This window comes from Astatotilapia calliptera, chromosome 3, assembly GCF_964374335.1.
Source record: "Astatotilapia calliptera chromosome 3, fAstCal68.1, whole genome shotgun sequence".
Lineage (NCBI taxonomy): Eukaryota > Metazoa > Chordata > Actinopteri > Cichliformes > Cichlidae > Astatotilapia > Astatotilapia calliptera.
Window position 1 is genome coordinate 48,570,715 of NC_137424.1, and position 140,699 is coordinate 48,711,413.

The following is a 140,699-nucleotide window of genomic DNA, read 5'->3' on the forward strand; positions in this document are numbered from 1 at the left end:
AACTTCTTTAGCATTTTTACCTTAGTATCAGTCTCAGTATTATTACAGTGCTAGTGATCACCTCTGTCTGAGACTTCTTGAAGAGCAAGTCTTTTGTGTTCTTGACTTTTATGAAGATACAGTGGCAGAAAGCCACAGAAAGCAGGGGCAGATCTCTGCAATGATGAAAATGCAACACCTTTGTTGAGCTTTGCATATGCGCAGAGCAGGGCAGGAGAAATCACTGAGCAATAACAAAAGGAGGGTTTATGTGAGAGTCTGGGTGTGTCCCACTGAGAGTGGGAGGTCCACTGCAAGTTTCAGGAAGAGTTCAACACCGGAGCTGTGTGATTCACAGCAAAGTACGTGAGGTGAAGGAGCGCACCGCTCGAGGTCAAAGGAAAACATGAGTGAGTTGTACCTGTTTTAACATAATCTTAGTGCTAGTTTCTTATCAAATGTTAGGAACTTTATCCATGCTGACACTACAGGAGGTGTAGACAGACAGATGTCTGGAATTGACGGTACCTGACTTTTTACTTGCCTAGTTTAAAACTACATATGTTAAAAAAAACATTTTAGATTTGGGTTAAACTGAAACAGTGCAGATGTCGTGACGTATAGAGGTTGTTTGTCGTAGCAGATTTGGTGGAAAAGTTCATTTGGCTCATGCCTAAGCCAAACGTATGATGCAGGTGCAGAAGGTCCAGAATATCTGCATTCCTCAGATAGTTTCTCGCCCACAACAGGACACAGTGACACTGTTGCAGACAGTTCCTTGTTTGTGGTGATACTTTCTCACTGGATGTCACATAACTGTTAACTGGAAAAAGTGTCTTCCTGGCTTTGTCTTACTTTGTTTTGAGGACAAGCTGTGGATCAGTTTAGGCCTTATTTTTGTTTGACACCTGTACTAGATTTAAAGTGGCGGTCAATTTTTTTTGCTTGTAATCAGGAATTCTAATTTCATTTTTACTGTTTGGTGCTTTGAACAATCACTTTTTGAATTTGAGGTAACAGCAACAGCAAAATTAGGGAGTGTATTCTGGAAGTTGGACATTGGACAAAAAAAAGTGAGGGTGGGAGATGATTCCACTGCCTCCCCATCCACTGCAGTTTATTATCTTAGATGAATAAGAAAATGGTGAATTGCATTTTTTTTAATATAGAAACCTCAGAAATTCTAATCAGTTTACAAAAACACAAAAAAAGTAGAATACTTGAATTAGCCCTTTTCCCCCTAACTCTGAATGGAAATTTACCACCTCCTGACATAAGCCTCAGACAGATATACAGAGGTCAAAAAAAGAGAAAGAAATTATCAGCCAATCACTAAATGTCAGGTTTATGTCACAGCTGCACTAAATGATACTGCACTGTACTGATAATGAATCATTTTTAATGTTTCTGTAATGTTTAATCCACCAGTTTGTGCAAGACCTTTAATAGAAATATCTTTCATGTTAAAATATATGATCCATGAATTTTATATTTTACTGTTATACAAAACAAGCAGAAAAAAGTAAAATAAATTAGAATTTTTTAAATGTATTTATTTATCCAATTACAGTTATTGACAGGTATTACTGAACATTTTAAATAGATTTCTAAAATATTTGTGTCTTCTAGTTTTTGCGACAGGTGGGCAATTTATTGAGCACTGTAGATCTTTCAGGTCACGATACAAAATGACCTCATTACACATATAATTTTGTCTCATCTCCTCTGTGGCTCCTTTTGCCCTAATTCGACTGCTGCAAGTTCATTTTTATCCAATAAGGACGGATAAACCAGATACGAAGTCGACAAAAACAACTTAAACCTAACCAAATCATTTTTAGGATTTAAAATGATGTAATATGTAAAGTCTCCAGAGAAAAGCTGTCACTTATAAGAAGATTAAACTGCTGTCCTCAGGTCCCTTCCTAGTGGGTTTCACAGCTGTTTCTATGCAGGTTTCTGTCTAGGCTTCCACACGACTCAAGTGAGTCACATGCCACATATCTTAAAAAAAAAAAAGAAGAAGATGAAAGTCAAATGTTAAGATCTGCTTTAAACGGTGTCTATACTGACTGTTCTAATTATATTATAAATACACATGTACTAAGCCTCTCACACTTCCTTCTGTCTTCCAGGCTTTAATTCTCTCTCTGAGGAGCAGTTCACTTGCTCCATCTGTCTGGAGATATTTGTGGAGCCCGTCTCCACACCATGCGGCCACAGCTTTTGCAAGGCCTGTCTACAGGGCTATTGGAACCACAGCAAGAAGTTCCTGTGCCCAATGTGCAAAAAGAGCTACTCTAGAAAGCCTGAGATGAGCGTCAACAGGGTCCTGGCTGAAATATCCTCCCAGTTTCAGGGGCTAGTGGTGGCTAAAAGCACCGCCTCTCACGGATCCAGATGGAATTTGAGCTCAGATACGGGCGAGAGCAGCTCGCCAGTGAAGGATACCGGAGAGTTTGCCCAGCCTGGGGATGTTTCTTGTGATGCTTGTATTGGAAGGAAGTTAAAGGCGCTGAAATCTTGTGTGAACTGCCCTGGGTCTTTCTGCGAGTCCCACCTCAGGCATCATAAGAAGGTGGGTTTGTTAGATGTTAATTAATTAAATAACCTAAAAGCAAATATTTCTATAAATTTTAAGAGCAACTGTATTTATGTCTCTGTACCACTCATGCCCATACTGTCCTCCAGGTCAGGGCAATGATGTCTCATCGTCTGATTGAACCAACTTTCCACCTGGAAGACAAAATTTGTAAGAAACACGAACGTCTCCTGGATGTGTACTGCCGGACCGACCACATGTGCATCTGCTCTGCCTGTGCCGATGCCACACACAAATCCCATGAGATTGTCTCCATTGACCATGAATTTAAGAAGAAGATGGTCAGTATCCCTGTATGACAAGATCATTAAAATGACTCCTGAGATATTTTTATGATATAAAAGCAGGAACATTTTGGTAAGACACACCTCTGGTTTTTTTGTCTCACAGGGTAACATGGGAAAGAAGAGATCAGAGCTGAAACATTTGATCAAGGAGAGAGCCAAGAAACTTGACGAGATCAAACAGTCCATCAAGGTCATAAAGGTAAGTCTAATAAAAACCTGCATGTGACATCATGGTTAAGCTACTAAGAAACAGAGATTAACTTAACAATTTTAAGTATTCGAGCCTTCATCGAACTAGGTTTGAACATCCAGACATCACAAAAATAATAGATTATAACATAAACATCGGTCATTGGTTATGGTAAACATTCAGCCAACATTTCCAGTATTGGTATCGACATTTGGCTGACTGATCGACAGTCAGTGCTAAGAACTGTTTTTATGTAAATTTTGTCTAGTTTTGTATTCAGTAAAGAGTCAAGCTTTGAATCCAAATTAAAAAAGCAAATCGTGGATTTGCCTTACGAGTCCTTTTAAAAAAAAAAGAATGTAAATTTTGTGTAACCTCCTGGTCACAAACAGCGTCCACAACAATTAAGCTTTTTACGATGATCTACACTGTTAAAAACTTGTAAAAATGCAATCTACTGTTTCAATATGAATTTTCCGAACAACAAATTTTTCCCATTTCTAACCCTAACAGTGTACAATCTTCCAGTTTATAATTGCACACATTTTGTGCTGAAACCTTTTAAGCTATAGTTTTATTACAATTGAAAACCTAAATTTAATCCAAAGCTACAATAATATGCAAATACTCCTCAGCTACTCACTGACCTCGTGGTTTTGGTATGTGTGACACACACAGCATCTGTTGGGATTTTTCTTTTCAGGAATGCATTAACATGTACAGCTGTTTGTCTTCAGAACTTAAGCTGGACACTGATCATTTAAAATCAAACTGAAACATTTTTTTAATCAGAATCAACCATGCAGTTGTGAATAATCTATTGTCTTCTATTTTATGCTGTGTCATTATAACTGGAGTTGGTCTTGTTTGAGTTTGTTTGGAGTCTGGTATTTTTTAATGCGTCTGTTTCCTGATACATTTTGTATGCCACTGATTTTTATCTGCTTGTGTTTCGAAGTCTAACTAGGGATAAGCATTTCAAGTGCTGTGTTTTGGAGCATGATTCGAGAAACACATTTGTGTCCACGATACTGTTTTCAATCTAAAACTCCACTCACGTTTTGTTATCTCAGAAAGATTTCAAGCTGAATTCTTAAGCGTCGCACCAGTGCGGCATTTCCAAAGGCATCTTATCAGAAGTGGCTGATACAAACAGGCCAGTCCTTTTACACTTGTACATGTATTTGAGAAACAGCCTAATCGTTGCTGTTGTAAATATGTTTAAAGTGCATTTCAAATATTTGCCAGTCTGCTCTCATATAATGTTTTTCTTTAGCTGAAGCTCAAAAGCCTTATTTGCACTTTAAGCAGCTTTGTGATCCAGAAAAAGCTGTTGCTCAAGGGCAGCTGTAAGATGACCAGCAGCAGTTTATTAAAAGCCAACAGACACTTAAGTTTTACCCCTAATAACGTAGATTCATCTTTATTAGTCATCGAAGCAAGGTGAGCCAACTAAAAGACCTATGCTCCAGTATAAGCAGGACATATTTGAGGCGGGATGCCACCCACATCTCATACCTCTCATGCTCTGCAGTAGCAGATAAGGTGGAGCACTAATGTCATTTGTTTTTGTCTTGTGTACACACACTCAGATCCATGTCTGAGGCCGTCCAACCAGTGAGACCAGTGTAAACATTTACATTTAGTTTCTCACACACCCTGTTTCCAGCCACAGCCTCCCTGCAGTAAAATGCTGCTTTGGAATAAGAAATGAAAAGATAACAAGCCTGAGTGGTTTTCCAGGACAATTACACTAATAATGCTGGGAGTGTAACAGGTTTTACCAGGGTAACACTAAATATATCAGTTGTCCTATGTTTAGGTTTTCACATCTTGTCACATCTGGGTAGTTTTGAATTTGATGACACATATGCAAAACATTCATGAGTGAAATTTCCTGGTTTCAGTGTTACTCTTGGTTTCCTCTTTCTGGAAACCTTTTTCCCCACAGTTCCCTCTGTGTTTACTGTACAAACACATGGACTCGTGTCCAGCTACATGCTGCTGACAGACTAAACAACACATTGAATTTATTGAGTAAGTTTAACATGCATGTAACTTATCAGTTTGAGATGGAAAATCTGGTGGTTTCAGCGTCTAATGGAAGATGTAACCTGTCAATCCAGTTAGACAAGTGGTGCGCAAAGACACTTAAGAGGCAACTGACTAAGTAAACATCTGGGTTTTGGTTGTTTTTTTTAAACTGCAGTACTTACATGTTAATTTGCTAGAATCATTATGGTAGTTTTATTTAATGCCTCCAATTCTGTCAATCATTACGTCAAACAAATAGAGACTCATATAGAAAGATATATACAACAATCAACACTTTAGGCCAAAGGTGAGTGTGGACAAGAGTCTCATTAAAAAAAGGAACATTTAAACAAGAAACCTTTGATATAAAATGACATTTTATCAGGACTTTAAAAAGTCTACAACTTCATGCTAGCATTAAATGTGCAGGACAATAGTAATAATAAAGATAATGCTGTGTTAGCGTGTGATAAATAAAGGAGCAATTCCACATTTAGTGTCATTTAGAAACAGTAGCAGAAAACTTAAAGTAAAATTTCCAGAGGTTAAAAATCTGTATGTTACATAAAGATGTTTATGCAATACTTCTCTCTTATCACTCTAACTGCCTAAATAAGGTGCAATTACTCATGTCAAACCCTGAACTTTGAAGAGAACAAACAAATAAAGATGCCAGTCATCTAAATTGCAACATGAGAGTTGTTCTGTGGAAAGTCGTAATTGTGAGTGGAAACCAAGATCATTTAATGGGGAACTTAGTTTTTCTTGTCAAAGATTTAAAGGTGCAGAATAACATGCTGTGAAGCTCCACGTGTAAAACAACAGTTAAGATCCTACAAGGACACACCAGCCGAAGGGTCTGCAGACAGAAAGTGACTCCCAAAGTGAGCCTTGGTGATTAAGTGAACCTTTGAGGCGTTTCACCTCAAACAAATGACACATTTTAATGTTTAAATGAAATGTGACCCTATGCTCTTGTCATCGGGAAGAAAAAAAGAGTTCAAATGGAGCGATGCTATCAGGGAGCAAAAAGAAGGGTGTGGATGGAAAATCATTTTCAACAAAAAAAAAAGTGCAACAATAAAAGGAAATAATTCAGCATAAGCTGACTTCACATGTGAAATCAGGTTCGGACACTCTCTAAAATTTCCTACACAACATGACCTCATGTTGTGTAGGAAATTTTAGAGAAAAAAATGTAGGGTGGTGTCTAGGTAGAGAACACAGAAGGTGGCATGTATGATGCATACTCACAGCAACTGTTCCCCACACAAACATGCTTCTATTCAAGCCAATATAACTGGAACTTTGTGCAAAGGAGCTGGCATTTTAAAGGCTAATGTCTGATGCGGCTGTATCAAACATTTGCATTTTCATGTGTTTCTCAGAGTTGTGGCTCAAGTTAATCTCAAAGATCCTGCATTCCCACAATGCAGTTTATGTAATGTTTGTATAGAATGTTCTCTACCTCATTAACGCCACGTACAAGACAATAAATAACTTCTTCCACAGGATTAGCACTATCTCAACCTGTCCTCCAAGCTCCCCTGTAAAAGGAGCCGTGTTACTCAGTAACTTCTAGACTCTGGTTAATCTGTAAGAACTTTGTTGCTAAGAATACGCAGGCATTCCTCCTTAAACCCGGTCTTCGGTCTTGAACACGATCTCATCTGGACTCTGAGCTTTTCTCATGTTCACACTGGTAACACTGGCCATGTGGCGCTCACATTCACAGGCCAGTGCTCAGAAGGAGTTGGAGGAAAGCTGGCAGGTGTACGCAGAGCTGCAGCGTCTGGTGGAGCAGAGTCAGGCGGAGCTGGTTGAGCTAATAGCCACGAGGCAACGTGAGGCGGAGCGTCATGCCCAGGAAATGGCCAGGGGTTTGGAGAATGAACTCAGCCAACTGAGGAGGAGGAGCAATGAGCTAGAAGCCCATGCACAGACGCACGACAAAGTGCTTTTCCTTCAGGTACTACAGAGCTCCATGTGGGTCTAACACACACTGGCATGCAGACAGGTCCAGGTCTTGAGACAGTATCTTCACGCTTTGGATGCTTTGGATGCTAACTTTATTTTTCTGTACTAATTATAGCTAGCCTTTAAAGTTCTTGCTTTTCCAGCTTGGCCTACATACTGAAAACACAATTACTGTGCATTTGGGGCAGAGCATTTTATTAGAAGGCTAAAGACTTAACAGAATAAGCTGTGCTATTCACAATAATGGAAATCTCACAGGCATCTAAAACACAAGACTTTCTACCCTTATGATTTCACCAGAAAAGCCTGAACAATATCATATGGATCGTATTATACTGAACATATCTCTGTTTTCTGTGTTCTGAAAACTGTATACACACTTTACTTTTACTTGCAAAGCCAATTATTTACCTCTGTGGCTGCACCAGCTGTGTTTGCTCAGAGATTTTGAGACACAACATCAAAAGCCTCCATGAGCAGACCGAGCCTGTTATAGCCATTTCCCCATGTGAATGAATAGATGTCTTTGAAGTTGCTACTTTAGAGGTTTTCTACATAGCATCAATAGAAGTGAAGGCATGAAGCCTCGAATACCCAGACACATCAAAGCTGAGAGTAAGCAGACCAGTGCATCTCTTTTTGATAGACAGGGAATTTACTTACCACATTTGGACAATGCCCTCTACTGAGTGCTCTCTTCTTTTCCCGTCAGAGCAATAATGTGTCTCTGTTCTGTGTTTCCCATTAACAAAATTAAATAGGACAGCACTGAGCACACTGTTGGCGTCATATTTAGTGTGTTCTTTTCATTGTAAACTTTACAGACTTCATTTCCTTTGATGCACCGTTCATCTTACCTTGCATGACCTCTCTATTTCACGTAGAACCTGACATCACTGTCACCCCTACCCGAGCCCACTGATTGGTCAGCGGTCAGCATCAATACTGACCTTTATCTGGGAACCATCCGGTCTTCGGTCAGCAGCCTCATTGATAAGTTCCAGGATGAGCTTAAAAGAATATATGGGAAAGGTAAGGGCAGCTAGCCAAACTTGTGACCTAATGCACTTATGCAGCTATTAAAACCATTGTATTTGAGAAACTGTACAAAACAACTACTGCTGCAGCATTACCATGCCTACAATGCTAGAAGCAGAGCATGGTTTACATATAGACTTACCACTTTATTAGGTGCTTACTTAGACTTACTTAGACTTAGATCCTCCCACGACGATCGGCACATCGGGCGACAAGAGAACGCCATTGAACTCGGTCCATCGCGGCGGTTACTGTTTCATCCCATGACAGTTCAACCGAACATAATTCTTCAATGAAATTACTCCTCCACATTATTTTGGGTCTTCCTCGCCGTCTCTTTCCATTCCTTGGGTTCCACAGAAATGCGATGCGGGCGGGTCTGTGGAATTATTATTATTGTTAGGTGCACCGGTTCAAATACTCATTAATTGAAAATACCCAATTAGCCAATCACATGTCAGCTGAGCTTCAAACCATGAAGATCAAAATGGGGAAGCGACTTGCAACTTGGTTAATGCTGCCAGATGCGCTCAATATTAGTACAGCTGATCTACAGTCATCTCTACAGTTTACAGAGAAAAGTCTGAAAAGGAGAAATTATCCAGTGAGCAGCAATTATCTGGGAGAAATGGCTTGTGCCTGTTGATGTCAGAGGAGAATGATTGGACTGCCTTTAGCTTATAGGAAGGCAACAGCAACAAAAAAAACACTCATTACAAACAAGGTTTGCAGAAGAGCATGTCTGAGTAGCAACAAGTCAAACCTTGAAGCCAGTAGCGGTTTTTGATACAGGTGACACGGGCGGTTGCCCGGGGAGGCATAGTGGTGGGGGACGGCATCACGGGCATGGGCAAAAAAAATAAAAAATGCTCATACTCATGCTGCCCCGACGTCATGCCAGCGCATATTGGGAATGCCATAGGCACCGATCGATTTTCTATCGGCCATTTGCTGGGAGTAAGGGCGCCCTCGTTTGCGAGGTGCGCCTGCTGCTTGCGGCACAGGGAGGAGAGGGTGGGGCGGCGGGGGAGTTTCTGGTGGCTGGAGCAGCATTTAATAACTCACAATAACTCGTCAGCCAAACAGGCTAGGACCACCACTGCTTGAAGCAGAAGACCATACCAGGTCCATGTGGCTATGACTGACACAGGCTCATCAAAATTAGACAACAGAAAACTGGAAAAAATGTTGCCCAAACTGATAAGTCATGATTTCAGACTGTAGGTGCAAACAATATGAACGCATGGATCTTAGCCCTTTAGTTCCAACAGAGCATCATTTAAACCCTAGTGCATATCATGCAGGGCTAGATACATTTAAATAAATACCTTACATAATATTAGCACATATTCAGCAAAATCTTTTCTTAATCCTTTTTCTGAAAGCACTTTTAAAAATGAGCGATCTGAAATGGCTCATGTTTTATGTATTAAATGCAAATCAACATGTCTGCAATCATTTGGAAGAGTGTTTTGAAAAATGTTCATAGTCACAATGAGTATTTTCCATTCTGCGTACGCTGCATACAGTTCCGCAGCTTCAAGTACCCCTTTAAACTGAAAATCAAACTCGCAGCAGGCTTTACTGGGATCCCTGCATGGGATAATGAATGCAAAGTTCTAGTACAATCCATCCTCCCTTGTCTAATACAAACCACACATCCTGTGCAAAATCCAAATCGGTGATATGTAGGTCACTGTACGCACACTTTGGAATGGAAAGTGACTCATCATCGCGCCACACTCACACGGTCACACATGCAAGACGGTTGGACAGATGGAGATAGTGTTGATGCCGCAGATCATCCACTTGGGATCGCTGGAAGAGGCAGCTGACTGACAGCGGCACATGCATCGAGCATTTAGAGCTCTGGTTCAGATCTGTGTGTTTACCACCCACACGTGCCATCTGCTGTGACTTTGACACTCTCTCTCTCTCTCTCAGAGCTCCGGAAGGTGCAGAACTACGCATGTGAGTAACACTTCTACTGTGTTAGCTGGGTGACATCCATGGTTTGTAGCTATAATTCTTCTAGGGAGCACATTCGTGCCACTTGTACATAAGGGTGTTAAAGTAAAGCAGGAGGCCTCTCTTGAGTAAATGATGATGCTCATTTCTTCTAAATGCCCACAAAATGGAAGTAATTCTTCACAGCAGAGATGGGATTGCTCCCGTAGCATGCTGCCATTTTACAGACACCCTTGTGGCATGTTCAGGAATAAGGAGCCCATTATTTTTTTTTTTTTTTTAGCAGAAGTGGCAATAAATAATGCAGATTTTTCTCCCTGTCTCATATTCTGCTCCTTCCTTTTCAGCTGAGGTGATTCTGGACCCTGCCACAGCCCAGAGGAACCTGACTGTGACTGATGATGGTCAGCAGGTGAGGTATGAAGAGCGCAAATCCACTCACTGTGAGGGTCCAAAGCGCTTCAGCCCGGCCCTCTTTGTCTTGGGCCGGGAGGGGATCAGCACGGGGCGACACTACTGGGAGGTGGACGTATCGCGAAAGACGGCCTGGACGCTCGGCGTGGCCCGCGCTTCTGCCCGACGCAAGGGTGAGATCAAGCTGAGTCCCGAGGGTGGGTACTGGTGCCTGTGGCTGAAGAACGGGGAGGTGAAAGTGCTTGCGTCGCCCCGCTTGCCTCTAGTGCTGCCTTCCCAACCCAGTAAAGTAGGAATCTTTCTGGATTACGAAGGAGGCCAGATTTCTTTCTATGATGTGAAGTCTCGTCTGCATATCTACAGTTTTATCGATAGCTTCAGTGAGAACCTGTACCCGATCTTCAGCCCCTGTCTCGCCCAGGAGGGGAAGAATAATGCCCCACTCATCATAACCCATGTTAAACACAGCTGAGGGTATAGTCAGTCGGCATTAGGTTATGCATTCTGTTTATATATAAAACATCTTTTTTATACACACCGCCATCACTTTCTCAGCATAATACTGGCTATTTTCTGAGGTAAATTCTTTATTGACTGATACATGTATTATAATGGTACATTTACAATTTATTTAAATGTAGGCAGTTTTTTCTTTGCACTATCATCTGTTAACTCAAACTTGGATTACAGTAAAGAAGAAATATGTAGTGATGTGAAAACATGTGAAGGACAATAAATCATTCTTTTTTTGTTTCTTACTTGATGATAGATGAGTTTGAGTAAAGCTGGCACTTTCCCTACTCTGTAAGTCTTTGTGTAACTGCAACTCTAAGGCTCAGAGAGCCAAGTAATGAAGTTAAGAGATGCAAACTTCGTTTCTAGTGATTTAGACTTTGCCTGGGGAATCGAATCAAGGTTTCTTGTACTTGTACCTACCTATTGTAATTAAGACTGTATCCTATGGACATTATTGTAAAAACCAATATAGACACATTAAGTGGGGATAGCATGGGGAGACCAGTGCAATCATTTTACAGCTTTAGTTACTGTAACTATTTTGCACATCAAAAGTAATATAAAACACAGTTATCTGCTTTTTTCATATAACAGAATCTGTATTAATGTTGTATATATTTAATGACTTTGATCTCCACTACTTAAAAAAAAAATGATAGGATCACCTGTTTAAAGGCCATGGAAAAGTTCTCTGTTTCTACATGAATCACATACTTTTGTAACGTCTACTGAACTTGTTCAATAAAGCTGATTAAGGCACAAAATGCATGACTTCCTGTTAACGAAGAAACCAACTCAACTGAATTATATATATATATATATATATATATATATATATATATATATATATATATATATATATATATATCACAAAAACAGTCATGTCAAAAAAATATTTACTGTAGCTTAAGTGACTTAAGCTGAATTTCCTGCTGAACTTATTACCCCTCTAATTTGGACTTTCAGGGTAACCAACAACAGACAAAGAAAAAAAAAGCCTATAGGTCAAAATTTGAAGTGATTATCTCAAAATTTCCAGTTGGGTATCTCAAGTTTTTTTTTTTTTTACTTACTCAGCAGTTTGAATCAATAAATTTGAGATAACTCAAGTTTTCACTTAACCATGCCTGTCATTTTATCAGTGGCAGTGTCCTACTTTTCAGGGCCTCAGACACACCCATGTTTGGTAACCTAACAGTCTGTTTTGTTTTTAAACCTATGTCATTGGACAATTCAAGCCATTTGATCTAGAAACTAAAACATATATATCTTGTTTTATTTTATCTCACTCATATTAACTGTCCATTAAGTCACGACAGTAAATAAGATTACACAAAAAACATGAACTCTCCTGATGGAGTCATAACATAATTAAAACACCTGCACTTTTTTTGCAGTGGTTATCACATTGTTTACTTTTTCTTCAAGGGTTTATGTAGACAAAACATTTAAAAAAAACTGTCAGGAGACTGAATTACACTGAACTTACTTTTGTTATAAATCGACAAAAGCAACCTTGAAATGTGAGCTCTGTCTTTGGGGTTGGTTAAATAGGCCTCTGGTATAAGAGAAGATAAAAAAAAAGCCTCTGACTAAGGCATCCTCTGGATCCCTTTAGCTTAGCATAGCTAAAAAAAAATATCAGTGATCTATATCATGTATAATCTCCACAAAATATAGAACTATTTTAGTGTCAGCTGTCTGTTTTACTACACTTGTAATGTTGAACTTTAGCAATGCCAGCAAAGAGAGAGAAGAAAGTGTTTTTAGTCATAGACAGCATGAAGGAAATAGACTGTAGTAGCTACCGTCGTGTCATCCACTGGTTTCTGACATGTCTTTCTGAAGCCTCAACTTTGGCATTTTTACCGTCACCATCTTTAAAAGAATGGATGATATGAAGAGGGACGGGTTTGACTGTGAAACTACATGCTAGTTGGCAAACTACTTACCAGTCATGCGTCATTAGCTGGTGAACAGTGGTCATGGTTAAGGCTCTATTTTGAAATATACAATGATACAAAAACTATAAAGCTTTATAAATCGACTTCATTTTTGATTCAGTATAACCAGAAATCAGTGACTGAGTCCACAAACTGTTTGCAGAAAGCATGGCCTTCTATCAGGCCCAAAGGTTTTGTTTGTTTTTTTACAACCACAGCTATCGCTCTCTGGTGGCCTTCAGGTAGAATGCAGGTTTAAAACACTTCCACGTTGACTTATTCTTTTTTAAAACCTGGATATTACATCCATGTTTTTATATGGTCTGTGCTTCTAATCTTTGTGCTAAGCTAACAGTCTAATATTTTTTTGTGTTTTAAATTTTGCCAATTTGAAAATCCTACAATTATTAACACAAAAAATTAAATCCTTAACATGTAAGCGTTCTCAGATTTTAGTGTTACTTCTGCTATTTTAATTTCTTTGTCAAACTCCTGAATTTGACCCTAGCTAATGTGCTGTATTCTCTGAAGACTTAAAGCTATTCCTCCTGGAGCTTTGAGGGTCATGGCCAGAGAATATTTGTATCTAGGTTAAAAGGAGACTGAGGGAGCGGGGTATATTTTGGGTCTGAGTTGAGTGTGTGTTTGTGTGGGGGGCGGCTGTAAGGGGCAGCGGTTACAGCCTGTCTCATATGTCAGTGCACTGTGGAGTCTCCAGGCAGCTGCTCTCTGGTGAGTTTCCCAGATCTCTGTTTTTTGTCTCTCCCTTCACCTCCTGTGTTTTTAATTTCCACAGGGTATCATCTGCTTCTCTGTACACAGACATAACTCTTAGGGGAGTATTGTTGTTGGATTTTTTTTTCTAATAACATTTTTATTCTAATGAGTGCTGACCTGTGGTATGGACTTTCTTTCCATTGCAGGCAGGGAATTATAGATTAAAATAGTTCAAGAGAAGACTTCAATCGTAGAGTTATAAGTTTGTATATTTTTAGGTACTAGGTGTTCATTTATCAAAATAAGAAAGTTTAAGCGCTGCCAGCACTGCAAGACAGGTCATGCGGTACGCTAGTATTTTTGGAAAAATCTTAATCTGGTCTGTCACGAACACCTAGGCCTGAAGCTGCCTGTCTTATAGGTCAAACCTGCTTACTTGCAGCTTCACAGATACATTTGTGTCGCAGTGTACCAGCGTACAGGAGAGACATAATAATCTTTAGCTTGTGATATGGAGTTTGCTTTTAAAAAGAAAAGATTAGGAGTTAAAATTCATGTGATGATTCTATTAATTGCCGTCCTCTGATAAACTTATTATAGTTATAGTTGTATTTATCTATAAATTTCTTGGGTCAGAAATTAAAAGCAGTGTGACTATTACAATATGTGGCCACAAGAGGGCAGTATCAATATTTAAATACTTTCAAAATATCTTAATATAAATAATGATTATGAAAGATGTTGACTATGTTTTGTATTTAAATATTGACATATGCATGTAAGCTCTTAAAATGAGTCGGGACTAATCGGGACTCATTTGTCATTATTCTAAATGTTTACCTAAAACATTATGACCTGTAATTTCAAAGCATGTAATGATAAATGAGTCCCGCCATGCTTTGCTTTGTAGATCTGCTTGTAGACGACATCATTAAGGTCATGCCATCTAATCCTAGCGACCTCGATATCACAGCAGGTTTGATGACCCATTCAAAGGCTGGTTGCTTGCACTGAAAATGACCCTGCCTCTCCGCCGTGCAGGAATGGCCACTACTGGGAACCTTTCAGAAGAGCAGGTGCACTGCTCCATCTGTCTGGACGTCTTCACCAACCCCGTGTCCATCCCCTGCGGACACAACTTCTGCCAGAGTTGCATCCTGGGATACTGGAAAAGCAGTCCTTTGTATCAGTGTCCTATGTGCAAGAAGTCCTTCTACAAAAGGCCCGATATTAGTGTCAACACTGTCTTGAGGGAAATTGCAGAGCAGTTCAAGGAGATTAGGATTAAAAGCATGGAAGGGAAGGGAAGCAAGGAAGAGGGAGAAGGGAAAGAAAGGAAGTGGACAATAGAAAGGAGGAAAAGGGAGGATGAGGAGAGGCTTTTGGAGAAAGACCAGAAAGAGCAGCTTTTGGAGGAGCTGAAGCTGAAACAAGAGGAGAAGAGAAAGAAAGAGGGAGTGAAGGAGAAACAAGGAGAGAAGAGGCCACAGCAAGAAGACTTACCACCTTTAATCCCTCCAATTTCACCTCCAAAGACCTCTCCTCCACTGGCACACCAAGCCACAGCACAAGAGCCACCGCCTCCACTTCCCCAAACATCACCCCCACCCTCACCTCAAATCTCTGCTTCTCAACTTCCTCAGACCTTACCATCTCCTTCTTTCTCTTCGCTCCAATCTCAATCTTGGGAGGAAGTCTTGTGCGACGTTTGCCTTGGAGAAGGTAGGCCGAAGGCGGTCAAATCCTGCCTGGTGTGTCTGACTTCATACTGCGAGGAGCATCTGAAATGTCACTCAGCCCGCTTCACTAAGCACAAGCTGATGGAGCCCGTTGCCAACATGGAGGACAGGATGTGTCCGAAGCACGAGAGGCTCCTGGAGCTGTTCTGTAAGAAGGATCAGATGTGCGTGTGCGTCCTCTGCACCGAGACGGACCACAGGGCTCACTACACAGTCCCTGTGGAGAGAGAATGGACAGAGAAAAAGGTGAGACAGATGCGCTGCCATCCAAATATAGGACAGGGACCAAATGTTTATCTGTGCTGGAAAAGATTTCAAGATATTTGCGGGTCAATTCTTGCCGGTTCATCAACTGCCTCCCCCCGGACCAGCTCAGACTTAGCTAAAGGAACTCAAGTGGAAAGATTCATGTCTTACTACCGCTGTTCTCTTTTTTGTTGGAGGGATAGTTTCAAATCCATTATCTAAAAAACCACTTGACCTAGGCCCTTCAAAATGTTTAGAGTAAAAAATTGGTATCACTGTTCTATAAATATGGACTCTTGCGAGTGCAGCCAGAGTTAACGTAAAATGATGGATGCTTGAAGTCACGATCGCTGACAGCAGATCTGGAGAACTGCAGAAAGCACAGTTATACAGATAGGAGACTGATATTTTGTTTACACCTTGTCATGTACGATTTACGCAGTATTTTTTAACATAGTTTAAATCAGGTGATTGGTGCCAAAGATAAAACAGATAAACTCTCATACTTACACACGGAGGACTAAATGGAAAAGCTTCAGACTTTCGTTAAACACACTTCTGCTTGAAGTGTTTGTTTGCAGGCTCAAATGTATTACTGTTACTTGTACATGGTTGAAGACTAGGATGGGACAGAGCCTTTCAATCTGTGGCTCCACAACACTCCAGTTTCATTTGCCAGACTCTGTGGACTCCTTCAAAAGGATTCTTTAGTTATTAATATGAATAAATATGACCTTTTTTGGAGATGCATACTACTGTATGCGCTGGAAGCAGAGCAAGATATTTTCATTGAATTATTTATGCACCCTCATTTCTCAGCAAGAAGTTCTCTTTTCTTTTTCTTTCTTTTTTTTGTCTTATCAAGAAAAAGGATCAGCTCAGATGGCACCCAGTACACACCCTCTCTGCTATTTATAGTCAGCTAATTGTTCATCTTTAGTTAATGTCATAAGTTCACAGATTCCCACATTCAAAATGGTGAAAGATATTCAAATGATGGTTATGATGCACATTTTTCATTGTTAATTGTTAATCGTATCGTTAGTAATGCACTGTAGATAGATCAACCACATAAAAAAAATATTATGTAGAGTGCTTAACAGATTTATAAGATCAGCTGTGACAGAAATGACAAATATTTTTGAAATTTGTCAAAAATGTTTGTATACAGACATTTCTGGACTTCACTGGGAAGTCAGAAATTAATTAAGTGTCACATTTAACCCCAGAAAGTTGATTCTGTTCATTTAGACGTTTGATTTCAGTGGGAGAAGCGTTTTGTCACTCAAGTCCTGACAAAATTTTAAGATTTATGGCTAAATTTAGTATTAGATATATCATTTAATAATAATAATGGATTGGATTTATATAGTGCTTTTCAAGGCACCCAAAGCGCTTTACAATACCACTATTCATTCACTCTCACATTCACACACTGGTGGAGGCAGCTACAGTTGTAGCCACAGCTGCCCTGGGGCAGACTGACAGAAGCCAGGCTGCCATATTGCGCCATCGGCCCCTCTGGCCAACACCAGTAGGCGGTAGGGTAAAGTGTCTTGCCCAAGGACACGACGACCAGGACAGAGAGCCCGGGGATCAAACCGGCGACCTTCCGGTTACAGATAGGCTTCCCAACCCCCTGAGCCACGGTCGCCCCATTTAGATCAGGGGTAGGCAACTCCAGGCCTTAAGGGAGTGTCCTGCAGGTTTTAGATATCACCCTGGGTCAACACACCTGAATCACATGATTAGTTCATTACCAGGCCTCTGGAGAACTTCAAGGCTTGTTAAAGAGGTTATTTAGTCATTTAAATAAGCTGAGTTGGATCAAGGACACATCTAAAAGCTGCAGGACACCGGGCCTCGAAGCCTGGAGCTGCATACTTCTGATTTAGATTTAAATAGAACTTGCACATATTGGTGGATTAACCATTACAAAAATATAAAAAATATTTTCATAATTACAAGTACCGTTAATTTAGGGCAGCTGTGGCATAAACCTTATATTGGGTGGTGGTCTAATACATTTATTAAGCACTAAATGACCCCTTGGCACCACCAAGCTTTGACCTATTGTGCCCTTAACATGTCAGAAAGGTTTGGTGATACAACAGGTTCTGTTGTTTGTGAGTCTATGAGTTGAATTTTTGTTTGTTTTTTTGTTTACTTTTACTAAACTAATGATTCAACCTAAACCTTCCAGGATTTTAAGGAAACATTAACACGAACAACTATGCTGCACAGACCTCGCCTTGTACAGCAGGCTGGTCCACAGTGTCTTTATGATGTTATCTTCTCTGTTGCCTGATTACAACTAAAGACTAATAATCTTTTCACATCATCAAGTTTATAATTACCACAAGTCATGCCCGTGTGATCTGATACTGTGCAGGCACAGCTTAAGAGGACAGGAATAGACGTTCAGCAGATGATCCAGGACAGAGTGAAAAAGGTGGAGGAGATCAAACACTCTGTGGAGCTCAATAAAGTGAGTTTTTACCTTTGCATGGCCACGTCACAATCTACACTCACATGGTTGTTCAACATACATGTGCTTTTTGTACTTTCAGGCCAGTGCTCAAAGAGAGATTGAGGAAAGCATGCAGGTCTTCTCGGAGCTGGTGCGCTCCATCCAGAAAACTCAGGCCGAGCTGGTTTTGGTCATCGAGGAGAAGCAGAGGCAGACGGAGAGGTGGGCTCAAGGCCTCATTACTGAACTGGAACAGGAAATCACTGAGCTAAAGAGGAGGAACACAGAGTTGGAAACCGTTGCTCGGACTGACCACATTCATTTCTTAAAGGTGAGAGAGGCTTTGTTTCAGTGCTCAGTGTCGGGGAGCCAAATTTAAGTTGTGGTACTTGATATTTTACCTTGCAAGGTGTACAAGTTCATGGATATTTTTCTAATTTTTCCTTATTTTTTTCTTCATTTCAAAGGATTTTTATGGTAAAATGACACTTCCAGCATTTTGTTAACCCTGTTTTCCAGTGAAACCAGGTGCCTTTTACAGTATTCACTAATAGCTAAATTAAATGACAACAGCGCCCTCTTTCTGCTCTACACTGTATTGCATTCTAATACCTGCAATCCAATCAAAGAGTAGCTTTGCAAGTTTTTTTTGGCAGTGTTTCATAAATAATGCCCATTCTGACGCAACCCTGAGCATTTGAGTCTCTTAATTTGGAAATAATTCTACAACCATATTTGTTTCTTAGTTCAGAAGCCTTAAAATCTTTGTGATCTGTGGTTATTTGAAAAGAACCATGACTGTGATCATCTTATTTTAGTCAATAACGTGTTTCTAAGTTGTTGCCCCCCCTTGGGCTGTATCTTTCTGCAGAGCTTCCCGGCCCTCAGCACTCCACCATCTGTTAAAGACTGGTCTGAGACCAGTGTTCCCACTGACACATGTGTTGGCATGATCAGAAAATTAGTGTCCAAACTAGAGGCGACGTTGACTGAAATGATTGACAAACTGTCTGACAGTGGTAGGACTTCCATAAACATTCAAAAATACCTTTGTTACTGTGTGACTATTCATTTTATTTTTTAAAAAAGTAAAGATGTATAAGAAACATATCTTAAGAGAATGTTGTATTTTGTTTTTACAGAGATCAAAAAAGTTCTGAAATATACAGGTAAAGCTTTTTTTACTTATTTTTCTTTCCTGTGTTTTCATCATTAAACTCCCCAACAAAATATATCCTCTGTCTCGTTCTTCTGCAGTGGATGTCACTCTTGACCCTGACACAGCTAACCCGTGGTTGCAGCTCTCTCAGGATAGACATCAGGTGAGACACCTGGGTGCCTGGCAGGACCTCCCGGACCACCCCGATCGCTTCGACACGGTGGTTATAGTATTGGCCCATGAGGGCTTCACTTCTGGCAGACACTACTGGGAGGTCCAGGTGGGGGAAAAGGATGACTGGTACCTTGGTGTGGCGAGGTCATCTGTTAACAGAAAGGGCAGGATCTCTGTAAGCACCACCCAAGGCTATTGGGCTCTGGCCATGAAGAAAGGCCAGGGATACAGAGCGTCAACATCCCCACCATCACTGCTCTCCCTCGACCCTAAGCCCAAGAGAGTGGGCGTGTATGTGGACTACGAAGAAGGCCAAGTGTCGTTTTATGATGTGAGAGCACGGACCCATATTTACACCTTTGAGGATACCTTCACTGAAAAAATTCTTCCATTTTTCTACCTGTACTGCTGTGACAAAGCCTCTGACACCATCGTCATCTGTCCTGTGAATGAGAAACATCTGATCAAGCAAAGCTAAGGACATAAAAACAAAAGTTGTTGTAGCTATACCCGATTTAATTACATGTGAACTGTAGCTAAATATGTTAATTATACATCCTGTGAATTTGTAGCCAACATGCTTGTAAAACACAAACCTCAAATGACGTTCTGGTAAAAAGAAACAGTGTTGACAAATTTTGTATTTCAAGATTGTTTGCATATTAAATACATTGTGATTTGATTAGCATTAAAAACTGGGTGTGCAGGAAGACAAATCATAACAATAGAGTAATTTTATTTTGTGAGTAAGTGCAATTATTTTCTTGCTGAACATTTAATGGAAAACTAGTTACTACATTAATGTAAGCATGGTAGAAACAGATCTTGATCTAAGTTCAGTTAGCTGTTTCTCTAAAGATTGCAGCAAAATGTTTAGAAGTCCCAAAATCTACTGACGGGAGGTCTTTTGCTCAACAGTATGTTACACCTCAGAAGTTTTATGTATGTTTCTGGGTTTACTTTAGCAGGACTGGAAGCATTGGTAAATGGCCTGTATTTGTATAGCACTTTACTAAGTCCCTAAGGACCCCAAAGCGCTTTACACATTCAGTCATTCACCCATTCACACACACATTCACACACTGGTGATGGCAAGCTACATTGTAGCCACAGCTGCCCTGGGACGCACTGACGGAGGCGAGGCTGCCGGACACTGGCGCCACCGGGCCCTCTGACCACCACAAGCATTGTCTAAAAGAAAGCAGTTTCTACCTGTTCCCAGGCCTTATGCTAAGCTTGTTTAATCTATAAAACCATACCAGGCATACAGAATGAGATAATCAGTTCAATTCAAGACAGTTTTACTTATAGTACCAAGTCACAGTTGCCTCAAGGTACTTTAATTTGCAAGGACCCTAAAATATATAGACAAACCCCACCAACCAGATGACACCCTGTGAGCAAGCACTTTGAAGACAGTGGGAAGGAATAATATTGTTTACTAAAGAACTGATAAGGAATAAAAGACTATCATGGCAGCCAAGAACATAAAAACACAGGTGTAATCTTCACACATGGGTTGTAGTATAGCCAAAAAGGACAACATTATTGCAAATATTTAAAATGACAAACTATTTAAGACCCAAGCGGGTCCATAAAAGAGATCAACTTAACAAAATTCTACCCAAAAGCCACAACAAAACATAACTCAAACTGACCTGCCCAAATCTTCTTTCATTTTTAATGGCAGCTTGAATCCAAAGATGTTGCACTACTGCCATCTCCTGGGTTTTACTGTTACATCACTTCCAAATCCTTAGATCCTCTTGATGAGTACAGTATTTCTAAAAAAACAAAACAAATAAAACAGAAACAATAAACCACACACTTCCTTTTATCATGACTTAACCACTCAGCCACCTTTTCAAACTACAGTTTCTACCCTCAACATTCTCATTTGACTAACATACTTCCTGCAACTAATAAACACATATTCAAGCGTTTCCATAGGCTTCTTCTTCTTCTTCAGTCAAGTTTAACGGCAGCTTGCATCCAAAACTGTTGCATTACTGCCACCTCCTGGCTGTTAATCGTCCGTCATTCCTGAATCTTAGATCCTTTTGATGAGAACAGTAATTCTCAAAAAACGAAAAACCACCACTTTCCCTTCACTTAACTCTTTAACCACTCGTTCAAACGTAAGTTCCCTTCCACCACTCATTTCACTCCACATCACCCTCCTGTGACCATAGCTGGACTGGCCATCGGGCATACCGCTGGCGATTTTTTGTTTTTATGGGCCGATGGTTTTTTTTTGTTTGTTTGTTTTTTAGGGTATATATAATGAAAGGTGTTGGATTGGCCAATTGGTCATGATCGACTCTGGGCTGGACCAATTACAGCCGAGGAGGCCGGATGCACCCTCCCCCTTGTTTAGCAATCACGTGATTTTCGCACATTGCATGCTGGGAACTCGTGGCAAAACAATCCAAGTACCGCATCAAATGCAAGCATTTGCAGCACCGCAAAAAGTTCATTCTCCGGTTCCAATACCTTCCTGTTTTTTTATTTGCCGCACAACAAAGGAATGTACAAAACAAAAGGAGAAGAATGGAAGAATGACGGTCCGTACAAAGACAGACTCGACGAAAAGACAAAGAAAAGATACGAGGAAAAAATCAAACCAGTGAAAGGGTCAGACAATATTGTGTTTCGCTTCTGTTATAACCATGGTACATTGACAAAAACATATACTTTTATTCACAGGATAAAACAGTTGTTTTGTATCACTAATTGCCCAGTACGATTACAGCATACAATATTATTGTCACTGCTACATTTCTGTAATGAACCAGAAATTATTTCCACTACTAATTAATTACCGTTGAGCTCAACGGTCCTATTAATAAACAGTTAACGAATGTGTATTTATGACGACGATTTGTGAGACTGGTAAACTTACCTTTGTTCGTACGATGGTCTTTCGTTCTACACGGTGCATTTCAAGGTCCTGTACCCATCCGTCGGTAAACTGTACCTGGGCTTGTTGCAGTGACCTGAAGTTACTAAACTTCATGAGTGTATGCACTCACTCCAAGAACCGTATAATTATAAATCTGGTGAAAGTTGGGCAGCACGCTAACGTCTTTTGTCCACTCTGTGTGCTAGTAAGGGTCTAACCCTTTCACTGGTTTGATTTTTTCCTGGTATCTTTTCTTTGTCTTTTCGTCGAGTCTGTCTTTGTACGGACCGGCATTCTTCCATTCTTCTCCTTTTGTTTTGTACATTCCTTTGTTGTGCGGCAAATAAAAAACAGGAAGGTATTGGAACCGGAGAATGAACTTTTTGCGGTGCTGCAAATGCTTGCATTTGATGCGGTACTTGGATTGTTTTGCCACGAGTTCCCAGCATGCAATGTGCGAAAATCACGTGATTGCTAAACAAGGGGGAGGGTGCATCCGGCCTCCTCGGCTGTAATTGGTCCAGCCCAGAGTCGATCATGACCAATTGGCCAATCCAACACCTTTCATTATATATACCCTAAAAAAAAAAAAAAAAAAAACATCGGCCCATAAAAACAAAAAATCGCCAGCGGCCCACCGGGCAAATGCCCGGTATGCCCGATGGCCAGTCCAGCTATGTCGTGGAGGCTGCTGTGCACATACAAAAGTCAGTTCTTCCGCTGTGAAGCCGACAATTCAGTGTGTGCAAACACGAAACGACACCACAGCACATTTAACGTCAGTGCCTGGAAAAATATGCTGCTCTTGGTCAGTGCCATCTGCATGGAAAATATAGCTTCCGCCAGCTGAGTGAAAACTCATAAGAGGGATAAATAATTTCAGGGCAGCAAGAAGGTCTTTTCTTCTAATCCACTGGCTGGTGTCTTTCTGACGCTTGCATATTCTCACTGAGCCTGTGCCGGTTATCTGTGTAGTCCAGCTTCCTCCCACGGTTCAAAGACATCAGCATTAGGGTTAACTGGTAATTGGCTGTAGGTGTGAAAGAACAATTGTATAGGTCGTGCTCCAGCCCCATTACAGCTGAGATTGACTCTTGTCCAACCGTGACCCTGAACTGGATAAATGGAAGGAAATGAATGGATGCATGGGATTATTTAGAAGAAATGGCTGTAGTCTTTAGGTCTGCATTCTTTCTAATGGGCTGCAGAGGGCAACTGTCAGGTTACAAAAGGAGGTTCACTTGATATTTATGGGAAAATGACCTCTTACACTCAGTCTCTACATTTAAATTTTCTTAAATATATTTTAAAGAGGTGACCTTTTTTTTTTTACTAACAGTGAGTTGCTCTTTTAAGTAGCCACTGTTCCTTGATTTCCCAGTCAGATCCAAGCTTCAACTTTGACAACCACTTTCAAAACAGTAAGATGACAATTGTCAAAATACTCAACTCAGCTAATGTGGTGGCACTGCAGGAGCAAAAACAGACTTTGTGCCAATCTCCTTTTTTCTTTTCTGTTTATTTAAAAAAAAAAAAAAAAAAACCCAAAAAGTCTTCAGTCATATAGATTTGGTTTTACATCTTTACATTTGGACAGGTGTAACAGCTATTCACTAACTGTGGCATATAGTCTCATTTTATTCCAGTACTACCTGTGGTGCATTGATATCCCTGTGTTGTTGTTTTTGGATTATCAAAACTAATGTGAATTCAATCCCATGTGAAGTGTTTCATTGTATTGTGACAAAGGGGTTAGGGTTACAGTTGGGGGCTCAAGTGTGGTGTGTAGTCTGAAGGTATTTCTATAATGCATAACTATGACATCACAACAATGTGACTGGTCACTTGTAACGTTGAACCTGGCCCAATGGGAATTTTGATGATCAGGAACGACACCAACATGGTGAGATCTCCTCATGCAACTGCAAATATGCTAGTTTGAACAACTATGACTGACTTGGCATGAATCACCCCAGTCATGCAGTCGTCTGCATATTCATATTGTTGGCTTCCATTGAAAGTTTTGCATCAACAAATAAAACAAAGATTTCTTTTTTCTTCCCGTCCTGTTCGGTACTTCAGACAATTATTCTGATTGCTAAAGGCCAAGAAAGAAGGCCAACAGATGCAAATCTAAGAATAAGTGTGCCATGTAAAACACCACACGCTTTACACTAAAGTTTTGCTTGCTTATGTTTTCTCCTCTTAGAACTGGCCACAATGAGGCAATATAAAGTGAGATCATAGATTTATATTTGATTTTAATAAATCTTGACAAGACAAAATAACTCAACTCAACTTAACTGTTAAAAAATGTGCATACATGTTCTTTTAAACTGTCCATTTTTCTTTTCTCAATTAAGAATCAGTCACCTTTAACCCTTCCACTGCCAGTTAGGGCCTTGTGGTGACAGAATCTGGGAAACGTCTGAAGTACTCCAGAGCAGCAAGCCTCTCGTCTGACTCTAGGAGGTTTGACTGTCCCATGGTGTTTGGGACAGAGAGCTTCACCTCTGGCCGACACTACTGGGAAGTCCAAGTGGCCCTGACAAATGGCTGGGATGTGGGTGTTGCCAAGGAAAGTGTAAACAGATCAGGAAGGTTTTTTTTTCTTTTTTTTCTTTTTTTTCTTTTTTTCTTTTTTTTTCTTTTTTGAAAAGAGAAAATGGATTCTTTGCCACAGGAAAAAGGTTTTTGGACTATAAAGTTCACTCAGCACCCTTCACAGTTCTCTACCTTTTCCCTAGGCCAAGGTTAATAGGAGTGTACCTGGACTATGAAGAAGGCAGAGTCTCCTTTTTTGACGTGAATGAGAACTTGCATATTTACTCTTTCACAGGAGAGTCTTTAATTCTAATTCACTTCCTTCAACAATCTAAATGAATAATAAGATCAAAGTTTAGAACTCAGATGAGTGCTGCACAATCTGAACATCAAAAAACACTTGGAAATGCACAATTTAAGATTAATAATTGTTTTGTTTTTTTTAAATAAACATGGTGATAGATACTGACACAGATACGTAACATGTATAATTAATTTTTGAACAAAGTGTTACAGTAGTATACTACATCAGAACAAACCTGGTTTTGATTGGGAAAACACTGGTCTGATCAACAGTTTGACTGGACATATATTTGTTCTTGATCCTATAAACTCATTGACTGCCACATATATTTTCATGCGAGTGTAAATACGCTATTCACTGCTGTCTTGAACTGCCATATATACATATTTTGGTTTTTCGTTTCCACATTGCTGTTTGTTGTGTCGGTGACAAAATGCTGGTGATGGTAATGTTTGGTGGTGTTGGGTTTTGGCGTTTTTGTTTTTTCTTGTCTCTACATTAAAGTTATCAGACTTTGTTTCATGAACAGTGTTTCATTATAAACATTCAGCTCAATTTTTGTGTGATTTTCCAAATGGAAGTTTATTTAGCACTGCAAATGTTTTGAGCCAACAAAAAAATTTCTTCCAAACAGCCAGCCTTACTTCAGAGTAATTTTGACCATTAGTTGTCAAAAGAGCTTTTACGTGTTTATTTGGACACTGGCTGCTTTTCACTTGTGTTCAGTTCAGTCTTTATACCTGACTAGTTTCACAGGAGTGTGTTGTGTTGGTATGTGTTTTTTTTTTTCTCTTGTCAAACCACTTAACAATAATTCAACCAGAAACGTAACTTAAAGAAGGAACTAGTCTTGTCTCTACACCTAACATCTTAGCGAAGATCTCATTTTAAATAGTATCTTTGGGCACTTTGACTCACAAAAATATTTGAATAAAATTGTTGATGGTAACAATTTCATGAACTGCATATATTTGCCCTCAGATAAGCATAGAGCAGAAAGCCGGGAGGGGCGTGAGGTTCTGGGGGTGCTCCGTCTCTGGGCTGGGGCCCTGGCTGGGCCTGGGTCCTGGTTGGTGTGTTGCCGGGGTTGTGGGCGGGTGGGTGTATGGGGGCACAGCCCTGGCGCAAGGTGCCGCCAGCTCATCGAGCCACCTAGGGGGGCTCTTCAACTGGTGGGGGAGGCTGTTACATCTTGCAGGAGGTCTCCTCTCTTCAGGAACTCACTCTGCAGGAGGGGGAGATATAGGAGAGGTGGAAGAAGATCTCAGCCTGGGCATCTATTGTCTTGTGTAGTCTGGAAGATGAGTGGATGACAGGGTGGGTGCAGTTTTCTCTTTGGTGGGGTCGGGTGGACTGTCCTGGGCTCTGTGTGGACAGGCGGCGCTGCTGAACTGGGCCCCGGTCCGGATGGGCCTGGGCCCCCTTTCCCTGGCGGGTTGCGGAGTATGGGGGTGCCTACTGGGGTCAGCGGGGGAGCTGACCTCAGTAGCTCCCCCGCTAAAATAAACCTTAGACTCAAATGTTAGAACAAGCTTTTCCCCGCAGCACCCTGTGTAATAAATACTCACAAAGAAAACGGCGGCTGTTACAACTTTATGTCTAAAAATGTATCGTTTCATGCATCGGCTAAAACACTCGACTCCAGCTACATGACGCGCAGCTGGAAACACTTCACGCAAGTCGAGCTGCCCGAGATTCACAGAATTTACAGAAAATGTTACATTTTTGTGATTTATATCATTATCGGGGCGATAGATAGAAATGTTGGTTATATCACAAAGCCCTACACTCTCATTACACATACATATAGGATCTTGGGGTGGGCACGCTACACGGTATCCAAAAGACCATCAGGGCGTACACCTCACCCCTGGCGTCGTTGCCCACCTCTCAATTTTAAATACACGTAGATATTGAGGGCTAGCAGGAGGGACTATGCGCTTACCTGCTGCTCTCTGGCAGGTAGCTCCAAGCCCTCCTGGGTTTTAAATGCACCTTAGAACACACATGCATCAACACTACATATGAGCGGGCGGAGGGAGGTTTGGCGTTTTCACACACCCCCGTTCTCTGCGGCCTGTTGGAGCGGGGGGCAAGGAGGAGGAGTTGGCCGTCCGATTGGGGTCTGGAATGTGGGGCCTCCCTGCTGCTGTGGAGTCGGGGCGGTCTGCTTCTCAGGGAAAAGGGTCTGAGTGCAGTTTCCCTCACCAGGGGCAAGGGTACCTGGACCCGGTTCGTAGAGTACGCTTGGGGAGTGTGATCGTGTGTACAGCGTCTCTTTATGTCTGTCTCCACGTTGGTTGAGTGTGGAGTAAGTGCATATGAGAGCATGAGGGTGGGAATGTATGTTTGTGTCTGTGTGTGCCTGTATGTCTGTGTCTATATGTCAGGTTGGGTGTCAGGCGCCACCTCTCTGGGCACATCTCAGGCCCTCCAAGGTTTGGAGGCCTATCTCCCCCCACCACCACTTCACCTGCCAGTGGCGGACTCCCTCAGACATCGGTGCGTTGGTGGTTCTTTGTGTCCGGAGATGGGGGTCCAGGTACACACCGGCTCACTCCTGGTGGCTGCTTGTCGGGGCCTGGAGCCTGGGGCTCGCTCGGGCCACTTCGGGGGTGGGGTGCCCTCGGCCTCTTGGCCTGGGGCTCGGTCACTCTGGCACAGCTGGCTGCCGGCGGAGCTCCCGGGCACGTCACTGCAACCCCCCCTGGCTTCTGCTCCGCGGCTGCTGAGTGAGCCCTGTTGCGAGTTCAAAATTGGGGATGGAGACAAGAGAAAAAACCACAATAACAACACTGGTCCGGCCGGGTTAAGTCAAACGATGATTTTAATAGTCACACGCGTGGGAGATGGACACTGTATGCAGACAGCCTCAGATCTCAAAATGGTGGAGCATTAATCAAACTCTTATAGCCTCTGGTGCCTCCACCTTATCATAAAAGCCTAAACATTCACATGCTTTTCTCTCACTCAGCGCCTAAGCTACGACCTTGGCTCCCTATTTATCTGCTCCTGCTGAGATGGGGCAGAAAACTCCAGTATGCTCTGTTCTCTTCTAATCAGACAAATAAGGCGATGACTTTCTGCAAATAGTATTTCTTATAACATCATAAAACAATATCATTCATCCACAATAAATCAGCAGTCTAATGTAATGCAAATCAGTTTAACTAATGCAATAGTTATCAGCTTCTTCTAATTCAGGAGAATAATGCAAACTAAAACTACATAATAATTCACAATCTTTAATTAGGGGTATAACATGGCATAAAATAATATTATAATTTAACACTCCCCCTGATGAGCCCATTAGAATAATGAGCTCACCAACACCCTATAATCCAGTGTGGCCGGGTTCATTTCTTCTCACTCCTGAGGTCCTTTGTCCCCCTGATGGGCGAACCATACGTGAGATGACCTCTGTGTTTGCGCAGTTCAGGTGCAAGACAAACTATTATTACAACAATATCAGGTACATATGACACTCCCCAGTTCTCCCACAGCTTTATTTGGTGCTACCTTATACCCTTCAGACGTACTCAGACTAGAACCTCTGTCCAAGGAGCTTTTAGCCTTTATTTTATTGCTGCAGCTACCAGTGTCGTCCAGTTGGGTGATCCTCTGCTCTTCTTTCTTCAACCTCAGGGGTTAGACAACCCTTCAGTCGTGGCACAGATCAGGGGATTATTCTGCCCCGATTTCAAACAACGATCTGTGTATCCTCGGGTCCTGTGTGTCCTCCAGAAAAAGATCAGGAACGCGTCCCCCTTTTGCCCAAGAGCCTCCCGAACCTCGTTGGTCTGGTGTTCCTGGATTTCCGCCAACCCCTTCATGGTTATTGCTGTGTTTATGGGATCCATCCTTTTGGAGTGACTAGCTGGAGTCCAAACGCCATGACACTTGGACCCAGTTGGTGTCTCGGCAGTCACTGTGTCTGTCTCTGCTGCGAAGGATCCTCGTATCTCTGTGACCTCGTCTGGTGTCTGTTCCTTTCTCTGTAAGAGACAGAAAACCAAAACACCTCTCTCCCTAACCCTAATAATCTAATGTTGTTATCTACTGACCTTCTAGTGATTCAGAATTGGCTTAGAATATTCAGAATGTCCCAGGGACTTATTCTAATCATATCCTATGTGTGTGTAAGCGTGTTTGCATTATGCCCTCTGCACTCAAGGCATTTTCCTACACTTTATCAGTCCGGACCATCACGCCGAACGAAGCTTATGACCTTCAAAAGGCCGAGTGCCAACTCATTATAAGTACATTTGCAAGGTGTGTCTGAAAATTACTAAAACCACTCATATTAAGAAGAGACATCAAAAACAAATTAGCCATTTTTAATCCTCACATTTGCCCCCCAAGAAATCATGTGTTTGCTTCCGCCTACTGTCCCTTATGGAGACACAATATTGCAGCTACAAGGTCTCCCAGGTTGTTAAGTTGATCTGCGTGTAATGCTCTGACTCAAGTATATAATCTTAAAAGAATGTCATTTAATCAACTACCACTACTTAAAACTTAACTTAAAGATATAATTGAATAAAAGATCACAAAGAATACCATGATATCAGTGTTATGTAAGCGCGTGCGGCCTTCTATGCTCGAAGTCACTCCACACCATAGATCAGCCAAACATCGCATTGACTGTAGCTTTTAACCCTTATTAACTTGAGCACAACTCTATAATGAGCAACAAACTGCAATATGTATAAAAATGATCATGGTTACACCTGCAATAGAAGATCATATGATTATCCTGACACCTGTGAATATACGATTAAGAATAGAAGATTAACCTGCGATTATAACAATCACTGGAACACAAATGTTAGGACAATGTCAAAAGCTTCAATAAATGTTTAATGCAATGCTTGTTATATGATTCTGGTGCAATAATAATGCTGATGCTAAAATAACAGTAAAACACCCCCTTTTATCCCGTTTAACTTGACATCTAAATGTTTATCTGGGACTCTCCTCAGGGACAGTGGCGCGGCTGCCCCTCTGTTAGTCTTCCTTGGTCTCTTGTGTTCTGGGGGCCTCTGGATGTCTGGAGTCTTGATCTCCTCCATACCTGCTTCATGCCCTGGAGGACGGGGCTGTGGCCCCCCACACCCTCTAGCAGATCATTACATGAAGGAACCTTTTAAAAACAAGCGCGTCCATGCTCACAGGTGTACACACGGGTGCTCACGCACACAAACTACACCCTTTTTGGCTCCTACCTCAAAGCACACTGTGCGCTGTCGATCTTACGTGCTGCACAATAATGTTTAATATTTAGTATTTACTGTTATATTCCCATAGATCATCGTGATGTTCTTTATTATGTTGCTCTTTTTTTCTTCTGCTTGTTTTCTTTTTTCTTTCTCAACAGGTGATCCAGGTGATTGATATATGCATTTTTTGTCTGCTTATTATGTATTTTTTTTTTGTTTTTTGCCCTTTATCACCGTCCCTCTTCCCCACTGTTTTTCTTTCCCTCTTTTTTCTCCCCTTTCTTTTTCCCAGTCAAGTCTGTCCCATAATTAGCAAGTGAAAATAAAATAAAATAAACAATAAAAGATGAATGAAATAGACCATTACAAGGCTGGGATGGTGTATTTGGTAAAGTAAATCCGTTGGGCACCTTTAGACAATAATTCTGATGGCAAAAGAGCCAAACGGGACAGGCAAAAAAAAAAAAAAAAGTATACAGCAGAAAAATAAGTAGTTAAATTAAATTAAGATCATTATCATTAAATCAAGATTAGGGGTGTAAGGACTAGATGTTACAGTCCCTGATAATGCATTGCTTTAGATGGAGAGACTCTTGAGGGATGGCTGTTATGAGGAAAGGCAGCCTCACTTTTGCACATTTAAACTCCTCAACCAGGCTAGGGATAGGCAATGACAGTATCCCGTCGCTGTAGAGTCCAACGCTGCTGAGGCACTTGGGAAGTCAGAGCCACTTCTTAACGTAGGAGCTCACTAGCCTCTCTAGTCAATTGGCATGATTGAGTGAGACCTCGTAGATTGTCAATGGCCACAGTAGTCTGGGTAATAACCCAAACTGGAAGCACCAGAGCTTAAGTTTCTCTGGGAGTGCAGTGTTGTTAATCCACTTGAGGTCATCAGCCAGGTTCTCCCTTAATTGTTCTAGTTGCCACGTATCGTTGAGGTCTGCATTATATTACCGTCACAGGCTCTTTATGGGCTTCTCTAAGACTGTTGGAATTGGTTCTTCACTGATATAGAATTGCTCGGCTGTCGGTTTTCCTTTTATGATGGAGATGCTGCGAGATTTACTCGGCTTAAACTCCATCCTTGCCCATTCTATGTTTTCCTGGAGCTTCTGTAGCAATCGCCTAGCACATAGTTTAGTTGTTGTAATTATGGTCATGTCATCCATGTAGACCCTAATAGGAGGAAGACGGACACTCCTGAGTCTCTCACCTCCCACTACCCACCGGGATGCCCACATGACCAACTCCATTGCCATGATAAATGCCAGAGGGGAAATCGTGCAGCTTGCCATTACACCAATTTCCAGGTGCTGCCAAGCTGTGGTGATGCTCTCAGCTGTCACACAAAACTGTAGATCCTGAAAGTAGGTCTTGACCAGTCCTGTGATGTGGTTTGCTACGCTGAAATAGTTGAAGGCCATCCACAAGATCTCGTGCGGAACTGACCCAAAGGCATTGGCAAGTTCTAAAAACACCACATGAGGGTCTTTCTTGGCAGTTTGAATTTGGTGCCAGACGATGCTGGCATGCTTTAGATATCTTGAGAAGGCCCGGATGTTGGCCTTCTGCACTGATGTGTCAATATAGTTGTTTCTTTGCAGGAAAGCAGATAGCCTTTGGGCCACGGCGCTGAAGAAGATGTTTCCTTCTACGTTCAGCAGACTGATCTGGCAAAACTGGCTAATGGATGAGTTCTTCTCCTTAGGGATAAATACCCATTGATATTGACTCGTTTAATAATAGTCGGCATATGATAAATAACTGTAATTGTACTTTTTGCATTATTATGAAGTTATGATTGCACACTACCTCCAACTCTTTGATATGAAGTATGATTTGTTTGCCAAAAAAGAGAAAAAATTCAATAAAGTTGAAGTTGAATGCTTTTAAAAATTTGAATTGACCTAAAACAATATTTAGGTTTAATCTGCAAAAATAGCAGCCAGATGGATTCCAATCCACCACAGTCAGTCCACCAGAGTAGTATTGAGCTTCTCATATGGGTTTTGGCAAAATATAAAATGTATAACACAAATGAGACATTCATTTTAAATGCATCATGTTAAAAAAAAAGAAGAGATTGTGGTTTGTTTTAATCTGAATTCATGATTGCATGCTGCTATTTACAGTGACTGATCTTGCGAACATGCTTTGGGAGAAATGTTTACACCAATAAATGTTTGGTTTTTTTTCAGATATGCCCACATGATGCTATTTTCCTGCTACAGCATTAAGTTTCATTTCAGCCAAATGATGTAGTTTGACCACGCCCACTGAAGTGACTGGAGCTTCCCCGGTTCTTCAAGGTTCACTCATATTACTTCCCGTGTGAGAGACGAGTGGTGAATTGTTTGCAGCAGGTTTTATATCTGCATGCAAACGTGGAGTTTAGTCTGTTGGAATTACCGAGTTACTAGAAATAAGGTGAGTCAAGTTAAAATGAAATTGAGCTGTTTTTCTTTTGTTTTTGCTTCTACTGTAAATGCATAACTGTAAGTATGTGATCCAAAATTAAAACAAGGAAAGAGATTGATATGATTATGACTCATTGGGTGTGTCAGGGCTCTCACTGGGAACAGCCAAAACACACACTTAGTGCCAAATCTATTTCTATCTATTTAGCTATTTTTTTCCCTTTATATCATATTTCATATGATATAAAAAGCCTGAAAGAACAGAAATGTAAAGCATATCAATGATATTTTCATCTACAGAGATCATGTCAGCTTTTGGTTTCCTCGCTTCATTGCCAGAGGATCATTTCGTCTGTACGATCTGCCTGAACGTCTTCAGTGACCCGGTCACTACACCTTGCGGTCACAACTTTTGCAGGACCTGCCTCACTCAGCACTGGGACAGAAGTGAGTTATGCCACTGTCCAACGTGCAGTAAAAGATTCTATGTGAGGCCCGAGTTCTCCACAAACACCGTCATCGCAGAGATTTCAGGCCAAATCAAGAAGAGGAAGGTGGAGACGCTTGAAGACATGGATGCACCGGGGAAAGTGGCGTGCGACGTGTGCACTGATTTACAGTTCAAAGCCTTGAAGTCTTGCCTGGTGTGTCAGACGTCGTACTGCGAAGCCCATCTGGAGCCTCACCAGAGAGTTCCCTCTTTAATGAGACACAAGCTGATCGAGCCAGTGGAGAATCTGGAGGAGAGGATGTGCAGGAGGCACGAGAGGATAATGGAGTTTTTCTGCAGAGATGATCAGGTGTGCATCTGTCTGCTGTGCAGTGAGACAGACCACAAAGACCATGAGACAGTACCTGTTGAAGAAGAAGGGGCTCAGCAGAGAGTAAGACGATGCTGAATTTTATTTTGTTACATTTTTGTTAAAATGAGAACGCGGATCCTTGAAAATGACCACTTCACCCAATTTAATTGCTTAAAATTGTACATTTCAGGAAAATATTGAGTCTCAAAAAGCAAAGATCAAACTGATGATTGAGGAGAGGATGGAAAAGATAAAGGAATTTGATGAGGGCTCCGAACTGCGGAAGGTGAGTATTGAGGCAAATTTCCAAATGTAAAATTTGTCACATTAAGCTTTACAGTGTTCAGTGCACACCTACATGTTTACCAATGGAGCCCTTTTCTTTCTCCTGCAGGTAAAAGCAGACCAAGAGATTGAGGAGAACAATACACTATTCAGTAATCTGATAAACCAAGTAGAAGAGATGCAGGCTAAACTACGATCAAACATTCAAATCAAGCTCAGAAAGTCACAAGAGAAAGACGAAGCGGTAATTCAGGAGTTGCACGACGAAATCGCAGAACTGCAGAGAAAACACTCAGAGCTGGACGAACTTTCACAAAATGAGGACCACCTGTGGCTCTTACAGGTAAGTTGTACAGACTATGACCTATAAGCATCTTATAATAAAATATATCTCTTTTAAAGCCAGGTGCAACAAATTTCTCCATCTTTTATCCATCGCTTTGTATCTTTTCCTCACTCACCCCTGCCCCAATCCAAAAAAAGATCCAACTGAAAATAGCTGCTACTCACTATCATGTCCTTATGAATCATTTCAGACTTTGAAGGCTCTGAGCAATATTTCCGCCTCCAAGGATTGGTCCAAGATCAAGGTTTACTCAGACTTGTGTGTGCAGACGGCAAGGAGAGCCATGGCTCATCTTGTGCACACTTTCAAAACTGAACTGAAAACTCTCACAAAAGCAGGTAAATATCTGCAGCGTTTGTTTTATGTGTGAGGATTTCTCTAGTTTGGATACTTCTGTTTGTACACGTTAACGTAGCATATTAAAATGATGATCACGGCATTTGACTGATTGTCGTGGAGGCTGCTGTGCACATACAAAAGTCAATTCTTCTGCTGTAAAGCCGACAATTCAGTGTGTGCAAACACGAAACGACACCACAGCACATTTAACGTCAGTGCCTGGAAAAATATGCTGCTCTTGGTCAGTGCCATCTGCATGGACAATATAGCTTCCGCCAGCTGAGTGAAAACTCTTCATAAGAGGGATAAATAATTTCAGGGCAGCAAGAAGGTCTTGTCTTCTAATCCACTGGCTGGTGTCTTTCTGTGTGACGCCTGCATATTCTCACTGTGCCTGTGCCGGTTTACTCTGTGTAGTCCAGCTTCCTCCCACAGCATTAGGGTTAACTGGTAATTGGCTGTAGGTGTGAATGAACAATTGTATAGGTCGTGCTCCAGCCCCATTACAGCTCAGATTGACTCTAGTGAGCCTGAACTGGATAAATGGCAGGAAATGAATAGATGCGTGGGATTATTTAGAAGAAATGACATGAAACTAAACAGCCAAAGCAGAAGTTCCTTTTTTTTTTTAAATGGCCAGCAGAGGGCGAATTTGTCTGGTTACAAAAAGTTCACTTGACATTTATGGAAACATGACCTCGTACAAGATGAATGACCTTTGTAAAGCTTTTCCTAAAGACTTTTATAGTCTTAGTCTCTACATTTACATTTTATTAAATACATAAATTTTAAAGAGGTGATCTTTTTGACTGACAGGAAGTTACTCTTTAAGCATTCACTGTCCGTTGACTTCTCAGTTAGATCCAACCTTCAACTGTGACAACCTCTTTCAAAACAGCAAGACGGCAATGGTCAAAACGCTCAACTCAGCAAATGTGATGAAATTGCCAGATTACATTTACATAGTTATGAGTACTCCACATCTTTATGTTTGGGCAAGTGAAACAGCTATTCGCTAACTATGGGATAAATAAAGAAGAGTTTATCTCATTTAATCCCAGTATTACCTGTGGTGCATCTGATATCCCTGTGTTGGTTTTGTTCTTGGATCATTAAAACTAATGTTGGTCCAGGTTCAGTGCTCCAGGTGACCAATCACATTGCTGGGATATCACAGTAAGGTTAGGGTGACAGGGGTTACGGTTAGGGTTAGAGTCTGGTGTTTAGTGTGATGGTGTTTCTACAATGCAAAACTCTTTAGTTTTAATCCAGGAACAACACTAACACGGCGATATCTGCTCATGCTACCGCACGTAGTTGTAGTTGTTATCCTGCGTTCACACTAGCATGTCATTGATTTGTCACAAGTTACACCACCCATAGAATTGTCTGTATATTCATATTCTTGGCTGCCATTGAAGAAGAGTTTTCTTTTAATTTGTTGATGCAAATCTCACAGTACAAGTATGTGATTTGAAACACCACACGTGTTTTACACTTAAGGTTTGCCTTACTGTGATGTTTTTTCCTCTCAGAACTGACCAGGATGAGGCAATATAAAGGTGAGTTCATAGATTTATATTTAGTTTACTTTCCAAGATATAAAAGCTCAACATAACTATTAATATATATATGTAACTGACCATATGTCTTTTTTCCTTTAAGAATCAGTCGCCTTTAACCCTTCCACTGCCGGCGAGGGCCTTGTGGTGACTGAATCTGGGAAACGTCTGAAGTACTTCAGAGCAGCAAGCCCCTCGTCTGATGAGTTTGGGAGGTTTGACTGTCCCATGGTGTTTGGGACGAGGGGCTTCACCTCTGGCCGACACTACTGGGAAGTCCGAGTGGGCCTGAGAAACAACTGGGATGTGGGTGTTGCCAAGGAAACTGTAAACAGATCAGGAAGGGTTTTTTTGAAAAGAGAAAATGGATTCTTTGCCATAGGAAAAAGGTTTTTGGAGTATAAAGTTCACTCAGCACCCTCCACAGTTCTCTCCCTTTTCCCTAGGCCAAGGTTAATAGGAGTGTACCTGGACTATGAAGAAGGCAGAGTCTCATTTTTTGACGTGAATGAGAACTTGCATATTTACTCTTTCACAGGAGAGTCTTTCACAGAGAAACTATTTCCATACTTTTATCTACTAGGTGGATCAAAGAAATCTGAGCCTTTGCTTATTAAGGATTGTCTTTATTTCTAATTCACTTCCTTCAACAATCAAAATGATAAATGAATAATAAGATCAAAGTTTAGAACTCAGAGTGCTGCGCAATCTGAACATCAATAAAAGGTATTCGGAAATGACCAATTTAAGGTTAATAATTAACATCGACTGTTGTTCCTGTTGCCTTCTTTTACATTGTGATAAACTATGACACAGATAAAAATACCACGTACAATTTGTTCAGAATTCCAGGCTATGAACCATGCAAATGATGTTTTAAATATGCGCTTGTAGAGTGCGTGCACAGTATATAACAAACTAATCAGTATTATGTAGTGTTAGTTCCATCCTCTGTCTCTTTCAGAGTTTTCATTTAAGGAAACTTGAAAGACTTGAATCAATTTTTTGTTATTACGCATCCTGTTTATTTAGCTTTAATCGAGTGGGGTCAAAATCTTTGACGTAGGATCTCCGGAGTACAGCACCATGTATGGTAGTCACCACAGCTGCTTCTGTAAAAACAGGAACTTTATGGTGCATTAAGTTAACCTCGTAAACTCATGGGAATGGCTAGGAGGTTTGTTTAATAGAGAAAGGTCTTGTCTTTTCTTTTTTTAGATATTTACTTTAAATGTTCTTTTTCTGAAGTTTTTTTCAATGTATAGATGTAATAACAAATTCTAACCAGTCTCAGTCTTTAACATACCAAGCAACTTTGGCATAATCTTATATAAGTAAGGAGAAAACAGTGATAAATAGCTATAACCCATTTTAAAATGAAGGCAAACAACTTAAAATATAAAGATATTATTATTTGCAGTACCTTACAAATTATTAAGTAACTCAGGCAGGAAAGAAACACGTTTATTTAACTCTGATATGTTTAATTATTTGGGGCTTTTTTTGCCAGGGTTTGAGCTTTATTAACAGGGCCCGAGTTTATGGGTGTATGCTGTCCAGAAGGGCCAGCCCCTTTCCTAGCAGTGGTGGGTGTGTCTATCTCTATGTCAGGAGAACCAAGTGAGCAGAGTGTAGCTCATTGCTGTTAGTGCCTGAGGATACACAAGCTGGCAGTTAGAAAATAATTGTAAGTATGTTTTATGAATTATTTCTTTTCTTTCTGGTATTTTGAAGACAGCTTTTGACCATTACATGAGATTTCTGTGGAGGTACACAGCTGAGTTGAACTTGTTTACATTGTTCATAGTTCGTGTGAGCGGTGAATGAGTCATTTTCATGTTATGCGTATTACTCTCAGGCTCAGGAGTGAAAAGCCACAATCTAAAATAAGTTTAGTTTGATGGCTGTGTCACTGTGACAAATGTAGCCATTAATGCTGTTACGTTCATAGAGAATACTCAGTGCTGAGTGGCTGGAGGATACGCAAAACTTCAAGATTCCTGCATGGCTCTGATGTAGTACAGATGTTTTGTGACGTACACTCAGAATTCTTTCACTCTCAGTATCAATGAGCAGGAACCTTTTCCCCCTCTAGTGCAGATATGCTCGTATGAAAGCAGGAAAATCCAGTTTTGCATGAATTTTTGAACAAACTGTTACGGTGGCATGCCACTTCAGAACAAATATGGCATTGCACACAAGTCTGATCAACAGTTTGATTGACTGGACATACCTTTGCTCTTGAGCCCATAAACTTATTCATTACCTCATATGGTTACATGTGAGTAATATTCTTACTGCTCTCTTGAACTGCCTTATATACATATTTGGTTTTTCTTTTCCACATTGCTGTTTGTTGTATCAGTGACAAAATGCTGGTAATGGTAATGTTTGTTTTTGTCTTTATATTAAAGTTATCAGACTTTGTTTCATGAACAGTGTTTCATTATAACATTTCAGATCGATTTTTGTGGGATATTTGACTGACCTCCAACTGAAGTCGTTTATTTAATACTGTGCAAATGTTTTGTGCCAACAAACCTTTTTTAAATATATTACTTCCAAAGAGCCAGCCTTACTTCAGAGTGATTTTGAGCAATAGTTGTCTAAAGATCTTTTAGGTTTTTATTTGGACACTGGCTGCTTTTCACTCATGTTCAGTCCAGTCTTCATACCTGACTATTTTTACAGGAAGTAGTCGTTTTGTCAAGCCACTTAACTGACCTATCATTTATTCAATCAGAAACGTAACTCAAGGAATGAACCAGTCTTGTGTCTACACATAACATCTTTGTAAAGATCTCATTTTAAATCGTATCTTTGGGCACTTTGTTACTGTCGCCCTGTCACTAAACAAATCTCTTAAAAATGCCAAAGATAAAGCAATATGGTAATCACATTATTGGTGCAAAAATCTAATTTTACAACGGTCAAAACTTGGCATATTTTGGCATGGTGTGCAAAAAAACTATCTCCAGCAGATGAACAGTATCTAGAACTCCTTTAGAAATAGGAAAAGAAATCCAGAAAATACCTGACGCAGGACCTGAGAGAAGCATCTGGCCCTTTAGTTGATACATCTCTTGTTCACTGAAGCCTCAACAGAAATGATCTCATTGGAAGGGCAGCTGTGAAGAAGGCTGAGGTATACCAAATTAAGTGAGATTTGGCAACAGAAAATCAGGACTGATGGAGCGATGAATCCAAAACTTTCGGTTCAAATCATTGTCAGTTTTCAGGGAGAAGGCCGAGAGAGAGGTACAACAGCGAGAGTCTGAAGACATCTGTAAAACAAGGTGGTGGCTCTGTCATGGTTTAGTGCTGCATTTTAGCCAGTGGTGTTGGAGATCTTGTGAACATTGATGGAATCATGGATGAAGAAAGGTACCATTTTGATCCACCCAAACCTCTGGCCTCTGCTCCGTGGTTGCTAGGTGACCCCTCGTCTGGGGCTCTCCTCAGCTCTTCCCAGCAGGGTGTCACGGTTGCCCCTCCGATGGTCCTTCTTAGACTCTCGCACTCTGGGGGCCTCTGGATGTTTGGGGCCTGGATCTCCTCCATGCCTGGTTAATGCCCTGTGGGACGGGGCTATGGCTCCACCCCCTAGCAGATCGTTACATGAATAAACCTTTTGAATACAAGAATGCTCATCCACACAGGTGTACACATGGGTGTTCACTGTTCACAGACACAAACTACCCCTTTCTTGGCTTCTACCTCAAAGCACATTGTGCGCTGTCAATCTTGCGTGCTACACAATAACATTTAATACTTAGTATCTAGTGTTATTTACACTTAGCTAGATTAATGCGATGGTGTTGCGTTTATTATATTGCTCTCTTTTTCACCTTGTTTTCCCTTTTTTTTTTCTTGGGCGTCTTTCTTGGCCTTCTGACAGTATTTCTGATGGGTAAAGAACCAAACGGAAGAGGCAAAACAAAAAAAACAAAAAAATCTTTTTGCCTTACATGAATGCTTGCACACGTTTCAGCAAACTGTTGCATCCAAAGAAATTAGGAATGGCTTAAGATATTTGCACTGCACTACATGTTACTTTTTATTAATGTGTTTACTAAAGTTGGGCAGCACCTGTGGAGCAGTGATGATCTCTGTTGCCTCAAAGCAAGAAGGTCCAGAGTTAGACTGCAATGTGTCTGTGGGTTCAAAACCATGCGGTTAGTGGGGTTAGGTTAACTGGTGATTCTAAATGGCCTATAAGTGTTTATGGTTACCTGTTTCTGTGTGTAAGCTCAGCGTCAGATTGGCAACTGTCCAGGGTGTACCCTGCCTCTCACCCTCTGGTAGCTGGGATAGGCTCCAGACAAAGGTATGGATAAGTTGAAGAGAATGGATGTTTGCTAAAGCCAACCAGTTTTCTGTATTGTACTTAAGTAGAGAAGCCTGTAAAAACATTCTTCTATTCATGTGATCTTAACATTAATCCTCCCAGTAAGGAAACACAAAGCAGTTTATACAAAGATGGAGTAAGTGTTATTCAAATGCCAGCTACTGTTTGATCCTGCCAAGTGATACGAAACATGAGGAGAAAAAGTGTTTGTTTGGCATCTGTTGCCATATTTAGCTATTAAAGTAATTCTAATGAATAACCAAAGCAATAAAGACTGAAGCCTGGTGAACTGTGCATTTCCATATAGTCAGTGATACACCAGTCCATTGATGGGCATCGATGGCTCAAGCAATCAGTATGGTTATGTCCATCCATCCATTCTCCTTCAGTTATTGTTATCAGGGTTGCAGGGCCAAAGTCAGTCACAAACAGGTATATGTATTATGGTATTTTGCACAAAAAGTGGACAGTCTTCGTAATGACAGTAGCTCTGGACAGCTTTAAACCAGAAGCTGTTTTCTGTGCAGTGTGTAATTGTGTAGTTTCCTTCTGATATGTCAAGCTTTGTGAAGAACGATGTTGAATGTGTGCTAATAAAACCTCTCTTTTCTTGTCAGACGTACTGCTTCAAACAAATCATCACCTGTGCAAAAAGCAAACTGAAACAGGCCGCAGGTTGCTTGTATTTGCACAGGCATATTAAGACGCGATGTCAGACCCTCCTAATTGCTGCATCTGTCTGGATGAGTTCGCAAGCCCCGTGTCCATCCCCTGTGGACACGTCTTCTGCTTGGGATGCATTGGAGAATACTGGAAAATCAACGAGGCCTGCCAGTGCCCCCTTTGCAAGACTTTGTTTCCTACCAGGCCACAGCTCAAAACAGACCAGACACTACATACTGTGAAAGCACCTCGACCTTTAAAAGCTGGAGAGGTTCCCTGTGACTCCTGCTCAGCAAAACGTCCTGCAGTCAAATCCTGCCTGATGTGCATGGCTTCCTACTGCACCACTCATCTGGAAGCACATTACCAGACTGAAGAGCTTAGGCGCCATCTACTGGTCAGTGTGGTAAAAAACCTCGAGGATTCTGTGTGCAAACTGCATGGGAAGAAGTTGGAGAAGTTCTGCAGGAGTGACCGGGCGTGCATTTGTGCTATGTGTGCACAGACAGAGCATTGGAGCCACAACATCATTTCTATTAGCCGGGAAGCCTTTAAGAAGAAGGTAAAGAAATTTCTGCTAAAGCTTTTTTAGAAAAAGTATTTACAAATAATTTTTGTTGGCAATAATGTAATAAGTATTCTCTAATTTCAGCTTAAAAAAAGACTAAAAAACTTGCCACTCAGTTGGATTCACATGCTATCCCATAATAATCTCAGACAATTAGTGTTAAAGCTGTTTTGTAAGTTATATTTGTTAACAAATTAAACAACAAAAGTAAGAATTTGCTTACATCTTGGCAGCCATTTCTTGCCTTTTCATTCCCTTTTTGATTACTTTTGTAAATTTGGATGGGGGTCAAAAAATTGACTCTTTTTGTAATCAAAAAGTGAACTGAAGCTCTTGATGGAGTTTTGTTTTGTGTCATCCATCAAAGCAAAAGAAACTGTCATCACGGGGTGCACAGGATTGCAACATACTTCAGAAGAAGCTCAGGAGACCATACGACGACTTGATTTAACAAAACATGGTACAAGTGTGCCTGCAGTTTGTCAGCTTAGCTGTGCTAATGCAGTGTCTCCCCACAGGTTATTGTAAAACGAAGGAGGATGAAACTTCAGCAAGAGGTTCAAGATAGAGTGAGTGAAGCTGAGAAAATCAAACTCAGTGTAGATCTCAGTGGACAAAGTCCAAAAGAGGAATGGCAAACAAATAAAGAGCTCGAACAGCTGGAAGATGAAATCGTTGAGCTCCAGAGGAGAAATGCTGAGCTAGAACAGCTCTTGAAGATTGAAGATGATCTCTTATTCTTACAGGTTTGCTTCCTGGTAAACTTAACACCAACTGCAGCATTAAACACATGCACACAAAACACAACACTAATTTCAGTGTTGTGTCTCTCTTGTCTCTGCAGAGATCTCTCCATGGTGCTTTGTGATTCAAGAAACATGCTGATCATCAAATCTTTATTCATGTGTTTGTTTGTTTTTTTAGCTATAAAATGATTATGTAATCTCAGCTGGGTGGGTGTGTTAGCTTTCAAGGAAAAGTATGCTCTGATTCATGAGAAAGAGATGAGAAGTGTCACTCAATTATTTTTGCATTTAATGTAAGGATACAACCAGCTGAATTTTAGCCTACAGTGAAACACAAACTTGAACTATTTATACTTTTGAACCTCAATAATACTTTTAAAAAGGAAAAGCTAGCTAATTCCCAGGATTTCCAATGCCAAGCTAAGCTAAACTGTTGCTAAGCTAAACTAAACTAAGCTGCCGGTGGCTGTGGTCATACATTTAATGTAAATGGTATTGATCTCATGTATCACTCTGCCAGAAATCCAATGTATGCACTGAATTTTATATTTTATATTTTTATATTTAAAAAATGAATCGTTTATACGGGTTTAAAGAAACTGTGAAGTTTAGAAACCTCAGGGACGTTGAACTTGGTTGTATGAATGTAACTTATTACTGGGTGGGTGATGCAATTAACTGCTATTCAGTGCCAAAAATGCTTTTGTCTTCCTTTTTGATTAACCAATAAAATGTATGTAAAATAAAACTTATGATGAGCAATAGGCAGTATTTCGACCGAAGTCCTGTGCAATAAAAAGGTCTTGTGAAACTGGATACTTGATCTGTATGAACATGCTGAGCACACACAACACGCCCTGCTGCAGGCACACAGATGATTTGTTTATGCGTTTGCATGCCAACTCGTCTCTGGAGTGAAAAATGTGAACGGTTGGGAGTATGAACAGAAATGAAACTTAAACTCTAGGAGGAAGTCCAAAAGGAAGGACACACACTCACACACACACCAGGAGTAAAGGGAAACGGAGACAGATGCCTTTGAGATCTCATTAGCTGAAAGGTAATACTGTACTTTTTGCATAAACTTCATATAAAAAGACTGATGTTAAATGACAGATATTACATGTAATATACAGTTAGCTTACAGCAATAGATTTAAATCAAATGTGTGTGATCAACTGTACTGTAATAGAAACTTACAGTGTGTACCGGTACTTTATATTTGGTGTCGAGTTTCCTCCTCCAATCTTCAACACTCCCATTTGTGAGGCTTATTTACAGGGTGTGTCACTAGTATTCAGTGGTTTTTACTTCTTACTTTTAAGAGGGGCCAGTAGAAAGTTTCAGAGAATAAATCGTCATTGTATCCAACTTATTGCACACAAATTACAGTGTATGCAATTCTATTTAGTTTGCTGACTTTATTAACTATAAAGTGAATACTTTGACCTGCACACATGTTAAATATTAGCAAATAACTTCTGTTGAATTTAAGTAAGTCCTGGTAAATAATATTAATCATAATACTTTAACTAAATGATATTACAAAGTGGAATTAATAAGCAATAAACTCAATCTTGTTCAGTTAGGCATACTTCCTTTTTTTTCTTTTGTTAGGCGTACTTCCACTAGAAGTAACTAGAAGCGGATTTGTAAACTGATTCTGAAGCCTTTGTTTCAGCTCATCTTCTTCTGCGTAAGAGACCGTATTTACACGTTTAGAGATTAGAGCGCTAAATCATCAGATAATGCTAGCAAGCTTGGTAATCCATGTGTCTCACATGGACACAGAAAGTAGTGCTAATTAACATGACATGGCAGAATTTCATACATCAAATCGTGACCACAAACTCTTTGAATGGTTAGTACAATTAATTCTGGGAGCTGGGAGGTCCAGCTCAGTTAGCTCAGTTTGTTTAGGTGACGACTATACATCATGTGGCTTAGTTGGAAATAGACACACCCCGAGCAATGCATAGCTTTAAGCCTCAAGTAATTTAAGAAAGTGTCATATCAACCAAGTGCTTTAAAGCTGCAAGGAAGGTTTACCTAAGCCGCATACACCAAAATTTAGTTTTTGCTTCAAAGCTGAGCAATTTTACATAGAAGTGTACGGGGATTTGTGGGTGGAGCTGGTACATATTGTCCACTATCGTTATTATTTCTTTAATAAAGGACATTATGAAGTCGATGACCCCTTACAAGGTTACAGTTTCCTTTATGTTAGGAACAACTCACGAAACGCATATTCTAACATTTGAATCCAAAACAAGAATTTCAAGGAAAATTTATTTGACAAAATAAAAGTCACTGTTACTTTTCTTAGTGAATAACCTTGTGGTCCTCTCTTCAAGCAGATATGGTCCCAACTTCAGCATCACCCAGTGAGCCCGGCTCGCTGGGGAAGCATCTCCACTGCTCCATCTGCATGGACACATTTACGGATCCTGTCACTACAGCTTGTGGTCACTCATTCTGCAAGCTGTGTCTCGACCGAAGCTGTAATATCGGTGACAGAGGGTGCCCACTATGCAAGAATTATATAAGCAGGATCCCTGATGTTAACATAGTCCTGAGAGACATTGTTGAACAACTGAAAGAGAAATACACTGGAGCTGCAGGGGAGGTGGCCTGTGATGTTTGCAGTGACAAAAAGCTGAAGGCCAAGAAGTCCTGCCTTGTGTGTCTTGCATCGTATTGTTCAGTTCACCTCCACAAACATTTGTCAACAGAAAGGTTGAAGGGCCACAAGTTGGTGGAGCCGGTGGAGAATTTGGATGCGAGGGCCTGCTTGAAGCATGGACGCCCCTTGGAGCTGTACAGCAGGGAGCAGCAGGCATGCATTTGTGTTCTCTGCATGGAAGGTCAGGAGGAGGTTGTCTCAACTGAAGATGAATGGAAGAAGAAAAGGGTAAGTTACCATAACAACCTCTGAATATGTGTTTTGAGTCTTGACAGCATTGTATATATTTTACTTACTATACTGACTATATTGTGGCATGTGAAAGAATTTTCAAGTGCACAAAAAATGAGTACACGTGGAAAAAATACATTTTTAAAGTATTATTTTATGTTTCTCCTACAGTCTGAACTTGACAACACCAAGACAGAGTTAAATGAGAACATTGACAAGAGAAAAACAAAGACTGCTGAGATTGATGAAGCTTTGAAGAGCTGCAAGGTAAGCAGCAAGTAAACTGACTTTTAGAGAAAAGTCAATCAAACAACAAACCTTTATTTGTCACATACATAATTATACACAGTACAACATGTAGTGAAATTCTTGAGTCCGAGCTGCGGACAGGCTGCAGACATAGCTGTGCCATTCCAGGGCTTGGTTTTAGCATGGGGGATCTAGGCAGGACCCTTACTGGATACCATGTGGGAATCAAACTTGTGACACTCACTCCGAATGTGTGTAGTCTTACCACTACACTATCCAGCTGCTATCAGACGAGTCAAAGTGAAAATCTACCATGTCAGTTTGTTTTTTCAAAGATAAAAATTGTGTTTATGGTAACTGACTGAATGCTGAACCTTTCTCAGAATTAACTTCCCTAACTAAACCAGTCAAAAAGTTGTGTGGGACTCTATGTAATACAGAAAAAAGAGGTGAACAGTCAAATAGACATTCCTGTTTCATTCCATTTTCAGGACCAGCTGGAAAATGAGTGGTGCGATATTGACAATGTGTTCAACGCTGTGATGGACATTGTGGAAGAAGCCCGTGCCAGAGCCCTTAAGCCAATAGATAACAGGAGGCAGGTGTTGGAAAACAAAGCAAAAGGCCTTAAACATGAGTTGGAAGCAGAGATCAACAAACTTGGAAAGGCCATCTCTGAACTAGATAACATTTCTGTTCTCGAGGACCACATCCTTTTCCTGCAGGTAGAGAAAACTTTGGGATGATATATGTGGCACATTCATAATCAGTCTGAAGGATAAACATATCTGATTAGCTACTGACATTTTGTTCAGCACAGCTATCAAACTGTTGGGTTGTATTTCTGTTTTGCAGAAGTACCCATCTCTTACAGACACTGGAGACATCATAGACTGGGATGAGGTAAAGCTGGACACATCGCTGTCCTTTGGCACCATCAGGAAAATCACAACAAAAATGCTGGAAAAAATTCAGCAAGAAATGGATAAACTAACTCCCATTGGTAAGAGCAGCTAGTTAAGAGCAGTGAAAACTAAAAGTTTAAATGTTGACTTAATCAATCTAAAACTTTTCTTCTCATCACAGAACTGAAGAGAATCCCAAAATTTTCAGGTATGTGGTTCATATTATTTGCTCTCTTAGAAACTGTGACTTGTTTAAAATAAAGACTTTCTTTTACATGTTTTTAATTTTACAGTGGATGTAAAACTGGATCCAGATTCTGCACACCAGCGCCTCGTGCTGTCTGAAGATAGGAAGGAAGTGAAAGATGGAGGAGAGAATCAGGAACTACCTCGTTTCTCTGAAAGATTTGATATTTTTGGCAGCGTTGTGGGGCAAAATACCTTATTCTCTGGGAAGTCTTACTGGGAGGTGGAGGTCAACAACAAGACGGGGTGGGATATAGGCCTAGTAAGAGGCGATGCAAACCGCAAAGGGAAGCTCAAACTCAGCCCAGATAATGGGTACTGGGTTATTGTACATTATGAAGAAGAAAAGTATGCAGCCCTCACAGCACCGCCAGTTCGTATTCACCTAAAAGAGAAACCTGAGAAGGTGGGAGTGTTTGTGGACTACGAGGAAGATCTTGTCTCCTTCTACGATGTGAAGGCTGAGTCCCACATCTACTCGTTCACTGAGTGTTCATTCAGAGCTGAGCTTTACCCATATTTCAGCCCACACGTGAAACAAGAAGAGAAAAACTCTGAGCCTTTGATTATTTGTAGAGAGATACCAATGGAGTCTTAAGAAATGCATTTTAACTACAATATACTAAAGTTTGTTGGTCCACAACCTTCCTGTTTTTCTTTTTTCCAATACAGGAAAATTGGAATTATCAGGCATTTCATTTACCTTAGACTTTTTTTTTTCATATATATCTTTACGTTTAGCAGCTACTAACAGACCAATGATAGTAAAGCAAATACTGACCGTTTATCTTTTCTCCGTTATTTGCTTTATTACTCAAAAGCCTTTAAAGCAGTCTTTGTAACCTCTGGTTTGGTCCAATTTACTAATTGAGATAATCAGAATCATAACACAAAACAATGCTGCTACAGTGTGCTCACACTGCTATTCAACATGTGAACCAGTCAAGACTTACAACCTGAGCCAGAACACAAACTCTTGATCTAACTGTAATTTAGACGAAGCTTAAAATACTGTGGTTAGTAAGAAGAGTGTGTGTGATTTTCTTTTTACACCATGTTGGAGGACCAAATGGATCCTAGAACTTTGTGAATCAGACACTATTAAAAACTACACGTACTCGCACTCAACATTGTGACAGTTGCTTAGTAGTTACTTCTGTATTGTTTTTTACGAAAGGTTATTCAATAACATATCCAAAGATGAAACAATTAAATTGCTTACACAATTTAATCCAGAAAGTTATTTTTTCTTAGAACAATCCTGAACATTTAATAGATTTGTTTATAAACAGATAGCTGATCAGTTGAAAATGAAGTTAGCAGATTAACTTATAATGATTTGTTGCAGTCTTGAACACAACCTACCTCTAGCTTGATCAGCTGCAACAGCAACAACAGTCTGTGTTTAAGTGAATGTATGGGCAATAAAGATCAGCAATAAAATCTTATGTTATAAGGGGCTTTCAAAACATATACTTTAATTATATTCCCAGTTTTTTAGTTATGTATCCCACTTAATTATTTTGGGGTGTTTTGTGGCTGTTCTTTAGCACAGACTTGTATTGTGTTTAATTTTATTTTGAAGTTTTTCACATTGCAAACTAGTCTGTATTTTTTTATGGCAAAGCGGTGACTGAGCACAGACAGTTCTTGTAACTGAGTCAAGGTCCATGATTAGCTGTGTCACCACTGTCCCATAAAAAGTACACACAAATATCAAATGTACACTTTTACAGTTTCAAGGTTTCCTAAACCCACCACAGCCTCAGTGTACAGAACAATGCATCATCTGAAAACAACATAAAAATGTAAACTGCTTTCCTTTCCTTATTTTGCCTTGCTTCCAGAAAAGTAGTCAGATTTCAGGCTAAATGAATGACATTCAGTGTTGTCAGGCAATGTCAAACAGCATGTAATGAATAAAATCCCTGTTTGAAAATATAACTTTGTCTCTCCTTTTTTATTCATCATGTGACCATGTTTGTGTGTTGTGAAAATATGCAGTTGAATCATGTCTGGGCAAATCTATCAGGGGCGGTTGGCGGGTTTTTTTCCTCCTTCTTTTTTTTTTCTTTTTTCCAGAAACGAAAGTAAAAGCACAAAACAAAGCATACCAAACATCATGTCAGCACAGAGGTAACGGTAGACAAAGGAAGAGAAGAGTGCACAGTAGAGGCACCACATGCATCCATCGCCCTGATTCTATTGTAAGTAACACAGAGAGCAGATTTATCCAGCTGATCTTTGCTATTGTTTGTTACGATAGAAAACAGAGGAGAGGAAAATCAGGAATCCACGGTGCCCTAAATAATGAGGAGCCTGTACGTCATCAAGTCACAGCTTATTTCGGTGTGATGCTACAAATGGATATCTAACGTACTCCAGGAATTGTAAGCAATTTTAAAAAAAGTAGAATTGACTACTTTATTGTTATTATTATTATTATTTACTTTGTTTAAACTATGATAGAAGTAGGTGATGGAGAAGACACACGTAGAGGTTTCGCTGTAGTCACGTCAAAATTGAAAAGGGAAGTAATGAAACTGATGTTTTACGGTGCTTTCCTGTTGTCTATCATCAGACAGTTACCTGGAAGACGACCCAGTGGCTGCCTTTTGATGCCAGCCTGCTGCTTTTAATGCAGTAGGTCTGCAACCAACACAAGCCAGTTAGGTAAATAATATTAGCAATTAAAAATTTAGTTTTCTAATATTAGGGAAGTGACGACTTACAGTAGAAAAGATGGACCCGCAGCAGCTGTGAATAAGGGGAAGTGTGTCACTTTCGCTACCTGAGCCGCTGCAGCTGTTGTAGCTTGGATGTTTTTAAACGTTTATATGATGATCCAGATGTTAATGCACATTTTGAAAAGAAAAAAAAAATCATAGTTTTTGTGCGCACAACACAAGAAAATGGTAAAAGATAACTGTTCTCACATTTGAGGTAAAATGAACACTGTAATAACAATCACAGAAAGTTTACGTTCTTGATAGTGTTTCGTGAATCACTCTGTGCAGTCAGCACAGTTATTTTGAGAGCAAAAAAGGAAGTCACACAGCATCCTCTGTGTGTCTTTTGTTGTGTGTGTAATGCAGACACGCAGCAAAAATGGAGCTCCAGGTTTGTCACTCCTGCGGATGGTCCAAAGTGACAACTTACCAGGGCCTGAGAATTCACCAGGGGAAGATGGGATGCACCCCGAAGGGTGTGAGGGTTTCAGACCCTCCACAGCATTACACACAGAGCTATGTGGGACACACAAAAACTCAAATGGACCTCAGGCTAGATGTCCACACCTCTTTCAAGATTGGTAGGTTTGTTTGTTTTTTAAATATTATGTTGTGTGAGTTCAAGATTATAACTTTTCTTTCAAACTGATAAAAACACCCCAATAGGAAAAGACCTGATCCAACATGTTCTCGCTCCCAAAGTGTAACATTTTACGCTAGGTGACAAATCATATTACGCTTCCGGGCACCCAACACATCCCTAGATCATGAGAAAAATGAGGAAACATGCGAACTGTTTGGAATGAATCTACACATGTACCTTTATTTTACTATCTAACACTATCTAACAGCATTAAAGTTGTGGTTAGGGTTAGGGCTGGAATACATGGTTTAAACGTCTATTACTGAGGGAGCGTCATTCTCCTGGATTTCCTCCATAACCTGGCACCTACCATAAAAACACGGAAGGTCACCTTTCGTTTTCCTCAGGAATGCCGTGGGACGTATATTATGCCTCAGGTGTGAGAACGGGATCCCATATCAGCAGATTAAAGCAAACCAAACCGGAATTTGTTAAAAAAAATCATTTTCATTGCTATAAATTTCTATTTTTGCTTAAGATTATTTAAAATCTTCATTTGACTCTTGAATTATGTGACAAACAGAAACAACAGAATATTCAAACCTGAGCCTGCAGGTTTGTCACTGCGGATGGAATAAAGTTACGACTTACCAGGGTTTAAGAATTCACCAGGGGAAGATGGGATGCACACCAAAGGGAGTGAGGATCCCCCAAAAGGAGCAGTACAAATGCAAAAATCAGTGGGAGGAGGACACGGAATACTGGAAACCAGCTAAGAAGGCGACTGTAAAGGAAGAGGTATGAGTTTACTTTTTAGGCCAATAAATGAGTGACAGGAAGCACTTTAAGCTTTGTCCACCACCTTTTCTTTTTTTCAGAATGAAAAATAACAAAATAATAATTTATAAAAGTAAAGGATGACTTAATGACTTTAGTTGCTTGATGTTTCGTTAAATCACGTGGTGAACAGACGACCCCGACATTTTGATAATCAAGGTCACCGAAAGTGTAGTAACTTGCAGATCCCCCTAAATGCTCCTGGCTGGCTGTGTTACTTTTGATCACTGTACAAAAACTTCCATGTTAGTGTTTTCATTACATATCAACTTTTTCTCAACTTTATCCGTCAACCTGACAGAATTTTCCAGAGTCACCAAGCGTGTACGGCTATGCCAACTCTGGAGCAACGGCCATATTCAAGGAAGAATACAAACTGAGTATGTACGCAGTTAGAATTTAGTAAAAACATGATTCTCATACAACAAAATGTGGAGGCTAACATGGAGCTGTGTTCTTACTTACAGCAGCTTCTGCATATACACAGCACTACTCCCAAAGAGCCAGAAAGTCGCAGCATCAGCTGCAGGAACACTCCACCCTTCCACAGGTACTACAGTTATCTTTAATGATGATAGTTAGAGTTAATAGTCGGCCAATTTTAAAGTGAGTAAACAGTAACATATAAATGTAATCAATACTTTTTAGGTGAGCAGGCCTGCCAGGGAGCCTTCAGCACCACCATACCCAGGAAATGTAGTCAGGCCTAAGGAGAAAAAAGTAAAGCAGAAAACATTATCACAGGTACCTTTTTGTTTTTACAAGTTAAGATATTTTTCTTTTAAACTTTAAAAGAAAGTTTAAACGAAGAACTGTTTTCTATCTTTTAGATAGAAAACAGCAGCACGATGGTAGAATACCTGAGTGTTGACCTCTGTAGAGACTATGCAACAACAGCAACCAAAATCAAGCAGGAGCCCAAATCACGTAAGTACAAACAAAGAATTAAGTGTTACAGTTTATTCAAGACAAGCTTTGTTCAAATCATTAAGAATAGATTAAAAAAGTGTGATAAAAAATCATCTGCTCTTAATTACAGCACTTCACACAACTCCACAGCCATCTTTCCACAGAGCCAGCCGTCGCCTGCTGCAGGAGTTCCCCCCTGGTTTAGAGGTACTGTGGTTTTTTGCTAAATAATGCTTAAGCATGTGACATAAACCACCAAAGTTTACTGCTGACGCTTTTTTTAAAGTGCAATATCACTGGAATTAAAGTGTTTTCTGTATGTCAGGTACAAAGATCCTTGCCTCCAACTCCTCCACCACGGGAACAAACAGTGCTGCCTATGAAAAAAGACAGCAGGGAGCAAACACAGGTACAAAACAGATTGTTTGAAGTGTAGCTTTTGTGTTTTAGTTATCCTTGACTTCTTTAAACAACCACATAATCAGTCCCAGCTACGGTAAAACACCGGGAAAAGCAGGTAATACAGTTTAAGATTTAGCATTGCCTTTTTTTTTTTAAATTGTATTTTGCTATTTAGATTCAGGATGGAAATATCTGCTCAAATAACTTTAAAGTGATTAAATATGTCAGTGGAATCAATATTTTTCAGATAAACAGACCTGCCAGGCAGCCTTCAGCACCATCATACCCAGGAAACATAGTCAGGCCTAAGAAGAAAAAAGTGAAGCAGCAAACATTTTCACAGGTACCTCACTGTTTTAGATTTTAAGGTTATTGTATTTTGTTTTTTCCAGTTTAAGTAACTTTTTGTCTCTCTTAGACAGAAGACAGTAGAGAAGTGGCAGGATATCTGAGCATTGACTGCTGTGCAGACTATCCAACAACAACAACCAAAATCAAGGAGGAGCCCAAGTCACGTATGTATAAACAAAGAAATTAACAAAATGTATACAAAAGAAGATGTTTTTTTTTAACCTGTCTGAAAAAACCCTCCTTTTTATTATAGCACTAGCAACCCCACAACCATCTTTCCAAAGAGCCACCAGCGGTCAGCAGCAGGAGGTAGAGTACTGTGATTTTCTCTAAGTGTTCCAGCTTGTGCGCTAAAACAGCAGAGTTTGGTATCACGTAGCGCTGTGGTTTGAAAAAGAGGAAGAAGCTGTGTTTTCTTTTTCTATGTTTCAGGTTCCCCTGGAAGCAGCAGTGATGCTCAAAAATCAAGAGAGGAAGGATCAAACACAGGTACCAGACGGGCTGCTTGAAGCAGAACCTTTGTTTTAGTATTTAATCTTTAGCATCTCACATTTATAGTACAGTTACTGACTGCAGAACATCCCTCAGAGGAAGAGTTTGGTGAAGGACTGTCCAGCACCAAACCAACTAATCACATCATCCTCATGTACTTTGTCTTTAATGCTAAGCAGCAAATGTTAGCCAAGCTGGCATCATGATCATCATAATTAACATGCATGTAGCCCATCTTAGTCTACTCTTTGACAGCATCAATGAGCAGTTAGCGTGGCTGTTGTTTTTTCATTCATTCTATAGTAAAAAGTCTTCAATAACGGCAGCTAGTTTTCAAATAGTTTCATTTTAACCTGACAGAATTCACCAGGACCAGCAAAGACAAGCAGCAGTAACAGCTCTGCAGCAACGTTCAGAGAGGATGAATACGAATCAGGTGTGTACAGAGCTACGATCTAAAAGTATGACTTTGAATAGAAGCGAAAGCTGGAACTATGATCTTTTTACAGCAGCTTCTGCACAACGCTCCACCCAAAGAGCCAATAACTCAAAGTCAGACCATCAACTTTACGAGTTCCCCACCCTTCCACAGGTACAATGGATCCATTCATAGTACTTTAAAATTAGTAAACAGCAGCATGTAAATGGAATCCATATTTTACAGGTGACTGCACCTGCCAGGGAGCCTTCAGCACCACCATACCCAGGAAATGTAATCCAATCTAAGGAGGAACAAATAAAGCAACAACCATTATCACATGTATGTCACTGTTTTAGACCTTAGGACTTTAGGTTTTACACATGTTTCTTCAGTTTAAGAAACGTTTTGTCTCTCTTAGGCAGTAGACAGTAGTGCAATGACAGGATATATAAACATTGACCCATCTACAGACTATGCAACACCAGCAGCCAAAATCAAGGAGAAGCCAAAATCACGTATGTGTGACCAAAGAAATAAAGTTTATTCAAGACAAATTATTTTTAAAAAATTTGTCTGGGAAAAAAAAACATTAAAGCAATCCTTTTTTCCTCACAGCACCCCCAACCTCACAACCATCTTTCCAAAGAGCCACCAGTGACCAGCAGCAGGAATTCTCCACAGGTTTGAAGGTAGAGTCCTGTGACTTTCTCAAAAAATGTTTCAGCTTGTGTAACAAACCACCAGAGTTTGGTGTCATGAAGCAGTGTTTTGGTAAAACAAGAATAACATGTGTTTCTCTAAAAATGTTTCAGGTTAGAAGATCTGTCGGAGAACCTCCAAGTACTCGAGAACCGGAAACAGCAGAGCTGCTAGAAAAGAAAGAGACGAAGGATCAGAGACAGGTATTGAATAGACTGTACGAGGCTGACCTTTGTTCAGGCATTTAGTCAAATCATAGTCATTAGCAGTCAACATTTGCATTACAGTGCATAACATCTTGCAGATGATGAGTCCAGCAACCACAAACCCAGCACCAGCAGGCCAAGCTGAGGAAAATCACACACAGAATCCAACATTTTCACAGGTACTGCAATTTAACACATTAGACTGATGACCTTTAACCCGTTAAGGCCTGAAATATGAATTGCCAGAAAATTCGACCGTATCTACAATGAACATCCACCACTGTAACAAAAAAAGTAGCTCCCCCTTTAAGTGATGAATGAGCTTTATGCATGTTTTTAAGCCAGTGTAGTCCTTTCTTTTATAAAATTGAGCCTCTTGTGACGTATACTAGGAACATTATTTTATTCATTCACTTTATTTCTGGTTGTTTTGAACGTTACGGCAAATGTTTCAATTTTAAACCTCCAGGCAAGCAAATCAGCCAGAGACCACCCGACAGCACCACCTCCGGTCCCGCCGAAGAAGAAGCATTCAGCTTTATTCAAGGAAAGGCTGGAGAGGTTCAAAGCTGAATTACAGCCAAAACTTCAGATGACAGAGGGGAAGAACTGTGAAGTCAGAGCCTGCAGACCAGAGGTAAACAGGAAGCTGTAGCATGTAGTCACCAACGGCACCTGATCAGAATTAATCTAATTAGTTTAGCTACATTTGCACTTTTAATCTAAGACTTTTTAAGCATTGTCGTTGAAAACATCTTACAAATGTTTGAGGTACAGTTTGTACTCTGAAATGTCTCAAATTTTAACAGCGATCCTCTCGTTTTTTGACAGAACGTTTCAGATGTAATGAGTGCAAACACACAAACAAGTCCTGCAGCAGCGGACGTCTCACCGAAGGACAATCCAACACAGTGTATGTGATCGTATGGTTCAGGCGATAAACATTCAGAATCAGAATACTTTATTAATCCCACAGGAAATGATGTGCCCCAAGACAGTAAGAGTAACTAACTCAACTAAATGAAATATTACAACATATAACAAAATAGCTCTACTTAAGAAATATCCTAGCTTATTACACAAAATTAAACATATATATAGTTGACACTGAGGTGCCCCTCTATGATTTCAGGCTAATGCATTCATGCTCAATGATGTAGCTGTTGTGTTTGTGTTTGCAGTGGATCGCGCTGCAGAGGCTGAACTCTCCACTGGTGTGAAGGTACAGAGTCTTGCATATCTCTCACTCACAGTTGTGACACTGCAGAGCGTTCTGATGGGAATGCTTGAGTTTGGTTGTCGCTATGGATGTTTTTTCAGGTGAAGGAACTCGCCCGCATGTTTTCAGCCAAGGAAACGCTGATTTCAACAAAGGAGAAACACGGAGCCAACCAAAAACCATCTCAGGTAGAACACCCTCTTATATCCAGTGTTGGGAAGGTTACTTTTAAAATGTATTCCGTTACAGAATACAGATTACATGCCCCAAAATGTATTCTGTAACGTATTCCGTTACGTTACTCAATGACAGTAACGTATTCTGAATACTTTGGATTACTTAATATATTATCGTGCTTTTTACAACAACGTGAATGTACTATTGCTGTGTGATTTATTACTATTACTGAAGGTCCGCGACTCCGAACTGTAGTAAAGGGACCTCTGACTAATACAGCAGGGTCCCTGTCGGCTCGTAGCCGAAAAATAGCTTTACTCTGTTGTGTGGATCAACTTTTCTTGCGAGAGACAGAGAGAGGCGTTGAAAGGCTGCTCCAACGGAACTTATTGTTTTCGGAGGAAAACACGAACACGGTGTACAGTCGAGTCTTAATAGCTTAATTACATCTGGGCTCGTCAGGCACTCTTCTTGGCTGCAGTGGTTATTATTATATTTACATGCTTCCAGCTCCCGTTTTTCCTCGATGACAACTCCAACCTTTCCACTCCCCTTTTTCTCCCTCCTCACGCTCACAGACACATAACGTGTATGGCAGTGCATTCTCCCTGCAACACGGACTGTAGCATTCTGCCTGTTAGCTTAGCACAACAACAACAACGAAAAGGCGCTCTCTCACCCAGGAAACACACAGTCGCAGAAAGAGAGAGAGAGCGTCGCCCTGTAACCATGGCAACCGTAACGTAGCTGTCAAACAAAACCCAAACAGTCCTGACCCGCGACAAAATGAAACAGGAAAGTACCGCAGTGTAATCCATTTATTTCAACAAAGTAACTGTATTCTGAATACCACCTTTTTAAACGGTAACTGTAACGGAATACAGTTACTCATATTTTGTATTCTAAATACGTAAGGGCGGTACATGTATTCCGTTACTCCCCAACACTGCTTATATCCTCTACTACATTCCCAAGTTAGGGATAACCTAGAACAGGGCTGTCAAACATAAGGGCCAGGGTCCTGTATGGGCCTGGCAAAGACTTCAATCTGGCCCACTGGATGTTTTTGGAAAACGTGAAGGAGGTCATATATTTTAAACTTTTTATTTTATAACTACAGACAGGTCTGTGAATTATGCTACCAGAACCTTTTCTGCAATTTTGTTTTTACAATTTTCACGCAAAGAGCAGCGCTGACAGTCCTTTAACCTCGGTTTCCAACTGGGGGAAAAGGAGGAAAAAAAGGATCTTACGGCTTTGAGGTGCTCAATATGTAGAGCAATTTATTTATTTACAATTCATTATTTCCTAAATGCACTCAGCTGAAAACAGAATTCAGAATGCTCTCTCAGCTTCTCAGCTCTCAAATCAATTCCTCACTGCTGCTCAGTCCTCACATTTCAAGATCCCAGTTAACAGCTGGCTCTCTGCTGGCTGCCAGCTGGAGGTTGAGAGGCTGCTGTCCATCCAGTCATCAAATACGCACTCAAAGCAGCCAATCAGCAGTCTCCACCTGTCTCAACAGTCAACACAAACCCACACATACGTTAATGGGAGGAGCCAAATATGTAAAACATGGGACATGATCATGATCACGGACCAACACCTGTGCTCGAGCCTGAAGGCTAAAATACACAAAATATAGAATCTTTAATCATGTCTACGATGACCCCCCACCCCAAACACCATTTAATGAATCACGGCTTTCTAATATGTTCAATATCTTTCAGGTGAAACTGCTGGCTCAAAGGTTTTCAGTCATTTCTGCCCAGGAAACAGCAGCCAAAGCAAAGGAGGAGCACGGGGAGGAGCAGAAACCCACACAGGTGCAGGGCGAGTGATCTGTTGCCTTTCCTCCATCAGTGGAAAAGTCATTTAGCTCTTTGATCCAGCCTGAAGTACCCAAATAACTCATGAGTGGATCCTGTTTTAGCTTCAAGCTGCTGGTTGAGCAAAATATTACATTTAAAGTTTTTATGTTGGAGTTCATTGTTTTTCTTTCTGTAGTTCAAGACCTTGTGTCCGTGTCGATGCAGCATCATCAGGCACGCACTCTTTATTTACAGAACACACACATTTATAACAGGAAAGAGTCGCTACTCTCGATGCGCCCGGCCTCAGGGTGCTCTCTCTCTCAAAGCAGTGGCTCTTGCTTCTCACTGTCAAGTATGCAGATCAGCTACAGCACAGAAGTGTGGGCATGTGTCCATCTCCAGGTCTGGGCAAACTGCCTAATAAGCACAGGTTAATTAGGGAATGCACAGCCAGTGTCCCAAATACTCCACCTACTCTCTGCACCGCACTGCACCACTCCTCCTCCTGCAGTTGAGCCAGAACCGTGCCCCTCTGCGAGCACGTTTCACAGAAAACCATGAGCTAGATGAATCCATCATGAAGCAAACATATATCATATATGTTTGCAATATATCACAGGAGACAAATACAGGGAGCTGTGTTGAAATTCTTCATGCGTTATAAACTATTATCCACCTTTTCTGACAGATGGTGACAGATTCAAAAAGCAATCCCATTGAAATCAATTCTGCAGCAGCGAAAGCATCACTAACAGCGGAGAAGGATCCCAAATTATGTAAGTCACAATATGAGAATGTTTATATGTAAAATTGAGAAAAATACAATAAAAAAACATGGCTGATGATTACTATCATCTTTTTCTACAGCGTGTGAAAATGCACCACTCTCAGATTTCTCCTCTGGTTTGAAGGTACGACTTCCTGTGCACGAAAACGTCTGACACTCGTTCAGCCAGACCTGACAGCTTGTTTCACTGCAGCTGCTGCACCTGAGTGTTTCTTTACTACAGGAGAGGTTTTATCTGTTTTCTTTGCTTGATTGTTTTCAGTTCTTATTGCTTGCTGCATTTTAGGTGAAGGATCTGGCCCGGATGTTTTCAGCCAATACAACACAGGAGAAAACAATCGGACTAAAAGAGAAACGGAGAGAAGAACAGAAACCTGCAAACGGGGTAAACCACAGTCGATGTCATTTAGAAAGCAGAGAGCGTAATGTGGTATGTACTGTAGAGGGTGTAGAGGGGTGAAGCAGGAAATGCTGCTAAAGCAGGAAGTGTTGGTTTTTCTTCTGATGATATTCTTGGTATGAGTGAAAACAGAAACATATATTCCCTTTTTGGGTTATGCAACCACCAAAGAGGGTGATTCTTAGTTTTTAACAAATTCTGTTTCCTCTATCGTTTTGCACTGACTTCACCACAATCTGACCAAGAAGTTTAAAAAAAGAACTAAAAGTCATGTTGAGATAGCACAAATGTGCCGGGGTTAGCACATGTTTTCTAGTTTTACACTTTCTGTGTGAAACTTTCATGTTCTCCTTCGGCTGACCTGATGTGGCATAAGTGGGAAAGAAGATGTTGTTTTATCATCTTTACTCCTGACTTTGACCTTTTTTTATCAAAAGACAAAATGACCGTCTGTTAAGCAGCTGCTAGAAAGTAAACTGGACTTTTGTTGTAGCTCTTCCAACTCCCCAATTCTATAAGACCAGAACACGTCTGGGACTACATTTGGACACCGATCAGAAAGTAGTGCTTTGTAATAACACAAATTTTGCTATTGATCCAATACAATACTAGTACTGCCAATACTGATGCGTTCAACCTATAAAGGCAGCTTATGTAGGAGAGAGCAGTGTCTCATGATTTATGAGCTTGATCATCACTAATTGAAACATTGTGAACACATTTTACTGGACACTAAATCATTGTGATTTTTATTTTGTACAATAATGAGTTAACAAAACACACCTTTTGGGTTTTCATGTGTTCTGAAACTGGATTATTTTGGAGACATGGACCCGTAAACGAGTCTGTCTCTAAAGGACTTCTGGTCGCTGTGCTGTAAGCTAACAATAAAACAGATGTGTAGTCAACACAAAAAGGTTCAGACATGTTTCATACTGCATGTTCAAGGGTTTTTTTCATTTCCAAGAAAAAAAAAAATTCAACACTATTAGTAACAAAGTAACAATCCTATCACACAAGTATTGATCCGATACCAATACCACCGTTGGTATCCATACCATCGATATTTAGTTGGATCCGCCCACCTCTACCACAAAGTCCATGGTTGGGTGATAATTCGATGGATACTTGAGTGCCTACTATCTTTCAGGTGAAGCTGCTTATCCAGAAGCTTTCAGCCAGGGAAACTAAAGATCATCAAAAAGAGAAAGACCCAGACATGAAGGATCGAAACCACTCAAAGGTACGGCACACATTTCATATTTAAAATATCTGTTTCAGATTTTTCCTCAAGCTTTTAGTCCTGAGTTTTAGAACTGCAGCCAGTGCTCGATTAGCAGCTGATTTGTTGGAAACGTGGAAACTCAAGTCTCAAACATGTCTTATTGTTTCAAAATAAAATCCTTTTTAACATTTTCTGATGCTTTTAATATGAAAGAGCAGTTGTGGTTTGTGTTAGCAGCTAGGTAACTGTGTTTTGGTTTGGTTGTTTTTAGCTGTGAAAGCTAACAAGTAGGTAGCTGAAGACCATGAAATATTATTATAGCATTTAACAAGCGGTGCTGTGACTGCAACTCCAAACTTAAAGCTTTTTTAAACAGTGCCCCGTCACTACTGTTGTTGCTTTGTTCTCCTCATCCTCTTTTTCCTTCTTTCTTATTATTCTCAGAAGGATGAATCCTTTCGAGCATGAGTGGAGGCAGGTTGGTCCCCCTAAGGGAGGTCAGGTCTTGCCTGGAGAGGGGGACCAAAAAAAAAAAAGTAAAAACAGTTTGATCACGTCTCATTTGTATTCATAGCAGGTATGATTCCTGTTTCCTGGCATTGTTATATTTACAGATGTGTTGTTTTTGTTGTAACTGTAGTGGATATAAGGCTGGATCCGGGCACAGAGAAGCAAGTGAGAGCCAGAGAAGAGAAGCAGAAAGCTCCAGAGGTTTAGACGTAATTCAGCAATCTGCTTGGGCTCAGCAGGCTGATCCATGGGAAATCTTACTGGGAGGTGGAGGTTAGCAACACGAGCATCTGGGTGTAATAAAAGCCAGCACAAGCCGTAAGGAGAACCTCTCACAAAACCCCAAAAATGATTCCTGGGTGATCGCAAAAAGATGACAAAGTCTGCACAGTCCTCACAGAACCACCTGCTTCATTTGCCCAAAGGAAAACCTCACAAACGTTGGAGTTTTTGTGGATTACAATGAAGGTTTTGTTTCATTCTACGAACCACAAAGTGTTTATTTACTGGGGAACTTCACCCCTATTTCAGTTTGCATGTTAAAGAAGATGCTTACCATCAGTAACTATGCATGGGTGTTTGTGTATATGTGCAGTTCTTATTATTATATTTTTTCTTTAAGTGCCATGTTTGGTAGCATATGCGGGGGTTCTGCCCGGGTGTTAATGGTAAATCATTCAGTCCCAGTCTGCTGTCATGTATAAGCCTAGATGTTGCTTTTGTTTCATGAAAAATAAATAAACTCATCTATCTCTCTGTCTCTCTCTTCCTTATCATCCAGTGAGGAGGATATGACAATTACAGAGTGCAGCTACTACACTTTTATTAGTGTTCAGCATGAAAAGCATGAAAAAAAGCCCTGCGTGCTAAATGAGGAGTGTCTTTTACGCCCCACCTTCTCCTTTACACTTTACTGTCTAAAAGTATTAAATATATTAAATACCCACCTAATCGTTCTAACTTACTGTCATGTAAAAGATCGCATCAGGCTTCCCGTCAGTTTTAAACTTTAATTTTTTGGGGGATTATAATATTGGTAAAAAAAAAACAATCCACTTCTAACCACGAAAAAAAGTGTCGGCATAAAAAACTAATTAACTGATTAAACTCATTATAATTTCACCTTGACTGCCTGTCTTCCACATTAAACGGCTTTTATCGGAAGCTTGTTTTAATATGTATTGTGCTACTGTTGTAAGCTACGTTAAATACTGTTATAAAAAATATCAGTTAAAAATATTCAAAATATCAGGAACAGGAAGATGTCAGCTGTGTTTGTATTTGTTTTCTCTCGTTATTCTTTCTTCCCCCCCCCCCCCTTTTTTTCCTCATGACGTTTGTGTGTTTGTTTCTCTTCCATGACGTTTCCAGTAACCGAGTATTTCGTAGTGACGTGTCGCAACTCCTTACAGTTGAATTTAAAGGGCTGGTTTCGGGATTAATATGGAAAAAAACGAAACTGAAACTGAACCAGAGAGGAGCAAAGTTTGGAGACAGCAGCAGATCGCACAGCCGAGGATCGAGACATTGCGAGATACGAAGGAGCAGGTAGGCTGCTCAGCACTTTGGTGTTTACTTTTTGAAAAGTCTCATGACAAAATAACCTGACAATCTCACTAACACTCCCTCTCGTGCCTGCATGAGTGAAGGAGAATCAGATCATTTTAAAATATTACGACTTTGTATAATATTATATATTATATGAATTTTATTTTGTGTAGATGTTGTGAAGTCATCTTGTGTGTGAATTAAAATCTAACAAGTTGATCGTTAACTGGTAGTTTGCAGAGTGCAGCACACAACGTTATATAGACACAAACTCCAGTTAATTACACGTCGATCGTTTGAAGATAAGGAAGCTGTTACAACCTGCGGGGTGTGTGCTCAAACTACTTTTTTCCACTAGGCTGCTTTTCTTTCCATGGCAGGAATAAACAAATCCAACCTGAAATACAAATACTACTCTTGGAGAGTCATTTTAACTCCTTCTAGTCCAGAGCAGACATGGTGTGAGTGTTTGTGCTGTGCAAAGGAAAATGTCACTTCCCCCTTCTTCACGCATAGTCAAACACTGAAAGGTAGATTTATGTATGGGTTTATATAAAGAGACATGATATAACCATAAATTCATGTTTTATGGTGACCTGCATCAATAAAACTAATTTCGTTTTATTGTTACTAATTGCATTTATGTAGATCCCCGTGTTATGTACACGACCCATGTCTTTGTACATTTATATTTGACTAAACATCATGTACACTATAACCACACATAAACATTCATTTTTTCTCCTACACCAAGTTGATTGGGATTAGACACAAACTTATGCAACACAACTCCAAACGGTTCATGTGTAACAGTCACTGTTACACATGAACCACTGAATAGTACTTTTGTCGCACTGTATAAGGGTCTTAGATTTGAATTCAGGCTGGGGACAGTGTGGCGTTTGCATGTTCTCCCTGTGCCTGGGTGGGTATTTCCTCCCACAGTAAGGCAAGGCAAGGCAAGTTTATTTGTATAGCACAATTCAACAACAAGGTCTGCTTTACAGAGCCATAAGAAACAAAAACAAATAAAAAGCATGATTTAAAATTGATTAAAACAAGCAAACAAACTAACTAACTAATTAACAAACAAACAAACAAAACAGTATATAAAATCAAAACAGATAAAATCACAAATAGATAAAATCAGTAGTTAAAATGTAAGTTTTGAAATTTAAGCTTAAAAGTGTGGATTTGGTGCTTTATTCAAATGCAGCTGAGAACAGGTGAGTCTTCAACCTGGATTTAAATAAACTGAGTGTTTCAGCTGATCTGAGGCTTTCTAGGAGTTTGTTCCAGATATAAGGAGCATAAAAGCTGAATGCAGCTTCTCCGTGTCTGGTTCTGACTCTGGGAACTGATAAAAGACCAGATCCAGATGACCTGAGGGATCTGGAAGGTTCATACTGGGTCAGGAGGTCACAGACATGTTAGGTCAATCATGTTGCATGTTGTTTAATCTTAAGCCCTGGTCACTCTTGATGTAATCACAATGTAATCTTACTGTGACAGAACTCTTTAACTTCCTGTTTTCATTTGGCTAGAGAAATAAATAAATATCTCATTAATCTCATATGGATATGTATTTCTGATATAAGGACATCTGTGTTAGTAACTATGACAGCATTGAACCGAAAAAGCTATTTTTAACCTGAAACCCGCATTAAACCCATTAAACTACTGTACAAGTAGTTTGGTTCCTAATGTTAAGAAAAGCACAATACTTGAAATAATCTGGAAGAATACTTACATTTCCGAAAGTTTTAAACACAGCCAGTATGCAGTCTGCACCACAACTATATGGTCACACGCAAAATAAAAATAAAAATGATAAAGCTCTCAATTTAAGTTTTATTAATCACCTGGCTATTAGAATGAAGAGAAACAGTAATGAGAAAACAGATGAAAGAAAAACTTCTTGCCAGAGGATGTAGAGGTGTGGTGAAATTTAGGGAAAGATAGACATAGAGTTAAGGATGTTAAAGTAAATTAGACATGATTAAATCATACACCGCTCATTTTTGCTTTACTCACAAATATGTTGACAAAATTTTTTTACAGACACCCAACTTATCAACATGAACAAACAGGTTTGCCACTGCGGTTGGACCAAACATACAACTTACCACGGCTTGAGAGTTCACCAGGGATTGAAGGGATGCACGCCAAAGGGAATGAGGATCCCTCAAAGTGAACAATCCAGGTTCTCCCATAAACCGAGCTACAATGAAGCTCAAATCAAAATAGAAGAGCCTTTTGTGGATTACTTCAAGAGTTCTGGTGAGTGTTTGTGCTGATGTAGGACCAGGAGAAATATTCTCACTAAAACTTCTGTTATCATCCCAGTTTACAGTGCCTGTCTTCTTTCTCTACAGTCTTTGAGACTCCACAGCGCTCTCGTCAAACTACTGAACTTGAAGATTTGAGAGCTCGTAATTTTCTGCAATCTTCTATCGGTGGACAGCAGGTACTGCATATTTCTTAAGGACGACAATTCAGATGCATGTAAAATGGACTTACACAGAAGTATACATTATCAAGCCAAAATAAAGCTCCTCATAAAGAGCACAAGGTGGCCGAAAACATCACTTTGCCAGTTTGCTAAGAATTTACAGGCCTTTTGCCTGCATTACAGATTAATTCCTGATTTCAAAGTAAAACTATATAAACATTAGTTTTATTCTTCCTCCAAAGGTAAAGAGTATGTAACCTGAAACCCTTATTAAACCCATTCAACTACTGTACCATTAGTATCACATTCTGAGTTTGGTTCAAAATGTTAACAAAAGCAAGATACTTCAAATAATTTGGAACAACACTTACTTTTCTGACGGTTTTAAATACAGCCAGTATGCAGTCTATACCACGACTACTATGGTCACAAAAAATAAATGGAAATGATAAAGCTCTTAATTTAAGTTTTATTGATCGCCTGCCTACAAAAATGAAAAGAAACAGATGAAATAGAAACTGCTTACCAGAGGAGTGTAGAGGTGTGGTGAAATTTAGGGAAAGATAGACATAGAGGTAAGGATGTTGTTAAACTAAATTAGACACGAACTACATCCTTAAATCATACGCTGCTCATTTTTGCTTCACTGACAAATATGTTGATAATATTCTGTTGCAGACACCCAACTTATCCAACATGAACAAACAGGTTTGCCACTGCGGTTGGACCAAATATACAACTTACCACGGCTTGAGAGTTCACCAGGGAATGATGGGATGCACGCCAAAGGGAATGAGGATCCCTCAAAGCGAACAATCCAGGTTCTCCCATAAACCGAGCTACAATGAACCTCAAATCAAAATAGAAGAGCCTTTTGTGGATGACTTAAAGAATTCTGGTGAGTGCACCGATGGTACAGCATTTGTGCTGATGCAGGACCAGGAAAAATGTCCTCACTAAAACTGCTGTTATCATCCCAGTTTACAGTAACCGTTGATGTATTTCAGCATTTTATGTATTTTAGCAGTATAGTGACCCCAACATCACGCTTAAACCATTCATAACTGATAACAGGCATAGAACAGTTTACAGTGACAGTCTTCTTTCTCTACAGTCTTTGAGACTCCACATCGCTCTCGTCTAACTACTGAACTTGAAGATTCCAGAGCTCGCCGAGTTCTGGACTTTTCTATTGGTGGACAGCAGGTACTGCATATTTCTTAAGGACGACCATTCAGATGCATGTAAAATGGACCCATACTGAAGTATACATTATGAAGCCAAAATAAATCTCCTCATAAAGAGCACAAGGTGGCCAAAGGCATCATTTTGCTCATTTGCTAAGAATTTAACAAGCCTTTGGCTGCATCATTCAACAGATTCATTGCTGACTTCAAAGTAAAACTACATAAACATTAGTTTCATTCTTCCTCCAAAGGTAAAGAGAATGTAACGAGTTCCATTTGTTTGTTTGTCTGCCTGTCTTTCTGTTTCTTAGGAAGATGTTAGTTTTCAATATCATTTTTAAATTTTGTGTGATGTTTGATACCAATAACAACTCCAGCCGATTTCATTTTGGTGAACAGAACTTCACTACAATAGGCCTTGGAGGACATGAGCACCTAGGATGACTAAGCATTTTACCTTGACCTTCTTTGTTTGAGCGTAAGGTCAAAGTTGACGCTTGCGCTCTGTTGCTCTTGTTGTAGCTTATGGTTGGCACAGCTCACAGCTCAGTAAGCAGCAATCAGTCTTAAACAGAAAGCTCTGTGTTTGCATACAGCTCAGTCAAAGCCACCACACCCCTAACTTTAGGCCTTTATTAATATCCACATAGATAGATCATATAGCCAATTTTTTGACAGTAAAACTGTTAGGAAGGGGGCAACTATTGTAGTTTTGTACCTGGTTTTAAACATGTATTTTAATCCTATTTAGCCTGACATTTTGACACTAGAGTCTGTCTGTTGGGACTGAATCACTTTCGGAGCCATCCTCCAGTGGCCACTAGAGGAACTGCTGTTTATGAGAATTCATTTTCCAGCCCAATATTAATCAGTTCTCCAGGTTGATTAATAATTGGATTGTTTATCCACCATTACATTAACATTTGCAGTGTCCAGTGACATGCTTCATGTGTGCTATCATCTCTGGTACAAGCTCAAAGCAGGAACTCTTTTATATATATATAAAATACAGGAAAAAAAAAAAATGCTCGCAAACCTGAAAAACACAAAACTCTCGTGCCAGCAAATCTCAGCATAACAGTCGACTCTTTTTTTTAAATCTCATTATAACTTGTAAATATTATACGTGTCCTTTGTCCTCTTTCAAGGCTAAACAAGAAAAACTGAAAGCTCATTTACAGCAACAAATTCATATCAGAGAGCACAAAATGGCAGAAGTCAGATCATCAGTAACAGACTGCAAGGTAAAGACTGTAACATATGTTTGATTTTTTTGTTTTGTTGTTTTGTTTGCTTTAATATCTTTGCTCTAAACCCTCCATTCTGTTTGACGGCTTTCAGGCTAGTTTGGATGCAGAGTGGCTGGAAGTCAACGATTTCTTCTCAGACATAATAAAAGTTGTGGAGGATGCTCGGCAGCAAGCCCTTCAGCCTCTGGAGGAAAGGTTGGTCCTGTGAGATTATGATGTTGCAGTTAGTCTCTCAGTTCATCAGTGAGGAACAGCTTAACATCACCACGGAGATCCTTTGTGTTGCTACGGTGCAGTACATTTGAATAAAACAGGCTCTCTTGTGCACACTCTAGGAGACGGAAAGTAAAAAGAGACACTCAGGATCTCCTCCAGAAGCTTCAGAGAGAAATTGATGTGCTCAAAAAGGCCATTGATGAGTCAATCAAAAACCCAGACTTGGAGGTGAGCCACAAGGTCCTGAAGTCCATCTTCTGGTCTTTTGAATACTGGAGCATAAAAGCACTTAAAAGAGGAAACATTTAATTTCTATTCTGTGTCAGTTCTGCTTCATTTAAAATCATTACATTTAATGATGTCTGTACACATATACAGGTTTCTCCTCTAACAGGCCTGAATGACTCTAACTGGAAAAACGTACATGTTGACACTTCACTGTCCTTCGGCACACTGAGAGCTACGACTTCAACCATGATGAAGCAAATTCACAAGGAACTGGATAAACTCTCACCCATCGGTGAGTCTTTTGATTCATCATGACTAGTATTAAAATCTATACTTGATATACTGCATCTTACTCAGATTTCTACTTCCACAGAATTCAAGAGGATTCCTACATTTGCAGGTGTGTATGTCAAATTAAGAACAGTATTAAAATAGAAAGAAATGGCAATTGTTCCACATTTTCATTGTAAATACATACAAGACACACTGATGGACAACAGACAAGTCCCAGATGTTGACATTGACTAACAGAAGGAAACAGGTGCGGCTCAAATGTTGAAAGGATGGATCCTCAGTTTCTTATTGGAAAAAATCCTTTGGGAAATTATCATGTTTGACCTAAGTTATAACTGATTTCAAAATAAAATCCCCATGATACTTACAGTATAGGTATTTAGATTCTTTAAACTCCGGCATTTAAATGTAGTTTACTAAACTAAAATCTAATTTTCTTATGTAATATTCAAAGGTCATTTAGAAAACAATGGCAAAGATCATTTTAAGATAACCAATTTTAATATTTTCTCACTTGTTATCTTTTTATCCAGTTAATACAAGTAGCTGGTGAGATGTTGAAACTGTATGACATGAGTTATATTTTTTCTGTTGATGATCTCTTTCTGGTCGTACTGTAACAATTAAATCATCTTTTTAATCACGTGTGTTCTTTTGACCGCAGTGGACGTGAAGCTGGACCCCACCACCGCACACCAAAGACTTGAAATTTCTGATAATGGGAAAAAAGTGAAAGATAGTGGAAATATGTCGACAGATCCTGACTCTCTGCAGAGGTTTGATGTATTTGGAAGTGTCCTGGGGCTCAACAGGCTGTCCTCTGGCAGGGCATACTGGGAGGTGGAGGTCAGGAATAAGCCCGGGTGGGATCTGGGTGTGGCGAGACGTGACGCAAACCGCAAGGGGAAACTCTCAATCAGTCCTGACAATGGTTACTGGGTTGTTGTACATTATGAAGATCAGAAATATGCAGCCCTAACAACACCACCAGGGAGCCTGTCACCTAAAAGGAAACCTCGGAAAGTCGGGGTGTTTGTAGATTATGAGGAAGGTCTTGTGTCCTTTTACGATGTGACATCTCAGTCTCACATCTACTCATTTACTGAGTGTTCGTTCGGTGGTGAGATCCTCCCGTACTTCAGTCCACATCTGAAACAAAATGAGAAAAACAGCGATCCTTTGATTATCTCTACTGTGCAAAAGCAGTAGTAATCACATGTACTGGATCTGGTGCAGTGAATGCATCACTGATAAGCAATATATGTGTCCAGGTGTGCAGTAACAGTTTAATGTTTTTTCTGTGTTTAAACAGAGTTTTCTTACCTCTCTACCAGGCATTTGCTTGCCCAATTTTCAACATTATTCATTATAACATGCATTGATGAAGATCTCCTGACTCAGGTTTTTATGTACTATATTTTCTCACTTTTATTTTCATTTGAAAAGTAAAAACTAAGTCTTACATACAGCAGTGCAAATGTATGAATTTACAGAAACAATTGTTAGCATGCGTGTTGAAACACCTTTTGCAAAAGACAGAAATGACAAAATCTCTTCTAAAGATAAAGCTGTTAAAACACTTTAGACACTATTCCTGTTTCTTTAAGAAAAAACATTAGGACATATTATGATCAAATGATGTTACGTACTGATCACCAGTAACTGGAGCTGGTAGATTTTTCAAAATCAGCTATTAGCCAATTCCTATCACAGTAGCATGAAAACACTATTTTTTAAAGTTTTGTTTTATTTATCTTCTAATCCCTTATAAAACAAATTGCAGACAACCAGCAGACTGAGGAACTTCCTCTGAAAGCTCTTGGATTATCCCACTGTTGGTCTCCTTCACTCACTCACGTGTCCCGGATAAATGTCTTCACAGACATTTTAAACACTTTGACCAATTTTTTCACTGCCCCTTATTTGGACATTTGTAGCCTAAACCTCTGAGTGCTATGTCACGTTTGCAGCATTAAAATCATGCACCTAGATAAAGGTAACAATAAGAAGTAATTTTGATATGAATCCCTTGAATGCAACAGGACACTTGACTTTGTTGTACGTGGACTGGTGTATGTATGAATCTGAATCCTTTAGTAAATAATATAAGTGTGTGTATGTGCTTTTCTACTCACTTTGAGCAGATTGCTTTCTCACTACAAGCCTTGGGGTACTGGGGGTAACTCAGGACTCAGGATCTGTGACACACAGGGGAGCCAGGGATCAAACCACAAACTATGCCAATAGCAGATGGCCTGGCTTACCAACTAAGCCACAGGGGCCTCTAAAATGTTAAGTTAACTTTGTGCATTTAGGGTTATATCAAATGTCTGCTTTCTTAAGAGTTGCAAGACTTGAGTACTTGAAATCTCTGTGTGCCTGTGACATTTGGACTCTGCTATGTACAGCTGTGATCCCTTCCACCACCATACATGCACACATACTCATTTTCATATAAAAAAATCAAAAATTATTTATAACCACGAAAAATTAATACCTAATCCTAGGTGCTTTGGGCATTTTGACCCCTTGAGTGATCTGTTGGTCCCCACAAGTACAGCATCATGCCAATTTCATGTGCTAAAAAGGTGTCTAAACATGCACACACAGACACCTCAGCACTCTCTTCCCACGGCTCTGACTATAAATGCTGTTTGTTTTAATTGTATAACAAAGGATGGATCACGAGTTCTTCGTGTTGTGTTTGGCTGATTGTCCATCACTTACTGTGTCAACAAAATGTTTACTTACTTACTCTTTGTAGCTCTGTTTTACAGATCCTTTTTGTAACTATTTCAATCTGCTCAATCATTTGTTTCATTTTGTAGTTTTGCTTGTCAGACTTCTTACATTGTGGTCTTCAGGAGTCACTATATGCCATTTAATAGATGTGTGTAATATATTTTATGACATCAGATGTACAGAAATGAATAAAATTGTCATTTAGGAACATTTGTTTTGCATTTTTTTGTCATGATGTTACCACAAATAAATTTGTGGCATATACATATAATGTATTATTATTATTATTATTATTATTATTAATACTACTACTAATAATAATAATTGATATTATTATTTATTTGTCATTTAGGTGAATGTGGCAGTAACAACAGGGTGATGCTGCTTTTATCTCCTTTGAGTTGAAATGTGTCCCAATAACCACAGTTTATCTTTACAAGATTCACTTCTGACTTTACTGCACTTTTATTTGTTTCTGTCACAAACACTCACCTAATTTTCTCATAGTTATTTTTTTTAGATATCTTGCTTGATCAGATGTGACTAGAATAAGGCTTCTTGAACCATTATAAGCTTCATTCTGACCTGTGATTCTCATCAAACAGTTCCCATTCACCTGGTCCTCTATTATCGTGTAGCAGGTTCTCCTCAGAACCATCCACAAAGGCAGGGAGCTATTGAAAGATTCCATCAAACCCTGATGTTCTTGTTGTATGCTTATTATACAGAACTGGATCCTGACTGGGAGGAGAGACTGCCGTGGCTCATGCTAGCAGCAAGAGAAGTCACCCAAGGTAGTACTGGGTTCAGCCCATATGAATTGGTTTTTGTTCACACTGTTCAGGGTCCAGGAGCAGTTTTACAGGATGACTGGAAGACCCTCCCACCTCCTGTAAATCTGGCAGACTATGTTAATGGCTTTAGAAGGAGGTTGTATGAAGCTGTAAAACAGGCAAAAGTTCAACTGAACACAGATGAAAAATCAGTTTTACTGTAGAGCTGAAACACTTGAGTTTAGTTCAGGGGACAAAGTGTTGGTACTGCTTCCTGATATTAACTTGTCCATATTCTGTACTGCAGCAGGTGTCAGATCAAAATGATCTGGTTGCTACTCTTGAACGCAGAAGGAAATCACAACTTTTTAATGTAAACCTGTTAAATCTCTACCATGTTCCTGTATGTGGTGCAGAGGATGTGACATCAATTGTTGTGGCAGCTCTTTCAGAGGGGTTGGTTAGTGGGAGGGTTGAAACTGGGGAGGAATGTTTGGCAGCGTTTCTATCACACTTCACTGGAAAAACAGGATCAACTGAAGTCTGAAGTGAAGTACATGTTGATAATATTGCTTCATGTTCAAATTGATCATCCCCATGCTTACTTGTACAAAAACCAGATCTGACCTTTCAACCCTGCACCGATTGTCGTAAAGTTAACCAGGTCACAAAGATGGATTCTTTCCATTGTCACGTGTCAATGACTGTGTGGACGGGATAGTCTCAGCAAAATTTGTCAGTAAATTTGACTTGTTAAAAGGTTACTGGCTGTGCTCAGATGCAGGCAGTAGCGTTTTTTGATACGGGCGACACGGGCGGTTGCCTGAGGCGGCATCGTTGTGGGGGGTGTCACGGGCATCGGCAAAACAAAATGTAAAAAAAATTGCTCGTACTCATGTTTTCTATCACCCATTTGCTGGGAGTTAGGCCGCCGATAAGTTTCTCAAAGCATTTATGCAACTGGGCGATAGTCATTCAGGCAGCTCACCATGTTCTTCTTGGGCACTGGAGTGGCTGACTTAAAGCGGGATGGTATAATAGACTGTAGCAGTGAGAGGTTGAAGATGGTGATGAGAACACTTTAACAGTCTTTGTTGTTGTTACACTCTCAGTATGTATGAGAGTATGAGAGTACAATTCTGTTCCTTCTGCAAATATACCCCAAACCGTGTTGTCAAAACAGTCCTGTAGGCCTGTGGTGGCTTCTGTGGTCCACACTACTCGATAGTGGAGAAGGAAGCATTGGCTTATGGGCTCTATAAAATTTTTGAAGTGTATGCAGGGGCAAGTGATAATCCTATTGTAGCTAACACAGATCAAATTTTTCATTGCTCTGAGTCTGGGGACCCAGTGTTTATGTGTTTCTGTTTTTGAATAATTTTTTGATTTAGCATTGTTCTTGGCATTGTTATTTGTATTTCTATTTTCCTTAATTCTCCCCTGTTATATTTGTTAGTTTCTAGTCTTGAGGCTTTGTAACTGTGCCTCCTCTGTGTTCCATGAGTCATGTCAAGTTAGTTGTGTTCTCATGTCTGTTCTTACCCAGTCACAGTGTCAAGTCCACGTTTCAGTCCATGTCTCATGTGTCCTGTTTTATTTTGGTAGTCCCTGTCCTGTGTGCAGTGTATATAGTTTTCTTCCTCCTTTGTCTCACTATGTCGTATTTGTCCCATTTGTGTTCCACTTACGTTTGGATCACCTAAATCCATGACAGTCATTCAGGCAGTAATGCCTGGACTGGAAACAAGCACCTGCGGCTACACAATAATTACATTTTATTTTGAAAATATAAGTAATGTAACTAGAAAAACAAAGTTGTAGAAAGCATAAACTTAGGTTTACAGAAATTAAATCTGAGACTTTGTTTCATTGTAAGATTATAACAATAGTGGCAATGTTGTTTGTTTTTCAGCAGAACAACGTCTAGCATGTTGGCTGATGTACGTTTTGGATTTGAAAATAAAAGTTGGGCTGATTTTAACACCATTACAAGAAGTGGTGTTAATTATTTTTTATTTGCATACAGTGTTATATTAATTTAAGTATTGTACTAGAAATTTCAAGGATAATAAAGAAATGTGATTAAAAAATGACCACAAATTGTTCTTTAATTTAGTGGAACTTAAAATGTTTGTCAGTCAGTAAACAATTAGTATTGTACAGTCAGAAACTTAAAATCAAGTTGTTCTAAGTAATGTATACGTGCAATGAATAAGTTGTCCAAACATAGTCATCTTAAATAAGCTTTACTTAATTCTTTTTATTTCTGGGAACTATTTAGTTTGTAAGAGTATTGAGTTTCAGTTAAGTTTATTTTCACTTTAGCATATTTATTATTATTATGTCCATTTCGTACTACATACAGATGTTTAGTTAATATCTGCAGACAGACACATTTTCCCTGTAACAATGTTCTCACTCCAACATCAGTTTAAAAATTTGCTTCATGTAATGCTGAGCCAGTCATATTTTTGTGATTAAATCATAACTATATCTTAATTAAAGTATAATTTAAGTGCAATGCTGGTGTGCAGGGGTGCTTTGTGGGAATGCTGTTAACTTATTATAAAATGCTATGTCTATTTTAAGCTGTTAGCCAAATAATAAGCAAAGATATTTTTGTCTTTCTTAAAAAGTCAGATCCTTAGAGATTATTTGAAAAATGGATCAATGGCTATCACAAAATGAAACACTCTAAACCTGCACTGGGAAAACAATCCCTTATTTCACCTGTGATCACATACTTTGTTTTTCCTGCACAGCAATGACCAACACAAGGAAAGAGTTCAGCTGGTGTCAGGAGATGAAGAAAAAGCCTGATCACTTTCTCTGTACAAAAACAAGAGGCAAGGGGAAATCTTACTGGAAAATCCTTGGGAAACCTTACTGGGAGGTGGAGGTTAGCAACACAAGCATCTGGGTGTAATAAAAGCAAGCACAAGCCATAAGGAGAACCTCTCACAAAACCCCAAAAATGATTCGCACAAAGATGACAAAGTCTGCACAGTCCTCACAGAACCATCTGCTTCCTTTGCCCAAAGAAAAACCTCACAAACGTTGGAGTTTTTTTGAGTTACGAGGAAGGTTTTGTGTCATTCTACAAACCAAAGAGTGTTTGTTTACTGGGGAACTTCACCCCTATCTCAGTTTGCATGTTGAAGAAGATGGTGCCACTGCTAGCCATCAGTATACATGGGTGTGGTATTTTTTGTGAACTGGTTTGTGTATATGTGCATTTGTTTTTATTATATTTTTTCTTTAAGTGCCATGTTTGAAGCAGGTGCAGGGGTTCTACCCGGGTGTCAATGGTAAATCATTCAGTCCCAGTCTGCTGTCACATATTGCTTTTGCTTCATGCTGGAAATGGAAAATAAATAAACTCATCTATCTCTCTGCCTCTCTCTTCTTTATTGTCCAGTGAGGAGGATATGACACTTTTATGTGTTTAGCTTAAAAAAAACATTTTTTTAAATGACCTGCGTGCTAAATGAGGAGTGTCCTTTGCACACAAAGCCCCACCTGTGTGACAAACACCTCCACTTTTACACTTTAGGTATCAAAAATAGATTTTAGCATCTATATGTCAACTGTTTGTATTTGGGTTTTTTTTCTCTCTCTCGTTTTTCTTAAAGAATGAATGAACGTTGTTCCCTTTTTTTCCTCATGACGTTTATTTGTTTATTTCTTTTCCATGACGTTTTCAGTAACCAAGTATTTCGCAGTGATATGTCGCAACTCCTCACAGTTTCGGGATTGATTTTGCCGAAAGGAAACTGAAACTGCTGAATCTTTATTAGAGAGGAGCAGAGTGTGGAGAAAGCAGCAGATCTCACAGAGGAGCATCGAGATACGCAGGAGCGCAGGTAGGCTGCTCTGCACTTTGGTGTTACTTTGAACTTTTTGAAATGCTTCATGATAAAATAACACGACAGTCTCACTGACCCACTCACTCTCGTGCCTGCATGAATGAAAGCCTTGTTTGTAGAAGAATCAGATTATATTAAATCATTACTCCTTTGTATAATACTATAAGTATTATATATATGTTTTATATGTATTTTATTTTGTGTAGATGCTGTGACGTCATCTTGCATGTGAAATAAAATCTAAAAAGTTGTTAGTTAACTCGTAGTTTGTAGAGTGCAGCACACAACGTTATACAGTTGGGGGGTTTGATATAGGCGACATGGTGGGGGCGGGATTATGGGCATCGGCAAAAATAGTTGCTGCCACCAATGCTGCCAACGCATTTTTGTGCTTGCATGGGTACCAGTCAGTTTTCTATTGCCCATTTGTGGTGAGTAAGGGCGCCCTCCGTTTGCGAGGTGCGCCTGTTGCTTGCTGCACAGGGAGGAGAGGGGCGGGGCGGCGAGGTATTCTCTGGCTCGGTGTAGCGGTATAATAACCAGCTCACGAAACAAAAACAAACCAACGGACACAAAAACACCAGACTTATAATTTGCACCGATGTGTTTTCTAAATTCTATCACACAGATATACTCGAAAATTGAGCGCGAGGGCCCTCGGTGCGCCTACTTGCTGCTGCTGCTGTGCTGAAGTCTCACACACAACCTGTCGAGGGGGGTGCTTCCAAATAAAGCTCATTTCATTCATAATGTTGTCACTCCAAGCCCATTATGTATTGATTATTTTTTCCTGGGTTGCGCGAAATCCCAGAAAAAAACCCTATATAAGCCGAATCCGTGCACATGCACACAAACTTATACAACAGAACTTCTGTTAATTACACAGATCTTTTCAGGATAAGGAAGCTGTCATGGCTATAAAATTAAACCGCAGGTTGCACGGTGTGTGCTAAGCTTTTTTTCCACTAGGCTGCTTTTCTTTCCATGACAGGAATAAACAAATCCAACCTGAAATGCAAATACTACTCTTGGAGAGTCATTTTAACTCCTTCTAGTAGCTACAGATTAAATGTCAGGGCGTGAGTGTTTGCCTATAATTATGTGTTATATGTGTGGTCAAAGTTTGAAAGGGAGATGAGTTTTAAAATGAATGTTTAATGCTTATTAAAAATAATAAAACACTAATTACATTTATGTGGCTGTAGCTCAGGTGGCAGAGCAGGTCAGCCACTAATCAGAAGGTCGGTAGTTCAATCCCAGGCTGCCTTCTGGCTGCATGCCAAATATCCTTGGGCAAGATACTAACCCCATGTTTGCCTACTGGTGGTGGTCAGAGGGCCCGGTGGCGCCAGTGTCCGGCAGCCTCGCCTCTGTCAGTGCACCCCAGGGCAGCTGTGGCTACAATGTAGCTTGCCATCACCAGTGTGTGAATGGGTGAATAACTGAATGTAGTGTGAAGGGCTTTGGGGTCCTTAGGGACTAGAAAAGCGCTATACCATTTACGCTTTACCATTTATGTGTTATGTATAGGATCGATATTTCACCACATTTATGCTTTATTTAGGCAGATGGCCACCCTTCCCCAGCCTGGCTCTGTGGGAGGTTTCTTCCTGTTAAAAGGGAGTTTTTCCTTCCCACTGTCGCCAAAGTGCTTGCTCGTAGGGGTCATATGATTGATTTCTGTATGTATTATTATACCTCATAATGTAGACCTTACAATATAAAGTGTCTGGAGGCTACTGTTGTTGTGATATATAAATAAAAATTGAATTAAATTATTCAATATTATGTATAAGTACATACATGTTGTAGCTTGATAATGTTTTTTAAAATCTCAGTGGAATGGTGACAGTTTTAATGTATATCTTTACTGACATGAACTCTCCACACTAAGACACAAAACTGTAATATCAGTGGGTTTTTTTTGTTGCACATTCAGTGCCACTAGAGGGCGCCTAATCACTGTGCAACACAAGCGAGTCCGAGGTGTAATTTTTGACAGTTTCACTTTTTAAAAAAAAAGTATTTTTATATATAAGGGGTAATATATTTGTCTTAGTATTTTATATGTCTGTCTTGTAAAGTGGAACAGAGAAATGATGGGTAACTGAGGGGCAAAAACAATATGGTCATCATTTCTTTCTGATATAAGGACATCAGGACATCATGCAGTAATGCCTTGAAAGGTTACTTTTAACCTGAAAAGCACAACTTTTAATAGTAAAAAAAACTCTTCTAAAAGTAGAGTATACACCATAGCAGAAACTATGAACACACAACAAGCCTTTAACAAGACAAGCTGGAACCACACAGGAAACACACCTTGAGGGAGAAAATGACAAAGAACAAAGGAGGACTCAGACATTGTTTACATACTAGGAAATCAGGGAGATCCAAAACACCAGGGAACACAGCTGAATGGAATCAGACTAACGGGCTGGGAAGTGGGAAGCAAAACTGAATAAAAAACACTCTTGATACGTGGACTATCAAAACTAATCATGAGGCAACAAACACTGAGAACAGGACTAAGATGTGAACCATAAAAAAGCCAGAATGTCAACAATACAGAACTGTAATACAGATAAATAAATTAAAAACCTGCAAAACACCCCAAAACTCAAAACTCTAGGATCATGAGAAAAGAAAAAACTGTGACTTTTAATTTCATTAGCAGAAGACAAACAATAATAACCAAATTGTTTGGAAAGAATAGCATTAAAATCAATTATTGAAGCAAACTAGTGATAAACTACCCTCACTGATAATTCACACATTACTCATATTATTCCTAAAATCTAAAACCACATTTTCTAAACAGTGCATGTATTTTTAATAATTGAACTCTTACTGGTTTCCCTGTTGTTTACACCCTTTTCTGTCTACTTCAGATACTCAACTCATCCAAAATGAGTCTTCAGGTTTGCCACTGTGGCTGGTCCAAAACGACAAGTTACCAGGGCCTCAGAGTTCACCAGGGAAAGATGGGATGTACACCAAAGGGAATGAGGATCCCTGAACATGAACAATTCAGTTACCTTCCTACAGTGACTATCCTGAGTCCTCAGATCAAATTAACAGACCCATTTATGGATATTTTCAAGAATTCTGTGAAGTCTGGTGAGTGCGCTGATTGTACTGCTGCCCTATAGTTACACTTTGTGCAGCTGCAGAGGCCGAGGATAAATTTGTCACTTTGACAGTTCGTTACAGTGTATTCTCACATTGTTAAGGAATGATTTACTAAAAAATAAACAAAGAATATGCAGGAAGAGTTAAAATAATCGTTCCTTAATGTGTCACACAAACACAACAGATTCAAACTCAAGCTACTACAGCTGGCCCAGAATCACAGTTGATCAGGACCTCGGAGATCTCCAGGGAGGGATGAGATCTACACAAAATCAACTGGAAGAGAACAAAGTTCAACTCTGGAGAAATCATCAAGAAGAATCTCATCAAAAGTGCAGCAGACCAACTTTCAGTCCTTCAGTCAAGGAGGAGGTATGGCTTTTTCACCAAAATATGAGAAATTACACTAGATTAGCATCGAACTGTATAATCACATCTGTTCTCTCCAGCAGAATATGTTTCTGCCATCAAGCTTCATCCCCCAAATCGATTCTCCAGCCAGACAAGCCTCTGCAGTAGAGATAATTAAATCATGTATGCATTTTAATTTAGTTAGTTCATAATGACAACACTCCAAAAAAGCAAGGTGGCTTAATTTAACCATTAATCCTCTTTTGTTACAGTGGTTGAAACTCAGCAACAGTCTGTGCCAACAGGTTCAAACATGGGCGAAGATCAGGGGCTTGATTTAGGCTCTGGTGCACAGGTACACAGATTTTCTTTTCAAACATATCAAAGAAGTGTTAGGACAACTTGTCAAGTGACACCCACTGAATCTCCACTTCTACTTTCCTTTTACAGTCTGTGTTCATGTCTGTGTCACAGACCTTCAGCAACCACAGTGATCACACAGACAACACAACCACAAAGATGGAGACAGACACATCATGTACGCATTACAATCTTCACAGCTGATGATAGTTCAAGCCAGCTTTGCTTGGTAATAACTCTCTTGTTCCTCTGCAGTCTTTGAGACTCCTCAGCGCTCTCATCAAAGCACCGTGAGCTCAGACAAAGCCCGTCGAGCTCTGGACTTCTCTACTGGTGGACAGCAGGTACTGCAGATTTCTTAAGTACAGTTATTCAGATGCATGTAAAATATGGTTTTAGTATAAATGTGAAACAATTTTGCTAAGAGTTAAACTGTATAAAGATTAATTTCATTACTTACTGCTTTCATATTTTAGGTGGTACAACTCTTGGAGCTTCCTGGGAAAGCAGCCCAGCACGCAGCAATCTGCCCCGAAGAAAAAGAAAAGGACATAGACAGGCTGAAAGAGAAGAAGACTAAAAAACTACAAAAGGTAATGCAGTTTTAATAGTTGTTAAAATAGTGGTTCTGAGTAACAATGTAATAATTAGTAGAATTTTCAATCACTAAAACTGAAAAAATTCTAAAAATGCTCCAAAAAGTGCCAACAGCACAAACACTGCTTGGAGGTCCAGTTCATACACTCATAGTAGTGGAAGTAAAGCCTCACAGAGTGTTACAGGCTACTGCTGCATGTGTTTGCACACCTTTTAGTCAAAGCCACCACACCTCTAGCTTTAAACCTCCCTAGTATCCACATTTAGTTAAACTGCAGAAATATCGCAAAGACACAAAAAACCTGGATGGCCTCTAAATTTCTGCTTCTAAATTCACATAAAACTGAGGTTATTTTACTCGGCCCTGAAAATCTTAGAAATATGATATCTAACCAGATTCTTACTCTGGATGGCATTACCTTGGCCTCCAGTAGCACTGTGAGAAACATTGGAGTCATTTTTGACCAGGATGTGTCCTTCTATCATGAGACCTTTGACTCTGAGCCATTTTCCTCTTTCAAGGCAAAACAGGAAAAGATGAAATCTGATTTGCAGCAGAAAATTCACATCAGAGAGCTCAAGATGGCTGAAGTCAGATCATCGGAAATAGACTGCAAGGTAAGGATGTTTATTTATTTTTCATTCGTTTGGTTTCTTGCTTTGATGTTACTTTAACACATCCACTCTCTTTTCAGGGTACTCTGGATGCCGAATGGTTGGAAGTCAATAATTTCTTCTCAGAGGCTATCAGAGTTGTGGAAGATGCTCGAAAGAAAGCCCTTAAGCCTCTGGAGGAGAGGTTGGTACTGTTAGTTTATCAGTGGAGAGCAACTGAACATTGCCAGTGTGCTGTTATAGAGCTGTACATTTTACTCTCTTAAATACTGTTTAGGAGACAGAAAGTGAAAGGAGATGCTCAGGATATCATCCAGAAGCTGCAAAGAGAAATTGATGTGCTCAAAAAGGCCATTGCTGAAGCACCCAAAAACCCAGACTTGGAGGTGAGCTTTGAGGACCTGAAGTCCATCTTCTGGTCTTTTTAACATCTCAGCATAAAAGTGCATTTCTGCACTTTGGAAATTCTGTTTCGTTAAACTCATTAAATCTAATCTTGTCATACGCTGATATTTACTGTGTGCACACACAGGTTTCGCCACTAACAGGCCTAAATGAATCTACTGACTGGAAAAATGTTGACACTTCACTCTCCTTTGGCACACTGAGAACTACGACTTCAGCCATGATGAAGCAAATTCACGACAAACTGGAAAAACTCTCATCCATCGGTGCGCCCATCATTTTGTTATACTTATATTAAAATCTGTATTTTCTGATTTATTGCCACTTACTAAAATGTTTGTTTCCACAGAACTCAGGAGGATTACAAAATTTGCAGGTGTGTATTTCAAAATGAAAACCTTATTTAAATGAAAAAATGTGATTGTTTTGCATTTTGATGTTTAATACAGATACATACTGATGAACAGCAGTAGGTCTTGTAATGGAAAATTAATAAGCTTTAAAAGTTGTGAAATTTTTAAAATAAAAACCAAAGCTTTATAGAAATTTAGCAGGATTCTCTCAAATTCCAAAATAAAAAAAGCCTTCAGCTCTTATTGTTTGCCAGAATTGAACTCGTCTTGTTAAGGTTTAGTTGGATGCAGTCAAAATTAATATGTAGATTTCCAAAATAAAACATAATTTTCTAATGTACTCTTTCAAAGTTATTTAAGAAACAAATGGCAGAGATAAGTTTTAACATTGCCTGTAGCGATTACTTTCACTCATTATCTAGCTGATGGTGATGATTGGTCATCGGGCAGTGAGACAGTTTGTATGGCACAAGTCATATTTTTGTTATTTCAGTTTTTTCCTATTTAAACACAAAGGCATAAAGTTTCTCCTCCTCAACTGTAACTGTGTCACTGTGGAAACAAATTGCCCCACAGTAATTTGTCTGCTTATATATTTCTAAAACTGCTCACTTAACTGCAATCACTTCCCCCCCTGAAAAAAGGGTCTATGGAAAAACATGAATAATTATTTTTAAGGATATGAACACGTTTAGCTCGGGCACATTTTATTACTCTCACATTTTGTCACGTGAACGATATTTGACACCTCTTGGCGAGCAGCAAACTCAACAAAATTAATGCACTGTGATTCAGTACTGTAAGATTTCAGGAGTTATGTGAATAAAATATTGGAAAATTAGCACAGTTATTAGCTAAAAAATATTAATATATTGTTTATTTACCAATGAAAAAATTAAATAGTGAGTTAGCTAACATAAGTAAGTAGTGTTTACTTGTTATGATGACAAGACCTCAAGGGGTCAGCATGGCGAACACAATGCCCTGATGCTCTTTTGTTAGCCTAGCTGCTTGTCGATAGTGTGAAACCTCTCTTTATTGCTTTATCCGGAGGAAGATGTGAAAAAAAGTTCAGGGAACGGTTAGGGTATCATGCATGCTCATATCTCATCTCCTTAAGATTTCATATACAAATATTATTTCTTACTGAGGACAAACCTGTTGTTACTAATGTTTCCATAGCAATACTTACCACCATGTTTGGGTCAGCTTTGGCTGAAATGTTTAATAGAAAAAGTAAATAAAGTAAGGGGAGTCTTCTATTGTAGTTTATCCATAACTCTTGTGATGCGTCCACACTTCTACCCACCACACGGTCCTGTTTTTTTAATCACTTGTGTTCTTTTGACTGCAGTGGACGTGAAGCTGGACCCGGCGACTGCACACCAAAGCCTTGAAATTTCTGATAATGGGAAAAAAGTGAGAGATAGTGGAAAGATGTCGAAAGATCCTGATTCTCCACAGAGGTTTAATATGTTTGGAAGTATCCTGGGGCTCAACAGGCTGTCCTCTGGCAGGGCATACTGGGAGGTGGAGGTCAGCAAAAAGACCGGGTGGGATCTGGGTGTGGCGAGACGTGACGCAAACCGCAAGGGGAAACTCTCAATCAGTCCTGACAATGGTTACTGGGCTACTGTACATTATGAAGATCAGAAATATGCAGCCCTGGCAACACCACCAGTGAGCCTTTCGGTTAAAGAGAAACCTCGGAAAGTCGGGGTGTTTGTAGATTATGAGGAAGGTCTCGTGTCCTTTTACGATGTGACGTCTCAGTCTCACATCTACTCATTTACTGAGTGTTCGTTCGGTGGTGAGATCCTCCCGTACTTCAGTCCACATCTGAAACAAAATGAGAAAAACAGCAATCCTTTGATTATCACTGCCGTGCAAAAACAGTAGTAATCACATGTACTGGATCTGGTGCAGTGAATGCATCACTGGTAAGCAATATATGTGTCCAGGTGTGCAGTAACAGTTTAATGTTTTTTCTGATGAGTTTTCTTAGATTTTCCAAGATTGTCCAAATTTCAACATTTTTAATTTTTCAACATTTTTCATTATAACATGCACGAAGATCACCTGACTCAGGTTTTTATGTACCATATTTTCTATTCAGTGTGCAGTAACAGTTTGCTCACCTGCCCATCGGGCATTTGATCGGTCAAATTTCAACATTTTTCTTATAACATGCATTAATGAAGATCCTCTGACTGAGGCATCAATTTTAGAGTTTTATTTTTTATGTACTATATTTTCTCACTTTTAACATTTGAAAAGTAAAAAATAAGTCATACATACAGCATTGGAAATGTATAAATTTTACAGAAACAATATGAACAATGAAATAACAGAAAATTATTAACCCGGGAAAAACAGAACACTGGAAACTAGGAGGTCTGGGCGTGTTGAAACACTTTAGACACTATTCCTGTTTCTTTAAGAAAAACGTTAGGACATATTACAATCAAATTATGTTACGTACTGATCACCAGCTAGAGGTGGTGCATTTTTCAAAATCAGCTATTAGCCAATTATTTGGAGCATTAAAATCATGCACCTAGATGAACTTCAGGAAGTCATTTCAAATTAATCCCTTGGATGCAACAGGGCACTTGACTTTCTTGTACATGGACTGGTGTATGTATGAATTGGAATCAGAATACTTTATTAATCCTTAAGAAAATAATATAAGTGTATATATGTGCTTTTCTACTCACTTTTACTACAAGCCTTGGGGGCTTGGGGGTTATTCAGGACTCAGGATCTATGACACACGGGGAGCCAGGGATCAAACCACCAACCTTACCATTAGCAAATGGCTTGCTCTGGCAACTAAGCCACAGGGGCCCTGTTGTTGAAAGTTGACTTTAAAATATTACGTTAACTTTGTGCGAATAAGCTTTGACTGTTGTCCTAAGAGTTGCAAGACTGGAATACTTGAAATCTCTGTGCCTGTGACATTTGGACTCTGCTGATTCTTTTCTGCTGTGTACAGCTGTGGTCCACTCCACCGCTGTATAAACACATACAGCACCCCCTTCCCACAGCTCTAACTATAAATGCTGTTTGTTATAATAGTTGACCAAAGGATGGATTACGAGTTCTGCTTGTTTGTTGTGTTTTTGCTGATTGTCCATCACTTATTGTATCAACAAACTGTTTACTTACTTACTCTTTGTAGCTCTGTTTTACAGATCCTTTTTGTAACTATTTCAATCTGCTCAATCATTTGTTTCATTTTGTACTTTTTCTACTCAGACTTCTTATATTGTGGTCTTCAGGAGTCGCTGTATGCCATTTAAAAGATGTATGTAATATAATTTATGACATTAAATGGACAGAAATTAAAGAGACTGTCATTTAGGAACTTTTTTTTTTTTGCATTTTTTGTCATGGTGTTACCACAAATATATTTGATAAGTAGATATCTTTAAAATCTATAACTAGATTTAAAAAATATAATATATAAATAGAACGTAAAATATCAACTATTATCATTAATAATAATAATAATAATAATAATAATAATAATAATGACATCAAGACTGTCATTTCTTATTTGTCCACTAGATGCCACTAGTGAATTTGATGCACACATTCTTCATTGTTGTTTTGTGCTATGTAGAAGAGAGTTCTGGATAATGGATGGAAATATTTCATGTCCTCTTTGGAATACTCTCATGATGGTCAGTTTCAGTCAATCAATCAGTTTATTTATAAGCACATTTAACAACAACACAGGTCTCCCAAAGTGCTGTAAAAGTAAAACTAACACACAGAGAAAAAACAAAACAAGGCTCATTAACAATTAAAAGCTACGGAATAAAGATGTGTTTCTGGACGAGGTTTACAAATGCTGAGTTTTGGAGAGGTAATAATTTGAAGAAGCAGACTATTCCAGTTTAGGAAACTTTTCAGCTGACCTAAGAATTCTATTTGGAGTATTTTTAGTTTAAAAATCAAAGTGGTAGGAGGGTCCATTTAGAGACTTAAAAACAAGCAATGAACTCTTAAAATCAATTCTATAACATACTGGAAGCCAATGTGAATGAGAAACATTGGGGAAATATGGTTGTGTTTAAGAGTGCCTGTAAACTGTCGGGCTGCAGCATTCTGAACAAGATGGGAGAGCAGAGTCTGGCTGATACCAAAATAAAGACTATTACAGTAGTCAACTTGGATAAAATAAATGCATAAATCACTTTCTTGAAGTCAACAGATGACCAAATGTTCTTAATTTTTGCAAGGAGCCTGAGCCAAATAAATAACAGAATTTATTTGTTTCTCTCAAATAAAAAAATTGCCATCAAAGAACACTCCCAGATTTTTTTGCAACTGGACTTCTGGACAGAGGGTCCCACTCCAGCCAAAGTGCACAGAGAAACAGGCTCAAAGTGTTAAAAAACAGCTGAGAAATCTGCTGGAACAGAAAGATCATAAGCTTCGGCCCCTGGTCAGCTCATCACTGGATCCACTTCAGTTTGCCTACCAACCTGGCATTGAAGAGGATGATGCTTCCTGCAGAAGTTCTCTGATGACTCTGCAATAGTCTGCCTCATCACTGACATCGACGACAGGGAGTACAGAGAACTGACCCAAGGCCAAGCTGGTGGTAGAAAAGTAGTAGTAACAGAAAAATCATGACACAATATGGTGGAGCAATAGAGAAAGCATGCAACGGAGTTCAACTCAGCAAAAACAGTCCACAATTCACCTCTTTCCTTTTGATGAACAATGATAATGGGCTAACAGTTAACAGTAACACATGCTGCCACGTTTATAGCATTCTGTGGATGGCAGTTACCTTAAACAGGGGAAGCAGTGAGGAGAAATGAATGAATAATACTGACACACAGCTCTCGCTCTCATTCGTCTGTATTGAGTGAAGGAGGAGATGCGCGAAGCATTACCTTGAGGCACTACCAATGGATCGGCGCCCAGGCAAAACTCTCACCAATCATCACTCTTTACATTTCCACTGCATAGTCCATACAGCAACACAGTCAAAACAACAAACAAAACAATAATAAAAGCATGCCACGAAATATAAGGTCATTATTTCACTGAGCATTTGCTTACAATTTGCACATAACCAAAAGCAGAAGTAAAATTAGATACTCAGTCTAGTGTGCCTCCATTCACAATTTTATTAAAATTAAATGTTGGAAGCTGAAATTTTATCCAGGTAATCCAAGAATCCTGTATCATTTCACCAAGTACAAGATGATTATCTCAATCAAAGCAAACCTGAAAACTTGAAGCAGAGCAGAAATTCCATTCAGTTTTCTTTATTCGGGTCTATGAGTCAATCTGCTGCCTTCATTTGTTGGTTGCAGCCTCCTGCCATGATGTCTGAGTAGCTGCAGCTGAAGCAGTGATATCCTGTACTTTCTAGAGCAGATCAAGTTCTAACTGTGCCTCACACCCAGTTTAAGATAATGGATGAAGTTATTAAGCAACACAGATAAGGACAATATGTTTATAGGTTCTTGCTTGGTGGACAGTTAGTAGTGCAGTGCGTTCTTCCCCTTTTTTCCTGTTTACTCATAAAGTAAATGACACCTTTTATAACTGGAATATACAAATTCCTCTCATCAGTGGATCATTCATTCAGGGGAAATAGTCCCAGTCTTGTATTTGGATATTCAAATCCTAACCTTGACAAAAAAGAGCTCTCTTTACTGTATATCAATATCTACTTGAGAGCTGTCTTTGTGAACACACCGAATAGAGAAGAAATTATAACATGTAAGTTTAAAACCTGTAATATATTTTATGTATGTGGTGCAGAGGTGATGTGTAGAGAATATCTGAAATATCTTATCAGGTGTGATACTAAAAAAAACAAAACTAAAAAATATGTTACCTCAACTCTTACTGAAAAGATGAACTAGCATTAAATAAAAAAGAGCTTTCAAGATTAGTAATATCATTAATTTTATCAGTTTGTTCATGAGCTGCTGAATTATTTAAAAAACAGTTTCTGTTCTGGTTCATAATAGTTCACACTATTTTTCTTTAAGTATGTTGGTCTTTTTCACATGTACTCCATATTTCCTACCATCTTGTATTGATCCATCTTTTCTTTCATCTGACATAAAGTGAAAAAAAAGAAGTTCTGTTTAAATCTTTGTTTCCTTGAGTAATAAAACATCAGTTTCATCTGTCAGATCAAAGATGCAGTGGAGTCTGTATCTGCTTATTTTGATGGGTAAGTGGATTGTTTACCAAATATACTCTTTTTAATTTAAATAAAATGAATATAGAATATTTATGAATATAAATGAACTACTTGACATGTTTTTTTCCCCCATTTTATTCTGTTAAGAAAAAAATATCAATAATCCTATATAATACCTCTGTAGGCACTTTGTTATATACCATATCTGTAAGTGTGTCTTTGTATTTGTATTTATTTGACTGTTATTCTCAGCTCTGTACAAGATTGCCCATGTACCTGGACCTATTGTATGAATGCAACTGGCAAATAAAATACTTTAGCTTAGATTCACTCAGTCTTCTCACATCTGCCCATTCACTACAGTCAGAGTCTCATTTAAGTAACGATGTTAACCTGTAATATTTAATTTCTTCAGTCAGACTATGTTTATCATATTTCTGTATTTCAGGTCAGTGTTGCCTCTTTACATGCCGCCTGTATGAGTACCACTTTATTAAAGAAAACAAGAGCTGGTCTGAAGCACAGACATACTGCAGAGAGAAATATACAGACCTGGCCAAAGTGTTTGACATGACAGACATGAGCAGACTCCGTAACTCTGCACAGAATCAAGGAGAAGCCTGGATTGGACTGAACAACAACACAGGTGGAAACAGGACGTGGCGTTGGTCTCTGCCAGGAGTGGAATACATTCATAATGACAGCAGCTGGAATCTGAATGGAAGATACGGTACTGAACCTGGGCCTGGAAACTGTGGGAGGAAAAGAGACAAGCTGGTAGATGTTTCATGTCACCATCCTATGTGGTTCATCTGCTATGATGGTGAGGAGATATGAATAATATTAAATATTATTATAATATCATGATATAAAAATATAATGCAATCACATAATTGTGAAGTGAGAAGATAGAGACAGACAGAATTTCAGGTGAGAAATTATTGAGGGATGTCTTTGTGTGTTTTTCTGTTTGTTTTACAGAAAAGAAAAAAGACAATAAAACATTGTATTTGATTGAGGAGAAGAAGAACTGGACACAGGCTCAGAACTACTGCAGATATAATCACACTGACTTGGCCAGTGGACTGAATCAGGTAGATGGAGAAGAAATGAAGGCTCTGTTCATTAGCCGTAACATGAGTGTGTGGATGGGTCTGTTCAGAGACAGCTGGAGGTGGTCAGATGGGAGTAATTCCTCTTTCAGATACTGGGATATGCAGTTATTCAATGATGAACAAAGCAACAAGACATGTGCTATGACTCTGTTAAACAGATCAGGAAAATGGAGCTCTGATGAATGTGACAAAGAAAAACCCTTCTTCTGTTATGATGGTGAGTTTTTATCAACATGTGTCTGACTGGTTTCTCTAAAAGGAGGATCACTGGAATCACTGACAAGATCCAACTGAACATGTTGTGTATTTTTCCTCCACCTACATCTGCATGTTTGCTGAATTAATCTCATAAACATGAACACACTTAGTTGACAGTCAGATGACTTTAAATATCTGTGGGATAACTTTGAGCTACTTTTATGTTCAACCAACGTTTTAAAGTCTCTGTTGTCTGTAAATATGGAGAGAAGTTGTTTTGGATTCCTAATAGTTTAAAAACATAAATATTTCAGGATGTTGTCGACCTGTCTGCACAAAGTTCATTAACATTATTATACTGTTTTCTACTGAGGGCAGAGTAACACACACGCTTTTTCTAGGTTTTTTTATTTTTTATTTTTTTATTATTGGAACAAAATAAACAGCGCAGAGAGTTTCTCATGTTTACAGCTCACTAGATTCAACTGAATGTGTTGTTTTTTTTCTTTATGGCAGATAAATTGATCCTGATCAAAGAAAACAAAACCTGGAAGGAGGCCTTGGATTACTGCAGAGAGTCTCACAGGGGACTGGTCTCCATCACTAACCCTTACCAACAGAGATGGGTGGAGGTGAGAGCCAAGAATGGCTCGAGTCCTTTTGTCTGGCTCGGCCTGCGCTACTCCTGCACTCTGGATCTGTGGTTCTGGGTCAATGACAAGCTGGTCTGCTATGAGAAGTGGAGCAGAGAGGGAAAGACTGAGGATTGTGGCAGGGCTGTGGGCATGATGAGAGGAGGACAGTATGAGTGGGTCAGTCAGAGAGACAATGAGAAATACAATTTTTTATGTTTTAAATAAGACTTCAGAACTATTTTAGAATTTAGACACGAGGCAAAGTAAGATTTATCTCATCTCCATTTATTACAGATTTCATTCTGGAGTGAATTGGGATTTTGTAGTTCTCTGCTGTGAGTCACTGGGGTGTTTTGGTGATGGCAAAATTTCAACTAAGAGTGAAAAACAAATCTATAGCTGTAAACGACACAATATTGGTAAAATTTGATATTCGCTAAGGTAATTATGGTTTCCTCATGTTCTGCTTGACATTCCGTTTCAGTGATATCATAATTGCTTTCTTCATTATTGCTGCATTACTTCATTATTACACTTTTGTTGATAGATAAAAAAGTCTGTTTTAGTTTTTATGTTTGTTGTTTATTTTTTTTTCATCTTTGTAATCTTTTTGTCTTTACGAACTTATAAACTGGCCTTTGTGATAATATTTCCAGTCTTTAATGGTTAATAAATATTAAAAGCTAATGTGACGAACCAGAATATTTATATTGTAAACTTTCACAAAACCACTTAACTACTTTTTTCATAATGATGTATTATTTAAAGTGACATGCTGTAAACCGATGACCTGTGTCTGTCACAGTCGATACTCCTTACAGTAGTTCTTGGTGCATACAGGAAATCCTTTAAAATTCTCACCCATTCGACCCTAATGAGACAAAATGTCACTTTCTCAAAAACTGCTTCATGCACCTGAGAACTCTTGGCATCAAGGGCGTAGATTTGGTTTTGGCATTGGTGGGGACGGATGATTCAACCACCGAACCCTGCCCTGTTTCCTTTTTTTTCTTGATAAAAAGAGGAGAAATATACTTGCCTACATATGCTATTCTACATGCTTTTAAACCATTTAAAATTACAATTCATAGTTTTATATGTGAATTATATAATGTTAAGTTACTATTAAACAAATGACTGACTAAGTATTTTATACTTTAGTTTACTTCAACCATATTCCATATAAATCAGGTATCATACAAACATAAAAATGGCTTCAAATACGGTCATGACAATAAAAGAATATGACTTTAAGGACTTAACAACATTACTTCAGTTATATTACACCAACATCTCTTATACGTTAGCATTAAGGGAACACTGAATGACCTGGTGGTTTTTGTCCATAAAACTAAGTAACAGATCTCTTAGCAAAATTATGCAACATTTTAGGCACTATTGCCCCGATCAAGTCAGTGAGCTGGGATGTTTTACTCTAAACATGAACTACTGTTACAGCAACAGACATGGACTACTGGTGTCCCACACAACAACTCAATGTCCAGTATGTGAAGGAGCCACACACATGCCTTCTCCTCTCATTAACTGAGGTAAACTGCTGGCATATTTGTTTTACATCTATACTGTCCAGTCTCTCCTGGTGGACATGGCAACACGTTATTCATGGTTACATACAATTTTAGACTGATGTGGGCCAAAGCCTAAAACGATGTGCCGGGGGTTTGCTGTTCTAGATATTTGAAGTTTGCACAGCTACATTCTCGCCTGAAAAATTTGTAAAAGTTTATTTTGCAACCCAGAAAGAGTAATAAGAGGGGCACTGAAATTCAGGATTGTCCCAGAAAAAACGGGAGGGTTGGCATGTATTGCCTTGCATAGCCTGTAACGTTATTATGATGGACAGGTTTTATGAGTGAACTTGACTTTAAGGGACTTACAGGTTTCTTTGAAAAATACTTTCTTATATCCAGGTTCTTTTTGCTGCCATCCTCCTCTCCTCCTTGCAGGTCCTGGCAGCGCAGGCTTGCCGCTGCTAAAACTAAACAGAGCTCCCTGAAAGGCACAGCCAATCACATTGGCCATATTTGTCACATGACGTAGGACTCCAGTAGAGAAGTAATTTAACTCTTTCTGCACCGCTGGGTGAATGAGACGCTGACAGATCGCTTTTTTTATTTATTTCTATGGGTTTTGTTTTTCTTTATTCGAAGAGATCAAATTATTGGTGGGGACATTCAATAATCGATGGATATTTGTGGGGACATGTCCCTTCCGTCCATACCAAATCTACGCCCTTGCTTGGCATTACCCCTGTGTTTACTTCATCCAAGCGGTCATTCTCCAACTTGGATTTAAAAATGTGTTTACACTCCAGGATTAAGCAGAAGAGACCCACTCACCTGTCCCTGATAAAATTTGAAGAATGTCCTTTGTAAATGCCATGAGTAAATTTGAAGCCAAAACCTCTGAGTGCCATGTCACATGTCAACCATTATCATCATGCATAGATGAAGGTGACATTTTAGCAGTAAATTAATTTCACATTAACACCTTTGACACAAAAGGGCACTTGACCATTTTGTACTTATAACGTGCTGTTCTACTTGCTTTGAGCGCTCAAAACACTTTCTTACTACAAGCCTCATTCATTCATTGACACAAGTGCTTTTTTTTCCAGTGTCTAAGCTCTTTAACCCTGACATTCATCCTCCAGGGGGAGCACATGAGTCAACTCAGGTGTCAGCATCTTGCCCAAAGATACGTTGACACACAGGTTTGAGGAGCCAGGGATCAATCTACTGACCTTCTAATTAATTGACCCGCTCTACCTCCTAATAATTGTGAGAATTACAAAAATGTTTTAGAAACACAGTTTTGTGTAAATAAGTTTATAGTGTACTGTCTGCCCTTTCTTAGGAGAGCTCATAGCTGCAAGACTGACATGCTTTTGAAGTCACAAGAGACACACACATACTTGAGCAACTGTTCCTTAAAGGCCCTTCTCTAAGCTCTGACTATAAATACTATTCATTATATTTATATGTAAAAAGATGAATGAGTTCTTCTCTTGTTCTTAAATGTTTTCATTTAAAGTCCACAACAGTTGTGATCATTATATATTATGTATTTAAATCAATAAAAGTGTCATTTACAGAACCTTTTTTTTCAACTTTATATTTTTTGTCAAGATGTTGGTTCAAATAATACAATAAAACATGTTTGACCTTGTAGTTTTTCCAGACTGTTATTCCTCAATCGTCCACTAGATGTAACCAGTGAGTTTGACTTTCTGCTTTCTGCTTGTTTCTAAAGCCTAAAAATGTCAGATTTTTTTCCAGGTTTATATAAAAATAAGACAGATTGTTACATTGTGTCAGTGTTATGAAGAGGCAAAGCTTTGTAAAGTATGAGAAGAATCTGCTCCGGGTACTAGATTTTAAAAAGAGCTCTAAAAATTGTACAAAATGATCAAAACATCAAAAGATAAGCAAAGGATACTTTACTGTGTGATTTCAATAACATGTTAGACATTTTTACTCAATTCATTTTATAGCTACCACAATGACTCTGTCACACGTTACTCGTGAAAAGAATTTAGTTGCTGTAAAAAAAGTTATTTCTATATATAAAACATGAGTTTAGAAAGGAGTGCAATGAGTGAATTTGCTATTTGATGTGACTTGTATACATTTGAGTGAGCGTGTGTTATTTCATGATCATGTTAAAAACAATTCAATACTTCACATTAAATTTGTTGTAACTCACTGTGAATGCCGTACAAAGCAAAACACTTCAACCATATTTTGCTTATTGATAGCCAATCATGTGGAATATGATGGATTCATAATAAAGGTGTTCAATGACAGTCTAGTGAAATATTTTAGCTCTGTGGCCGGTGCTCTTTGTGTTCTTTTTCTGTTTTTCTATACTTCAGTTTATTTGTTGTCCACCCACTGTGGGTGTAAAATGGAAAGTTTCACACTAACACCAGACACAAGTGTGAACTTCTTCATTTACAGAAACAGAAGGGTGTGCTCTCAGTTTGTGTCAAAAAACATTTACACATTACTTATTTGCCTTGAAATGATCATTAACCTATACTTTATAGAAAGTGGAAATTTGAGATGATTGGTTGTTATAGTTCACACTAGAGAAGATGCTGGTTTAAAAGAGGGAAACGTTTCATAGACTCAAACCTCAGTTGTTTTTCTCCTCCATACTAAAACAGCTACACTGACAACATAGGAAGTTCATGTGATCAGGTAAGACCTCTTCACACACACACGCCACGCACAGTTTCTGCCTTTAACAATACATATAAAGACAATCTTTTATAATTTATCAAGTAGCAGTAACAGTCTTTTGAAAACCTTTAATTTTCCGACATTTTAGTAAAACCACTACAATGATAATGATGACCCTGATGTGAAAAAGTAGATATTAGACTTACAGGGCACTTACAGTGGATTTGTTTTAATTTATTTCCACCAGTTTTGTTACATGAATCTCACAATAAGCAATAAAGAACTACTTTATACCTGAGATGGTTAAGTTTACAGTTTAAGTGTTTTAACTGGCAGGATGATCTGCTGAAGAATGATGGGAAGCACTGGAGCTTTTACAGTAGCACCAGTAGGATTTCCAATAATTTGTGAGTGACTGTGTCACACATGTGCACTGAAAGACTGGCGGAAGACATAAAGCCCAACACTCATGCACACTTAGATAAAGACAGTCTGCCCCAGGGCAGCTGTGGCCACAACTGTAGCTTGCCTCCACCAGTGTATGAATATGAGAGTGAATGAATAGTGGTATTGTAAAGTGCTTTGAGGGCCCCGAAAAGCGCTATATAAATGCAATCCATTATTATTATTATTATTATTATTATTATTATTATTATTATTATTATTATTATTATTATTATTATTATTATTATTATTATTATTATTATATAGAATGAAAAGAGGAAGGGAAGCAGCAAGTTTTATGCCAAATATAACCACCTTTAAATATATGTATGAAAACTGGTTATTGCTGAACCTTTAGTGCTCTATAATTAGTAGTTACATGACACGTTAGCATCTTTGTCTATAATTTGATTAATAGTCAAATAATGGCTTGATTAAAAAAACAACAAGAAAACGTTGATTAATACAGACCTTTGTAGTGTTAGACATGTATTACATTGTTTCTGAATGTGTGAATAAATGTACTCACAATGTTTTTTTCATACACACTAGATAAAATGAACGCTGTCCTTCTGACTATCTTGTGCACTCTCGCACTTCTGCATGGATGGAATGCAATGGTTTACAATCCAAGCCGAAACTCCAACCCACGGAACAAGTACAACAATCGCCCATGTCAGAGGACCTGGAACAATAATGGATTCAACAGATTTGTTCAGAAGCACATCCTTCAGCAAAACTTCAACAGAAAATCAAAGGAGGCATGGCAAATGTGAGTTAAAGGCTTATAGATAGGTAGATCGATAGAATGCTGTCTTTTCCTTAACAGTGCAACTGGCAAAACACAATGGGATCCAGTACACAAGTACGCTTTCAACAAACCATATGCTTACATTCTTCTTGGCATAGATTCAACAAGGTGCTGGAAACATTCTTCTGAGATTTTGATCCATGTAGACATGACAGCATCAGAGTGGATGCAGATTTATAATGCAAATCTCCCGTTTCACCAAAATCCCAAAGGTAATATTGGATTGAGATGTGGTGATTATGGAGGACATTTAAGCCCACTGATCTCAGTGTTAGTTCACAAATCTAGTTTGAGCAGTCTGACTAGTCTCCTCTGAGCTCTGACATAAATAAGGCATTTCTGCGCAATGACCCGACACTCACTGGTTATTTTCTCTTTTTCAGACCATTCTCTGTAAACCATAGAGATGGTTGTATGAGAAAACACCTGTAGCACTGTTTTTTTTTTAAAACTTGAACCAGTTATTCTGGCAACCACAACATTACCACATTTTGAGCCACTTAAATCACCTTTCTTCACCATTTTGATGCTTGTTTTGCACTTCAGGGCATCATCTTGACCATATTACATATTTAAATTCACTTAGTTGCTGCTATGTGACTGACTGATTATATTTGTTTTGAACAGGTGTACTCAACAAAATAGCCAGTAAGAGCTGTTTAGCATTTACTAAAAATAACTATAACATTATTGATATTATTTATATTAATTTAAATGTTATGGGGTTTTTTTTGTTTGTTTTTTAAAGAAAAAAGGTTAATGTCCTGACATTAACATAGGACACTGATATGACTCTTCAGGTACTTGGAGAATGAAAGACTCTGCGAAAGACCTCTGCAGTCCTTCATCAAGAAGAAGGATGAGAAACGTGTGGTGAAGATCTGTAATGGCTCCGGCAGGCGTGTTCGTGATAACTTATGCATCAGTACCTCAACCTTTAAGATACATGATGTTGAAGTGAACACCAGCAGCTGTAGCGTTACAAGAATTACGAAAAGCACAACAAAAGTGATAGTGGCTTGTGACAAAGTTGGAAACCAGTGTCGTCCTGTTCACTTTGAAAAATATGTGTTCCAGAAGCCAACAGATGAACGCTGTCATGGTTAGCTAATTTTTATTTTTTTTGCTTGGATAAACAATCTCCTTGTATGTTTTTGCTCTTTGCTACATTAAATATCATTATTTGTTATATGTCCTTTGCTTATCTCATTAAATCCTGGTCCTATAGCATTCAGTGAGAAAATCAAAAATGTGACTATATTGCACATATAAAAGGAACAGTTAAATTTCTTATGAATGCACTTTCAGCTACAGTTTATTTGCAGCTATCCAAAGAGAGAAACGCATGAAAATTCATCATGATACCATCATAAATAAGACAATGTCTTTTATAAGCATGGTTTTTATTTTAAGCTTCGTTGTGATCCTCTCTGTGTTTATTTGTCAGTCTTTTCCATACGGTCCCGCAAATATTTTAAACCTATTTACTTTTTATATTTTATATGCTAACATTAAAACTAAATCTCTTTGGAAGTTAACATAGTTTTTGGTTTCTATTTTATGGCACCTAAACAACTCGCTCTGTTATGTCATTTTGTTATGAACAAAATAAACAGTCTGAGTGAGTTGTGGGTTTTTGTTGACATATTTTGAGTTTTGTGGTTACTATTGAGAAATTGAGAAGAAGTAAAATTCAGGGTGGTATCGCCGATACTCGTCCGATACCGATACTTTGTACGAAAACTTACTGTGTTATTGTATTTTAGCTTCATCAAATTATCGCTTCATACTGATTACAGGATGTCAGGCTACTTATTCTTATTGTTTAATTATGAAGAATTAAATAGAAATAAAAAACCTGAAGCTGTGCGTTAATTGACGCTATTTGAACACATATATCTTGTCATTTAACATGTTTATACTTTCCTGGACATTTCAACAAAAACATTCAACATTCACACTTTCCCTCATTCACAGTAGTGCTGTGCCACACTTGGAATTTGGGTATGAATCCAATACCAAGTAAATACAGGTATAGTGAAAGATGAATTCTCAATTTGCAAATTCTGAACACATTTTAATCACCACTATATCACTGTGATTGTAACTTTCCACAATAATTACTTAACACAACAAAACACACCTTTGAGCTTTTCATGTGTTTTGAAATTGGGCTTTTGGAGACCATAGTGCATGTTTGAGGTTTATTTTTTCCAAAGAAATAGTTAACACAGTTCAGCAGGCTACATACTGAACTTGAATGATAAAAGCAAGTATCGACCCAGTTGTGCTAGTATTGATCCAATACCAATACTAGTGTTGGTATCAATACTATTGATTTTTGGATCGATCTGCTCACCTCAGTTACCAGCCTGTTTTTGAATTCATTGGATTGTAGTTGCTTTCTCTCAGGATTTCTGCACTTTTGCAACGTTGGCTTCAAACGTAAATAAGAGGTCAAGTTTATATTTACATGTTCTAGTCAGGCAAGAGTGCTGTTACAGGTGGTGGATAGGAGAATATATCAAAACACCACCTGTGCATGGGAGCACAGGCTTGTAAAAGACCTTATAGAAAATAGTTTTATATGCACAAAAATGTATGAATCATAGACACATATCACACATATATTCGGGTATTGTACTTCCAGTCTTAACCATAGTCGCTGATCATTTATTTTATTTTATTGTCAATTTTCTCAATCCCTGTGTCTAGACAGTAACTACCTTTAGTTTTCAGAAAATTTATATTAGCTTTTAAAGAAAAATGAAATATTGCCTTAAAGTTCCACTAAGCTATTGTTACTCCCCTCACCTTTCTAATATTCTATCTGTAAAACTCAAAGCGTGAAACTGTTCTTGAAGAGGAATTATTAAAGAATCAAATCTCATAACCAGCTGTCATGTACACACAATACTTACTGTTTACTAGTATTACCGCTTCTTCCGCCATATCTCGTGGGAAGAAAAGATGATGTTGTTGTTGTTGTTGCTTTTTGTTTCCTGTAAAGACAAGCATTGAATGCTGAGTGAGTTTGCCTGGTTTCCTGTGTGAGGCACTGCCTAGATGGTTTAAAAATATTCTGTAAAAATATTCAAAGTCGGTACGTTTTTTTTAATCATCATTGAAATATGTGTTGCTTCTCTGTGAGACATTTGCCAGATACCTCACTGTAAAATCTAATATTTTGTTTTATTCAAAATATTAAGTAGACTGAACCCAGTTTTTATCAACTTGTTATTAGAACTCAGTTTAAGTAAGTTACAGTACTTTTCATTCAAAAAGCTGATCAACTCAGTTTATTTGACTTGTCTTAACTTGTAAAAAGTAAGTAAGCCAGAAATTTTGCTTCTCAGTGCAGAAGGATAAAACGATATGGTTTGAAAATGCCACGTCACTACCGTCCTCCTCCCTCGCACAGATCAGCCCGCATGTTCATGGTGCCAGCATTTTTTTCTGTTGAGCAAACCTGGAGAAGCTTCAGTTCAAGAGATTGTTGTCATTGCTGTGAATGTTTATGTGATACCGCACACCAAAGCCTTGAAATTTCTGATAATTGGGAAAAAAGTGAGAGATGGTGGAAAGATGTCGAAAGATCCTGATTCTCTGCAAAGGTTTAATATGTTTGGAAGTATCCTGGGGCTCAACAGGCTGTCCTCTGGCAGGGCATACTGGGAGGTGGAGGTCAGCAAAAAGACCAGGTGGGATCTGGATCTGGCGAGACATGATGCAAACCACAAGGGGAAACTCTCAATCAATCCTGACAACGGTTGCTGGGCTACTGTACATTATGAAGACCAGAAATATGCAGTCCTGACAAAAACCACCCGTGAGCCTTTCGGTTAAAGAGAAACCTCGGAAAGTCGGGGTGTTTGTAGATTATGAGGAAGGTCTCGTGTCCTTTTACGATGTCACGTCTCAGTCTCACATCTACTCATTAACTGAGTGTTCGTTTGGTGGTGAGATCCTTCCATACTTCAGTCCACATCTGAAACAAAATGAGAAAAACAGCGATCCTTTGATTATCACTGCTGTGCAAAAGCAGTAGTAATCACATGCACTGAATGTGGTTGGCAATATGTATGATTGGGTATGCAGTATTAGTTTGCTTACCTGCCCATCGGGCATTTCATCTGCCAAATTTCAACATTTGTTACTATAACATGCCTTAATGAAAATCCTCTGACTGAGGCATCAAAACGTTTTATCTTTTATGTACTATTTTTCTAGATTTTAACATTTGAAAAGTAAAAATAGGTCATACATACAACAGTGGAAATGTATAGATTTTACAGAAACAATATGAACAATGAAATTACAGAAAATTACTAACAAAAACAAGGCTGGGAACTAGGATGTCTGGGTTTGTTGAAACACCTGCAAAAGACAGAAATGACAAAACATATTCTAAAGATCAATTTGTTAAAACACGTCGAACACGATTCCTGTTATTTCTTTAAGAAAAAAATATTAGGACATATTATGATCAAATGATGTTACGTACTGAACACCAGCAGCTGGAGGTTGTGCATTATTCAAAATCAGCTTTTAGCCAATTTTTGGGAGCATTAAAATCTTGCACCTAGATGAAAGTAACTTTAAGAAGTAGTTTGACATTAATCCCTTGGATGCAACAGGGAACTTGACTTTGTTGTGCATGGACTGGTGTATGTATGCATCAGAATCAGAATACTTTATTAATCCTTAAGAAAATAATATAAGTGTATGTATGTGCTTTTCTACTCATTTTGAGCAGATTGCCTCTTATACTTCAAGCCTTGGGGGATAAGGAGGTAATTTAGGGCTCAGGATCTATGACACACAGTTTAAGGGGAGCCATGGATCAAACCACCAACCTTGCCATTAGCAGATGGGCTGCTCTACCCACTAAGCCACACAGGACTTTAAAATATTAAGTTAACTTTGTGTGAATATGCTTAAATTATATGTCTTGACTGCTGTCCTAAGAGTTGCAAGACGGGAATACTTGAACTCTCTGTATCTGTAACATTTTTTGTCTGCTGATTCTTGTCTGCTGTGCACAGAGGAGTGTGGTAGTCCCCTCCACCTCTGTGCAGACACACACACAAACACAGACACTTCAGCACTCCCTTCCCACAGCTCTGACTATAAATGCTGTTTGCTATAACTGTATACCACAGGATGAATTACGGATTCTGCTTGTTTGTTGTGTCTTGTTCATTCTCCATGACTTACTGTATCAACAAAATGTTTACTTCTCTTTGTAGCTCTGTTTTACAGATCCTTTTTGTAACCATCTCCATCTGTTTGCTACTCAGGCTTCTTATATTGTGGTCTTCAGGAGTCACCATATGCCATTTAATAATGTGTGTAATATATTTATGACATCAAAAGGACAGAAATGAATAAAATTGTCATTTAGGAAAAAAAATAATTTTGTGCATTTTTTGTCATGATGTTACCACAAATATATATATATATATATATATATATATATATATATATATATATATATATATATATATATATATATATATATATTTATATATATATATATTTTTTTAATCTGTAGATAGATTTTAAAATATAAATAACACATATAATATCAATTATTATCATTAATAATAATAATGATATAGAAATTACTTCCAGACTGTCATATCTTATTTGTCCACTAGATGCCATTAGTGAGTTTTATCTCCATCCTGATGAACACATTCTCATGTTCTCATGTCCCCACCCATTGTTGTTTTCTGTTATGTAGAAGAACGTTCTGGATAATGAATGGAAAATTAAAGTAAATACTTCATGTCCACACACAAATCAGAGAAAATATCCACTCCACTTTGGAATACTCTCATGATGGTCACTTTCAATCAATCTGTTTATTTATAAACACATTTAACAACAACACAGGTCGACCAAGCTGCTGTACTTAGTAAAAAGGAAAACAAATACACACAAAAAGAACAAAACAAGACACAGTCACAATTAAAAGCTAGGGAGTAAAGATGTGTTTCTAGATGAGATTTACAAATGTCGAGTTTTGGAGAGGTCCTAATTTGAAGAAGCAGTCTATTCAAGTTTAGGCGCAGCAATCACAAAGTCCTCGTCTCCTCTGGGTTTTAGTTTGCTGCTAGGAACAATCAGAAACAACTTATCAGCTGACCTAAGAGTTCTATTTGGAGTATTTTTAGTTACAAGATCAGAGAGGTATAGGGAAGCTAATCAATTTACAGACTTAAAAACAAGCAATAAAATCTTAAAATCAATTCTATAACGTACTGGAAGCCAGTGTGAACGAGCCAAGACTGGGGAAATATGGTCTCATTCACGAGTGCCTGTCTAACCCTAACCTCATTCTGAACAAGCTGAAGAAGAGAGCAGAGCCTGGCTGATACCAAAATAAAGATTATTACACTAATCAAGCCAGGATGAAATTAATAGATAAATCACTTTCTTGAAGTCAGCAAATGACAACATGTTCTTAATTTTTGCAAGGGCCCTCAGCTGGAAGAAGCTGGCTTTTACAACAGGATTTATTTGTTTGTTTGTCAAATGAAAAATTGCCATCAAAGAACACTCACAGATTTTTTTTTTGCAATGGGAGTTCTGGACTTTTCCAGAGAGCCCTACTTCAGCCAAAGTGCACAGTGAAACAGGCTCAAAGTGATCAAAAACAGCTGAGGAAAACGCGGGAACAGAAGGATCATAAGCTTCAGCCCCTGGTGAGCTCATCACTGGACCCACTTCAGTTTGCCTACCAACCCGGCATTGGAGAGGATGATGCTTCCTCCCGAAGTTCTCTGATGACTCTGCAATAGTCGGCCTCATCACTGACATGGATGACAGGGAGTACAGAGAACTGTCGCAAGACTTTGTGGCAGGGGCGGGGCGTGGGGGTGGCTTACTGGGCTTAAGCCCGGGTTGTTTTGTCAGAAGCCCGGGGTCTTTTGGAGTGTAATTTTTTCATAGTTAGATGCCTGGCTGACAACTGTATAAAACAAAAAGTACACACAATATTCGAAGCACATAGTGCACACTGTGGGAATTTACGACTGTGCGTGAATCCCCCCTGATATTGGTATGATCCGAGCTCAGGCACTAAGCGACTGAGCGAGGGGGCGGGGCAGCTGCTGCTTGTGAGTGCGCTGTTGGAGAGACGGAGCCAGCCATACTAAGGAGAGCTTAAGTTTGACCAGGTACCAAAGCAAATCATTCATACGGTACAAATAATGTAAATATGACGGTGAATCACCAAAGATTGATATCAAACTGATCACTTGACCAATATTACGTTACTTGCTCTTCAAGTGAATCAACAAATGGCGAAATGAAAAGCCGAACAACAACAATGCTATTTTTTTTTAGAGAGTCTTAGCTTACGTGTGTTTATTTCATATTTTCAGTTCTTACCCTCCCCGACTAAATCGGTTTCAGTTATGTACTGAAATATAAGAATGGACATTAGAGGCTTCTTTCAAAGAAAAAACTCAGGTAAATGTTATTTTATATATTATGCTTTGTATGTTGTTCAGTATATTTCTATGCAAAACAAGAGGGATTTCAGTACACAGCAGGATATTCACATTTGTAACCAGATATTTACACTTTAGGGAGAAAACATAAAACATTTTTACTGTACAACATCAATTTAGAGTAAACTTTTGTTTTGTTATTTTTCAAATTCTGTATTTATTAAGTTATGCAGGCTTGTTTGCACAACAAGGCTAAATAATTATATAAACTTTTCTCAGTCTAAATATTGTACTTTGGTAGAAGATAGTGCAGGTCTATGATGATTTTTAGTGCTCCTATCATCTAGTTCTGATTGTGGTTCTGTCTTGGTTAAATCCTAAGTAGTCCTGATATTGAACTGTTGTAGTCCTGTTTTAATTCTGGATCAGTTCTGGGTCTGGTTGAATTGGGGTTTAGTCCTCGTGTCTTGATACAGCCCTGACCTTGTTCTGCCTTGCTGCTTAATTAAAAAACTAGTTTAAGGTGTCCTGCACATGTGATATATATTTTTCCCTATATGAAGTCACTCTTTTTTGAACAAAACTCAAAACAGAGACAATTAATCTTTTAGTCATTTCTACCCCCCCCCCCCCAAAAAAAAAAGAAAAAAAAAGAAAAGAAAATCCCACATGCATACCACCCTTTTGGGCTAAGCCCCGGGTGTTTCAGATATCTGGCTCCGCCTCTGCTTTGTGGACTGGTGCCAGTAGGATTACCTCCAGATCAACACTGGAAAAACAAAGGAGCTGGTGGTAGACTTCCGCAGGCACAAACATCCAAGGTATAGACATTGAGGCTGTGGACAGCTACAGGTACCTTGGTGTTTATCTGAACAATAAACTGGACTGGACTCAGCCCTTTCCTGTACCTGCTGCAGAGACTCAGGTCTTTTGGAGTGAAGGACCCACTCCTGAAGACCTTCTATGACTCTGTGGTGGCCTCAGCCATGTTTTAACGTGTGGTCTGCTGGGGTGGCAGCAACTTGGCTGGGGGACAGGAAGAGACTGAACAGGCTGATCCGGAGGGCCAGCTCTGTTCTAGGATGCCCTCTGGATACAGTGGAGGTGGTGAGTGACAGGAGAATGGTGGCTAAGCTGTCATCTCTGTTGGACAACATCTCCCACCTCATGCAGGAGACTCTGACAGCACTGAGCAGCACCTTCAGTGGCAGGCTGCAGCACAGAGACTCTGCAGGTATTTCCTTCCTACTGCTGCCAGTACAAAGACTTTGCAGATGACCAAACACACACATCTACACATGGAAGCGTATCTGTAACCGGAAGGTCGCCGGTTCGATCCCCGGGTTCTCTGTCCTGGTCGTTGTGTCCTTGGGCGAAACACTTTACCCTACCGCCTACTGGTGTTGGCCAGAGGGGCCGATGGCGCGATATGGCAGCCTCGCTTCTTTCAGTCTGCCCCAGGGCAGCTGTGGCTTCAACCGTAGTTTACCTCCACCAGTGTGTGAGTGAATAGTGGCATTATAAAGCGCTTTGGGTGCCTTGAAAAGCGCTATATAAATCCAATCCATTATTATTATTATTATTATTATTATTATTATTATTATTATTATTATTATTATTATTATTATTATTATGTGCAATAACACTAAGTGCATTTTTTTTTCAAACAACGTAGCATTTTATTCTGTTGCATATAGCATGTGTCAGTGGGCTGGCCTTGATTTCTTGTTGACTGTCTCTTTCAGATATGTGGTTGGTGGAGCTGACCCAATTATAGATACAGCACACCTGAGAAGGCCAGTCCCAGTTATAAAGCTACCTTGACTGAACCTCTGTCTCTCTGTCTCTCTTCATCTGGGGCTCATTATGCTCATTTGGTTATGTTCAGTTATGACGGTTGTATAATTTCACCTGTGTTTGAGTTTCTTTACTTTATTTCATTAAAATATCTGACAGCATTTAAAAGCCTGTGTGCGGTCTCCCACTTACTTGTCACATCCTTTGAGCCGGGTTGTGACATATGGTATTCTTTTTTCTCTTGTTCTATTCCAGTGTTTTTCTTAATTGTTGCTACTGTAACTCTGCACTGTCCACTTTCTGCTGTGACACAACACATTTCTCACATGTGGAACTAATAAAGGCTTATCTTATCTTTAACAAGAAACTGTAAAAAGGTTTCACAGGTGGCTGGAGACACTGGTAAGTGTGGGGTAGGTGAAGGGTTGATAACAGAATTAATGGTGTTTAATAAGACACAGGACCTATAACAGTTACTTCTTAAATCCAGTTTCACAGACAGAGTTACACCCTTGCCAGTTTTTGAGAGGAGGGCCCTATGTCAGGAAGCCGGTTTAGAAAACTCAGAGTGAAAAACGATACTCAGGGTTGAGTAACCCCGAACTGTCCAACTCGGAATATTCCGTTTCAGAAAGGCTGATAACAAGTAGTTCAGTCAACGCGGAGTTGCTTTAACCCCAAGTTAAGCGCGCGCACGAGGATACATAAAGCCCTGATTAGTGGAGCACAGATTAAGCGAGTCACCATGGAGACGGAGGGAAAGAAGGCGGGGTCAATGTATCTTACAGCGCTTGAGGCCGAAATTCTGATGGCAGCATATGCCGATAACATGCAAATTTTGCGGAAAAAAAGTAACACAGCCTCAGCTGCAAAAGAAAGGGAGCATGCATGGCAAAACATAGCCGACAGAGTCAATGCGTGAGTGTTAATTTAAACATTGATCTAGGGATTTCCACCCATTTAACACGTTATTTTATTATATTTTATTTTCTTTTTTATTTCATACATTTTATTTTGTGACGTGATTTGAGCGCAGGTGCAACCCAACAGGCCCCAAACGTTCCTGGCAGCAAGTAAAAATGAAATATAAAAATATAGTCCAAACAGGTAAGGTGTAATTGTATTATGAGCCATAGTGCTTGGTCTGTTTGTCCGATGTAAATCAATTGCAGTTAGAGGCTACATTAATTTCCCCTCTGTAAGCACTTATTGAAATTATCTGAGCACATTACAAGTACATATTTGCTTACTCTGTATGCTCAAATGTGACCCGTTATAGCCAACAGAAAAAAAAGCGGAGGCCCGAAAAACAGGTGGGGGTCCTCCACCACCACCACTCACAGAGCCTGGCCACTTGGCTTCCACATTTGTGATAATGTTGGCAGCATCACATATGATCTTCACAGTGCAGAGAACACAAATTAGCATCCATTACTATAATGAAATAATTTGTTAGTTTGAAATGCTACAGGGAACTATGTACCTGTACATTAATGCTGTGGAAAGACTTCCTGTTCACATAGTCTCCTTCATTTACTGAAGGAGCAATGATTGGAATGTGAGTGCCATCTATACAGCCAATCACGCCTGGGAACCGTGGGAATAAATGTAAACTTTAAGTAGTAGTTCAAGTATCACATCATGGATTAAGTTTCGTTCATCCTGATACCTGCAATTTTGTGGCATCCCTCTTTGATAAATCTTGTGGGTCTATGACCGGGGAACACCACAAACGTGTACAGGAGACGTTTCAGTGCAACTGTAACATTCCTGACTGACCGACAGACGGTAGCCTTGGAAACGTGCTCAGCGTCACCAATATTATACAGAAAGCTCCCGTTTGCAAAAAACCGAAGTGCAATACAAATAATATGTACAGAACTGAGAGAATGTCCGCGATGTGTCACATGAGCAATATTAGGCCTGAGGATGTTATTCAAATAAATTATAGATTGTGCTGAAAAACGGTGACGTTCACACAGAAAATCATCAGGAAATGATAAAATGTCCAAACGCGCTCTAATCACTCTCTCCCGGCGGAGAGCTCTGCGGAGAATTTGGGCTTCAACATCTACTGGCTCTTCAAGGAAGGAGCACGCCATGTCTGACACTTCCTACAGTCAGGTTTCCGACAAAGAGGCGGAGACAGTCAGGGTTAGTTGAAGTAAACCTGCTAGGGGGCAGGTTAGCTTCACGGAGTGTGTCGTCATAGTAACTCACTCAGAATTAATCTAAACTCGCTTTGTGAAACCGAAAACCCAGAGTTTTCGTTAACTCAGGGTATACTTACTCAGAGTTTGCACTAAACTGGCTTCCTGAAATAGGGCCCAGGGCTTAATGGTGTAAATTAGCCGAACAAAACAACAAACAACACAGAACTGAGCTCCAAGGAACACAAATAACCTCATAAAACAATAAATCTAAAACTGAGTCTGACCTTCCTAGATTACCCAAAGAGTGAGAATAAGATAATATGTGATATATTTTATGTAGACCAGATTTGCTGAATTCTGTAGTGTTGCAAAAAGCAGATTAACCTTATAGTGATTAAAAGTTCCTAAACACCACTTAAAGCCTTGTCATAGCTTTTGTGCTCTGCAGGGCATTTCTGCCATTCAAATAAACGTTACTTTTACAGCCTACCTAACAATGTTCAAGGTCTTGAACTGTCCACCAATCAAGCCTCTGTGTCAGGAAGTAGAAAAACAATTTCCCGATTGTGCTTTGCAGAGTCCAACTGGTACAAACAGATAAGAGATATAAAGATGCAGACAAGAGAACAGTTTATTATTAAACAACATCAAAACAGCCAGTTTGATCATAATCATCAGAGAGTCTGGAGAGTGAGTGGTGCTGAAGCAACTTGGAAAATGAATTTTAACATTTTACGATCTATTTTCTTGTTTTGTGGCTTGACTTTGGCCCACAGTGGTGCTAATACCACTGAAACAAATCCATACCATCCTGACATGTGTAACCTCCTGAAAGACTTTGGGGCCATGACAGAAAAAGTGAAATCTATGGAAACAAGACTGAAGGAAACTGAAATCTGCCTAAAGGAGGCTGTAACCAGGCTGAAAGACAGCGAAAACCAAATTTTGGAGCTGCAAAGCAAAGGTAAAACAAAATGAAGTGAGATTTCATTGATTAAACTGTTAAGCATTTTTTCGTTGTGGCTGAATACTCACAATTAATTTGACTCAACTTTAACAATCTTCAAAAATATTAGTATAGGAAGGAAGATGGAAGGTGTTGATGCTCTTATTTGATGTTTTCAAACCTGACAATAGAGCATCAACTCCCTGAAATTCAGTGCTGTAAAAAAAATAAAATAAAAGAATCTTGAGCCACGCCTTGTTTCTATTTTTACAAAAATTGGAAAAAGCTGGAATGATTTATTGAAATGTATAAACATTGTGTATCGGGAAATCGTGTACTGAGTAAAAAACAAAGAGTTTATGCCTCTCTAACAACCTGGAAATTTGGTAGGACCACCCTAAATTGTCATATTAGAATGCAAAATTAATTACACTGTTTGTCTAATTAAAGATGAAAAGCTTAAAACAATGACATTTTGAAGACCGGATAATGTCCATGTTATCTGAAAGCTCATTAATAATACCATAATAATTATCCAAATTAAAAGCTAAATGTCACATTTATCTGCTGATACAAAGAAATCTGATACACCTGATCGTCTGTGTGTCCTTACAGATAAGTCACAATATCAGTCAGTGTGGAACCTACATTTACAACAATTTTATGCTTATGATTTGATTTTCACAGAAAGAACCAAAATAATATTCAGTGCAACAGCAGGAAGAGGCAATGCACACATCGGACCCTTCAACACAGACATAATTATAGACTATAAGAAAGTAATTACAAACTTTGGCAGTGCCTACAGTCCAGTCACAGGTAAGATTTATAGCCTCCTGTATGCTCATTTGTTTTATTTCACAAAGTAAAAGAGATATAAGTGCAAGACAAAAACATGTTTGCAATTCAGTTTTGGAAAATTATATTTATTGTTATTGTAAAATTAAATGTACTAAACTTAATTATTAAAAATTTCAACAGCAATTTACAAATCTGACATTTATATGTAGTTAAAGGATGAGACGTAATGATCAAATCTCCATTACTTTTTCCTTTTCTTTTTGATGTGACCAACACTCTTTTATTCTTCAGGTGTCTTTACAGCACCTCTTGCAGGTGTTTATTACTTTACCATCTTCTATCACGGTGGAAGAAGCTACCCACATTATCTGCGTATTTTCAAGAATAATGAGTTGACGGTCTTTACAGCTGATCATAAGACAGAAAGCGACGGAGCTGATAATGGAGGAAACGCTGTGTTCCTGCAGCTGCAGCAAGGAGACCAAGTGTATGTGAGCATGGCTGCAAACACATATGTTGGGGGAGACGACCACACAACTTTTAGTGGCTTTTTGGTCACGCAAACGTAAGAAAAAGTAAATGTATGTCTGCTTAGGATGAGAGGCCAGAGCTTCTTTTAAATATGATGCTTCACACAAATCAAACCAATTTCTGTAACATTCAAATGTGCTTAAGAATTTTGTGCTTTAATTTTATTATCACTCTTGAATTTGATATAATTTTAAAATGTATGTTCATGTTAATTTAATTGATTTGAGTTTCATTGCATTGCCTATTATTAACTGCATTTTGATAGCGTTTAAAAAAATCTTTAGTAAGATAGTTTGAATGAGCTCTGTATTCAAGTTTATTGCCTTATAAACAACGTTGTTTTGCTTTTTTTCTGCTTGATCGTGAATATCAAAATGTGAACTCAATGAATAAAATTGAAGTAAATAATTTACGTACCATAATGTATGACTTTTGAAGCATACAGGGATCACCTCCATTCCTACTTCACAATTATGTGTTGACAATGTATACTAAATAATTGTTTGGGTGCAAATAAATAGGAGTAACTTATAAGCATTTTTAGGAGTGAGGAGGATAAACTGGGGCATTTAAACTGCATTCGTCAACAAACTGATACCTGAAAAAATGCCACGTTTCTCAAAAGGAGCCATGTATTTACACCTATGTGGAGGTCCCTCTGTTTCGAGCCTGTCAACATTATATAACTTTGAATTATAAGCACAGAATGAATTAGTGAACATAGAACAGAAATACAAGAAAAACAGAGGATCTTTATATTCATGTTATGACCTGTCTAGGGGCCAGGGCATAAAATGAAAAGGAGATGAAAAGTTCCAGCCTTGTCATAGTTTTTGTGCTTTGCAGGGTATTTATGCCATTCAAATAAACTTTACTTTTACAGCCTACCTAACAATGTTCAAGATCTTGAGCTGTCCACCAATGAAGCCTCTTTTTGAGGAAATAGCAAAACAGAGTCTCACTTCACCTCTTTTCTGCTAATTGTGCCTTCATGTGCCAGAGCTGTTTCAATGATATGATGGCACAGTTGTTTTTTAATAGTGTCTGAGCTTATACACTGACAGCAACACTGGAATTCTTTTGCTAGCAAATGTATTACTGTTTCCTCATTGCTCTTATGCTGAGTTCAACTGGTACAGATAGATACAGATAGATACAGATAAGCGATACAGAGATGCAGACAAGAGAACAGTTTATTATTAAACAGCATCAAAGCAGCCAGTTTGATCATATTAATGGGAGGTCTGGAGAGTGAGTGGTGCTGAAACAGCTTAGAAAATGAATTTTAACAATTTATGGGCCACAGTGGTGATAAGTTACTGAAACAAATTAATATTATCCTGACATGTGTAACCTCCTGAAAGATTTTAGGGCCATGACAGAAAAAATGAAATCTATGGAAACAGATTGAAGGAAACTTTTTTTCGTTGTGGCTAAATATTTCATAAGGCAAAACAACAAACAAAGCAAAAAATGAAGACATACCACAAAATATAAGGAACAGAAAGCAGAAACAAATCAAATGTCTGACCCACAACACTATCGCAAGCAGATGCTTTCTGGACAGACAGCATCTGGAATTGTGCATGACGTATTATGGATTAAGATATGATAGTACTTTTCTGCCTTCATTGTTCCACTATTTTTGACAGAATTGTCAACATGATGTAGACTAACTCATTGTTGGGGTACAAATGAATATAGAAGTAAACAGGTTTATTGGTCACTCCAACCCCCCCCCCAAAAAAACAAAACAAAAAACAAAACAAAGAAACAATAGACTAAATTCTACCTTAAGTGTCCAGACTTGCTAGTATTTGTATTTGTATTTGTATCTTTATTTATTTCAGACATAATAAAACAAACAAAAGAAAACCAATATATACTCGTCTACATGTATTTTCATTTACGAATATGAATATATGTGTAGATATACACACACACACGTATTTGTACAGACAAACAAGAAAAATATAATAAAATAAAACACATTCGTACAAAGTTAAACCCGCTTTTGCCAACCTCCCCAGAACAAGCAAGAGGGAATGGACAGTGCTCGGCTTTACACACACAGTTTAAAACAAAGTGGGCCGAATTGGCAGACTGTGCTCTCAGTCTAAAGCAGCCACGCCGAATCACAGTCAGTCTTTTATAGACGCAGGTGAGCTCAATCAGCCACTCATTGCTTCCCGGTTTTCCACAGGGCTCAAGCTGGCCAATCACCTACAGGGCTGACACACTTGGATTTGCCTGGAGGAAAACATGTTGCCTCATATGTTCCAAAACCCTAGGCACTAACAATGATATCAAAGATAAATAATACAAAACGGGAAAACACTAAGGACCATAACAAATTAAAATGCACTGAAATATTAAAAATGTTAAAATCCATTAAGATGTAAAATGAGAATAATTAACGTGTTTAGAAAATTCTTGAAATTGCTTTTAAAAGGAGCACAATGTGTTTAATAAGTTTAAGAGATATAGTAATTATATATGATTCATCTTTACAAGTTTCCTGGTTTATTGTGGAGAGCTGATGATTGTAAGAGGAAACGAATGTGGTTGTGAGGTTTGTGCACGTCTGCTGAACTGTCTGCTCAACAGTCTTTGTTGATCATTTTACAAACTGTCTGTGAGAAACTTGACATGTCTGCGAAATCCACCGAGCAGCTGCTCACTTTTGTCTTAGTGTCAAGAGTCTGCTCTACCTTGTAGATGTCCGCTGATCTCTCTGCATTCCTTCACACATAACTGTTGTAATCTAGCCCATTTCGTACTGTGCCATGCTGTTCCAGATCATTCTCCAATGACTTCATTTGTTTGTCTCAGCCACATATGATAACTGGGGATGCATAAAAAGATGTAAACAAAGCTACAGAAAAATGAACTCTTAGCATGTAGAAAACATGTCCACCACCCTCTGGAAACATGTGAATACAGAGCCTACAGAGGCAGTATACAAACAACATCCAAAATGAGTCAAAGTTTGACGTCCACAATGACCCCATGGAGGTCTAAAGATGACAACACTAATGTTATAATGCACAAGAGATTAAGTAGAGTCAAAAAAAGTTCTCCCCCATCTGTGGACCACAGTTGAACCCCCAAAAATGAGATATCACTCTGCAAGTCACTTTGCACTTTGACATTACTATCTCTTTAAAACTTTGGTTCTGTCAATCACAATTTCCTTAATCTATATAATCTATAAATCACATATAAGACTGAATGTTGATCTTTTCACTTCATTTCTGGCCAGAGTCGAGCCGAGAGATCTCAGCCTCTATGACACTGCCTGATGGTCTCATGTTAAAGTCTGTATGCCTTACACAAACATAGACATCATTTCACTGAGCATGTTTGGATCCCACTCACAGCACAGAATTTGTTTATGAGCGAAAGCAGAAGTAGAGTTAGCTACTCAGTGTGCCTTAATAGTCAAATTTATTAAAATGACTCAAATGTAGGAAGCAGAAACTTTATCCTGGTAATCCAACAGTCCTGCATCATTTCACCAAGCACATGATGAATCTGTCTCTGTCTCTCTTTCTCATAATGTAAATGACATCTTTCATAACTGGAATCTAAAAATCCCTCACATCAGTGGATCATTCATTCAGAGGGAGTGTCAGACTTTTATTTTGATATTCAAATCCTGACCAGGACAAAAAGAGCTCTCTATACTGTATTTCAATATTTACCTGAGAGCTGTCTTCATGAACACGTCGGATAGAGAAGAAATTATCACATGTAAGTTTAAAAACTGTAAGATATTTAATGTATGTAGTACAGAGGTGATGTGTAGAGAATATTTAAAATATTTTGTCATGTGTTACAAAAAAGAAACATTTATCTTGCACGACGTTTACTGGAAAGACTTGTGAGCTTACAATGACAAGAGCTTCCAAGATGAGTAAAATTCATGGTTTCATTACCTTCTCCATGAGCTGCTGAATTATTTAAAATGAATTAATTTCTGTTCTGGTTCATAATGTTCACACTATTTTTCTTTATCTAGCTTTCTGTTTAATCCATCTTTTCTTTCCTGACATAAAGTGTGCATCAAAGAAGTTCTGTTCAAAAATCTTTGTTTCCTTGAGCAATAAAACATCACTTTCATCTGTCAGATCAAAGATGCAGTGGAGTCTGTATCTGCTTATTCTGATGGGTAAGTGGATTGTTTACCAAATATACTCTTTTTAATTGAAATTAAAATGAGATTATGACGTCACACGTTTTGTTGTTTTTACTTTTTTAAGTGAATTCAATAATCTCATAATCTCTATATCATATTTCTGTATTTCAGGTCAGTGTTGCTTCTTTACATGCTGCCTGTATGAGTACCACTTTATTGAAGAAAACAAGAGCTGGTCTGAAGCACAGAAATACTGCAGAGAGAAATATACAGACCTGGCCAAAGTGTTTGACATGACAGACATGAGCAGACTCCGTAACTCTGCACAGAATCAAGGAGAAGCCTGGATTGGACTGAACAACAACACAGGTGGAAACAGGACGTGGCGTTGGTCTCTGCCAGGAGTGGAATACATTCAAAATGACAGCAGCTGGAATCTGAAAGGAAGAACTACTAGAGAACTGCCTGGAAACTGTGGGAGGAAAAGATACGATAATGGAGATAAAAAGCTGGTAGATGTTTCATGTGACAGTACTATGTGGTTCTTCTGCTACGATGGTGAGGAGATGTGAATAATATTAAAAATTATTATAATATCATGATATAAAAATATAATGGAATATCATAATACTAAATTAAGAAGATAGAGACAGACAGAATTTCACAAGAAAATTTATTGAGGGATGTCTTTGTGTGTTTTTCTGTTTGTTTTACAGAAATGAAGAAAGACAATAAAACATTGTATTTGATAAAAACATCTATGAACTGGACACAGGCTCAGAGCTACTGCAGATACCATCACACTGACTTGGCCAGTGGACTCGATCAGGTAGATGGAGAAGAAATGAAGGCCCTGATTACGACTACGTTTAGCGCATGGGTCGGTCTGTTCAGAGACAGCTGGAGGTGGTCAGATGGGAATGATTTCTCTTTCAGATACTGGGATATGCAGTTATTCAATGATGAACAAAGCAACAAGAAATGTGCTATGACTCTGTTAAACAGATCAGGAAAATGGAGCTCTGATGAATGTGACAAAGAAAAACCCTTCTTCTGTTATGATGGTGAGTTTTTATCAACATGTGTCTGACTGGTTTCTCTAAAAGGAGGATCACTGGAATCACTGACAAGATCCAGCTGAACATGTTGTATATTTTTCCTCCTCCTACATCTGCATGTTTGCTGAATTTATCTCATAAACATGAACACACTTAGTTGACAGTCAGATGACTTTAAATATCTGTGGGATAACTTTCAGCTACTTTTATGTTCAACCAACGTTTTAAAGTCTCTGTTGTCTGTAAATATGGAGAGAAGTTGTTTTGGATTCCTAAAAGTTTAAAAACACATAAATATTTCAGGATGTTGTCGACCTGTCTGCACAAAGTTCATTATTGTTATTATACTGGTTTCTACTGAGGGCAGAGTAACACACACGCTTTTTCTAGGTTTTTTTTTTAAATTGGAACAAAATAAACAGCGCAGAGAGTTTCTCATGTTTACAGCTCACTAGATTCAACTGAATGTGTTGTTTTTTCTTTATGGCAGATAAATTGATCCTGATCAAAGAAAACAAGACCTGGGAGGAGGCCTTGGATTACTGCAGAGAGTCTCACAGGGGACTGGTCTCCATCACTAACCCTTACCAACAGAGATGGGCAGAGGTGAGAGCCAAGAATGCCTCGAGTCCTTTTGTCTGGCTCGGCCTGCGCTACTCCTGCACTCTGGATCTGTGGTTCTGGGTCAATGACAAGCTGGTCTGCTATGAGAAGTGGAGCAGAGAGGGAAAGACTGAGGATTGTGGCAGGGCTGTGGGCATGCAGAGTGGAGGACAGTATGAGTGGGTCAGTCAGAGAGACAATGAGACATATAATTTTGTTTGTTTTAAATAAGACTTCTGATGTGTGTCACTGGCTCTTTTTTTTTTTTTACTGGCAAAAGTTCAACTAATAGCAAAACAACAAACAAAAAAAAACAAACATTGTTTTAACCAGCACAAAATTGGCAATATCTGATATTCAGTAAAGTAAATATAGTTTCCTTTTGACTGCCTGATTCAGTCATGATGCCTGATTTTTTTGGTGATGACAAAATTTCAGCTAGAAGCAAAAATCAAATCTTTAGCTGTAAATGGCTCAACACTGATAAAGTCTGATCTGCACTGAAGTAATATGGTTTATTATTTTCCTCTTGACTGTCGGATTCAGCGATATTATACTTACTTTCTTCATTGCATTACTCTATTATTACACTTTTCTTATTGGACGTCAGAAACAGTTAGTTTCAGTTTTCATATTTGCTGTTTATTTTATTTTTATTATCTTTGTAATCTTTTTGTCTTTGTGCACTTATAAACTGGTCTTAGTGATAATATTTCTAATCTTTAATGGTTAGTAAATATTAAAACTAATGCGACAAACCAGAGCATTTATATTGTAAACTTTCACCAACGTAACTATTTTTTTCATATGACTATTTAAAGTGATGTGTTGTAAACTAGTGATCTGTGTCAGGGTTTCTGGGTCAGTGACCCAGTATTTTCAGTTCACGTTCACTGTTTATCTACTGCCTGTTCCACTTCCTGTTTTATTGTGTTAGCCTTGGTCTGTGTGCATTATGTTCAGTCCTCTTCCCATTTATCATTAGTTCATTAGGTTCAGTTGTTCACTCACCTGTCTCCAATCGTTGTCATTGTTAGTCGTGTATTTAAGCCCTCTCTTCCCTTCAGCCCTTGTCGTGTCATTGATGTTTGTGTGATGTTATGTAGTCGTTCCCGTTAGTGCTCAGTTATTCAGCCAGCCACTCAGTCTTTCAGTCAGCTAGTCAGTTCTGCCGTTCCTGCGTTGTTCATTCACCCACTCCAATAAATCCTCATCATTTCTGCACCGTGAGTCCTGCGTTTGGGTCATCTCTTCCACGCCTCCACACACAACCTCTGACAATCTGTGTGTGTCAAGGTAAATAAATATTCAGTTGCAAGTGTAACAATCAACACTCCTTACAGTAGTTCTTGGTACATTTATTTCTACAGAAAACCCTTAAAATCCTTACACGTGTGACTTACTGACAAAAAGCACTTTCTTACTACAAGCCTCATTCATTCATTGACAAAAGTGTTTTGTTTTTTTTTCTTGCCTAAGCTCTTTTAACCTGACATTCACCCTCCAGTGGGAGCACTGGGGGCAACTCAGTGCTCAGCACCTGCCCAAAGATACTTTGACACACAGATTTGACCGATCTACTAACCTTCTATGTGGCACTGAATCCGATACATAGCTGATGTTTTAGAAAGCGACTGCTGTGTGAACGGTCAAATCGCATTAAATCCGTCTTTTACGTCACTGACACAAGACAGACGCCAATTATCAGTGCCGGAGAAGCGCCCGAGAAGACATCGTGAACGCTTCCTGGCCATCCGGTGAAACTGTTGGGAAGACAACGTTGGAGAAACGTGAACATTTTATTTGTACTGCATAATCTGCAGATTCTGACAGAAATCTGCAACTGTCCTTTGAAGCACCGCTCCTCTAAAACAGCAATAAGGATCATTATTAGGTTATCTACATTATTATGTAAATAACAAAATAACTTACAGCAAAAATTGGGAAAGGTGAAGTCCGAAGTCTTTATATTAAGGGCCATCAGTCAAACAATACTGTTTGCTCTGGGTCTAAACAGAGCGCGTTGTGTGTGACATCTTCTGTTGAGCATGCGGGCCGCTTTGAGCGTTCACACTAGAGCACGTTTGCTGTCACATTTTATCTGTAGTGTGAACAAGCAGACAAAAAAAATCAGATTTGATCAAAAAATCGGAATTGAGCATTAAGACCTGCAGTGTGAACGTAGCCTAAAAGAGTAAAATGTATTTGATGTTGTAGTTTTTCAGACTGTTATTCCTTATTTGTCCTCTAGATGTTGCCAGTGTGTTTGACTTTCTTCCTGCTGCACACTTTCTCCAACGTGTGTCACTTTGTGCTATATGGAAGAAAGTTCTGGATAATGAATGGGATGTTCATGTTACTTTCATTATATAAAGTCAGATAAAGTACCCACTCCAAACACCCACCCTGACCCCACTCCCACTTTTACTGTACTGACAGCAACACTCTCGATGCATGGACCCCACGAGTTTGTGCAGACCTGATACTGTGAGTCATGTATGTGAGAATGGTGCTGACTTTCTCTGCACCCTTGTGAATAATCAGTGTTGCTGAGTTCAGTTAACTGTAAGGGAAGTCAGTAATGAGTCCATCACAGTCAGCACTGTTTGCTTTTAAACATGTAAAGATGTTTAAGGTGTGATCGGGTTCATTATTCTGCTGCATTATGAAGTTTTTCCCACAAACCACAAGGCAGAACTCTTAGTGAGGGTCAACATGTTTCTTTTTAATTCATATGAAAAGCTATCTTTAAATTAAGCACATTTTTAAACTTGATCTGAAGAAATGACTTGATTGGCTGAGGGCTGTCACTTTTAATGAGTTACAATGCACACAACTGGTCTGTGTTTCCTGTGTGTACACACTGACTACTGTAAAGTTAAAAGGAAAACACTGTGCAGGTTAAATTAATTCCACTGTAGATATGAGAAAATCTGCAGAGAGTAAAAAGTTTGTTTTTAAATTCTAAGAGTTTCAGATTATTTCCAGGTTTATATAAAAATAACATAGATTATGTTTCAGTGTAATAAAGATACAATGTTGTAGCATATGGGACGAATCTGCTCGAGGTTTTGGATTTAAAACACATCTCTAATAGTGTAACAGAATTCATTTAAAAAACAAAACAAAAAAAAGGTAAGCAAAGGTCACTTTAATGTTCCTTCATAAAATATATAAATAATAAAGCAGAAGTTACTTGGCAGTGAAGGATCACAATCTACAAAGCTACCCTCTGTTCACAGATACAAAAAGCTTGTTTTGTATTTACAAATAACTGCATGAACTACAGTTCTTTACTTCTGCTAATGTGCTAGCAGCCTTAACCACAATCACTTTATTTTTATTTGTTTTTCTTTTGACATTTCTCAAACCCTTTGACTAGACAGTTATTAAAATGAGTTTCCAACTTTGCATATCATACCTTGCTTTGTTTCTAAATCCTAAAAACTTCAGTATTTTCCAGGTTTATATAAAAATGTGTGTCAGTGTCATGATGAGGCCATGCTTTGCAAAATATGAGAAGAATCTGCTCGATTTGAAAGAGAACTTCAAGGCAAATAAAATGATGAAAACATCAAAAAGTAAGCAAAGATCACTTTACTGTGTGATTTCAATAACATGACCAGGGGTCTCAAACTTTAATGAGGTGTGAGCCACTGCTGGCACTGTCATCTCATTGGAGGGCCACTTTAGTGTTTTTCTTTTTCTTTTTTTTTTCTTTTTTTGTGTACAAAACAAACAAACAAGAAAACACCCACAAACATTTCCGTAAATAGTGTTTTGTTTGTTTTTTGAAATATTGTATAACAAGACAAAATTGCAAACATGAATGCAAGTTGTTTTTTAATAACTCTTAACTAACTGAAGCCTTTCATTGAACTACCAAATAAACAAACTTGTCCTCTCTTTCTGGCAGACACGTGGCAGCATTTCTGCTATTATTTTGTTCATACCACTAGCCCGCAAGTGGCCCCGGCTGTTGATACTGTTGAAAAAAACTCACTTGTTCACATCTTCAACCAACTTAAAGAAGTCCAGACGCTTGTCTTTCCTTAGACTACGATGACCTGGATGACTGAGGACCTCACAGACAGTTGTTCACATTAAACTTAGTAACTCAGTGTGAATGCTGTACAAGGCAAAAATACTTCAACTATATTTTGTTTATTGATTGCATATTTGTAATTATTTTATTAATGATCAATGATGTGAAATATAATGAATTATTAATAAAGGTGATACCTGACAGTGCAGTGACATATTTTAGCTCCGTGGCTAGTGCTCTTTGTTTTCTTTTTCTACTTTTCTGTAATTTAGTTTTGTTGATTTATACCCACTTTGGGTGTACAGTGAAAATTTCACACTAACGCACAAGAGTGAACTTCTTAATTTACAACAACAGTAAAATGTGGTATTAGTTTGTGTAAAAGAAACCTCTATACATTTGCTTTGTAATGAGCACTAACAAATACTAAAAGGAAAATTTGAGATGATTGGTTGTTCTAGTTCACATGATCATGAACTCAAACTTCAGTTGTTTGTCTCCTCCATAATAAAACAGCTACACTAACAACACGTTGGTGTGATCAGACCCAGTAAGACCACTTCACATTTAACAGATACTAATGCTGTTTTATATACATTTTGATATACATTTAAAAAAAATATTACTCAAGATTCTTTTATAATTTAACAAATATCTAGTTCTATATTTTATATATATTCTTAATATAATTTAAGAATCTAGTTTGAGAACATTTTGACAGCTCGAAGCAGTCTTAGCCTTTGTCCTCTGACCATTTTTTCTCAGTTCATGTGATTTCATTATATTTTTATAACATTTCATATTATTCACATCTCCTCACCATCGTAGCAGATGAACCACATTTTATGGTCACATGAAACATCTGCCAGCTTATCTCTTTTTCTATGAATATCAACCTTTGTTGGTACATGCAAATACAGATTATTTATAAACAAACACAATGTACGGTGTGTTTATTTCAATTAATTGACTTATTTGGTTTTTAAGCACGTTAAAACTGTCATTAATTAAAATACACTGAAATTGTCATGTCTGCCCGGCCGGCTGTGTTTTGTGTACATTCTCCTCTCTCCTCCCCGCCAGGGCGGAGCTCACTGCAGGCTCCCGCCCTTGGCACACACACCTGCATCTTGTCAGGCTCTAATTATGGGTTGGACTCTTAAGGCCGGGACGCAGACAGCCTCACAGCTGGATGATTGTGCTAGACACGTCAGTAAACCTCAGCCTGGTATCCTTAAGCGTTGTGGACCTGCTGTGATCTCTGTGTAACCCTCTTTTCTTCTGTGCACAGTTTCCCCAGACCTGTGACCAACCTGTTGTTTGAACCGTTGTAAAGAAGAAGAGCTAGCGTGTATGTGACTCCTATCCCGGACTTCCCTTTCGGACCAAGGACCCTCGCTCCCCTCACTGTATATATCTGCACCTGGTGACTGTGTAAATAAACATTGTTTTCCCCTGAACTCTGCTCTGCGCCTGAGTCCTACCACACCACATGACAGAAATATTGAAAATGTTAAAATCCATTCAAATGTAAAATAATAACAGCTATGTTTATAAAATTCTTGAAATTCATTTTAAAATGAGTACAATGTGTTTAATAAGTTTAAAAGAGCATTTGAATTATATATGATTAATTTTTACAAGATTCCTGTTTTATTGTGAAAAGCTGATGAGTGCAAGAGGAAATCAATGTGGTTGTGAAGTTTGTGCAAGTATGTATAAATTGGACTGTCCGCTCGACAGTCTTTGTTGATTTGCACATTTGACATACTGTCTGTGAAAAACTCGGGACATGTCTGAGTGAAGTAAATCGAGCATGGTTTTAGTGTCAAGAGCTTGCGCTATCTTTCAGATGTCCGCTGATCTCTCTACATTCCTTCAGCTTGTATAATCTAGTCCCATTTCATACTGTGGCATAATGTTCCAGATAATTCTTCAATAACTTCATTTGTTTGTCGCAGCTGCAGACGATAAATACAAAAATGTAAACAAAGCTAAAGAAAAATGAACTCCTAGAGGAAAAAGCAGAATCCATGAGCCCGGTGGTAGGCGGGCAGCCGTGGCAGGGGGCCTGGGCCGGGACCATCTGATCGTCTCGCAGAACATGTGCAAGTGTAACCGGTGTGGTTCTGCGTTGTGTCTGATCCTGACGATAAAAGGTAAAAGAAAGAAAGACCTCCAAATAAATAGCTTGCCCCCTCCAGCTCCTCTCCCACAGGGGAATTGTAGAAAAGGGGGTTTAGAACACATTTTGTGTAATTATAACAAGATGTGGTTTATGACCCTGTTACACAGGCTTTTGTCTGTCAACAGAGACTACTTCCTGCCGACCTCCAAAGTCCAAAAGGAAATGTTTTTGGCCCAGTTTAATAACCCTGTACAGCCCGTCATACGGTGGGCGCAATGGGGTCCTTTGTGCCTGACGAAAACAAAACGAGAAGAGTCCAACGAACTTGGAACAAAAGTGTCAGGCAGGCAGTGGTGCACAGGGCCAGGAACAGAAAATGAGTTTCTTGGGGGACAAAGAGGCAGCACAGAGGTATTGAAACATGGGGGAGGGCTCTCAGGTAAGAATTCCCCAGGTACCCGGAGGGGCTGGCCGAGGACCAGTTCAGCCGGGGAAACCCCGAGGTCTTCCTTAACCGCGCTGCGCAATCCCAGCAAAACCCACGGAAGACGGTCAACTAAGTTACCACCTGTTAAGGAAGCCCGGAGCGCAGCCTTGAGTGACTGGTGAAACCGTTTGCACATCCTGTTAGCTTGCAGGTGGTATGCTGTGGTGTGGGGGACCTCGACCCCCAGGCCACTAGCCATGTGCTGTTTCGAGGTCAGTCAACACAACCAGAATTCATACATAAGGCACACGGAATTATAAGGGGCACTGTCGGTTTTCAGAAAAATCAAAGAATTGATTTTAAGTGTGCCGTATTTTCCACAAAACACGGTAATAATGACAGCCCGCTAGCATGCTCTACCAAAAATAGTGCTTTGTTGTGTATCTGACGGATGAAAGCTAAACCAGTTCAACATCACTGAAGTTGCAGCATTTTTACAAACCGATTCTGGTTCATCTGATTCATTCAATGATCCACTTTCGCCCTTCTTATTCTCCGTCGCCGCTATGCTTTTTCTAACATGTTTGTGCGAAAACAAAGGCACTGCCCATGCGCATTTTACCCATATTCTATCGCGATATTTCATTTTCTTATCGTTGCCCAACATTATACCGGTATTACCGTGAACGGTATGATATGGCCCAGCCCTACTTGGGCGGGTGGGTCTCGGGTCAAGCGAGGCCACCACATAGTGATACTTTTTTGTCGTCTGCCGAGATGCCGCAAAGGGCAAACTGAGCCTCCACTTGCACGAACCACGACGGGGGATCATGGAGCCAAAAGTCCGGTAGCTTCAGCGCCACAGCAAGCACAGCTGCATCCAGAGCGGAGCCAGCATCATCCACGACCTGTAGCATGTTCGAGTCTGGGGTCACCAATGTGGAGGTAAACAGACGACACGGAGCTCTTAGTTCTCACTCCTGCTTTATTCCTCTTCTCACATCAACTGAACACATCGCACCACAAAACACAGCAACACAGCAATTTCCTCAATCCTGGGTGTGAGTGGAGCCCTCTAGTGGTCCGCCACAATATCATAATTACTTTCTTCATTATTGCTGCATTACTTCATTATTACACTTTTTTTGATAGATGTCAGAAAAAAAGTCAGTTTTAATTTTTATGTTTGTAGTTCATTTTTTATCTTTGTAATCTTTTTGTCTTTACGAACTTATAAACTGGTCTTTGTGATAATATCTCCAGTCTTTAATGGTTAATAAATATTAAAAACTAATGTGACAAACCAGAGTATTTATATTGTAAACTTTGACAAAAACCACTTAACTACTTTTTTCATAATGACGTCTTATTTAAAGTGACATGCTGTAAACGGATGACCTCTGTCTGTTGGGATAAATAAATACTATGTTGCCAGTGTAACAGTCTACACTCCTTACAGTAGTCCTTGGTGCATACAGGAAATCCTTTAAAATTCTCACCCATTCAACCCTAATAAGACAAAATGTCACCTTCTCAAAAATGCTTCATTCACCTGAGAACTCTTGGCATTATCCCTGTGTTTACTTCATCTAAGCGGTCATTCTCCAAATTGGAATTAAAAATGTGTTTACACTCCAGGATTAAGAAGTAGAGACCCACTCACCTGTCCCTGATAAAATTTGAAGAATGTCTTTTGTAGATGCCATGAGTAAATTTGAAGCCAAAACCTCTGAGTGCCATGTCACATGTCAACCATTATCATCATGCATAGATGAAGGTGACATTTTAGCAGTACAGTAAATTCACACTAACACCTTTGACACAAAAGGGCACTTGACCATTTTGTACTTATAACGTGCTGTTCTACTTGCTTTGAGCACTCAAAACACTTTCTTACTACAAGCCTCATTCATTCATTGACACAAGTCCTTTTTTTCCAATGTCTAAGCTCTTTAACCCTGACATTCACCCTCCAGGGAGAGCACATGATTCAACTCAAGGGTCACCATCTTGCCCACAGATACATTGACACACAGGTTTGAGGAGCCAGGGACCAATCTACTAACCTTCTAATTAACTGACCTGCTCTACCTCCTAATTCACAGCTACCCAGCTGTGAGAATTACAAAAATCTTTTAGAAACACAGTTTTGTGTAAATAAGTTTATAGTGTACTGCATGGCTATTCAACTACGAAGTTAGTTGGGCCAGATTTTCAAACCGAGGAATTTATCTGGGCCAGATATTTTTTTTGAAGCCAGTAAGCAGCAGATCATGATCAATTTCAAACCCACACAACTGTATTGAAAAACAAGTAATTTTTTTATTCCTATTCCCCTGTAAATCTGGTGACCTCTCACAAATGCACACCAAAAGGTCCATTTTAAAAAAAAGGGGAGCTATAACTAAACTATTTTTTGCACATTTGAAATAATAATAATATTAACAAAAAAAAAACATTTTGATAATTCCCTTTCAAATTAAAATAAATATTTCGCTGACCACTCACTTTTCCTGCCATGGATGGAGTCCCATCCGTCACAAGTATACAGACACGCTTCATATCCAGACCATTTTCCTCAAAAAGAGCTGAAATCTTCTCAAACATTATTTCGCCAGCTGTGTGTCCCTCTAACGGTAGTAAGCCGAGCAATTTCCCATCCAAAAAACGGACATATACGCACAACTGTGCATTATCAGTTCTGTCAGTGACCTCCTGCTATAGACATTACATCAGTTTTCTTCAGGTCATCTAACAGCATTTCAAACTCGTCTGACGCCAGAACTTCAACTCTACGAATATTTGAACTGTCTGACAGGGGTACGTTTTTAATAGCAGATGTCACACTTACTTTAATTTTTTCATCACTTTTCACCGCATCCACCACGGCCAGCATGCAGTATTTCGCTGTTTCAGAATCTGTGAAAGGCCTTTTCTTCTTCGCCAAGAAGCAAACACGAAGGGAAGCTGCTGCCGCTCTCTCTTGGGCTGTACAGGACCCTCACCATGCTAGTACAACTCCGGTTGTAAGATTATTAAACTCGGTAAAATGAATAAGTATTTGTCAGTCCAGGCAGGGTTAAACCGACAGTTTTCATTGTCAATTTTGCGCTTTTGGAGTGAGAAAGACATGCTGCTGTGATTGTTTAATATGTTTACATCACGGTGCATTGTGGGTTAAATATTGCTAGGCTACTAGGAGTGTTGCATTCACAGTCTACACTACGCTGTAGGAATTTTTAATTTTTTAATTTTTTTTTTTAATTAATTAATTTTTTGCGTTTGCTCTGTGTTTCTGCCAGGACCACAGGCAGGGCCACTCGCAGGTTGCTTCTGGGCCGCATTTGGCCCGCGGGCCGCCATTTGAATAGGCTTGGTGTACTGTCTTGCCTTTCTTAAGAGAGCTCATAGCTGCAAGACTGACATGCTTTTGGAGTCACAATAGACACACACATACTTGAGCAACTGTTACTTAAAGGCCCTTCTCTAACCCCTGACTATAAATACTATTCATTATATTTATATGTAAAAAGATGAATGAGTTCTTCTCTTGTTCTTAACTGTTTTCATTTATAATCCGCAACAGTTGTGATCATTATATATGATGTATTTAAATCAATAAAACTGTCATTTACAGATCTCTTTTTTTTTCAAACTTTATATTTTTTGTCAAGATGTTGGTTCAAATAATACAATAAAACATGTTTGACCTTGTAGTTTTTCCAGACTGTTATTCCTCAATCGTCCACTAGATGTAACCAGTGAGTTTGACTTTCTGCTTTCTGCTTATTTCTAAAGCCTAAAAATGTCAGATTTTTTCCAGGTTTATATAAAAATAAGACAGATTGTTACATTGTGTCAGTGTTATGAAGAGGCAAAGCTTTGTAAAGTATGAGAAGAATCTGCTCCGGGTACTAGATTTAAAAGAAAGTTCTAAAAATTGTACAAAATGATCAAAACATCAAAAGATAAGCAAAGGATACTTTACTGTGTGATTTCAATAACATGTTAGACATTTTTACTCAATTCATTTTATAGCTACCACAATGACTCTGTCACACGTTACTCGTGAAAAGAATTTAGTTGCTGTAAAAAAAGTTATTTCTATATATAAAACATGAGTTTAGAAAGGAGTGCAATGAGTGAATTTGCTATTTGATGTCACTTGTATGCATTTGAGTGAGCGTGTGTTATTTCATGATAATGTTAAAAACAATTCAATACTTCACATTAAATTTGTTGTAACTCACTGTGAATGCCGTACAAAGCAAAACACTTCAACCATATTTTGCTTATTGATTGCCAATCATGTGGAATATGATGGATTCATAATAAAGGTGTTCAATGACAGTCTAGTGAAATATTTTAGCTCGTGGCCGGTGCTCTTTGTGTTCTTTTTCTGTTTTTCTATACTTCAGTTTATTTGTTGTCCACGTGGGTGTAAAATGGAAAATTTCGCACTAACACCAGACACAAGTGTGAACTTCTTCATTTACAGAAACAGAAGGGTGTGCTCTCAGTTTGTGTCAAAAAACATTTACACATTACTTATTTGCCTTGAAATGATCATTAACATATACTTTATAGAAAGTGGAAATTTGAGATGATTGGTTGTTATAGTTCACACTAGAGAAGATGCTGGTTTAAAAGAGGGAAACGTTTCATAGACTCAAACCTCAGTTGTTTTTCTCCTCCATACTAAAACAGCTACACTGACAACATAGGAAGTTCATGTGATCAGGTAAGACCTCTTCTCACACACACACACACACACACACACACACACACACACACACACACACACACACACACACACACACACACACACACACACACACACACACACACACACACACAGTTTCTGCCTCTAACAATACATATAAAGACAATCTTTTATAATTTATCAAGTAAACAGTCTTTTGAAAGCCTTTAATTTTCCAACATTGTAGTAAAACCACTACAATGATAATGATGACCCTGATGTGAAAAAGTAGATATTAGACTTACAGGGCACTTACAGTGGATTTGTTTTAATTTATTTCCACCAGTTTTGTTACATAAATCTCACAATAAGCAATAAAGAACTACTTTATACCTGAGATGGTTAAGTTTACAGTTTAAGTATTTTAACTGGCAGGATGATCTGCTGAAGAATGATGGGAAACACTGGAGCTTTAACAGTATAACCAGTAGGATTTCCAATAATTTGTGTGTCACACACATGTGCACTGAAAGACTGGCGGAAGACATAAAGCCCAACACTCATGCACACTTAGATAAAGACAGGAAATATAGAATGAAAAGAGGAAGGGAAGCAGCAAGTTTTATGCCAAATATAACCACCTTTAAATATATGTATGGAAATGGTTATTGCTGAACCTTTAGTGCTCTATAATTAGTAGTTACATGACACTTTAGCATCTTTGTCTATAATTTGATTAATAGTCAAATAATGGCTTGATTAAAAAAAAAACAAGAAAACGTCAAAGTTGATTAATACAGACCTTTGTAGTGTTAGACATGTATTACATTGTTTCTGAATGTGTGAATAAATGTACTCACAATGTTTTTTTCATACACACTAGATAAAATGAACGCTGTCCTTCTGACTATCTTGTGCACTCTCGCACTCCTGCATGGATGGAATGCAATGGTTTACAATCCAAGCCGAAACTCCAACCCACGGAACAAGTACAACAATCGCCCATGTCAGAGGACCTGGAACAATAATGGATTCAACAGATTTGTTCAGAAGCACATCCTTCAGCAATACTTCAACAGAAAATCAAAGGAGGCATGGCAAATGTGAGTTAAAGGCTTATAGATAGGTGGATCGATAGAATGCTGCCTTTTCCTTAACAGTGCAACTGGCAAAACACAATGGGATCCAGTACACAAGTACGCGTTCAACAAACCATATGCTTACATTCTTCTTGGCATAGATTCAACAAGGTGCTGGAAACATTCCTCTGAGATTTTGATCCATGTAGACATGACAGCATCACAGTGGATGCAGATTTATAATGCAAATCTCCCGTTTCACCAAAATCCCAAAGGTAATATTGGATTGAGATGTGGTGATTATGGAGGACATTTAAGCCCACTGAACTCAGTGTTAGTTCAAAAATCTAGTTTGAGCAGTCTGACTAGTCTCCTCTGAGCTCTGACATAAATATGGCATTTCTGCGCAATGACCCGACACTCACTGGTTATTTTCTCTTTTTCAGACCATTCTCTGTAAACCATAGAGATGGTTGTATGAGAAAACACCTGTAGCACTGTTTTTTTTTTCTAAAAACCTGAACCAGTTATTCTGGCAACCACAACATTACCACATTTTGAGTCACTTAAATCACCTTTCTTCACCATTTTGATGCTTGTTTTGCACTTCAGGGCATCATCTTGACCATATTACATATTTAAATTCACTTAGTTGCTGCTATGTGACTGACTGATTATATTTGTTTTGAACAGGTGTACTCAACAAAATAGCCAGTAAGAGCTGTTTAGCATTTACTAAAAATAACTATAATATTATTAATATTATTTATATTAATGTAAGTGTTATGGGGGTTTTTTTGTTTGTTTTTTTTAAAGAAAAAAAGGTTAATTTCCTTACATTAACATAGGACACTGATATGACTCTTCAGGTACTTGGAGAATGAAAGACTCTGCAAAAGACCTCTGCAGTCCTTCATCAAGAAGAAGGATGAGAAACGTGTGGTGAAGATCTGTAATGGCTCCGGCAGGCGTGTTCGTGATAACTTATGCATCAGTACCTCAACCTTTAAGATACATGATGTTGAAGTGAACACCAGCAGCTGTAGCGTTACAAGAATTACGAAAAGCACAACAAAAGTGATAGTGGCTTGTGACAAAGTTGGAAACCAGTGTCGTCCTGTTCACTTTGAAAAATATGTGTTCCAGAAGCCAACAGATGAACGCTGTCATGGTTAGCTAATTTTTATTTTTTTTGCTTGGATAAACAATCTCCTTATATCTTTTGGCTCTTTGCTACATTAAATATTATTATTTGTTATATGTCCTTTGCTTATCTCATTAAATCCTGGTCCTATAGCATTCAGTGAGAAAATCAAAAATGTGACTATATTCCACATATAAAAGGAACAGTTAAATTTCTTATGAATGCACTTTCAGCTACAGTTTATTTGCAGCTATACAAAGAGAGAAACGCATGAAAATTCATCATGATACCATCATAAATAAGACAATGTCTTTTATAAGCATGGTTTTCATTTTAAGCTTCGTTGTGATCCTCTCTGTGTTTATTTGTCAGTCTTTTCCATACTGTCCCGCAAATATTTTAAACCTACTTTTTATATTTTATATGCTAACATTAAAACTAAATCTCTTTGGAAGTTAACATAGTTTTTGGTTTCTATTTTATGGCACCTAAACAACTCGCTCTGTTATGTCATTTTGTTATGAACAAAATAAACAGTCTGAGTGAGTTGTGGGTTTTTGTTGACATATTTTGAGTTTTGTGGTTACTATTGAGAAATTGAGAAGAAGTAAAATTCAGGGTGGTATCGCCGATACTCGTCCGATACCGATACTTTGTACGAAAACTTAATGTGTTATTGTATTTTAGCTTCATCAAATTATCGCTTCATACTGATTACAGGATGTCAGGTACTTATTCTTATTGTTTAATTATGAAGAATTAAATAGAAATAAAAAACCTGAAGCTGTGCGTTAATTGACGCTATTTGAACACATATATCTTGTCATTTAACATGTTTATACTTTCCTGGACATTTCAACAAAAACATTCAACATTCACACTTTCCCTCATTCACAGTAGTGCTGTGCCACACTTGGAATTTGGGTATGAATCCAATACCAAGTAAATACAGGTATAGTGAAAGATGAATTCTCAATTTGCAAATTCTGAACACATTTTAATCACCACTATATCACTGTGATTGTAACTTTCCACAATAATTACTTAACACAACAAAACACACCTTTGAGCTTTTCATGTGTTTTGAAATTGGGCTTTTGGAGACCATAGTGCATGTTTGAGGTTTATTTTTTCCAAAGAAATAGTTAACACAGTTCAGCAGGCTACATACTGAACTTGAATGATAAAAGCAAGTATCGACCCAGTTGTGCTAGTATTGATCCAATACCAATACTAGTGTTGGTATCAATACTATTGATTTTTGGATCGATCTGCCCACCTCAGTTACCAGCCTGTTTTTGAATTCATTGGATTGTAGTTGCTTTCTCTCAGGATTTCTGCACTTTTGCAACGTTGGCTTCAAACGTAAATAAGAGGTCAAGTTTATATTTACATGTTCTAGTCAGGCAAGAGTGCTGTTACAGGTGGTGGATAGGAGAATATATCAAAACACCACCTGTGCATGGGAGCACAGGCTTGTAAAAGACCTTATAGAAAATAGTTTTATATGCACAAAAATGTATGAATCATAGACACATATCACACATATATTCGGGTATTGTACTTCCAGTCTTAACCATAGGCGCTGATCATTTATTTTATTTTATTGTCAATTTTCTCAATCCCTGTGTCTATAGACAGTAACTACCTTTAGTTTTCAGAAAATTTATATTAGCTTTTAAAGAAAAATGAAATATTGCCTTAAAGTTCCACTAAGCTATTGTTACTCCCCTCACCTTTCTAATATTCTATCTGTAAAACTCAAAGCGTGAAACTGTTCTTGAAGAGGAATTATTAAAGAATCAAATCTCATAACCAGCTGTCATGTACACACAATACTTACTGTTTACTAGTATTACCGCTTCTTCCGCCATATCTCGTGGGAAGAAAAGATGATGTTGTTGTTGTTGTTGCTTTTTGTTTCCTGTAAAGACAAGCATTGAATGCTGAGTGAGTTTGCCTGGTTTCCTGTGTGAGGCACTGCCTAGATGGTTTAAAAATATTCTGTAAAAATATTCAAAGTCGGTACGTTTTTTTTAATCATCATTGAAATATGTGTTGCTTCTCTGTGAGACATTTGCCAGATACCTCACTGTAAAATCTAATATTTTGTTTTATTCAAAATATTAAGTAGACTGAACCCAGTTTTTATCAACTTGTTATTAGAACTCAGTTTAAGTAAGTTACAGCACTTTTCATTCAAAAGCTGATCAACTCAGTTTATTTGAGTTGTCTTAACTTGTAAAAAGTAAGTAAGCCAGAAATTTTGCTTCTCAGTGCAGAAGGATAAAACGATATGGTTTGAAAATGCCACGTCACTACCGTCCTCCTCCCTCGCACAGATCAGCCCGCATGTTCATGGTGCCAGCATTTTTTTCTGTTGAGCAAACCTGGAGAAGCTTCAGTTCAAGAGATTGTTGTCATTGCTGTGAATGTTTATGTGATACCGCACACCAAAGCCTTGAAATTTCTGATAATTGGGAAAAAAGTGAGAGATGGTGGAAAGATGTCGAAAGATCCTGATTCTCTGCAAAGGTTTAATATGTTTGGAAGTATCCTGGGGCTCAACAGGCTGTCCTCTGGCAGGGCATACTGGGAGGTGGAGGTCAGCAAAAAGACCAGGTGGGATCTGGATCTGGCGAGACGTGATGCAAACCACAAGGGGAAACTCTCAATCAATCCTGACAACGGTTGCTGGGCTACTGTACATTATGAAGACCAGAAATATGCAGTCCTGACAAAAACCACCCGTGAGCCTTTCGGTTAAAGAGAAACCTCGGAAAGTTGGGGTGTTTGTAGATTATGAGGAAGGTCTCGTGTCCTTTTACGATGTCACGTCTCAGTCTCACATCTACTCATTAACTGAGTGTTCGTTTGGTGGTGAGATCCTTCCATACTTCAGTCCACATCTGAAACAAAATGAGAAAAACAGCGATCCTTTGATTATCACTGCTGTGCAAAAGCAGTAGTAATCACATGCACTGAATGTGGTTGGCAATATGTATGATTGGGTATGCAGTATTAGTTTGCTTACCTGCCCATCGGGCATTTCATCTGCCAAATCTCAACATTTTTTATTATAACAAGCCTTAATGAAAATCCTCTGACTGAGGCATCAAAACGTTTTATCTTTTATGTACTATTTTTCTAGATTTTAACATTTGAAAAGTAAAAATAGGTCATACATACAACAGTGGAAATGTATAGATTTTACAGAAACAATATGAACAATGAAATTACAGAAAATTACTAACAAAAACAAGGCTGGGAACTAGGATGTCTGGGTTTGTTGAAACACCTGCAAAAGACAGAAATGACAAAATATATTCTAAAGATCAATTTGTTAAAACACGTCGAACACGATTCCTGTTATTTCTTTAAGAAAAAAATATTAGGACATATTATGATCAAATGATGTTACGTACTGAACACCAGCAGCTGGAGGTTGTGCATTATTCAAAATCAGCTTTTAGCCAATTTTTGGGAGCATTAAAATCTTGCACCTAGATGAAAGTAACTTTAAGAAGTAATTTGACATTAATCCCTTGGATGCAACAGGGAACTTGACTTTGTTGTGCATGGACTGGTGTATGTATGCATCAGAATCAGAATACTTTATTAATCCTTAAGAAAATAATATAAGTGTATGTATGTGCTTTTCTACTCATTTTGAGCAGATTGCCTCTTATACTTCAAGCCTTGGGGGATAAGGAGGTAATTTAGGACTCAGGATCTATGACACACAGTTTAAGGGGAGCCATGGATCAAACCACCAACCTTGCCATTAGCAGATGGGCTGCTCTACCCACTAAGCCACACAGGACTTTAAAATATTAAGTTAACTTTGTGCGAATATGCTTAAATTATATGTCTTGACTGCTGTCCTAAGAGTTGCAAGACGGGAATACTTGAACTCTCTGTATCTGTAACATTTTTTGTCTGCTGATTCTTGTCTGCTGTGCACAGAGGAGTGTGGTAGTCCCCTCCACCTCTGTGCAGACACACACACAAACACAGACACTTCAGCACTCCCTTCCCACAGCTCTGACTATAAATGCTGTTTGCTATAACTGTATACCACAGGATGAATTACGGATTCTGCTTGTTTGTTGTGTCTTGTTCATTCTCCATGACTTACTGTATCAACAAAATGTTTACTTCTCTTTGTAGCTCTGTTTTACAGATTCTTTTTGTAACCATCTCCATCTGTTTGCTACTCGGGCTTCTTATATTGTGGTCTTCAGGAGTCACCATATGCCATTTAATAATGTGTGTAATATATTTATGACATCAAAAGGACAGAAATGAATAAAATTGTCATTTAGGAACATTTTTTTGTGCATTTTTTGTCATGATGTTACCACAAATAAGTTTGATAAGTAGATATTTTTTTAAATCTGTAGATAGATTTAAAAATATAAATAACACATATAATATCAATTATTGTCATTAATAATAATAATGATATAGAAATTACTCACTTACTGTCATATCTTATTTGTCCACTAGATGCCATTAGTGAGTTTTATCTCCATCCTGATGAACACATTCTCATGTTCTCATGTCTCCACCCATTGTTGTTTTCTGTTATGTAGAAGAGAGTTCTGTATAATGAATGGAAAATTAAAGTAAATACTTCATGTCCACACACAAATCAGAGAAAATATCCACTCCACTTTGGAATACTCTCATGATGGTCACTTTCAATCAATCTGTTTATTTATAAACACATTTAACAACAACACAGGTCAACCAAGCTGCTGTACATAGTAAAAAGGAAAACAAATACACACAAAAAGAACAAAACAAGACACAGTCACAATTAAAAGCTAGGGAGTAAAGATGTGTTTCTAGATGAGATTTACAAATGTCGAGTTTTGGAGAGGTCCTAATTTGAAGAAGCAGTCTATTCAAGTTTAGGCGCAGCAATCTCAAAGTCCTCGTCTCCTCTGGGTTTTAGTTTGCTGCTAGGAACAATCAGAAACAACTTATCAGCTGACCTAAGAGTTCTATTTGGAGTATTTTTAGTTACAAGATCAGAGAGGTATAGGGAAGCTAATCAATTTAGAGACTTAAAAACAAGCAATAAAATCTTAAAATCAATTCTATAACGTACTGGAAGCCAGTGTGAACGAGCCAAGACTGGGGAAATATGGTCTCATTCACGAGTGCCGTCTAACCCTAACCTCATTCTGAACAAGCTGAAGAAGAGAGCAGAGCCTGGCTGATACCAAAATAAAGATTATTACACTAATCAAGCCAGGATGAAATAAATAGATAAATCACTTTTTTGAAGTCAGCAAATGACAACATGTTCTTAATTTTTGCAAGGGCCCATAGTTGGAAGAAGCTGGCTTTTACAACAAGATTTATTTGTTTGTTTGTCAAATGAAAAATTGCCATCAAACAACACTCACAGATTTTTTTTGCAGTGGGAGTTCTGGACTTTTCCAGAGAGCCCTACTTCAGCCAAAGTGCACAGAAAAACAGGCTCAAAGTGATCAAAAACAGCTGAGGAATACACGGGAACAGAAGGATCATAAGTTTCGGCCCCTGGTGAGCTCATCACTGGACCCACTTCAGTTTGCCTACCAACCTGGCATTGCAGAGGATGATGCTTCCTCCCGAAGTTCTCTGATGACTCTGCGATAGTCGGCCTCATTAGGGCTGGGTATCGTCACTGATTTCTAGAATCGATTCGATTCCGATTCACAAGGTCCCGAATTGATTCAATCCACGATTCGATTCAATTCAATTCAATTTGATTCGATTCGATTTGAATCTGGGAAATTTTGCCTCAGACAGTCAGAAATATTAGAATTCAAATCAGTACATTAACATATTTTTGTATCTATAAAAAGGAAGCTGACACTCGCAAGACTTTATCAAAGGTGTGAGCATCACAGCAGATGCCTTTGTGTCAAAGTAGCTGAAGATAAAACAGAAAAACATGAAGGTGGTTTTCCTGGCCTGGGATTTATAAAAATATTCTGCAGTACATCAAAAACGAAAGAAAACCATTAATCAACATATGAACATTACCTCTGAAGTTACAGCGGTTTTATTAGAGACACGCTAAGCGTTTTGCATTTTGCACAAGTTTAAAAAGTTTAAATTTGTTCAGTATTGAACAGCAGAAATTAGGTTTTCTTTTCGGAAGTAAGTAAAAGGGAAAAAAACAGCGGCCGACAGCGCTGTAAATAACATAGACTTGTGCGTAACAAGCAAGCGAATATTGCAGAAAACAGATTTTTAGACGGGAAACTGTTCTTGAAGTACATAGAGAGAGAGAGAGAGAGAGAGAGAGAGAGAGAGAGCTGTGCATGAAGTGTGATTTTATCATGGTGGAAGCAAAACGGCAAAAGTAAGAGGGAATTCATGACGATGTTTATGTGAAGCTTAGTTTGGATCTTCTTTTGCTGCTGGTTCAGTCAGTATTGTTTGGGGAGAGATCAAACTAACAGCTCTAGAATCAGCGCAAAAAGGGCGTAAACACAAAGTGCGGACTCGCCGAAACATCAGAATCAGCGAGCTGTCGGCTTTCAGCCCCGACCGTGTCCGTGCCGTCGGGTGAGAAAGGCGACATCTCACTGATTCTGATCCGTCGGCGGGTCCGCGCTTTGTGTTTGCGTCTTTGTGCAGAATCCGTGTACCTGCTCTTATTTACTGTTTTAGCTGTTTGGTGGTTGTCGAAACTGAGATTCTGGCATTTCGGGCAAAATAAATTTATATTAAAAAATCGATTCAGAATTTTAATGAATCGATATCACGTTATCCAAGCCAGAATCGATTTTAATCGATGAATCGATTATCAAAACCCACCCCTAGGCCTCATCACTGATATGGACGACAGGGAGTACAGAGAACTGACGCAAGACTTTGTGGACTGGTGCCAGTAGAATTACCTCCAGATCAACACTGGAAAAACAAAGGAGCTGGTGGTAGACTTCCACAGGCACAAACATCCTCCACTGCAAGCACTAAACATCCAAGGTATAGACATTGAGGCTGTGGACAGCTACAGGTACCTTGGTGTTTAACTGAACAATAAACTGGACTGGACTCAGCCCTTTCCTGTACCTGCTGCAGAGACACAGGTCTTTTGGAGTGAAGGACCCACTCCTGAAGACCTTCTATGACTCTGTGCTGGCCTCAGCCATGTTTTAACGTGTGGTCTGCTGGGGTGGCAGCAACTTGGCTGGGGGACAGGAAGAGACAGAACAGGCTGATCCGGAGGGCCAGCTCTGTTCTAGGATGCCCTCTGGATACAGTGGAGGTGGTGAGTGACAGGAGAATGGTGGCTAAGCTGTCATCTCTGTTGGACAACATCTCCCGACCCCATGCAAGAGACTCTGACAGCACTGAGCAGCACCTCCAGTGGCAGGCTGCGGCACAGAGACTCTGCAGGTATTTCCTTCCTACTGCTGCCAGTACAAAGACTTTGCAGATGACCAAACACACACATCTACACATGGAAGCGTATCTGTAACCGGAAGGTCGCCGGTTCCATCCCCAGGTTCTCTGTCCTGGTCGTTGTGTCCTTGGGCAAAACACTTTACCCTACCGCCTACTGGTGTTGGCCAGAGGGGCCGATGGCGCGATATGGCAGCCTCGCTTCTTTCAGTCTGCCCCAGGGCAGCTGTGGCTTCAACCGTAGCTTGCCTCCACCAGTGTGTGAGTGAATAGTGGCATTGTAAAGCGCTTTGGGTGCCTTGAAAAGCGCTATATAAATCCAATCCATTTTTATTATTATTATGTGCAATAACACCAAGTGTATTTTTTTTCAAACAACGTAGCATTTTATTCTATTGCATACAGCATGTGTGACAGCCAGTGGGCTGGCCTTGATTTTTTGTTGCCTGTCTCTTGTGGTTGGTGGAGCTGACCCAATTATAGATACAGCACACCTGAGAAGGCCAGTCCCAGTTATAAAGCTACCTTGACTGAACCTCTGTCTCTCTTCATCTGGGGCTCATTATGCTCATTTGGTTATGTTCAGTTATGACTGTTGTATCATTTAACCTGTGTTTGAGTTTCTTTACTTTATTTCATTAAAATATCTGACAGACTGTGTCACATCCTTTGAGCCGGGTTGTGACATATGGTATTCTTTTTTCTCTTGTTCTATTCCAGTGTTTTTCTTTATTTTTGCTACTGTAACTCTGCACTGTCCACTTTCTGCTGTGACACAACACATTTCTCACGTGTGGAACTAATAAAGGTTTATCTTATCTTTAACAAGAAACTGTAAAACGGTTTGACAGGTGGCTGGAGACACTGGTAAGTGTGGGGTAGGTGAAGGGTTGATAACAGAATTAATGGTGTCTAATAAGACACAGGACCTATAACAGTTACTTCTTAAATCCAGTTTCACAGACAGAGTTACACCCTTGCCAGTTTTTGAGAGCAGGGCTTAATGATGTAAATTAGCCGAACAAAACAACAAACAACGCAGAACTGAGCTCCAAGGAACACAAATAACCTCATAAAACAATAAATCTAAAACTGAGTCTGACCTTCCTAGATTACCCAAAGAGTGAGAATAAGATAATATATGATATATTTTATGTAGACCAGATTTGCTGAATTCTGTAGTGTTGCAAAAAGCAGATTAACCTTGCCTTTGACATAATAAATTTATTATAGTGATTAAAAGTTCCTAAACACCACTTAAAGCCTTGTCATAGCTTTTGTGCTCTGCAGGGCATTTCTGCCATTCAAATAAATGTTACTTTTACAGCCTACCTAACAATGTTCAAGGTCTTGAACTGTCCACCAATCAAGCCTCTGTGTCAGGAAGTAGAAAAACAATTTCCCCATTGTGCTTTACAGAGTCCAACTGGTACAAACAGATAAGAGATATAAAGATGCAGACAAGAGAACAGTTTATTATTAAACAACATCAAAACAGCCAGTTTGATCATAATCATCAGAGAGTCTGGAGAGTGAGTGGTGCTGAAACAAATTGGAAAATGAATTTTAACATTTTACGATCTATTTTCTTCTTTTGCGGCTTGACTTTGGCACACAGTGGTGCTAATACCACTGAAACAAATCCATACCATCCTGACATGTGTAACCTCCTGAAAGACTTTGGGGCCATGACAGAAAAAGTGAAATCTATGGAAACAAGACTGAAGGAAACTGAAATCTGCCTAAAGGAGGCTGTAACCAGGCTGAAAGACAGCGAAAACCAAATTTTGGAGCTGCAAAGCAAAGGTAAAACAAAATGAAGTGAGATTTCATTGATTAAACTGTTAAGCATTTTTTCATTGTGGCTGAATACTCACAATTAATTTGACTCAACGTTAACAATCTTCAAAAATATTAGTATAGGAAGGAAGATGGAAGGTGTTGTTGCTCTTATTTGATGTTTTCAAACCTGACAATAGAGCATCAACTCCCTGAAATTCAGTGCTGTAAAAAAAATAAAATAAAAGAATCTTGAGCTACGCCTTGTTTCTATTTTTACAAAAATTGGAAAAAGCTGGAATGATTTATTGAAATGTATAAACATTGTGTATCGGGAAATCGTGTACTGAGTAAAAAACAAAGAGTTTATGCCTCTCTAACAACCTGGAAATTTGGTAGGACCACCCTAAATTGTCATATTAGAATGCAAAATTAATTACACTGTTTGTCTAATTAAAGATGAAAAGCTTAAAACAATGACATTTTGAAGACCGGATAATGTCCATGTTATCTGAAAGCTCATTAATAATACCATAATAATTATCCAAATTAAAAGCTAAATGTCACATTTATCTGCTGATACAAAGAAATCTGATACACCTGATCGTCTGTGTGTCCTTACAGATAAGTCACAATATCAGTCAGTGTGGAACCTACATACAACAATTTTATGTTTATGATTTGATTTTCACAGAAAGAACCAAAATAATATTCAGTGCAACAGCAGGAAGAGGCAATGCACACATCGGACCCTTCAACACAGACATAATTATAGACTATAAGAAAGTAATTACAAACTTTGGCAATGCCTACAGTCCAGTCACAGGTAAGATTTACAGCCTCCTGTATGCTCATTTGTTTTATTTCACAAAGTAAAAGAGATATAAGTGCAAGACGAAAACACGTTTGCAATTCAGTTTTGGAAAATTATATTTATTGTTATTGTAAAATTAAATGTACTAAACTTAATTATTAAAAATTTCAACAGCAATTTACAAATCTGACATTTATATGTAGTTAAAGGATGAGACGTAATGATCAAATCTCCATTACTTTTTCCTTTTCTTTTTGATGTGACCAACACTCTTTTATTCTTCAGGTGTCTTTACAGCACCTGTTGCAGGTGTTTATTACTTTACCATCTTCTATCACGGTGGAAGAAGCTACCCACATTATCTGCGTATTTTCAAGAATAATGAGATGACGGTCTTTACAGCTGATCATAAGACAGAAAGCGACGGAGCTGATAATGGAGGAAACGCTGTGTTCCTGCAGCTGCAGCAAAGAGACCAAGTGTATGTGAGCATGGCTGCAAACACATATGTTGGGGGAGACGACCACACAACCTTTAGTGGTTTTTTGGTCACGCAAACGTAAGAAAAAGTAAATGTATGTCTGCTTAGGATGAGAGGCCAGAGCTTCTTTTAAATATGATGCTTCACACAAATCAAACCAATTTCTGTAACATTCAAATGTGCTTAAGAATTTTGTGCTTTAATTTTATTATCACTCTTGAATTTGATATAATTTTAAAATGTATGTTCATGTTAATTTAATTGATTTGAGTTTCATTGCATTGCCTATTATTAACTGCATTTTGATAGCGTTTAAAAAAATCTTTAGTAAGATAGTTTGAATGAGCTCTGTATTCAAGTTTATTGCCTTATAAACAACGTTGTTTTGCTTTTTTTCTGCTTGATCGTGAATATCAAAATGTGAGCTCAATGAATAAAATTGAAGTAAATAATTTACGTACCATAATGTATGACTTTTGAAGCATACAGGGATCACCTCCATTCCTACTTCACAATTATGTGTTGACAATGTATACTAAATAATTGTTGGGGTGCAAATAAATAGGAGTAACTTATAAGCATTTTTAGGAGTGAGGAGGATAAACTGGGGCATTTAAACTGCATTCGTCAACAAACTGATACCTGAAAAAATGCCACGTTTCTCAAAAGGAGCCATGTATTTACACCTATGTGGAGGTCCCTCTGTTTTGAGCCTGTCAACATTATATAACTTTGAATTATAAGCACAGAATGAATTAGTGAACATAGAACAGAAATACAAGAAAAACAGAGGATCTTTATATTCATGTTATGACCTGTCTAGGGGCCAGGGCATAAAATGAAAAGGAGATGAAAAGTTCCAGCCTTGTCATAGTTTTTGTGCTTTGCAGGGTATTTATGCCATTCAAATAAACTTTACTTTTACAGCCTACCTAACAATGTTCAAGATCTTGAGCTGTCCACCAATGAAGCCTCTTTTTGAGGAAATAGCAAAACAGAGTCTCACTTCACCTCTTTTCTGCTAATTGTGCCTTCATGTGCCAGAGCTGTTTCAATGATATGATGGCACAGTTGTTTTTTAATAGTGTATTTTTAGTGTCTGAGCTTATACATTGACAGCAACACTGGAATTCTTTTGCTAGCAAATGTATTACTGTTTCCTCATTGCTCTCATGCTGAGTTCAACTGGTACAGATAGATACAGATAGATAAGCAATACAGAGATGCAGACAAGAGAACAGTTTATTATTAAACAGCATCAAACAGCCAGTTTGATCATATTAATGGGAGGTCTGGAGAGTGAGTGGTGCTGAAACAGCTTAGAAAATGAATTTTAACAATTTATGGGCCACAGTGGTGATTAGTTACTGAAACAAATTAATATTATCCTGACATGTGTAACCTCCTGAAAGATTTTAGGGCCATGACAGAAAAAGTGAAATCTATGGAAACAGATTGAAGGAAACTTTTTTTCGTTGTGGCTAAATATCTCATAAGGCAAAACAACAAACAAAGCAAAAAATGAAGACATACCACAAAATACAAGGAACAGAAATGCACAGCCCAGAAACAAAATCAAATTTCTGACCCATAACACTTTCGCAAGCAGATGCTTTCTGGATAGACAGCATCTGGAATTGTGCATGACGTATTATGAATTAAGATATGATAGTACTTTCCTGCCTTCATTGTTCCACTATTTTTGACAGAATTGTCAACATGATGTAGACTAACTCATTGTTGGGGTAGAAATGAATATAGAAGTAAACAGGTTTATTGGTCACTCCAACCCCCCCCCCCCCAAAAGAAAAAAACAAAACAAAACAAAAAAACAATAGACTTAACTTCTACCTTAAGTGTCCAGACTTGCTAGTACAAAGTTAAACCCGCTTTTGCCTTCAGAAATGCCTTCATTTTTCATGGCATAGATTCAACAATGTCCAACAATTCAAAGAACGATTCAGTCATGTGTCCAAGTATAAAAGATGCCTGGGATCACTTATACAGGTGTTAGACAAGAAGATGGCGCAACAAGAACACAGCAATAGGAAAGCTCAGATTAGATGAATGTAAATAAATGAAACCGTAATTTAGGGATCTTTTGGAAACTTGTCAGGATGTTGGTACAAATAAAACAATAAAACATCTTTGACGCTGTAGTTTTTCCAGACCTTTTTTCCTCATTTGTCCACTAAATGTTACCAGTGTGTTTGACTTTTTTCCTGCTGCACACTTTTTCCATTTACTGTCACTTTGTGCTATATGGAAGAGAGTTCTGGATAATGAATGGGATGTTCATGTTACTTTCATTATATGAAGTCAGATTAAGTACCCACTCTAATTACCCACACTGACCCCACTCACACTTTTACTGTACTGACAGCAACACTGTCGCTGCATGGACCCCACGAGTTTGTGCAGACCTGATACTGTGAGTCATGTATGTGAGAGTGGTGAAGTAATATTTGATTGTTATTATAAGTAGGCCTTTAGATGGTCCAAAGATTGGCACCAATATTCATTTTGATCAAATACTATTTTTTTTGCAGAAGCACACTAAATGTAATGTTGTGCTATATCATGTTTTTCACTTTTTGCTTACACTAAACGTTTGTTATTGTTGTGTTCTAAAAGAAAAGAAAAGAAAAATTGTCTAAATAACAAT

At 38.8% G+C, this 140,699-nt stretch overlaps 12 protein-coding genes and 2 long non-coding RNA genes across 25 annotated transcripts; all 14 read left to right on the top strand.

The window, feature by feature from the left end:
• Window positions 1–274: 274 nt before the first annotated feature.
• btr12 (bloodthirsty-related gene family, member 12) lies at window positions 275–11,769 on the top strand. Its single transcript, XM_080291504.1, has 8 exons — window positions 275–389; window positions 2,115–2,557; window positions 2,671–2,862; window positions 2,972–3,067; window positions 6,828–7,061; window positions 7,954–8,101; window positions 10,052–10,078; window positions 10,423–11,769. The coding sequence occupies exons 1-8, from the start codon at window positions 386–388 to the stop codon at window positions 10,959–10,961; spliced, it is 1,683 nt and encodes a 560-aa protein (XP_080147630.1). The 5' UTR covers window positions 275–385; the 3' UTR covers window positions 10,962–11,769.
• Window positions 11,770–13,622: 1,853 nt separating this feature from the next.
• LOC145421331 (E3 ubiquitin-protein ligase TRIM39) lies at window positions 13,623–20,175 on the top strand. 2 transcript variants are annotated; one of them, XM_080291512.1, is made up of 7 exons: window positions 13,623–13,680; window positions 14,639–15,650; window positions 18,043–18,138; window positions 18,221–18,451; window positions 18,992–19,139; window positions 19,263–19,289; window positions 19,378–20,175. In XM_080291512.1, the coding sequence occupies exons 2-7, from the start codon at window positions 14,682–14,684 to the stop codon at window positions 19,929–19,931; spliced, it is 2,025 nt and encodes a 674-aa protein (XP_080147638.1). In that variant the 5' UTR covers window positions 13,623–13,680; window positions 14,639–14,681; the 3' UTR covers window positions 19,932–20,175. The 2 variants fall into 2 exon arrangements, with proteins under 2 accessions (XP_080147638.1, XP_080147636.1); XM_080291510.1 differs by having other exon boundaries at window positions 14,707–15,650.
• A 12,461-nt stretch (window positions 20,176–32,636) lies between these two features.
• On the top strand, window positions 32,637–38,609 carry LOC113019149 (E3 ubiquitin-protein ligase TRIM39-like). The gene is made up of 7 exons (XM_026162694.2): window positions 32,637–32,852; window positions 33,143–33,726; window positions 33,836–33,931; window positions 34,040–34,273; window positions 34,467–34,614; window positions 36,151–36,177; window positions 36,281–38,609. The coding sequence occupies exons 2-7, from the start codon at window positions 33,148–33,150 to the stop codon at window positions 36,811–36,813; spliced, it is 1,617 nt and encodes a 538-aa protein (XP_026018479.2). The 5' UTR covers window positions 32,637–32,852; window positions 33,143–33,147; the 3' UTR covers window positions 36,814–38,609.
• LOC113019153 (E3 ubiquitin-protein ligase TRIM47-like) lies at window positions 37,655–43,318 on the top strand. Of its 2 annotated transcripts, none has more exons than XM_026162699.2 (4): window positions 37,655–37,864; window positions 41,143–41,750; window positions 42,275–42,502; window positions 42,601–43,318. In XM_026162699.2, the coding sequence occupies exons 2-4, from the start codon at window positions 41,235–41,237 to the stop codon at window positions 42,622–42,624; spliced, it is 768 nt and encodes a 255-aa protein (XP_026018484.2). In that variant the 5' UTR covers window positions 37,655–37,864; window positions 41,143–41,234; the 3' UTR covers window positions 42,625–43,318. The 2 variants fall into 2 exon arrangements, with proteins under 2 accessions (XP_026018484.2, XP_080147702.1); XM_080291576.1 differs by lacking the exon at window positions 37,655–37,864 and adding an exon at window positions 39,937–40,504.
• Window positions 43,319–43,392: 74 nt separating this feature from the next.
• Window positions 43,393–48,757, top strand: LOC113019150 (E3 ubiquitin-protein ligase TRIM21-like). Of its 2 annotated transcripts, none has more exons than XM_026162697.2 (7): window positions 43,393–43,562; window positions 44,857–45,413; window positions 45,588–45,683; window positions 46,157–46,390; window positions 46,521–46,668; window positions 46,752–46,778; window positions 46,864–48,757. In XM_026162697.2, exons 2-7 carry the CDS (start codon window positions 44,862–44,864, stop codon window positions 47,412–47,414), a joined length of 1,608 nt encoding a protein of 535 aa, XP_026018482.2. In that variant the 5' UTR covers window positions 43,393–43,562; window positions 44,857–44,861; the 3' UTR covers window positions 47,415–48,757. The 2 variants fall into 2 exon arrangements, with proteins under 2 accessions (XP_026018482.2, XP_026018480.2); XM_026162695.2 differs by having other exon boundaries at window positions 44,860–45,413.
• Window positions 48,758–48,789: 32 nt separating this feature from the next.
• LOC113019145 (uncharacterized) lies at window positions 48,790–61,333 on the top strand. Of its 7 annotated transcripts, none has more exons than XM_080291533.1 (31): window positions 48,797–49,023; window positions 49,398–49,489; window positions 49,912–50,126; window positions 50,712–50,926; window positions 51,267–51,345; window positions 51,436–51,515; window positions 51,614–51,709; window positions 51,796–51,892; window positions 52,005–52,081; window positions 52,200–52,283; window positions 52,524–52,619; window positions 52,695–52,791; window positions 52,881–52,936; window positions 53,060–53,116; window positions 53,480–53,555; window positions 53,629–53,711; window positions 53,784–53,879; window positions 53,959–54,055; window positions 54,156–54,229; window positions 54,353–54,442; window positions 54,544–54,624; window positions 54,915–55,082; window positions 55,277–55,358; window positions 55,627–55,667; window positions 55,766–55,852; window positions 57,572–57,667; window positions 58,344–58,431; window positions 58,523–58,566; window positions 58,729–58,827; window positions 59,993–60,085; window positions 60,512–60,610. In XM_080291533.1, exons 3-31 carry the CDS (start codon window positions 49,925–49,927, stop codon window positions 60,533–60,535), a joined length of 2,655 nt encoding a protein of 884 aa, XP_080147659.1. In that variant the 5' UTR covers window positions 48,797–49,023; window positions 49,398–49,489; window positions 49,912–49,924; the 3' UTR covers window positions 60,536–60,610. The 7 variants fall into 7 exon arrangements, with proteins under 7 accessions (XP_080147682.1, XP_080147675.1, XP_080147659.1 ...); XM_080291517.1 differs by having other exon boundaries at window positions 48,798–49,023; window positions 51,433–51,515; XM_080291528.1 differs by having other exon boundaries at window positions 48,798–49,023; window positions 51,433–51,515; window positions 53,632–53,711.
• Window positions 61,334–61,898: 565 nt separating this feature from the next.
• LOC113019148 (uncharacterized) lies at window positions 61,899–68,159 on the top strand. Its single transcript, XM_080291594.1, has 10 exons — window positions 61,899–62,125; window positions 64,187–64,405; window positions 64,501–64,592; window positions 65,256–65,475; window positions 65,692–65,783; window positions 66,913–67,008; window positions 67,106–67,209; window positions 67,350–67,458; window positions 67,609–67,750; window positions 67,832–68,159. The coding sequence occupies exons 2-10, from the start codon at window positions 64,204–64,206 to the stop codon at window positions 67,891–67,893; spliced, it is 1,119 nt and encodes a 372-aa protein (XP_080147720.1). The 5' UTR covers window positions 61,899–62,125; window positions 64,187–64,203; the 3' UTR covers window positions 67,894–68,159.
• Window positions 68,160–70,890: 2,731 nt separating this feature from the next.
• On the top strand, window positions 70,891–84,310 carry LOC113019147 (E3 ubiquitin-protein ligase TRIM62-like). Of its 3 annotated transcripts, none has more exons than XM_080291581.1 (15): window positions 70,891–71,288; window positions 74,030–75,130; window positions 78,025–78,253; window positions 78,450–78,637; window positions 78,715–78,799; window positions 78,889–78,971; window positions 79,067–79,154; window positions 79,232–79,320; window positions 79,453–79,569; window positions 80,096–80,191; window positions 80,269–80,372; window positions 80,466–80,574; window positions 80,721–80,859; window positions 80,943–80,969; window positions 82,301–84,310. In XM_080291581.1, the coding sequence occupies exons 3-15, from the start codon at window positions 78,043–78,045 to the stop codon at window positions 82,843–82,845; spliced, it is 1,881 nt and encodes a 626-aa protein (XP_080147707.1). In that variant the 5' UTR covers window positions 70,891–71,288; window positions 74,030–75,130; window positions 78,025–78,042; the 3' UTR covers window positions 82,846–84,310. The 3 variants fall into 3 exon arrangements, with proteins under 3 accessions (XP_080147707.1, XP_026018477.2, XP_026018476.2); XM_026162692.2 differs by having other exon boundaries at window positions 71,136–71,288; window positions 78,718–78,799; XM_026162691.2 differs by lacking the exon at window positions 70,891–71,288 and having other exon boundaries at window positions 73,940–75,130.
• A 2,813-nt stretch (window positions 84,311–87,123) lies between these two features.
• On the top strand, window positions 87,124–89,722 carry LOC113013950 (C-type mannose receptor 2-like). The gene is made up of 4 exons (XM_080295601.1): window positions 87,124–87,157; window positions 87,576–87,933; window positions 88,029–88,459; window positions 88,957–89,722. Exons 1-4 carry the CDS (start codon window positions 87,124–87,126, stop codon window positions 89,298–89,300), a joined length of 1,167 nt encoding a protein of 388 aa, XP_080151727.1. The 3' UTR covers window positions 89,301–89,722.
• Window positions 89,723–93,143: 3,421 nt separating this feature from the next.
• Window positions 93,144–96,160, top strand: LOC145421368 (uncharacterized). Its single transcript, XR_013902702.1, has 3 exons — window positions 93,144–93,298; window positions 94,277–94,496; window positions 95,336–96,160. It is a non-coding gene; the product is annotated as an uncharacterized LOC145421368 (long non-coding RNA).
• A 1,960-nt stretch (window positions 96,161–98,120) lies between these two features.
• On the top strand, window positions 98,121–108,261 carry LOC113013977 (collagen alpha-1(VIII) chain-like). The gene is made up of 4 exons (XM_026155251.2): window positions 98,121–98,236; window positions 106,722–106,909; window positions 107,579–107,710; window positions 107,984–108,261. The coding sequence occupies exons 1-4, from the start codon at window positions 98,121–98,123 to the stop codon at window positions 108,259–108,261; spliced, it is 714 nt and encodes a 237-aa protein (XP_026011036.2).
• Window positions 108,262–113,090: 4,829 nt separating this feature from the next.
• Window positions 113,091–115,252, top strand: LOC113019155 (snaclec 7-like). The gene is made up of 2 exons (XM_026162701.2): window positions 113,091–113,425; window positions 113,910–115,252. Exons 1-2 carry the CDS (start codon window positions 113,122–113,124, stop codon window positions 114,251–114,253), a joined length of 648 nt encoding a protein of 215 aa, XP_026018486.2. The 5' UTR covers window positions 113,091–113,121; the 3' UTR covers window positions 114,254–115,252.
• Window positions 115,253–125,211: 9,959 nt separating this feature from the next.
• On the top strand, window positions 125,212–128,269 carry LOC145421370 (uncharacterized). Its single transcript, XR_013902713.1, has 3 exons — window positions 125,212–125,363; window positions 126,208–126,427; window positions 127,273–128,269. It is a non-coding gene; the product is annotated as an uncharacterized LOC145421370 (long non-coding RNA).
• Window positions 128,270–134,887: 6,618 nt separating this feature from the next.
• Window positions 134,888–138,116, top strand: LOC113019154 (uncharacterized). Its single transcript, XM_026162700.2, has 4 exons — window positions 134,888–134,954; window positions 136,380–136,766; window positions 137,434–137,565; window positions 137,839–138,116. Exons 1-4 carry the CDS (start codon window positions 134,888–134,890, stop codon window positions 138,114–138,116), a joined length of 864 nt encoding a protein of 287 aa, XP_026018485.2.
• The last annotated feature ends 2,583 nt before the right edge of the window (window positions 138,117–140,699 follow it).

Coding starts and splice junctions, on each gene's coding strand:
- btr12 (XM_080291504.1), top strand. Junction 7,062..7,953: donor ACAAAGTGCTTTTCCTTCAG/GTACTACAGAGC, acceptor TATTTCACGTAG/AACCTGACATCACTGTCACC. Junction 8,102..10,051: donor TAAAAGAATATATGGGAAAG/GTAAGGGCAGCT, acceptor TCTCTCTCTCAG/AGCTCCGGAAGGTGCAGAAC.
- LOC145421331 (XM_080291510.1), top strand. CDS start 13,641: ATGTCAGTGCACTGTGGAGTCTCCAGGCAGCTGCTCTCTG. Junction 15,651..18,042: donor GAGAATGGACAGAGAAAAAG/GTGAGACAGATG, acceptor GATACTGTGCAG/GCACAGCTTAAGAGGACAGG. Junction 18,452..18,991: donor ACCACATTCATTTCTTAAAG/GTGAGAGAGGCT, acceptor ATCTTTCTGCAG/AGCTTCCCGGCCCTCAGCAC.
- LOC113019149 (XM_026162694.2), top strand. CDS start 33,148: ATGTCAGCTTTTGGTTTCCTCGCTTCATTGCCAGAGGATCATTTCGTC. Junction 33,727..33,835: donor AAGAAGGGGCTCAGCAGAGA/GTAAGACGATGC, acceptor TGTACATTTCAG/GAAAATATTGAGTCTCAAAA. Junction 33,932..34,039: donor AGGGCTCCGAACTGCGGAAG/GTGAGTATTGAG, acceptor TTTCTCCTGCAG/GTAAAAGCAGACCAAGAGAT.
- LOC113019153 (XM_026162699.2), top strand. CDS start 41,235: ATGTCAGACCCTCCTAATTGCTGCATCTGTCTGGATGAGTTCGCAAGC. Junction 41,751..42,274: donor GGGAAGCCTTTAAGAAGAAG/GTAAAGAAATTT, acceptor GTCTCCCCACAG/GTTATTGTAAAACGAAGGAG. Junction 42,503..42,600: donor ATGATCTCTTATTCTTACAG/GTTTGCTTCCTG, acceptor TTGTCTCTGCAG/AGATCTCTCCATGGTGCTTT.
- LOC113019150 (XM_026162697.2), top strand. CDS start 44,862: ATGGTCCCAACTTCAGCATCACCCAGTGAGCCCGGCTCGCTGGGGAAG. Junction 45,414..45,587: donor ATGAATGGAAGAAGAAAAGG/GTAAGTTACCAT, acceptor TTTCTCCTACAG/TCTGAACTTGACAACACCAA. Junction 45,684..46,156: donor AAGCTTTGAAGAGCTGCAAG/GTAAGCAGCAAG, acceptor TTCCATTTTCAG/GACCAGCTGGAAAATGAGTG.
- LOC113019145 (XM_080291517.1), top strand. CDS start 49,925: ATGGAGCTCCAGGTTTGTCACTCCTGCGGATGGTCCAAAGTGACAACT. Junction 52,792..52,880: donor CAAGGAGGAGCCCAAGTCAC/GTATGTATAAAC, acceptor TTTTTATTATAG/CACTAGCAACCCCACAACCA. Junction 54,230..54,352: donor AATTCTCCACAGGTTTGAAG/GTAGAGTCCTGT, acceptor AAAATGTTTCAG/GTTAGAAGATCTGTCGGAGA.
- LOC113019148 (XM_080291594.1), top strand. CDS start 64,204: ATGAACAAACAGGTTTGCCACTGCGGTTGGACCAAACATACAACTTAC. Junction 64,406..64,500: donor GGATTACTTCAAGAGTTCTG/GTGAGTGTTTGT, acceptor CTTTCTCTACAG/TCTTTGAGACTCCACAGCGC. Junction 65,784..66,912: donor TTTCTATTGGTGGACAGCAG/GTACTGCATATT, acceptor TCCTCTTTCAAG/GCTAAACAAGAAAAACTGAA.
- LOC113019147 (XM_080291581.1), top strand. CDS start 78,043: ATGAGTCTTCAGGTTTGCCACTGTGGCTGGTCCAAAACGACAAGTTAC. Junction 78,254..78,449: donor CAAGAATTCTGTGAAGTCTG/GTGAGTGCGCTG, acceptor CAAACACAACAG/ATTCAAACTCAAGCTACTAC. Junction 78,800..78,888: donor AGTAGAGATAATTAAATCAT/GTATGCATTTTA, acceptor CTTTTGTTACAG/TGGTTGAAACTCAGCAACAG.
- LOC113013950 (XM_080295601.1), top strand. CDS start 87,124: ATGCAGTGGAGTCTGTATCTGCTTATTTTGATGG. Junction 87,158..87,575: donor GTATCTGCTTATTTTGATGG/GTAAGTGGATTG, acceptor TCTGTATTTCAG/GTCAGTGTTGCCTCTTTACA. Junction 88,460..88,956: donor ACCCTTCTTCTGTTATGATG/GTGAGTTTTTAT, acceptor TCTTTATGGCAG/ATAAATTGATCCTGATCAAA.
- LOC113013977 (XM_026155251.2), top strand. CDS start 98,121: ATGTCGAAAGATCCTGATTCTCTGCAAAGGTTTAATATGTTTGGAAGT. Junction 98,237..106,721: donor GAGGTCAGCAAAAAGACCAG/GTGGGATCTGGA, acceptor TTTGGCCCACAG/TGGTGCTAATACCACTGAAA. Junction 107,711..107,983: donor TGCCTACAGTCCAGTCACAG/GTAAGATTTATA, acceptor TTTATTCTTCAG/GTGTCTTTACAGCACCTCTT.
- LOC113019155 (XM_026162701.2), top strand. CDS start 113,122: ATGAACTGGACACAGGCTCAGAGCTACTGCAGATACCATCACACTGAC. Junction 113,426..113,909: donor ACCCTTCTTCTGTTATGATG/GTGAGTTTTTAT, acceptor TCTTTATGGCAG/ATAAATTGATCCTGATCAAA.
- LOC113019154 (XM_026162700.2), top strand. CDS start 134,888: ATGCAAGAGACTCTGACAGCACTGAGCAGCACCTCCAGTGGCAGGCTG. Junction 136,767..137,433: donor TTTGGAGCTGCAAAGCAAAG/GTAAAACAAAAT, acceptor TGATTTTCACAG/AAAGAACCAAAATAATATTC. Junction 137,566..137,838: donor TGCCTACAGTCCAGTCACAG/GTAAGATTTACA, acceptor TTTATTCTTCAG/GTGTCTTTACAGCACCTGTT.